This window comes from Pararge aegeria, chromosome 21 (assembly GCF_905163445.1).
Source record: "Pararge aegeria chromosome 21, ilParAegt1.1, whole genome shotgun sequence".
Lineage (NCBI taxonomy): Eukaryota > Metazoa > Arthropoda > Insecta > Lepidoptera > Nymphalidae > Pararge > Pararge aegeria.
Window position 1 is genome coordinate 9,704,762 of NC_053200.1, and position 144,179 is coordinate 9,848,940.

Below are 144,179 nucleotides of genomic sequence, written 5' to 3' on the forward strand. Positions count from 1 at the left end.
AGACCCGCGGCTTGTAGTGATGATGATGACGATAATGATGGTGAATACCTACCACCCACCACCTTTTTGCTGCAGTACCCATAAGGTTCAAAACCTACAAACCATTGCATGACGTTTGCAGGCAGACTACACGCATATGACTTAGAATAATCTTTACTCTGTACGTACCTACCACGCTATACGACTGGGCATATAATTTTTTTAATTTCACTAGAAATTAGCACTTAACTGCAATCTCACCTGGAGGTAAGTGAAGGTTCAGTCTAAGAGTGTAGCGAACTAACCTGCTAGAAATTATAAAAGTTAGGTATATTAAAACCATTTCGTTTTCTTACCGGTATGCTTAATCGGTTGGCGGCACGTCTTAGTCTGTAAAGTGGTAACTAGCCTCGTCCGAAGCCTCCGACTAGACCGGACCAGAGAATATTCTAAAATTATTAATTTCTAAATTTCATCTTCTGGGAATCGAACCCGGGACTTCCCGCATAACATAGCGCTGACCGCTGCGCCAGGGAGGTTGTGTAATATAAAGATACAAACCTACCTATGAAGATACCAACTCAACATAAACTTTTATTGAATCCGGTTAAATGTTGTGAAAATACTTACGGCAAATTTAAATTTATAATTTCCTGTAATAGGTAGTAATTTAACGAGTAGATACTAAAAAATAGAAACCGCCAGACTGTTTGTTGTGTTTGTTTAGGTTAAAGATATAAAGGCGTATGTATTTTCATTACAAAAACCTACTTAGGTATATTTGACCTACTACATTATTATGATCGCACCGTGCTAGGTGCACCAAATAAAATCCTTTGTTGGTATTTTGTTTGTATTGTAAATAAACATATTTTTAATAGCATCTACCTACATACTATTTATCATGTTCTATTATTGAAATGTTCTTTGTAAAATTAAAGATTTTAATGTTTCAAAGAGCATTTTTCGCATTCCTAGGCTGCCCGCAAACGATCAATATTACCTACCTATTGACAATATTTTTTTTCCCATAATTCATCTCTTCAATACAATTTTATTAAAATGTTATGATCATAAATCTTACACCCATTATCAACAAAGTATCAGTATTATGCAGAATATTGTCAATAATATTGACTCTGTGTCGGGGAGCCATAAATGTAATAAGAAAGCGACATATAGATATTGTTTTAGGTCACAACTCACAATTCGTTGCATGGTTATGAGAGTAGGAGCGGGCGAACCGGCTCACCGCGACCGGTGTGGCCTACGTGACGTCGCCCGCGTGGCACCGAGAGGGGGGTGCCGGACGGCTGGCGCTGCGCACGCATCGCTGTACTTGCAACGCGTGATCTTATCGATACTATCCATAATATTTTTACTAAATAAGTAGGTATCTTTTTTATATACAACATACGTACTATGTACTATGTGTGCCAATAAAGGATTGGCGCACATAGTACGCCGTCATGGCAAACGGCTTAGCGCTCTTTTGCGTACGTTCCTCCTCCCTCCGCGACACACATTTTTTAAATCTGTAATAATCATCATAATTATAGTAAAATAATATATTTATGTTATGAAATCTAAGTTGGCAATGGGCGAGGATATATCTCCGAGACCCGATGGACGATACTAAAATATTAAAATCATGGAATATGAAAACCACCGCTTGAGAACCCAGCATTGGTAGGCACACCGCTCGGCTATACAATAGCAGAAAACTGTCTTTACATAATATCAAAATTTAGCTTATAATCATCACATTCACCGTGTTTGATCAACAGATGATCATCACGCAGGCCACGGTATAAGCACAATCTACGTTAAATTAGGGAAAAGATGTTATTGATAACGTTATCGACGTCGATAGAACGTGTGTAAACATTGCGTTCAGCTCTATCGCTTTATTTTGTGTGAACCGCTGGTACTGGCAAGGAGCAAAACATAACAAAGTATCAGTCGGTCACAAGTAGTCGTTGTGATTGGGCGTGGAAGTGCCTCGCTTTAATTGAAAGTTTTCTCTCATCAATTAAATATTAAAAAACTTACATTTTTACAAAAGATTTATTAACGGGCATCCATTTATATTATTCATCATGTTTTCTACAAAGAAAAGTGTAGAGAAATTCCTGCAAATGTATAAAAATGAACTTCGTCGGCACATTAGCAAGACAACCAGTGTAACTAATTCGGATGCAATGGTACCCAGGCTGGACCAAAGTAACATAACGTTAAATCCGAATGAAGATGCGGGACCGAAGAGGTTGCTGAAGTTGCAGAAATATCACAGGTCAGTGAACTTTAAACGGAGTAACAACACGGTTTGCGTAATATAACATACCGCGCCGTATCTATTTACTGCATACACCATAAGTAGATAGAACAGAAATTTACAATTTAAAGTCAGTTTTAACAGCCATCAAATGTAAATGTTTGATATGAACCAATGTTTAAACTTATACGGATATGTTTCTATCAAGAACTTGTTTTCGTAAAGACAATAACAAAAGATGCTCATTTCCATAATGATTCCATTGTGAGTGACGATCGCTTTGTGTTAATTCAAAGCTAGTCATTTCATTTAGGTTTAAAGACATTTATTCTCAAAAGAAACAACTAAATTTAATGAGAAATTAAAATTAACATAAAGAAGTGGTAATAAAATATCTTGTTAGTGTGATACAATACATTTGTAAATTAAATACCACTATTATTCCGTGGTTCCATGGAGTTGATTGATGGCATAATTTGACATTATTTCATAGGAATTACTTAATTCTAGATATACACAAATCATCCAAAGAAATAATTAAGCAAACGCTACACCATATTATTTCGACGGTTCGAGTCCAGACCAGGTCAATCTTCACAATTTTAATTTCAGCGTCAAGTGCCGATGGACTTAGGTCAACTAAAATTTTTAATCCTTAGATTCCTGTCGACCCTCACATCTCAGCAAATGCCTCTGGCAGCCCGTGGACTGGCAGTCTCCAAAGACCAGTCCCGGGAGTTTATGGCTTGCTTTCCGGACATCGTGAGGGACCTGACTGAAACTGGCAAGCATATTGACGTGCCCGAAGCCAGCAAATGGTTGGCCAAGGTACGTTCTATGTTGTTTTTGTCAGTGGTTAGACAGAATGATATAGAACCTCTTAAGTTAAAGCGTTACCATGAAGCAGTGTGATAAATAGTACATTTTATGGTTTTAAAGTCGTAGCCAGAAAATAATTGGGATTGAGGGGTGTGGGATTTAAATTGTCAAAAATCTTCAATAAACTCTACTCTTTCATTCCCCTGGTTACGACTTTATTGGATGCAAATTAGACTTTGATAACATGGTAAAAACGTGGTCAGCCATTAAAAAGTTAATAACGATTTATTTATGTGATGCATTAAAATATCCATTAGCGTCTGGTTTGGAGCACCAGTTTTTTCTTGGACACATAGGTACCTACCTAATGAATTTTGTTTGGCTACATGTGCGTTTATTAACCGGTACCAAGACAAAAAATTATTTTGCCGAAATTAATACCTGTTTTCTAAATTAATTAGTTTTTTAGTCAAGTTAACAGTGTGATATTATTTACATGGCTCAAAATTTCTTTCCATCGCTTCTCTAACTTCTAACTGCTGACTGAGTTTAATTGACTGTTGGTTCATAACGTGTTGCGAAAACAGGTCTTAATGGCTAAGTTATTTATAGGATGGCCTTACCCACACCAATATGAGATCAGTCTTCATAAATTTAACATTAAGAAGGTACCTACCTACGTACCTACCTATTAACTTAAATAACTGCAAACAAGATAGATATTAAGAAATAAGTTAGAGATTTTAAACTACTAACACTAGTAGGTACAACCCAAAAAAAAATATTCGTAAATGGAAAATAACACTGAGCACACATTATTGAATTTTGTACATTCGATGTACAAAATTCAATAATCCCGAAGGTCTAATATTAATACCATCAGATCAGGTAAGTAGATTTCTAAAGAAGGGATTTAATCTTAAGAATATATTGTAAAGTTTTTTATGGCCTAGGTAGGTAAGTAATATTACCTTCCACGGCCATTATTATTGTTACCTGCTTTTTCGGTAGTTACCTACCATTTCAAAACAACAACTGAGATTTCAATAACGGATGTTGAAATTCATTTAAAAACTACTGTGTTAAGTAACCCTTAAAGAGAACTTTGATATTGGTTAACGTTTTCTAGATTACTGTTCTACCTGTTACGAGTAGCCTTGTCGCTTGAAAATAAATTGCCCTCTTTCATAATCTAGTTGTTGACTTGAGTTAGATTACTTTAAACGCAAATTAGGTTGATATCATATTTGTTTTTGTTATTATTCTTACAAAATATTGGTTTAATGCGTACCTACCTAAATGAAAACACATTAAATTTTTGCCAATATAAAGTTATACATTGTAAACACGTCGCAATTTCATATTAAGTCGGATATTCCTTTGAGGTAGGAAGATAAATTAATGCAATTGCTTAACATTACTACTAAACCGAAACAAAGCTTATCTTCTTTCTAAAACTAGATTATATGGTCCAGACCACCCATATACCCCATTTCATCATCATAGATATTCCGATACAAATTTAATGATTTAAATATTTGCAATTAATAGTTTTTTTTTCGCATTTTATTTTAGGTATTTGAATATATTTTAGAATAAGCCGTTCCTTTCTAACTAGCCGTATTTCTGAGTTTTAGCGAGACTAACAAACATCAACTCATTTTTATATTCATAGATTATCGATGAAAATAATCTTAGTTACTGACAATCCTAAATAGGCCAACATCTTCTTTAATCATTAAAATGCAATACCAGTTCTTCTAAAATATCTTAACTAGGTATACCTATCTGTTTTGTAATTAGGATTTTATATTTTACAATAAATAGGGTAATTTTCCCCCTTTCTCCCCGATATTTTTCTGCCTATGGTCATGTTTCTGAAAATACAAAACTGTTATCTGGGTTTACAAAAGTTTATTTTACAAGATTTTCGTTAAGTTGACTTAAGTTATTACTTAAGTCAACTTAACGAATATTCAACATAACAAACATAACCATTAATAATAATAAATCTACCATTGTTACAGTTGTTGCAGTACAATGTGCCTAATGGAAAGAAAAATCGTGGACTAGCAACCGTTCTTGCGTATAAAATGTTGGAGAATCAACAAAATTTGACACCAGAAAACATCCACCTAGCGAACATAATGGGATGGTGCACGGAAATGGTAAGAATAGTTTGTTCATTTTATATTCATTTGTATATTAGTATCAGCCCATGTAAAATCACATAAAATACTATCCAAATCTAAATAAAATTAAATAAGAAACACAATATACCTACTTATACCAACCTATATAAATACATAACAAAAAATACATTTGTTTTAAAAGTAAGCTAGTGCATTCTAAAGTCAACATCCGAGGATGCTCCGGTGTCTGAGCGAAACATCAAACAAACGAAAATCTTAGGGTGTAGGGAATTTTATTTATGTAAACTCTGTATTTGTACACCACTACACAGTTAGGAAAATAAACGACGAATAGAATAGTGAGAAACACAAAGTCTGGAGTAGAATATAAAATAATTTGAGAAAATTATAAATTGCTAAGTGCAGATTTAGCTAGTTACTTTTTATTTATTTGGTATCTGTGACCCATCACTACACACTACACTATAACATAAATAGAATAATTAAAAACTAAACTAAATAAAAAAAACTTACATTAAATATTAATATGCAATATAAAAAAAAAGTTACAAATTAAAATTTCTGCGTCCAGGCAGCCCTACGTGGAGTTTAATATACAACTTGTAAATTAAACTTTATGTTAATTGCCAACTGATTTAGTTAATTTACGCCAATTTTGTTCACAAGTTATTGAGTCATTTTGCTTTTAGACGTATGCGTAGTATTAAAAAAGCATCTGCGTTACCTGATTCTTAAAAACTGGGAACCTTTCAAACCATGGTGAAGCCGATGGCGGGTCCCATGGCCTACGTCTTAACTTTTCTATCAACTCAAAATTATGGTCAAGCGCGAGCCTAAGGATCTTAATTTTAAAAAATGATGTCATCTGATTAGTGCAGAGACGAGTAGTACGAAGGTTACGTACCTTCTTACTACGGGTACTCGAAATTACTAGGTGCCCTGCCATTCCACTCGTGAGTATAATATTGTTGTTATTGGTTGAAACAGCATAAAAATAGTTCCTGTATATTATAACACATAGGTACCTTATAATATTCGAAAAATACTTACTTTCATAGTTTTACAATTTGCGCTTCTTAATTCAATTGATATCTATCTCATGATCAACACGTGAAAATTCGCAGCTACCTATGTACGTCATTCGCGAATACTTTATTGGCATGCTTTACTTAAGTCTCTCTACATGCAAAATATTATATTTGCTTATTATACAAATGTAAGCAGTCATCAAACACGATCCACTTGTTTTTACGAGGTAAATATCCTTGAGAAGCCTACCGGACGCTAAGTGTTTGTTTGAATTTATTATCATACGGCATGCTTACATAATAATTATCAAGACGGCTGCACTAAATTAAAATTAAAGTGCCAAAGTATCGAAGTAAAAGAAAAATTTGTAAGGTACACATTAAGGTAGTAAGGTGTACATTAAAAGTGTCATCTACTTAAAAGGTATATTTGAAGAAATAAATAAATTGTTTAGTTAAAATACTTATAATTTAATTGTATTGTTGTTTATTGAAGCAAGACTTGAACGGATCGATACAAGTCGTTGCTTTAACCCTACTGACTTTCTGGCTTTCTCAGTTTTATATTCAGTAATTAGTTTCATGACTTTAATTTCATCAACAATTTCACATTTTGATTTATGTTATCTCTTAAGTTATTTGTTTTTTCTTTCTTTATTTTTTTATACGCCTACTAGTTAGTCCTTGACTGCAATCTCACCTGGTAATAAGTGATGAATGTTTAATTTTAAACCCATACCTACACCTAATCAGATTTGCTTAGCGGCAAGTCTTTGATAGTGTCGGAACAAGCCACGTTGGAAACCTCGCAGCAGAAGAGAAAATTAAGGAATTATAAATTCTTAAATTGTCTCTACGGGGAATCGAACCCGGGAACTCGAAATTGAAACCACAGCGCTACGTGGAATTATTGATGATCTCATTATGTAAATCTTACTTATTTGCTATGCACTATGTGAACAGCTGCAAAGTTTTAGTTAATGTAGAAAGCAGGCATGCGATGATTCAGATGAGTTTTGCAAATGTTACTGTTTGAGTAATGTCAAGAAAATATTATTGAAATTTTAATATATTCAGAATTCGAATGAATTAATTCGAGGCAAATAAGCCACTGTCTAGCACGACTCGTTAAAATTGGCAATGTGATGTTCGAAATCCCTGATTGGCTGACACATTTGGTCTTCCATTGGCTACAATAGACTGTCGATGAAAATTTCAACCAATAACAACAAATGCGACAAAGCTCTGTATTACTGAGTCTACAATATCTATGCATACTTAGATACTTAGATAGATACTACTTTATTGCACACAAATTCATAAACACCACATATACAGTTTATACCAACATTGGTATTACGATATGATGATAAGGTCTATGCTTCTCAATACAGTTGCGTTATTTCTTCACAGTTCCATACACACCAAATGCTATTAAGCGATATGATGGAGGGTGCTGAGGAGCGACGCGGAGTGCCCTGCTGGCACCGACAGCCCAACGTTGGACTGGGTGGTATCAACGACGGAGCTTTAATCCACTCAGCCATGTGTTCCACCTTGAAGCGTTATTTCTCAAACAAACCTTACTACAAAAATGTGCTTGAGATGTTCAATGAGGTATGTACAATTGCGCTTTTTTTTTAAATGTCCACAATTTGAAATTACACAAGCAGGTAACAAGAAAGCACAGAGGAATAGCTTGCGGGTGGTTAAGACCTCAGATCCTCTCAAGCAAATTATAAATCATTTTTATAATAATTATTTTCGCCTAGTCTAATTGTACATTCTCATTTCGCAGTAGTGTACAATTTATTGACCAACATGCATTCTCACCAAAAAGAACTCGCACTAAAAATAAATGAAATCTACAAAAAAATATATTAAAATAAAACCGACTAACAAAATAGTTCAGCGCATAAAATAAGTATTTTTATCCTGAAATTTATCTACCCTAGGAAAAGGCGAGGCTTTTTATATTATTTCATAATTTCATATTTCCTTGTGGCCGCCGGAAATCATCCATGTGTGAAAACGTTTAGTATTTTTACACTTCTAGTTATTTTTTTTTAAATATGTATTTTTTTGACATTGACAATAATACTTTCCACGTGCTTGGAACAAATACATATATGATAGTAAGATATCCTCCCCCCGGACTTTTTTGTAAGTAATACCTAATGAGTACTTTAATAATGTAATATCTACATACTTTTAGGTAAAGTAATTAATGTTGTAGGCAAAAATTTTCCAGTTTGGGTTACATTATTATCATTTTCCTAAGGATCTCCTAGTTTTTTTTTAAATTAATTATAAACTATGTTAAGTCGTTATAATTTAGCTTTCTTTTGGCTAAGAAATGGTTAAAATGGGTACAAACAAACAAACGAACAAACAAAAAAATCTTTCTATTGTCTTTCTTATATTAGAATAAAATAGAATAGAAAATTTTATTGCAGCACAAAACAATGGGAAAACACAAGAGAAACAGTAATAGTACTTAGTGCTTCGGTATTGTTGTAGATAAACAATCATAATTGTAATTGTCTCTTAATGCGCAAGTCTAAACTAAGGTATTCTATGTGACAAGCACATAAGTTACTGATTTATACAAAGATAATTTAACGCTATTGCTAAGAAGCTAATAGGTGTTGTAATAATAAACCAGATACTTATATCTAAACATCTGAGCATTCATGCAAACATCTGAGTTGTTCATACAACAAACCATACAATTTAAAACATACAGAACCCTCATTCACCTATTATCGCACGAATGCATTAAGTCCAAAAACAATGAAAACGCCCCGCGCACGTCTGACTTTACATGCGCGGAATGTTTTTAACTCACAATTTTTTTCTTATTGACATTGTTTAGTACTAGTTTAGATGATTTACTGAATATTTACTGACAACTGCTAAATGGAATGAGGTGACTAACCACCTGTTCGAGAAACAATACAAAAGTGGAGTGGTTTTTGATCTTCAATATTAATCGTGTACACGGTTTCTGTATTATCGTAATTCTGTGCAACAAACACTATTATGAAATCTATAAAAGTAATATTCTATAGCGGATAAAAATATATTCTTTGAATGATTAAGTAAAAATTACTCTCTGGAAATAAATTAAAATCTTTGGTTAAAATAAAGAATACTGTAAATTAAAGGATTACTGGTTTTTTAAATTTTATTTAGCCAACTAAATATCACACAAAAAAAAGTGGAAACGGAATCCATCCACAAGCACTTTCCAAATTACATTCGTCGTCGTCAGACAAGAGAAACGAGTCGAAGTCTAGAATAAGACATGATATTGACAGACAATAAATTTTTGTTACAGATGTTACTGAAATGTTCGATCGGCCATTACCTAGAGATGCAAATGTTGAAAACAGACAAGCCAGACCTTTCGCTGTTTACAATGGAGAAATACGAAGCAATAACGAAGTACAGGACGTCATATTACACGTTCCAAATGCCTGTTGGACTCGCCCTGCTGATGGCAGGAGTAGACGACCCAGAAACACACAGACAAGCTAAGACGATTCTATTGGAGATGGGAGAATTCTTCCAAATTCAAGTGAGTTGAATTCTAAATTTCCTGGCAATCATTTAACTTTCTCATGCCGTGTGTGTGGATTTAAACTTAAAACCAAACCTTCCAAGTTAGAACATTTCCAACTTTAACTGCATTGTAACTTATAAATTAAATTTTAAGTCAGATGAGATCTCAGAATAATGAGTGAGATCGCAGTCAACTGATGAACTGCCATCGAATACAAAGAAAACGAGTAGTTGTTATGAAATTCGTAATTAAAATACCGTACCTAATACCAAAATTTAATACCAACTCTTGTAGGTTTATACATTGATTAAATATACAACTATCGTTTTAACTTATAAATATAAATTATAAACTTTGTAATATAAAGTATGATAAGTACCTAATGGACATGAAAAATCATAATCAAGACATAAAATGTTATGTTTTCTAGTAACAACACCTTGATAATAACTGCGTAGCAATATATTATGTAAATAGTTCTATAAAAATTCAACTACGTAGAAGAATAAGTTTATCGATCTATTTTCCTCCTTGAATGAGAATTGCAATAACAATAATGAGGAAATCGTTGATACTTCATATGTTGATATGCTTAAACTTGAAAAAAACAATTATAATATCTTATTAATTACGATAATAAAGTTATTTATTTATTTAGTACCAAATATTAAAATTAACACGAAAAATTACCGGACGTGCACAAGGAAAACTGATCTCTAAAGGGATTTCTTCCACAAGCCCTCGATTATGCTGTTCGTAAAACTAAGAACTTATACTCAACTAATAACTTTGATATAACGACTTGACAAAAAATTAAAGTTTTCATATTTTTAGGATGACTTCCTCGATTGTTTCGGAGATCCAGCAGTAATTGGTAAGAGCGGAACGGATATTCAAGACGGAAAATGCACATGGTTAGCAGTAGTTGCTCTACAGAGGGCGACTTTCGCACAACGTCAGCTAATGGAAGAACACTATGGAAGCTCAAAACCTGAGGATGTCCAGAAAATCAAGGACCTTTATGAAGAACTACAATTACCTCACACATACTCAGTATACGAAGAAGCAACTTATGATCTCCTTAGAACACAAATACAACAAGTCACGAGGGGGCTTCCACATGATTTATTCTTCAAAATCCTTGACAACATCTTTAGGCGAAGTGTAAACGAATAATTGTAATTATTAAGTATATGAATAAAATTAAGTGATATTACTAAACATAGGTCTGAAAATGTATGAATGTAAGTAAGGTTCTAATTCTGGTTTCTGTGTACTTTTATTTGATGTGGTTTGTATTATTAAGCCTGGAATCGTCATTTATGATTAGTGAAACTGTTAAAAAATAGACCAATAAGGTTTTGTATGTTTGGCCTTTTATATTATAAGGTATGTGGTAGAACCAATAAATTTAACGATACATTATGAATTTGCGAGTTATAGTAGTTAATACTACGAAAATTACCGGGGAAACAGACAAAGGAGTTCGCTTCAAGAAATTGCTTGTGACAATGTAGCGGAGTCTTAGAATTATGTATATTCGTATTCGTATCTATGAAATAAAGTTTTGAAAAGTAAAAAGTGAGATGTTTGGGATAATTTAAAAATATATTGATATTAATAACTAAGCACTTGTCTATTAACCATTCATTATAATGGAGAAAACAATAAACTTTATGAAAAACAAAACTTTTATAGATGAGCACCATATTATTTATAAGAAAAAAAACGTAAATTTCTTAGATATAATAAATATTTGTAATACAGCTGCTGCTGCGTTATGTTAAGAAGTGTGAAGATGATTAAAATGATAAAAAATAAAAATAAATAAACAAATGTGATATATTCGTCTATCTTATTTTTCTTGCCCTTACTCCCCCATAATTTTTTTTATAATTTACTTAACATTCTTTACTAATATTATAAATTCAGTTGTTTTTTCTGGTCTGGTCCTTCGCGCAGCAACGTATTATTGACGTGGTTATTCACATAAGACAGTTTATAGGCTCGAAAAAGATTTATTCTACTTATACCTAATCCGGGACATAATGACTGGAGGGCAGTCTTAAAAAGTGAGATTATATTATACTGGGCACACTCATCCTACCAACCCATTACCGGCCCACTACTGGGCACGCTTATAGGTCCATAGTCCACAACGCTAGCACAGTGCGGATTGGTGGACATGTACGTACACTCATACTGCTTAAATTAGACTTGGCAAGTGCCTGAGTTTGGCTATGTTACAAACATTGTATGAACACATTCACGTCACAAAACAACTGACACTTGTTATTCCATCGAAATACAACGATAATTAAATACCATTTTACCGTAGCAAATTAGGTTGGATAGATATTAAGTTATAATAATTAGTTGCGAAAAATTGGTTATTTTCATAAAATATAATCGTAAAATTTTTTACATCTCTTCATAGTGTCCTCTTTATTTTCGTCTATTGTAGTGTCACTAGTATCATAGTGTCAACGTCAATAGCAAAAATGTCAAAATCTATTTGACATTTATGGAGAAGAGATTAATTTGACATTTTATTTGTCTTGAAAGTTGATGGTAGCTGCCGCACGTATTTTTGGCATCTCTATTTGTTAATGTGTCGAGTACTAAATTGTTAGTGCGATAAATTGTAAACAATAAATACGTAGAAGCAGTTAAACTAGGATATTGTAAACACAACGCGCGTGTCGTTAAAATAAAATTGAAATTTTTAATGTTTTAAACTTAACATAAGTGCACTTCATTCAAAAGTGGAACTGATAGTTTGGTAAACTAAATTTACATAGATTCAACAGGAGAAAGTTGTTGGCGCGTAGCCTGAATCAAGCAGAATGAACTCAAATATCGCAATGCTTAGATTATTCAAAAGATTTGGAGGTTTACGTTTAAAAACGCTCAGGTAAGTAGTTTAAATTAATATAAAAGATGTAATAAAGCAAACCTTCAGAGAAGTACACTAATATTATCATTGACTAAAATATATATATACTTGACTATAATAAATATGTCAGGCTTGAAATCTAAACTCCACAGCCTTTTTACTGCTGCCTTGTTATTATAATTATTAAATTATAGTTAAATAAACATATACAAAGTGTATTAAAATCTGTAGACACTCATGACCACGGGTAAAAAAACCCTTAGCAAGTCTGCTAACCAATTTATGCTATAAATTATTATTCATTTTTATATTGTCAGTTCTGCTTAGAATAAGAATAAACAATCTTATTTGAACTATATTTAAGGTCTAACTACTCAAAATTTTGGAAAACCATTTTGATAATGCATCCAATTCCTTTCTTGATAATATAATCAATTCTTGATGATAATGCCATCTATGATCTATTTGAATAAAGAAATCTTTTATTTTTGCATCAACGAAAATCTTCTTACCCTAGTGGCGTGCATAGAGGGTATGCACAGGGTACGCAGATAATATAAAATGAAGAAAATCTCCAGTACAAGTTTTAAATACTTAAGGATAGGCATTGTAAAGTTATAAAAAGCCTACCCTTAAGTATTCATACCTCTTATTGGAGATTGCCTTCATTTTTTATCTTATGCATACCCTGTGCATTCCTTTTATGCACACCACTGCTAACCACATACTACAAAGACAATTTCTCTCTTACATTACCGTAAAACTTGTACATCATCTTGATAATTTATATATCACACCAGGCCAGGACTACATCCAAGCAAGGTATTGCAATTTTTTGTATTTTTTGTAATTTTATTTCAATCCCATGTAATTATTTTAGTTCTTACAAAATATTGTAAAACCAAATAAGCACAATTGTTGTAAGACTTTAATCACTGTGGTGCTAATTTATTTTACACTAAACCTGAGTTAAAACCTTATAATTTTTATATTAAATTTAAGCCTAGGCTTAAAACAGGTAACATTATGCAAATGATGAGATTATTATTAAAGATGTGTCTTTAGTTAGTAGCTAGGGTTTAGTTTTAAACTCAATAAGCACCAGTGTCTCACAGATCAGTTTACCCACCTGCATGGTAGGACATTAGTCATTCTCTATTCTGACTCTTCTATGAGGGTAGAGCCTCTGCCCAGTAGTCAAACATAAAAAGGTGGAGGATGATCTTCATGTAGAAGTGTCAATTATGCAAGGTTTGAACTCCTAGTGTTTCTAAATTATTGTCATCTTCAAACCACAATCATTACCATTTTTTAACATACTATTACAAGCAAGACCTCCACTGCAATCACACTTATTAAGTTAGTGATGATGGACTTTAAGATTGTAGCAGGCTACCTGTCAGGTATGTCAGTTATATTTAACCCATATCCCTATGGTTCCCACAATGCAGAATTCCTTGATGGCATGTCTTAGTTGGTAGAGTGGTAACTAGCAACAGCCAAATTAAAAAAATATAAATTGACAAATTGCACTGCGGGCAATGGAATCCAGGGCCTCCCACTTATAAGACCACACTCACTACTGCGCCAGGAAGATTGTCAAAAAGATCTAAATATTGCAAAAATCGTTAGATGTGTCAAGCAATAGATCCTCTTTGTTTGCACAATTGGTTGGTATTATGCTGACAATTACCATCTTTATTAGCATAATAATGCTAAAGTTATTTTTGGAGTATGGATTGTACCATGTCTACATAACAATGCTTAGTCAATGCTTTGTCATGATTATCTATTCAAGAACATCTTCATAAGATAAGAATGCTAATTCTTAACAATGTGTTTTGAATGACTGCTTTAAGTAGTAGGATTATCATCTATGGTTTATGTAAGATAATTTATTGACTGTTCAGTATTAAAACAACTAACGGTTCCCCGCGAATTCATCCGTGTGCGACTTCTTTACTTTCTAAGCATCATAACTATACATATTCAAGTAAAACTACCTATAGCTAAACTTCAATTAATTAAACGCCACATAATTTATACGCCCATTAACGCCGGCTATTCAGCACTGAAAAGCCAAAATGATCCTGTAAGAAAAAAATATCGAACGGTTTCATCATCAGACTTTAACAGCCGTTCTAATTATTCGTAAATAAAGGTGGCACTGAGCGGTTTTCTGGTGGAATAGTCGACTGGGTTGAATGACCGCTCATATTCCATCTCTAACTTGAAGCCAAGCGTGGTTAAAGGGGCCACGTTTTTAAGTTTCACGTAAGAGAAACTGTCCAACTCCATTTGATATACTCCGGAATTAATTTGTTCGAAAGAAAGGAGTACCGTCCGAAATCAGCTATATCGCTACCGGTATTTTAACCTTGGGAATAATATCCTAGACAAGAAAAAAAAATTTAGTAATGATATTGTCCGCAGTGTACCTCATCAACAGAGTTATAAATTGTCCACAAATGCCTCCATATCAGAGATGCAAAGAGAAAAGGAGACATTTCAAGATTTTCTTCCAGGCATTATTGATTCATTGATGACAAAGTCGAAGTTTGCTGGCATACCTGAAGTAGCTGAGTGGACCAAAGAGGTATATCCTAATAAAACAACATTAGATTTGTAATTTAAAATTGGTTCAGGCATCTGTATCATCCCTTGCAACCACAGGAAAACTTGTTAATTATAATAATTTAAGAAAAGAAATAGATATTATTAACATTTCATAAACCATTGTTTTATGTGTGCGCTTGCGATAGTTAGTTACAATTTTACAGATATAATACAGTGTGAAGCAGATTTAATAGTTTTTGCATACTTAGCGTATCACGTAGGTACCTATATTAAGGACCTGCTCAAATATATTTGAATGCGTAAAAAATATTCGTAACTAATGTAACTAATTTTATAAATTTTAAGTATAACTTACGTATACTCAAGTTTTTTTACTTTATTTGATGGTGATAATTGTGTCGTGTGGAGAGGGCAGATCGGAATACAGTCGTCACCGCCGCTCCTTTTCCCGCGGGTGTCGTACAAGGCGACTTAGGGAATATAACGGAAGTGGCGTCCTATTTTAATCATCAAAGTACCAAGATCACCTACCCTTCCGCCCAACGTGGTGATTATTCGTTAGCCTTCCGTAGGGAGTGCCCTCTAGCCATGCAGTGGAATGTTGGAGCTATTAATAAATTGTGTGAACCGTGTTGTGGATCTAGCTGCGTTCAACCACCTTAGTTTGCAGTTTTTTTGGTACCAAATCGATCGCTAATTGGTTCAGAATACTCTTTTGCATTTAATAGTTTCTATTTTCATTTTTAGGTTCTACAGTACAACTTGCAAGGGGGCAAAAAAACAAGGGGTCTAACAACAACGTATGCATATGAAACATTGGAAAGTCCCGAAAATATTACCGAGGAAACTATCAAAGTTAGCAGAGCTATGGGCTGGTGTGTTGAAATGGTAAAAAAATTGTTTGTTTTAAGTGTTTGTATTACGGATATTGGGGCGCCAAGGAGCGGAGACTCCAACGAGTAACGCAGCGTTGGCAGAACCCCTCTTTCTAGACAAATGACATAAATAGAGTTGACTGTAGCCCAAGACTGTAGCCCGATAACCCTACTCATTTTATGTTAGTAAAATTCCGGCCTAACGAGCTTTATAATTAAACTCGAAACTACCGAAACATTTATACCAGGTATAGTTTACTTGTTCCTGTCCTCCTTTCACTATAGCAAAAACATCATCAACGTACCGTTCCCATTTCCTGATCTGCTGAATAGGTGCCGTTGAGATAGCTTGACCCTCGAAGTCTTCCACCCACAAATTAGCAACCGCAACCGAACTACTTCCTTACACAGGATTTTTTTTTTGATTCCATACAATGCCGTAGTAAAGTGATATAGTGAATCACCTCCACATATTTCCTATTAATCACCTCCAAACAGTAATTGATAGGAACATTAGTGAAGAGTGTCTCGACATCGAAACTCAGCATGCATCCATCTTCCTGAACCTTCAGATCCTGCAGGACGTGCACGAAATGACGATAATCTTTGTGACACGCTGTGTCACACCATAGGTTGTAGAATTGTACAGACATGCTTTGCCATTTCCTAAGTTGGAGAGTCTATCTGACTTACAATAGGACGTAGCGGTACTCCCTCATGTATTTCTGTAAGCCGTACAATTTTGGTGGTTTTATTTTATGAAGCCTTAACAAGATATGGATATTATTTATTAATTTATTATCGTTCCTATCGATTATAGATCGTTATGTTATATATATATCAGTTTTTCCTTTGTCTAGTTGCACGCGTACTTTTTAGTAATGGACGACATAATGGATGGGTCGACGAAACGACGCGGCCTTCCTTGCTGGTACCTACAGCCGAACGTTGGCTTGGGGGCGATAAACGACTCTATATTAATAAACGCCTCCATATACGAGACGTTGAATGTGCACTGCGGAAATTTACCGCTATACCGTAACATTGTGGATCTTTTTAATGAGGTAGGTAACATTTTTTCTACGATTTACACGTTATTTATTAATTAAATAACCCTTTTAATAATGTTAGCCCTACTATATTTAATTAATTGCGCTCTCTCAATCTCCATACAGCTTAATCCACATTACACCTTGTTCATACTTACGCGAAGTCTATACCCGCCGTTGAAAAAATATTCGTTTTACTCACTGATGTAATCACAGAAGAACATATAGAAACCTATTACACGGCTAGTCTTGAAGCATTAACCCACTATATTTTCGAACGGGTAACTAATTACTTCATACCATTTAGCATTTGACAGCAATTATTTTACCTCTAATGTTCCAAACGCTTACCAAAAAATAGGAAAAATTGTGAGATAGCAGCATTTCGTGTAGTGCGTAACATACGCACTACACAACCATTTTCAATTTTTTTGAACTGCATGCAATAATGGCTCAATGATGGTTATCTATGTTCTTACTTCTGTGGATATAATGATAATTACTCACGAAGGTAAGATACAATTTTGTCAGGTTTAAATCGTATTCTGTTCATAAGTGTGCAATGGTACTCAATTATTAACAATTATTATAATAATTATACAACTACCCTCCATAATATTTTTCACCATGATCTTCGCATTAATACCACTAATATAGATTGAGGCAGTTAAGTTTATATTAATATACAACCTCAAATTCTTGACGGATGTCTGTCTGTTACTTAGTTGAATATAAGACTATATACGACTCAAAGTCCAAGTCAAAGTCAAAGTCAAAAATATCTTTATTCAAGTAGGCCCATAGGTGGCACTTTTGATGCGTACATAAGAATTACACGGTAGTGAGATGATGGCGATAACCACATTCGTAAACTTAAAACTAAAGCTACGAGGGTTCCAAACGCGTCCTGGTCTAAGAAGAAGCCCACAACAAACTTAGCCGGGTGTTTTTTTTTTGTTATCACCATCTCATAATGTCATTTTAAATCATTAGAAGAGCAACCTGGTTAGAGCAATAATTTATACCCAAGCTTTTTTATCGTTTACGTAGTCCTTTATACTATAATAGGACTTTTCTATCTTAATTGGTAAATAACATTTTTGTTCATAAGTAACCTATGGTCACAATAATCACCAACTTTCCTAAATTATCAGCTTTCATTATTACCCTATGCTCATATAACTTCATTTAATAATTAAAATATTTGATTTGTAAATTTAACCTAAAATAAACTATGTAAAACTAAATAAAATCTAAAACGTCTTCGAAACCACCGCAGCGAGGCACAGTTCCTAAGATGCTGGCAGCATTGCACCTTTAGATGGCCAAACTAATTCGTTGGCCAAAAACTGCCCGCTCTAGGATCACCGGTAGACTCGATGCTCATATTTATATATTTTTTTTTGTAATTACCTTATACGCAATCACGATTAAATCAGTATATTTAATTTCAAGGCCATACTGTACACGTCTGTGGGACAACACCTCGACTACACGATGGCCCATCGAAACAAAAACGACTACAGTCTTTTCACTGTAGAGAGATACAGTTCTATAGTGAAATATAAGACTGCGTACTACACGTACAAATTGCCTGTGTGCTTGGGACTTTTGCTGACCAATAACGCAGACCCTGAAACACACAAGAGGGCGGAAGAAATATGCTTGGAGATTGGACATTTGTTTCAAATGCAGGTGAGATTTCAAGCTTGTTACGAGAGATCAACGGTCTTTTGGAACTTAGTATTTTAAGTCTATGGAGCTGTGATAGCTCGTAGGACTTCTACTTCACTCTCGAGGGTTCAGTTCGAATCCCACCACACCTTACTTAACAACCTAACTTTTCTTCTGGTTTTTTGAGTAAGTAAACGTTTGTCAAAAAAGTATCAGAAGTCCTGATGAAACGTTCAAATCCTGTGATTTCACATTTGAATCACACATCTAAAACGAGTGACAATAGGGTCATTTTACTTTTACGGTGTAAAGTTTGAATCTCGAAAACGACTCTTCGATTGCGAGCGAGGAAATCTCGGGCTAGGGCTAGGTCTAGTCTACAATATACCTACCACGCAAGATAGTTAAGACAAACTACATAATATATAATAAGTATATAAATGTCTAAGTGCAAATCTGTACGGCAAATAACTAAACAACATGATTTTATATAGAGCCGCGAATTTGTAAATATTTAAATTTGTGCCATAAAATCTTGAAGTCTTGTATCAAGGCTTATTACGTAATCCATTGTAACCAACAGACATGCAAATTTTTCTTTTAAGTATGCGAGATTTATCTCTCCGTGGTCAAGTAGGGATCATCACAGTTGGGTTGCGGCAATTAAATAAATGAAAGGATTAAATATAAAATGCCTCCTCTGTTTAGAAAATAGTGGTTTTGTCTAACCTTCTCGGCACGGCGGCGGGCCCGTGTATACAACGTGTAAATGTAAACCAAAATAATAAAACCATAAGCCATATAGTTTTTGAGTAAACCACTGCCATAGTTTTTACTGACGGAAATCAGATACAGCCTTAACATCACGTGCACGTTCTGTTACACGTTGTATATTATCTAATTAGGATATCATATCCACCCGCCCATGATCGTGGAGTGGATAAAAATGTGTGATAAGATACACATTTTGACCTAGCACCCTGAGGAAACTCTCTCAAACTGCAGCCTGCAGGGTGTTTCGTAGGATAAAAAGTTATAACACCTCAAAGTTCCAAACTAATTTCATCAAACAGGCGCATTATCGCATTTATAATATTAGTATATGTAGATTATTATTGGTGGATGATATTCGTAGTTTATGGCGATTTTTTTCTCTTCAAGAGCTCGTTAAGGCGGAAACTGTAGCAAAAACTTGCAACAGATCTGATAAGGATTCCAAATCCGCCGCATTAATTATAATTCTTTACGAATATTAATGCTTAGACGGCCGAGCACGGACGGCAGCGACCCTGCTTTCTGAGTCCAAGGCCGTGGGTTCGATTCCCACAACTGGAGAGTGTTTGTGTGATTTTCAGTGTCTGGGTGTTTATCTGTATATTATAAGTATTTATGTGTATTATATTCATAAAAAAATATCCATCAGCTATCTCAGTACCCAAAACACAAGCTACGCTTTCCTTGGGGCTAGATGGCGATGTGTGTATTGTCTTAGTATATTTATTTATTTATTATTTATGTAAAATGTTACGAATATGAAGCCCAGGGCCCTCTATTTAGAGAAGTGCCCTGTGTCCAACAGTGGACGCTAATGCACTTGAATATGAAGGTTATTTCTCATTTTTAAGTAAACCCTCTAACCTTTATACACTTTTTAAAGTACACCGAACTCCCTGGCGCAACGGTAACGCTGTGTATTTAAGTAGGAGGTCCCTGGTTCGATTCCGGGCAGGGCCAATTTGGGAATTTATAATTTCTGATTTTTTTCTGGTCTGGTCTGGTGGCAGGCTTTGGCCGTGTCTAGTTACCACCCTACCGACAATGAGATGCCGCTAAGCGATTTAGTGTTCCGTTGCAATGTCGTGTAGAAACCGATAAGGAGTATGACTACCATATTCCCTAACAGGTTAGCCAACAAATGCCATCGTGGGCAACTTGTAGTTTAATAAAGAAAGAGTGTTCTTTAACTTGAACAGTTTTTTTTTTTTTGGTCAACTTAAGAGTAAAACAATTAACGACAATTAGGTCACTCACCTCATCTCAAACCACACAGAGTTTATGTGACAAGGTATAGATTAATGATATTCATTTTAAAAACATTTTTTTTATTATTATTGAAGTTGCAATCACAACCCTACCAGTAGTCAGTACACAACAGTTAGATAGCAAGTTTATGATTACAACTTGTACATATAGAGTTAAACTAAATACTTTGGTTCTTCGATAGATCTCATATCTGAATTGATCAAGTAGAGATACTCCGAGCTCGACATAGTTTTCCATAGGTTCGGTCTTCGCCGTAGTTATCAACCAAGGTTAATATCTTACCATCTCGTTATATTCATTTTGACTACCTTGAATTTTAAATCTTGTGATGTGATGCTGTTAATCCTAACGATCCATTTTTCTATGGTTCGATAAATCTGAGTTATATCAACATCAAGCAATTATTTGAAGAAATAACAAAAAAATAAATAGGGTTATACAATAGGTTCTATTACGCTAGCTCAATTATATATATACACATCGAAAGGGTGAAAAAAACTAACTGTATTGTGTATGCGACCTTTGTGAAAGGTTCGATATAAATAGAGAAAAGAATGGAGTTTCCAAATCCTATTTAACACATACCTGGGTCGTGAAAGAGAACTGTTGAATCACCTCCCAATTATTTAATAACAATTTGAGACGAGCGTTCATGTGTCATCTGCCTACATATGCGTTTTCTACGGCCCCTCATTGCTTTGTTATCGATTGTACCGTAAACGTTTCCAGTCTAGGTTTTACTGCTGGCTACGGCTGGATATGGGGACATCTGGTGAGATACCCAGTCTGGGGAAGCCCTGAACCTGTGCAATCGTCGCAGAGGTCTATGGAGGAAAAAGAGGAGGATTTTTGCAGTAGGAGAGCTTTTTCATTGCGACGGAGTGGTGGATCTATAACCCTCTCCTACGAGAGTGTTGCCTACCCAAGCCTTGGGACAATAATAGACTGGAAAGATTCTTAACTACTGAATGTCAGTAGTGGGTTTTAATAATTTATTTCCATGGCTAAGTGAAACAGTTCTCCGACCGTCTTGATTCCGTTCCACTACCGTATATTTAGTAGCCAGGACTTCAAACGTTTATTTTCTCTTTTTCCTGCAATCTTCTTCATCATAATGGTTTGTAGCGGTGGGTACTAATCGTGACACAATATAAATATATAAATGTGTTTTGATACTGTCTAAGTTGCAAAATACCCTACTAATTTTATTTTAGTATTTGGGAAACCTAATTTGTTTTTAAGAGGAATGTGCAGTACTCTGACAAGTCGACAAAGCTATATATATAATATGTTATATTCTGTATCTATATATATATATAATGAAAATGGTCTTCGTTTGAGGCTCAATCACGCCTAAACCACTGATCGTATCGACATGAAACTACCACCATTCGATGCGAAATTTTTCCTTGATGGTTTATGGCTATCTATTTTTTGAATTCCAACATTCCTTCATTTCTTTATTGCTGTTTTACTTTTATGAACATTTATCCCGCTAATAAAAACAAAAGATAAGCATTTTCTCTTGATTCTTTTGTTTTCATGGATTTCAACAGAGTGTATTAAACGGATTATGGTTTTTTACATTCAGCTAAGAATCTACTCACGGTAGTGGAGAACGGCTGGACCAATTGGGCTTTTTTTTATCTTCAGAATTGTCAGGAGAAAGTTTTGTATGTAAGAAAATTTTATAAAAGTCCGATAAAAAGTTAAAAATTTCGATGATAATCGAAGAATTCCCATCTATTCACTCACTCACCACGAAATCTCGGGAACCATAAGACTTAGAAACGTGAAACTTGGTAGGAATATTACTTTTGCTATTTAGAGGTCAGCTATGAATAGATTTTAAGAAATTCATTCCCCAAAGGGGATTGCGGGGGCGTTAACAATGAACAATTCCCGTTTTTAAACTATAGCTCCTATAGACTTCAAATTTGGTAGGAATCTTCTGTAAGAGGTGTAGAAATAGGCTATGAACGAATTTTTACGATAGCTCACCCCACAGGGGGTTGCGGGGGTGGGTATTAACAATTAATATTTTTAATTTTCCAGCTAAAGCTCCTACAAGCTCCAAATTTTGTAGGAATTTTCTATAAGTGATGTAAAAATGATTTATTCTTTTATATATATATAATGAAAATGGTCTTCGTTTGAGGCTCAATCACGCCTAAACCACTGATCGTATCGACATGAAACTACCACCATTCGATGCGAAATTTTTCCTAGATGGTTTATGGCTATCTATTTTTTGTATTCCAACATTCCTTCATTTCTTTATTGCTGTTTTACTTTTATGAACATTTATCCCGCTAATAAAAACAAAAGATAAGCATTTTCTCTTGATTCTTTTGTTTTCATGGATTTCAACAGAGTGTATTAAACGGATTATGGTTTTTTACATTCAGCTAAGAATCTACTCACGGTAGTGGAGAACGGCTGGACCAATTGGGCTTTTTTTTATCTTCAGAATTGTCAGGAGAAAGTTTTGTATGTAAGAAAGTTTTAAAAAAGCCCGATAAAAAGTTAAAAATTTCGATGATAATCGAAGAATTCCCATCTATTCACTCACTCACCACGAAATCTCGGGAACCATAAGACTTAGAAACGTGAAACTTGGTAGTAATATTACTTTTGCTATGTAGAGGTCAGCTATGAATAGATTTTAAGAAATTCATTCCCCAAAGGGGATTGCGGGGGCGTTAACAATGAACAATTCCCGTTTTTAAACTATAGCTCCTATAGACTTCAAATTTGGTAGGAATCTTCTGTAAGAGGTGTAGAAATAGGCTATGAACGAATTTTACGATAGCTCACCCCACAGGGGGTTGCGGGGGTGGGTATTAACAATTAATATTTTTAATTTTCCAGCTAAAGCTCCTACAAGCTCCAAATTTTGTAGGAATTTTCTATAAGTGATGTAAAAATGATTTATGAACAAATTTTACGATATCCCACCCCAAAGAAGATTGCTGGGGCGTTAACATTGAAAATTTTCAATTTCCAAGCGATAGCTCCTATAGACTCCAAATTTAGTGAGAGTGTTCTATATGTAATATAAAAATGATCTTCGAGCGGATTTTACAATGAATCACCTCCAATAAGGTTCGCGGGGGTGGGTGTTAACAATAAAAAATTTCAATTTCGAAATATAGCTTCTAAAAATTCTAAATATGGTAGGAATCTTTTATTATTCACATAAAGAACATCTCAAAATGGATTTCAATAAAGTCTACTTCCGACAGGAATTGCGGGGGTGGGTGTTAAAATCTAAAATTTTTATTTCTAACCTGTAACTTCTACAGACTCCAAATTTAGTGGGGATCTTCGTGTATGTAGGGATATTCGTGTATTTCCTTACAACAATCGTCTTTTTGGCAGCGGAGAAAAAGTCATTGAGAGGTTTCAAAAACTTAACTTTTCATGTAGCTATCCAATCAACGGACTAAGAATTTTACATTCATTTTACTTTTGCAGACTACATAACCGACGAATTCTTTTATTGCGGGATCGCGGAAATGTAACAGATTAAAATGAATGCATTTTCCAAGCACATGAGATGTGGAAAAGAAATTTAGTTACTTATTCCAATAGAATTCATAAAAAACATGCACAATTAATTTTCTTTAAAAAATTGATGTCACGGAGAAAATTTTAGTTAACAGAAAATTCGTCGCACTTGAACTTAGACAGATTTCAACTTCACATATGACACTTGCAATGACTTTAACTTAAACTTTCAATGCTCATTTCAAATTTTTTTCTTCATGTCAATTATTATTAATTTTTGGAAGAAAGGCACGGAAATGTTATAATGATTGCACATTGAAAGTTACAATAAATATTAGTGAGAAAAATCACCTGGATGAAAGATACAGGCTAAATCGATGGAATTTGGAATTTGAGTAAGTCTAAACAATATCGATGCTTACAGTTCTATCCGCGGGGCCTATTTATGTTCATACAAAAATAAAAAAAAGGAGAATAATAAAAATATGACAAAAATAAATAAAAATGAAACATAAAATGTAATTTATTTCCTTTTTCAATTCGCCCAGCGAAGCGGGCTGGAAACGGCTAGTTAATAAATAAATAAAATAAATATGAATTTTATAAATTTAAAAAGCTTATAAAAATTTTCGGAAACGACAGGATTTGATCCTGCGAATCTGGCAATCTGGCCGCGATTGCCAGAGAGTCGCAGGTTCAAATTATGTTGGTTCCGAGAAAAACAATTTTATACGCTTTTTTGATTTATAAAATTGACAATTCCTCCAAGTGTAGGTAAAAACACTAATAAAAGTGACAAAAAAAAATATATGACCTGCTCGGTTCTCTTCTGCTTTATGGAAATTATAGTATTTCTAATTACCTTCAACCTTTACAGGACGACTTCATCGACTGTTTCGGTGTGGAAAATGTTACGGGTAAAATCGGCACTGACATTCAAGAAGGCAAATGTTCTTGGTTAGCCGTACAAGCCCTGCAGCGGTGCTCTTCAAATCAACGGAAAGTGTTCGTTGCATGCTACGGAAGCTCTGAACCGGCGCATATAGAACGAATCAAGAGATTGTACGAAGAATTGGAACTACCCTCAATTTACCAAGTGGAGGAAAGGAAAAGGTACGATTCCGTTGTAAAAAATGTACGGAAACTACCGGAAAGCACTTCCATGCCGCCTGATCTGTTCCTAAAACTACTCGATATGATATACGAAAGAAAAAATTAATGTAATTAAATTTTGAATAAGAGACACAAAAAGTACATTTATAGTCTACTTTTGCTCACTTGTCTTATTATGTAAACAATAGTTTCATTACTTTTTAGTGTAGTATGTTTTCGAAAAATAAAAATATATTTTCTATAAGAATTTTTGAATACTAGTTTTTTTTTTTTTTTAGAAATACAAAAAAAAACATTTTTAATATACTTTACACTGAAAGTAATGGAAGATCATTTACATATTTAACGAGTTACTATATGTTGCAGAAGTACCTACCTCGACTGTTATTACTATTTTCGTAGAAAGCTTTTAACATAAGTATTATAAAGGCCCGGGCGGGATAGGGGCAGAAATATTCATTATCAAATAATTTTGTAAATAAATTAATAATTATTATTTATCAATTTATAAATATTAATCTCATGGTCGTCTATACCTGTTATTCTTTGTTACCTGTTGTATTTTAGAAAAAGTTGAACATATTTTTCATAATTTACTTCATTGACTATTGTTGCAAAAGAAATTAAATATGATTTTTTTTTTTTTTAATCACTTTATATTAATCTACGATCTCTGAGACACAATTGTAATAGGTATAGCAGACTTAGGTCCCAGGTCTTCCGTAAAAACCGCCCGCCCCGGAATTTTTATGTTGCTTGCTTATAAAAGCTGGTAAGATTTTCTTAACCCTATTTAATAACTTCATAATGTCACAATGACGATTATATCGTTCTATTATACCAAGTGATAAAAGCGGAATGGTGCTAAAATAGGGCCGCAACTGCGCTTGCGCATGAAAAACCATTGGATATGTTTGCGTGCGGTTATCGAGTAGTTTGATTGAATTTTTGTTTATCAATATTTTTATGAATTTAATACACATAAATACCTACAATATACAGATAAACACCTAGAAACTTGTTCATCACACAAGCATGTTCATTTTATGAAACATAATAGGTAGTTTTTTTTTTTTTTCTTCAACCAAAGCAGCTTCAGTATGATTTTTTTTCTGTATAATTTTTTACATGTTTTTTATAATTAAAATGATAGATAAATACCAAACTGAAATTCCGTGTATCGAAAATTTCAACTTGTTCATTAGTTCTGGTCAAAGATTAAGACAGAAATAAATATTTTATTGAAAATATTTTATATAAAAAAGGGAGTGGTAAAAAATTATTATATTATTGGACTTAATTTATAAATAAACAACGTGTATAAATATTATCAGCATTTTTATTTAACTGCGGCCGAGCTCTACTCATTTATGAATGGTTCGATTATCAATGATGAAATATTTTTATCATACTCGTACTTCCATTAAAAAGTTGCAATGATAAAAGGGTATATATGTAAATCCACGTTACCTGTAACTAAGCTGAATAGTTTGTTTTCTTTAAACAGCTTATCAGGAACATCCATTCTGTTTGGAAAATCTTTTGCCCTTTATGTAAACCTAAAAACATCATTTTTTTATGCCAAACTTAGATGTTTTGAATTAGACCTTTCATAGCATATTTTAATTTACTTAATAAGTTATAATTATTTATTGAACGTAGTCGTGGGAGGACCTTATAAGGAAGGAAGGGGGAATAAGTGACCTGGCACAACCACCGCAATTATAAAGGTATCGTAGGTAAAATACCAACATCCGAGTTCAAATCTTACATACACAAAGTTAGACATAGATCAACGAGTTGGGACGCTAAAGTGACAATGTGTAGGGCACATAACTCGGAGAACCTATGGACGTTGGGGCACCGCTCGTCCCCGGTAAACGTTGATCGATTCCTATCTAGGTGGGCATACGAAATCAAACGAGTCGCTGGAAGCCTATGAAAAAAACGGGTTTGGAAAATTCTGCAGTCGATTGAGGTAAGCAGATCATCACGATGATGATACACAAAGTTAAATCCGATAAAGCATTGTGTGATCAGATCAGAACACACAATCAACCTATGCACAGCGTCTTCGCCGGCGAAGACGAGGTCCCCGACTTCTAACGTCAACCGGACGTGGGCTCGAACCACGTTCTCGGAAGCGTGCGGATTAATCATTCGTCCGTAACCCTTTCACTCCAATCGTCGCCTGAGCCGAGATTCGGCCTCACATGAGGCGCCCATAGGCCGACGATCCCTTCACTTCTTCGAGCCCTAGGGTTCAAACTCTTCCTGGCAGAGCCCCATTCCGAGGCTCGCCAACAAGCCCGCGTTACGCTGTTGAAATCATAAGGGTTAATCAGCTACACACAATCCGAGAAAAAAAAAAAAAAAAAAAAAAAAACTGGCCTCCTCTCCCATAAGGACGACAGGCAAGTTTTTGAATATTAGTGATAATTTTTTTTTATAATTTGTAATAGTATTTTTGCCTATACTCACAGGAAATATAGTTTTTTTTATAAATAAAAAAAAAATTGTAATAATAACTTTAAATTAGGATGATATTGTTTAACAGCTAACAGAAGGGATGAGCCTATTCGATTATGTAGCTCAAAAACTATACTATTTTTGAGAGAGAGTATTTATACCTCTTTATTTTTAAAAGTCGTTCTTAAGTTATGGTGTGGCCAAGTAGAATAGGCAATAGGGAACCTGAGACCCAATTAAATCCAAAGGTAGTCAAAATTGGTGGTACTTTGAATAAATAAATAAACCTATAGTAGTAGTCTTTCACTGGTAGGGTGGCAAAACCGTCTACGTTCTAGATCTAAATAAAACACTTTCATATTCTATGATAGTATATTCCAAAAATATAATGTTATACATAACATAACATTGCTTCATCAATATTACGTCAGATTACAGTAAATGTTTACAACCTTTTGTATATAACTACTAAAAGTAATAAAGCAATTACCAACTTAAAAACATTTCTAAGGATGCTACTAACATGAAATTGCCTATTACTGGGCTCTGGATACTCTATGACATTAAAAATTTTAGTGACGTCAATTATGGCAGTTTTTATAAGGTCATATTTGACGTCACAAAACACACAATTACGACTTCAACGACATATGGAACAAGGGTTCTGGTGCTAATTTAGTTGTACACAAGTCTCTATTACATTGATAGTTATAAAAGTTGTGCTGTCCTTTTCTACAGTTAAAATTCTGAGAAGGAAAGCACTAATTCGTGATCTAAGTACACGGCAGTGTGTCAAAGCCAAGTTCAAAAAAAAGTTTTTAAGTTCCCATAATTAGTTCTTATTTCCATATTAATTTGACATAAATACTAGCAATTTTTGTTTATCTTTAGCTTTGCGAGAAAAATATAGCTCTATTTAGATTATAGCGCCCTCCTTAGGAGACTATATTTTCCAGTGCACGGCATTAAGACACACACAACATATTTTATGTAAATAATCAAAATTAAAAGTACTAAGTAACTTTATCACGTTAAAATTATTAGCTATAAAATAGTAGGTACTACGCTTTCGCGTATAGATAAATGTATATATAGAATAGTATCTCGTATGCTATGCCATATTGATTCTAATCAAAGTATGAAAACATGTAAAGACGCTACGATAAAGACTCCTACGAAAAATTAAATATAACTGATAAACAAAGTGACTGTAAACACTCCATCACATACCTTTTCTCCATCTAAGATACTTTGATAACTGCATAGAACGACAGAGAACAAATCGTTTTTGTACTTGGATTTAACACTGCTGTGCGTCCAAATAAGTCTAATTTAAAGGCTATACTAACGTGTAATGCCGTTATTTATCACGATAAACGACACACCTTAACACAGAAGAGCCCTATAATATATATATGTGCTCCGTCATTAATGGCACCAAACGACCGATTGGATGTGAAGCATAATATTGATAATTTAGCGCGCCCTGCCACTATGACCCTAAGGAAAATTTTCTTTTTAACAAACATGACAGCAGCTACACGTTAATATACGAAATTTGTATCCAGTTGTTATGACAATGCCGTTAAGGACGTCTAAAATGACCAATAAGACGTTTTTACTTGTCACACTAAGAGCTCAAATCATGATTAATTAATAACTCGTTTAAATTCATTAGGGTTACCCTTAAACCCTTTTGACGTGACAACGTCTTATAATTCGATGGAACCGTCTGCACGCACGAAAAAACATGACGAATGAGGCGTTACCTCGCTCTGAGGCGTTCCATTCAAGGCTTGAAGTGCAAGCGAGAGCGGGGAACGAGCGACAAAGAGGCACAGTCGGCCTCCGCGTTCGACATCTGTCTCTCTCCTACTTGAGTTGAATAATTTACATGTTTTCGGCAAGGATGAAGTGCAGTGAAAAGTGAATGTGGTGTCAATTGTTTATAGCAACGATAATATCTATCAAACAAATAAAATTAAAATTTTCTTTTGAAAATCAGTATTTTCTTACGACGTTGTCACGTTCAACTATCGTCAGTAAGCCGACTTTACAGACAACCAATTTTTTTTTCAATACAAATAGCCTACGCGTTTATAATTAAAAGTTACACTAAGTGACTATACTTGAAAAAGCCGCTAACTTTCATAATTAGACAACTATATAGAAATTTGACAATTAAACGTAACGCAAAATCAGTTTAATTATTTTCAAGTAACGCAGAGCTATAGTGTAACTTTTCAATACAAACGGCGTTGCGTTAAATCTGTTTCTATGGATGGTTTGACATCTTTATTTGACAATGCCATCGAAATTGGACAGATTAACATAACGCCGCTGTCGCGTTTGTTAACATGAAAAATTACTACGGCAATTTGTCAGTGAGGCCTTTTAAACGCTTCCACCAATCAATTTAACGTCAGTGTTTGTGCCATACCTTACATAAATAACAAAGCGGTGTTATACGTGAATATTGATGATATTTCGAGTACAATAGTTTTTTTGTATATTTTTTTTGTGTGGTAAAATGATTATACAGAAGAGTGTGCTAATTTAATTTTGACTAGTAAGCACCAATTGACTAACGTACATAATTATATTCTTACAAAATTATTTACACATTTTTTTCGGGGGCTAATAAAATTTAGCCAAATACAAAGCTTAGGTTAAAAGATAACCCGACTCTTGCACTCAGACCTGTGGTCTTAATTTATATTTGGGCGCTGAACGATAAACCGCGTATATTTTATTTCAAACTAATAATTAATCAATATTGCAACCTATTGATGTTTATGTTAAGAAAAGCATTTTTAGTCAATAATGCAAGAAATATCCGTATTATCATAGATTAATAAACAAAGAGTCTGATCGTTTGTAGTTTAAGTTAAACGCCCAAATCTAAATTTTCAAGTTAATTAACTGTTCCGAAAAATACAAGACAGCTCTATCATTCAGTTGATAAATACAGACCAATCTAAAATCAAGTTTAATAATAATAATAATAAGATATTAATAGTATAATTATAATATTTCTGTACAAAAACTGAACAGCAGTTGTATGATATGATAAGTTCGCATAGCTTTACAATAAAACAATAATTACATCGCGCTTTCACCTGCAGGAAAAGTTATTAAAATATTTAATAGTTTAATACAAAGCGATAGAAATATAGATTAATATTATAATATATCCTATAACTATAAAGATGGCTTAGGCGCTGCGAAATCTTCTCATCTTTTGTCGTGCTCGTGGACGCCTTAAGACAAGCTAGTAGATGCCTGTGTGGAACTTTTTGTCTTTTGACCGTCTTACGATAGCAATCCATTAATTTGTCAACTATTTACAGTAAAAGAATACTAAGTAAATTTCAAGATAATAAATAATAACTAAATATAATACGACAATAGACACATCGCCATCTTGCCCAAAAGTAGCTTGTGTTATGGGTACTAAGATAACTGATTAATATTTTTATGAATAATATACATAAATACTTAGAATATACATATAAACACCCAGACACTGGAAAACATTCATGCTCATCACACAAAACATTTTTCAGCAGTGGGAATCAAACCCACGGCCTTGGACTCAGAAAGCAGGGTCGCTGCAAACTGGCTGCCAATCGACCGTCAAGAAGTACAAGTAATTGTTATCAATCGGATACGTATAAAAAAGGAATACGAGCGACACGGTACATATAACTATTCCAGTAGAAAAAATTTTAGAGTAAGCAATTACTTACTTAAATCGGATGGATATGCAGCGAGCTACACTTGTCAGACGATTAAAAAAGTTACCTTGCCTATTACAGAAAATAATTTATGATGGGCGTGTTTAGAAACAAAAAATGTCTAAACTCCCGTCAACGAAAAGAGATGATCTATGCAAACAGGCTGTTACGTTATTTTCATGCGGCTAAAAAGATACAAATATTTTTCGGCGTTCTTTATTTCGCCAAAATTTTCATTAATAATTATATACTTTTTACGTTGGCCGTAGTTTAATTACGTTAGAGTTACGCAAAATATACATTCTTAGGATACAGAATTATTTTACCTACCTAAGTTTATGAAGGTGAAACAGATTGTATGAATACTTAGTGGAAAAAGTAGGATTCGTTGTGAGATAAGTGAGCAAGTTATCTCACAAGATAAAATAATTAACATCAAACTACTATACCCAACCTTAAGTTATTGTTAAATAACATTTATCCATTATTAAGAGTACCTATGTGAGATAAAACACGACCGGTTCATCGCCTTTTTATTTTAGAACTTGGCTGAACACACTACCGTGAAGATCCTACATACAATCAGATACCTCTATAACCAGTTAGCCTTTAATGTAGAGCCTAAAGAAAAACTACATAAAACACACAAGTCAAGTATCCTACAAGCTTATTTAAAGCGTACCCAGAACAGTCGCGGTAGCGGTCCAGTCGGCTGACTAGTGAGTAATCTACTTTTTATAGTAACATAATGATAATACTTCGGCCGTTTGAAGAATGCTTTGTTGACAGGTAGTGATTGAATGGCCAATGTAACTTCGTAATGGCGTTGCTTTACGATAAAAAAAAATTTAATTGTTTATTTACCTTACTTTATCATTAAAAACTATATAAACCATTGAAATTCATACTGCGCTGTTACAAGATCATGTCAACTGTTTATTATTGTTTACATGACCAACAAACAAACATCAGGAACGCATTGTTTGAGCGGCCGGAATAAAGACGTCCTGTATCGGCCGATAACTCTCAAGATGATAACTGTTTAGGCCGTTGTCCATCACGCTGGCCAGGTGCGGATTGGTAGACTTCCACCGCCTTTGAGAACGTTTAGGCATGCAGGTTTCCTCAATGTTAAAGCAAATAATATTTTTATAACATAAATTAAAAACGCGCAACTCCGAAATGTTGAGTTGCGTGCCGGGAAGTACTAACCCCGAGGGTTTCACTGCCTTTAATCACAAAATTATTCTTTATCAATTTAGCGTTCTTCTCTCTAGGTGTTTATATGTATATTATAAGTATTTATGTATATTCATCAGTTACTTAGCACTCATAACAGAAGCTAACGTTTACTGTGGGGCTAGATGGCGATGTGTGTATTTGTCGTAGTATGTGTGTATCGTATTTATCTATGGGATAAAGACGAGAAAATGGGTAGACAATTATTTCGTGACGTGCAACATGTTAGCTTTGTGTGCAGTTGAAAATAGATGAGAATAAAAAACCTATGTTTAAAACACACATGGTTAGCCGACAAGAGCGTTCATCTGTAGAGCTAGAAATACGAGTACCATATCTACTACCGCTACCGCCTCTGTTTGGAGAACGCTTTAATGTAAAAGCAGCCTAAGTTTTTTTTCTTTAATTGTTTACGTAATGCTTATGTTCTACATATTAAATTTTATATGAATCCAAATACTATTACATACAATTCGGTGGTTTTAACACTATTTTAAATTACTGGTCTTTGTTAGTGAATAGGAATGGAAAGCTTTTTTTATATTATGGGATTGTATTGATTATGTCAAACCGGCTCCCTTCTCCATATAAAATGGGCATACAACCGTCGCTGTCAAATTGTATGAAGACGAACAATCAGCAATCGGTGATATATGGTATCACGAGCGGTACAGTGATTCTCATAGTAAAATACACACAATTTAGCTCCAACGTCTATTCGACCATATTGCAGCAAGCGTTAAAGGAAATTCCATGAAATACAATGAAATATTAGCTTAATTTGCTATAATACACAAGACCGGACAAATCTGAAACGTTTATACTAATCTTATAAAGAGGAAAGATTAGATTTCTTGTATGTTTGTATGTAATGGATAAACCCAAAAGGTCCTTAATCGGTTTAAAATAATCTTTCGCCGTAGAAAGCTACACACTGAGCAAGTAAGATGGGCTACATTTTATTTGTGTAAGATTACAACCTAATTAATAGCATTTGTAAAGCAATCTAGAAGAAAAATGGCTGACGTGTAGCTTTATGAGATTCCGCCTCACAGACATACGATATATTACAAAAAATGGTCTTTAGACGATCTGAAAAATGGCCGGGCATTCTCAGTCGAAAATTATTAAAAAAATAAAAGATACTTTTCAATTCTTATTTGTAGTCATAAAATATTATTCCTTACTAAAAAATTAAGACAATCTTATATAGCCTTAACATTTTCTTTCACAGTGCGTTATAAAATATGTGAAGCTCGACCGCAGTTTGTCTAGGCATCACTGAACGCGAGTGGTAAGTTTACGAACATAAGTTCGCGATTATTAAGAAATAACCTTATCCAGGATAGAAGCTGGACAAACAAAATTGCATCATTGTAGCTATATTTTTAAGGGACCCGAAAAGGAAAAATATTTTTTGTTTGCTTTTGTTTGCTTTTCCGGGATAAGAATAATCTCCAGATGCTCTCTCTCTCTCTCTCTCTCTCCTGATCAAACATTTCATTATTATTGGTGCAGCGGTTAACATAGGCAACTTATAAACATACGCACTTTCAAATTTACAATAACAGTATGGATTACAGCTAACAGATTTTTCCGGTTCTTGCGTAATATAAGAATTTTATGTTCATTGACTAGATAGATCGTGTATTTATATTTCATATGCGTATATTTACCTTCTACATTTTACTTATAGGGTTAAGCCACGACATAAATATGTTACCAGTTAACTCGTCTTATCTGATAAAAATAGGACGAGAATTTAAATGGTAGACATGATAGGGAATGTGCATGTGTTTTTTTGTTAATATACTAAATAACTTGAGATTTACTATTTCAATATTTTTGAGTATATTTTCATTAGGACAAAAAAATATTTTTAAAAGTGCTAAGAGTGCCATTGATCAGATCTTATGTGACGTAAAAGTCTGTGACACAAATGTAAATGTCACGGTGTGCGCAGTTATTGAGTGTCAAACATTTTTGACAACCTTCCTGGCGCAGTGGTGAGCGCTGTGGTTTTAAGTGGGAGGTCCCAAATTCGATTCCCGGCAATTTGAGAATTTATTATTTCGGAATTTTCTTCGGTTTGTTCCGGTGGGAGGCTTCGGTCAAGGCTAGTTACCACCCAACCGATACAGTCGTAGCGCCAAGCAACGTACAATATCGTGTAGAAACTATAAGGGTAAAGGTATGGTATATTAAATAGCGATGTCAACTATTAACTGTAAATAAATAAATACATGCACAGTCCCTATCTTCTACACATTTCTTTTTCTTACGTGTCTTATAATATAAACAATCTCTCAATTACTTTTTAGTGTAATAAATAAATAAATAAATATACTACGACAATACACACATCGCCATCTAGCCCCAAAGTAAGCGTAGCTTGTGTTATGGGTACCAAGATGTCTGATGAATATTTTTATGAATAATATACATAAATACTTACAATATACAGATAAACACCCAGACACTGAAAACCATTCATGTTCATCACACAAACATTTTCAAGTTGTGGGAATCGAACCCACGGCCTTGGACTCAGAAAGCAGGGTCGCTGCCCGCTGCGCCAGTCGCCCATAATCGTCGTTTTCAAAATATTACAAAATAATGTATACAAAATATACATTCGTAAAGAATATCTCTTTATATTCTATTTTTTTTTATTATTTCACCATATTCTTGTTTTTATCTATTTTGAAAACATACTTTTTACACTAAAATTTAAAAAAAGATAGTTTACATAGTAAGAGAAGTGAGAAAATAGACTTTAGTAGTGCTATGTAATGGCAGCCCTGCTAGATACCGAGGCTAGCTGAAATTAAATATCCGTGGAAAGGTTTCTTTGATATTGGTTTTTACCGCTTGCACTGACATTGTTATACTGTAGTTAGGTTTCATCCATCTTTTTTTCATTGCTTGTCGCTTTACGGCTCACCTGTTAAAAAAAAAAAGAACAAATAAAACAGAATTCTTTTTGGAAATTAAAAATAAATAAATTGGTGTTCCTTTGTACTGATATATATATTTTTTTATGTTACGCCAATACACTAATCGCTATCTAGTCCCAAAGTAAGCGTAGCTTGGGTTATGGGTACTAAGATAACTGATGAATAATTTTTATGAATATTATACTTAAATACTTATATTATATAAACACCCAGACACTGAAAAACATTCATGTTCATCACACAAATATTGTCCACTTGTGGGAATCGAACCCACAGCCTTGGACTCTGAAAGCAGGGTCGCTGCCCACTGCGCCAATCGCCAATTTATTTTTTAATAAAAATATTGGAAGTTCTAAATGTTCAAATTATATATTATATGGGGAGGCGTGTCAAAAATGCTTTCTTGGTTTTACCTATCGCTTGCTTTATATTAGCGTACCTATAGTAGATATTTTAAGATTGCTTTGTACTTATTTATTATTTTTCATATGAAACAGTCGCGGTTCAATCGTCGCGCTTTATATAATACAAACAACAAACCTTGATTAATTCTTAGTGAATAATACTACACGATGTAGTGTAATTAACCAAGAAATAGTTTTTCATCATAAAATTTCTCCTTGCAGTGTTTATATCTTGCAGATACTGAGGCAAATCATCAACAGTTTTAGGCAATAAGTATTTGTGTATGTTTTGTATGCTGAACTGGTATTGTTTTTTAAATTGTTTTTAATTTTGTATATTTTTTTTTGTTTTCTTGTGTGTTTTTTGTATTGTTTCTAAGTCTGTGCAATAAAGTATTCTAAATAAAAAATAAAAAAAAAATATTTTTACTCAAATATGCTGGAAAAATTGTTGTACTGGCCCCATGCATATGAGTAGCGGCAAGCAAAAGTTGTATGAAAATACATATCTGTCGTTGTTTACCGACTAAATATTGCATATCTGTAGTGTAATTTAAAAATGGAACGATCTTTTACTCTGTAACATGGTAACCAGGGTAACTACTGTTTGAGAAAAGTACTATACAAAACTTGCCATTGGGAATTGAGAGAAGGCCGCGTTAACATACGTCTTATAATGGCTGATAATGAATAATGTAGTATTTATCCATCCGATTATTTGAACGCGCATTTTTATACAACGTTTAACAGAATAACGAAATAATATTTTAGAATGCATAGGTATATTTTATAAGGGATCACCGTGTTAAAATATCAAATTATAAGAAGCATATTTATTTGTCCAAACATTCTAAATGTACACTTACTTTTGACAACCCTATTGAAGATAAAAGACCGACACGCGCATAGTACCTACGATACGCGACGCGTACCTAACAAAGTGTCCATGATAATTTTGCATGTGATGTTAAGAAGAAATAAAAGCCCGTACATGATTACTTTCAGTAAAAACTACGGCAGTGTTTTACTCAAAAACTATTAAGTTTTCAGTTTCACATATAAGTCTCAGAGACAGTACATAATGTACATTTAAAGCCTGTGAAGTATCATTTCGATTTTCAAGTTGTATATGACAATGGTTTTGGTCTGGTGGGAGGCTTTGGCCGTGGCTAGTTACCACTCTATCGACAAAGACGTGCCGCTAAGCGATTCAGTGTGTCGGTGCGATATCGCCTAGAAACCGATTAGGGGTATGACTACCATACTCCCTAACAGGTTAGCCCGCTACCGTCTTAGACTGCATCATCACTTACCACCAGGTAAAGGCGTGCACTTCATATATGTACAAAAGCACTGCCTGCCCTGAAATTTATATATAACTCGTAAAGAAGGAGAATTTTTGCCCTTTTTATACAATTGACCTGCTGAATGCATACCCTGGTAAGGAAGCCTGTGCACGCCACTGCCACCAGGTGTGATTGCAGTCATGGGCTTACTTGTAGTGGCATAAAAAAAACAAATGGTACTCACCATATGAACCCGTAGCACAAGCAGCCGGCCTCAAGCGGGCCTCGTCTCGGGCGAAAGTACTGGCAACTGCGGAGCGTGCATCAGTCTGCGGTGGGCCTCGGAGCCCGTAAGCGCGGCGACGGTCACGCCCGCCTGATACGAGGCCGGGATGCGGATGTGGCGAGGCCTCGTGCCGTGCTCGGACCAGCCGGCGGCGCGGAACTCGCGTATCACGTTCACTACTTGACCTGGAAGTTGACAATCATTATCAACCCGTTTCCGGACCACTACACGTGTAGGCCGTAGTCCACCACACTGGCCAAATACAGATTGGTACAACACCTATCTTAATATATATAAATCTCCTGTCACGATGTTTGTCCGCGATGGACTCCTAAACTACTTAACCAATTTAAAATTAAATTGGCTCACCGTGAGCGGTCTGGTCCAACTTAAGAGATAGGATAGCTTAGATCTTTAATTATAGTCATAATTTTATTTTATTGCAAATTATTTGTCTATAATTAATTGGCAGTCACATGTTATATATATATACTACTATACTCATTTAAAGCTTAGCGATACTGAATACTTTAAAAACAAAATCAAACGCAGACGAAGTCGCGGGCAACAGCTAGTGAAAATATAAATTTTTATTCACTTTATTGCACAGCCAAAAAAAATACGGCATACAAAATGCGGACTAAATTGCGAAAGCTTAATATTTTTTTGCAGAAAAACGAGTGATGCTGTAGCCAAAATATTTTTAGGAAATATTTTTTTAAATTATTAATAAACATTAGGAATGAATGAATACACTTTTATTGTACACCACAGAGAAAATTTACTGAGATACAAATACATCAGCGATCCAAATCACTGGCGATATTTAAAAGAGCAGTTTAAGGCCCATTATATTGTTAACGACTTTTAATAGTATGTATATAAATAATAATAATAATAATAATATATATGTACTTACTCATTTATTGTATGTTAAAGTATTTAATTATGTAAGTGTTGTTATTATATATATTAGTTTATTTTTATATTTATTTATTTATTATATTATTTACTTTTTATCTATTTGTGCACACTAGTTTATGTATATGTTTATTAGCATGTAGTTATTTGCATGTATGAATTTTAATATTTGTACCACCAGCAGTCTATTCTCCTCTTCTTTTTTTTTCCTAATTCTAAGGTTGCCTGGCAGAGATCGCTATTAAGCGATAAGGCCGCCTTTTTTATTACTACTTCTTTCGATGTTTCTGTTTTTGTTATATTTTAAATGTTGTGGTATACAAATAAAGAGTTTAATAATAATAATAATCAGCACAATAAGGTAGAACGTACAATTTGGCGGCCTTATCGCTAAATAGCGATCTCTTCCAGGCAATCAAAGGCATACAAGAAAATGCTATACGAAATTAGTAGGTGGTACAACAAACATTAGTCAAATAATAGGATTATATTAATATTCAATAGAATATGTCAAAATAAATATACAAAAACCAATAAAAACCCACGAATTCTTCCCATTTAAATGTCGTCGAAAGTAGCACAAAACTGCACAAACTTTGAAAGCATAATACAATACATGTATTCGTGGGATTCACTTACCGAGAACGTTGAAAGTGTGAAATCGTTCATCAGGTACAAACATCAGGGGTGTTAGGTCAGTAAACCTGGTCAGAACGTCCCTCGTCCTCACCAGTAACTCAGACGGTGATGTCAGTTGCGGCCACAGCGTTGACTCTTGGATGCACTCAACGGGATTGGTCAAGTAGATACCCCTGGATGACACACCGAAGACCATCTGATGGTGCCACGCATCGGGAATTTCACCTTCGCAACCCACTTGCAGGTTGAGGGTTAGAATTGGTACTGCGCCTAAAATGTTATTTACTTATTAGTAAATAAATAAATAAAGAATAAATATAATACGACAATACACACATCGCCATCTAGCCCCAAAGTAAGCATAACTTGTGTTATGGGTACTAAGATGGCTAATGGATATCTTTATGAATATAATACACGTAAATACTTAATAATTAGTTTTTAAAGGACAATGTGAGATGGTGGTAACAAAAAAAAAAAACAACCGGCTAAGTTTGTTGTGGGCTTCTTAGACCAGGGCGCGTTTGGAACCCTCGTAGCTTTAGTTTTAAGTTGACAAATTAACTCACTTCTATGTCTTTTTTCCTCATGTAATGTACGCATCAAAAGTGCCATCTATGTGCCTATTTGAATAAATAAATATTTGACTTCAATCATGTTCATCACACAAACATTTTCCAGTTGTGGGAATCGAACCCACGGCCTAGGATTCAGAAAGCAGGGTCGCTGCCCTCTGCGCCAGTCGGCCGTCAAATATGATGTTATTAATCCTTAGTCCTTACTAATATTATAAATTCGAGAGTATGTTTGTTTGTCCTTCCTTTACGCCCTATCTAAGCAACCAACAAGGTTAATTTTTGGCATAGAGTTAGCGGAAACGACATAGAGTAGGAGGCTACCTTTCATCCCAGAAAAAAAAACAGTTCTCATCGGATTTTTTTAATAACCGTAATAAACGCGGACGAAGAACACAGACTAGTTTATAAATGTTTTTTTTTATTCTACTACAATTTTTCCCCCCAATTTTTTTTATTTTACCCCCCCTAATTGGTGTCTAGCATCGTACCGAAACGCTAAATCGCTTGGCAGAAAGTCTTAGTTTAAAGTGATAACTAGAGACCTCTGAAAAGTTTCATTTCTCCATACCACAAAAATTTAAAAAATACATATATTCATATTGATCCTGCTCAGATTGTGTGTGTGGGGATCGAATCCGAGACCTCCTTCTAAGGACACAGTACTCACTACTGCGCCAGAGTTAAAACATTTGTGGGATCATGTAATAATATTCTTCTAACACTATAGTAAATTTTTTGTTACCTGTAAATTTAATGTAAACAATCTTTTTTTTACTTTTTAGTGTATTTTAAAAATGTTAACAAAATAATAAAAAACACACTTGATATATAGATAAACTCTTTTAATTATGTTTTTTTATATTTTAAATCATACCTTACAGTAAAAAGTAATAAAATTATAATAAAAGTTAGAAAAAGCAGACTGTAAATACTTACCAAGAGATATCCAATCAGCAAGCCAATGTGATAGCGAGATAGCTCTCTCCGGGTGAGTAGGGAAGAATCTCGCAGTGACGAGCCCGTCAGACGCTCTCTGTATACCTGTCACAATATCCGCCGCAGTGCACCCAGCCACCGCTCGAGTCAATAAGTACCTGTAATTAAAACCGTGGAAATTCAAAGATTATTAATAACAAACTACGCAATGGTATGATGTATTTAACAGTCTGTAAATATAATCTCCTGCTTTCTGAGGCCAAGGCCGTGGTTTCGATTCCCACAACTGGAAAATGTTTGTGTGATGAGCATGAATGTTTTTCAGTGTCTGGGTGTTTATCTGTATATTATAAGTATTTATGTATATTATTCATAAAAAACAAAAATATTCATCAGTCATCTTAGTACCCATAACAAAAGCTACGCTTACTTTGGATCTAGATGGCGATGTGTGTATTGTCGTAGTATATTTATTATTATTTATTTATAATCCATATAAATGTTATAACAAGTGACTAGAAATGCCTTTCAGCTCTTTATGTTGTAACGTAATAAATGTCTATTTAATGTTATAAATTAATATTGTTGGAATTTGCGCGCGGGCAATCTTCCGAAATGTCGCGAAACTGGTATCCCGGCGCGAGGGGAGCGGTACGCGGGGACCAACCGCGCTCGCGGCTTTCTAACTTCGCACGGCTCGTGAGTCGCCCAGAATTGCTACCTGAGACTGGACGCCGCGCGGCCGCTGTGCGGCCGCCGCATTTTTTTTTACGTCTCTCACCCGATTGCTGTTTTTTGCCTTAGACCCTAAGGATACTTACCCTCGAGCTATCTAGGCCCCGTGTATCGGGGTTCGAGTTTCGAGTTTCGAGTTTCGAGTTTCGAGTTTCGAGTTCGAGTTTCGAGTTTCGAGTTTCAAGTTTCGAGTTTCAAGTTCCGGGTTCGACTCCCTGTTGTTGTCGACGTCACCTCCGACGCCGATCTCCGGGTGCAGCTGAAGACCACCTCGTCTTCGCCTGCCTCGCCTCAAGTCTCAAGTCTCAAGACTCCCTGTTGTTGTCGACGTCACCTCCGACGCCGATCTCCGGGTGCAGCTGAAGACCACCTCGTCTTCGCCTGTTCCTTCTGGGCCACGCAATCAACGGCTACAAGGGCAGTACTCGCCCACTGCAGAATTTGGAAGCGAACTAATTGACGGGCCCTTTCACCCACGACCGCTGACCTTGTTACCCTAAATAAATTTGTGATTACGTGTTCCATCTTTTACTAGACCTAACTAGAACCGTTTCACTGGCGCCCAACGTGGGGCGTACTCGAAACTCGAAACTCGAAACTCGAAACTCGAAACTCGAAACTCGAACCCCGATACACGGGGCCTAGATAGCTCGAGGGTAAGTATCCTTAGGGTCTAAGGCAAAAAACAGCAATCGGGTGAGAGACGTAAAAAAAAATGCGGCGGCCGCACAGCGGCCGCGCGGCGTCCAGTCTCAGGTAGCAATTCTGGGCGACTCACGAGCCGTGCGAAGTTAGAAAGCCGCGAGCGCGGTTGGTCCCCGCGTACCGCTCCCCTCGCGCCGGGATACCAGTTTCGCGACATTTCGGAAGATTGCCCGCGCGCAAATTCCAACAATATTAATTTATAACATTAAATAGACATTTATTACGTTACATATCCCCCTCGCCCACCAAGGATTTCACTCTACCCAAGTGAAATCCGCTAGTACTCTCAGTAACGTCCGTACAATACTCAATCAGACCCAACTTTCAAATTTTTTCATACTTCACGCATACAATGAAAGCAACAGTATTTGGGTGTAAAATGTTATATATGTAGTTGTATATGCTTTACTTATTTGTAATTATAGAATAATATTTTTATGAATTTATGAATTCATATGCTTTTGCATGAGGTAATTTATTATTTAATAGCTATTATGTAAATAAATAAATAAATAAATATACTACGAAAATACACACATTGCCATCTAGACCCAATTTAAGCGTAGCTTGTGTTATGGGTACTAAGATGACTGATGAATATTTTTTATTAATAATATACATAAATACTTATAATATACATATAAACACCCAGACACTGAACAACATTCATGCTCATCACACAAACATTTTCCAGTTGTGGGAATCGAACCCACGGCCTTGGACTCAGAAAGCAGGGTCGCTGCAAACTGCGCCAATCGGCCGTCAATTATGTGACGTATTATACGTTAAAATTTATGAATAAATGAAAATTGACTATTAACTCTAGTGTTACAATATATTTATTTATTCTTCTAAAATGTCTCAGTAAGTATATTTCATGAGGAATCACCCTGTAAAAATAATAAATCAAAATAAGCATATTTATGTTTCCATACATTGCATTCTTATTTTTATCTTATCCTATTGAAGATAAAAGACATCCACGCGCATAGTATCTACGCCACTCGACGCGTACTTAATAAAGTGACGAGAGACACATTTTTTTTTTTTTTTAAGTATATAGACAAGTGCTTGACTGCAATCACACCTGATGGTAAATGATGATGCAGCCTAAGATGAAGCGCGCTTGCCTAGAAGATGCCTATTCACTCTTGATTTGAAGGTACCCAGATTATAGGTATCAGGGAAGACGGAAGATGGGAGGGCATTCCAGGCCTTTGCGGTGCGGATCAGAAAGGAAGAAGCAAAACGCTTCGTACGTGTTGATGGTATTTCAACAACGTAACGGTGCAGATTCTTTCGGTGCCTCGCAGTTTGACCAAATCGAATAGCTCCTGAGCACACTCTCATGACTTTAATTTTCCATGTGATGTTAAATGCTGTATCTGATTTCTTTCTTTCTGTTAAAACTATGGCAGTGGTTTACTGCTAAATTAAAGAAAAGGTAAGAAAAATTAACTAGGTATATTATATTGTATATTGTTCTTGTAGAAAGATTTCTCAAGAATGGCTACAACGATTTAGATTTGTTTCTTAGATAATGTTTAGCTTCCAAAGTCTATCTTGATCGAAGAAAGAAAAACTAAACTTGCCCAAGTGTTAAGTACCGCAAATCGTGTTTATTCAAAAGATGCGATGATAAAAATAATACGGTTGGCTGTGTTATGAAAATTGGAAATGTTTACGATTCGGGTAGGATGTTTCTTCTCATTTTCGACTTCAATGAGGCGGGAGATAATTGCTTTCGAGATCGTAAACCTTCCACCGCACGCGTCTATGATGATTTATTTACATTCGCGTAATTAACTGTCGCGCGACGTGACAGGAAGAGCTCCGCCGACGTTTTATCTCTAAACGCCGGGCCCCGCCATATTTTATACAGAAAAAAAAAGTTAGGTTTTCAGTTTTCATTAACACGATGTATGGTTGTGATAAACTTTTGAACAGTATATTCTATACTAGCTGTTTCCCGCGACTTCGTCTGCGTTTGATTTTGTTTTTTAATGTGGCATTAAATTTAGTTGTAGATCTAAAAAAAATTAAAGTATTCAGTATCGCTAAGCCTTAAATGCAAATGCTGCTGTCCGCTGAGGAGTTCTGTCCTCTATCTCCAACCACAGTTTGGGCAAAATTAAACACATATTATAACCTCTATAGTGCAAATATAATTATTTAATTCGGTTATAATTTGTCGGAGTTATGGTGTAAAATCATCAAAAATTCGTCCCCTCTCCCATAGGAACCGAGTTTAATGTCGGGATAAAAAGTATCCTATACTACTTCTAACACTTCCAAGAATATGTGAGATCATGAGGATAGGTTAAGTAGTTATTGCGTGAAAGCGTAACAAACAAACTTACATTGACATTTATAATATTAGTAGGGATAGGGATGTATTCAACATGTAAGTGCCAATAATGAATATGTTATGATCTCATGTGACTCTTCGTGTTATTTATTTCCGACCCGTGCCTCGCTCAAATCGATAAGCTGAAGCGAATCTCCATTAAACGATGATATAAAAGTATGTTACCTTGGCAAAGGTGCATAGTTGGCTCGCAATCGTGTTCCAACTGCAGTATTAATTCTCTCTATGTCCACAGGAACCCCCAATGCTATCTACAAACAATGTCAAAGTATTATCATAAAATATATTCCAATTTATTAACAAAATGTGGTTTATAATCGTCTGGACGCCCGAGGACTGGCGGTCGAGCGTATTGGTAGTATTATTTGTACCCGAGCCGCCAGCGGCTCGCTGCGCGCGTGTGTCTTTTTCATGACTGTTGGATCCAATGATTCATTTTTTTATTTTTTTATTAACGATAGGCCAGCGCTTGACGACAATCGTGCCCGTTAGAAAGCAATGATGAGGTCTAGGTTGGAGCACGCTTGCCTAGAAGAAGCCTATTCACTCTAGCCTTGAAGGTACTCAAATTATACGTGGCAGGAAACACAGTTACCGGGAGGGCGTTCCACATCTTAACGGTGCGTATCAGAAACGTGGATAAAAAAACGTTTCGTGCGTGTTGGAATGAATTGAATGGAATATCAACCACATAAGGGGTCTCGCTGTTCTGTGGTAGAACGGGGAAGGAGGAACAAGATTGTGAGATACGGGTAATAGAAGTAGCCACTGCCGATGCTACCAGATAAGACTGCAGATAATTCAGAAATTATAAATATCTAAATTCCGGAGATCTAAATCAAATATTTGTTCAAATTGGTCTTTTAGGAAGGGGCTTGATTAGATGCGATCAAACCAGGAAGCTATACTTATAAGATAAATGTGCCAGGGACGTCAACAAAGGGCCTTTGTGCAATTTACAATACTTTTCCCTTGGGTGCGTAGGTAATTCTTTATTCAAAAAAATCAAATTCAAATATATCTTCATTCAAATAGGCACATAGATGGCACTTTTGATGCGTGCATTACATGTAAAATATGACATAGGAGTGAGTTGACGGCAATAACTCAATTCGTCAACTTAAAACTAAAACTACGAGGGTTCCAAACGCGCCCTGGTCTAAGAAGAAGCCCACAACAAACTTAGCCGGTTGTCATTTTTTTGTTATCACCATCTCACAGTCTTTTAAAACGATTACTTAATTGCTGATATTAGAATAGAACATCCTACTTACGAATGTGTTAACGACGGCCGTAGCCCCGCAAGCCGAAGTGCCGATCTGCGTCACTTGTCGCTCACATGCCTCACGTTCCGACCACACCATGCACCGCGGTGGCTCCACACATGCTACATTGCTTTCGCTTGATGTTTCCAATGGTTCATTTGATTGCGCCTAGAAAGCGTATGCAATAAATTATCCTTACTAAATTTTTTTTTTTTTTTAAATAAATAATATTTATTTAAAAAAAAAAAAAAAACGACATGTACACATCGCCATCTAGGCTCAAAGTAAGCGTAGCTTGTGTTATGGGTACTAAGATGACTGTTGAATATTGTTTATAAATAATATACATAAATACTTAGAATATACATATAAACACCCAGGCACTGAAAACATTCATGCTCATCACACGAACATTTTCCAGTTGTGGGAATCGAACCCACGGCCTTGGACTCAGAAAGCAGGATCGCTGCAAACTGCGCCAATCGGCCGTCTATTATAAGAGGGGTAGAGTTCGGAACCCAGCACGTACCTCTTAACTCTTGTTTTTAAGCAATTAATTACTTGCTTGTAGGGTGAAGGAAAACATCGTGAGGATACCTGCATGCCTGAGAGTTCTCAATCATGTTCTCAAAGGTGTGTGGAGTCCACCAATCCACAGTGGGCCAGCGTGGTGGACTACAGCTTCAACCCCTTCTCATTGTGGAAGGAGACCAGCGCCTTGTAATGTCTTGACATGACGATGTATAAATCGAGGGCTTATGGAAGAATTCTTTTTGGAGATGACATCTAGTCCATTTTTTTGTTAATTTTAATATTTGGTACTAAATAAATGAGTGTGAAAGAGTTTGGTTTTCCTTCATTCTCAAACAAACTAAGCAAGCAATCTTGGTTTATGGCACAGAGCTGGGTGGAGAGTAACATAGGCTACTTTTTACATATTGCTGCTACTACAAAGAGTACAACAATTAGACCAAACAAATGTTGCCAGTTTTGTTGTACACAAATCTTTAAACTATGACAACACTATCCTGTAGTGTCATCTTTTTCTACAGACTCAATCAGTTAAGAAGGATAAAGGTAGGGATTTGTGTACAATAGATGGATAGATAAACTCTTTATTGCACAAAATTGAAATTTAAAAAAATACTAAACATGAAACTAAAAAAAATTAAAATTTGTTTTGGCATTTTGCCATAGATAAAATGATATAGGAAACTATGAAGGGATTTCCCATATAATTATTAACCCAATACCAGACAACTACATGGCACAGGTTAGGTTTACCCTTAGTCCACCATATTAAAAGTATAAAAACATGTTTACTTGCTTAAAATTAAGGCTTTTGGATTTATTGAAATTGAAGGAACCAAGGGAACCAAAATTATTAATTTATTTATCTTAAGTAACAGCTCTTTATATTTGCAATGAAGAATTGATCTGCAAATAATATTGAGAAAATAAAAAAATAAAATGTAATCAATTTACCATACGTTCTGCATCGTGGCTTTCTATATCAGAGGTGGCTTTCTCAACCATCAGTTTCTTGGCCATAGTAACATGGTATAAGGCTGAGGACAGGTTTACAGAGCTATGCGCTGGCCGTTCCCCTTGGTTAATCTGATATGCAAAGGGTTGCTCAGCATGTTCCTCATCATCTACAATTTAACACTTTTAAGTTAAAAGGTATATATAGTAAAACTGTTCTAGGTTAACTCATATTTCATTCAATTTGGTCAGGGTTTCAGTCTCACAGATATTGAGCGGTGTCACAGCAAGATAACCAACCAGGGTTATCTTGCGAAATCCTCCAAAAATAAGAGTAAAAAACACTATACATTGTGCATTTGCCACGCGCAAGCAGTTCCAGTAGCCAAGCAGACCTCAGATTGCCAAGGACATTTTACTATCGTATAGAGTATATTTAATTAAACAGACCATTACTGGAGCTAAGTGTGAATACATTTCTGGAGGAAATCTTTCTTTACAGGGTTGTTACAGATAGTTTACACTGTATTTTTTATAAATATTTGTATGAAATAGGACATTCTGGCATGACTTCTCAACAAACACATAAGACTTTATTAAGGATTGCCACTCAATATGGTTTTGTGCTTCTTATATCTATCAAATCCCTGCAGGTCCAACTTAACTGTTCACAGCTCAAAATTAAAAAAAAAAAAGCCATCAGTAATATAAACTCACAATTTAAGATTTCCCTTGGTGAAACTAAATCGCCACTAGAAGCATGCATGGAAACAATATGATTGCCCGGCCAATTTGACATTGTTCTTCGAACAAGAAGCTGTTCACCTCTAACATTAACATGCGTGATGTATGGTCCAAATGTTTGGATGCCTCTTGCATTATCGGGCTCTTGTGCTGGCTCTATGGTTTTGCTTGTAGATGGTTCATTTGAACAGCATGCTTGTGGTTCAACATTTTCTTGAGAACTAGATGCAATAGCTATTGGCTGTGGCTGCACAGCACTAGGCAAATATTCAGGAGATGTTCCTCTAGCAATAATTGGCTCATTCTCCTCAGGCATATTTCCCACATCCAGATCAGCATCAGGAGTTGACTCATCACCTGTATCAACTTCACAAGAGGGCCCAGGATCAAAGTCCATTTCAAGAAAGTCCATATCAGGACTAGAAACTCTGGAACCCTGTTCCCTGGCATTGGGTCCAGCTGGTTGAGCTACTTGATAGTTTGGAGGCAGTGGAAGATGCTTGTCCAAAGGCAAGCCCATATCCAAGCTAAAGAAAGAACTTGGTAGGTCTGCCAAGTGCTCTCCACCCCTGTATGTGTAAATGCATCCATCTTCCGAACCTAATGAATAATCATCATTCCCTGTGTCACTAGAACTATCTTCATCAGCGTCAAGATTTAGTTTATTTAACTTCAAACTTGATGGTCTTTTCCTGCTCTCCCTAAAACCAGTGTTATCCAGCAAACTTTCACTTGCTTTGCTTGTGGAGGCCCCACTAGTTGAAGGGGCATTTAAACTATAGTTACCAACAGACTCTAGGCATACTTTGTGTTTTTGACATGTCTGTTTCTCCTGATTGGATCCTAGGCCATTGTCACATCTATTTGTATCTGATTTTGACGCACTAACAAGATCGAACTGATGAATACTAGATTTGTTTGCATTCTTGGAAGTCTGTGGGGCATTACTGCTTTCTGGTCTTACATTATTTTCTGGGAGGCGAATTGATGATTGGCCTAATTCAATATTGGTCAAAGAATTCAAACTTCTTGCTCGTGGACCATTCAGAGGGCACGTACGGAGATCCGTTTCATGTGACATTGATGTAAACACATTTTCCTCACAGTCACCTTGCCCTGGTTGTTTTGAAGAGCCCTTACAATTCGTTGGTACCTCACTTTCACAGTCATGTTTACCGCGATTCCGCGATAAGGTTGACTCTTCGGGAGGATCCATCATTACAAATATTTTCCATCAACAGTGGTCGGCATTGTGTTGTTTAAGGTTAATAACAAATTAAGGTACTCTCAATGTTATTAGAGGATTTAAAGAAAGTCAATTTATCTTTTCAATGAACATGAAAGAACCAACATAGTCATTTGAAAAAGCAAAAGCGTGATGTTTTAACAAGTAAATGAATTAATACTGGATTTAATAACAAACCAGAACCACAAGCAAACCAATTTTCAACAGACCGAATGACAATTGTGAATTGTCAATTGGGGAAATGACAGACTTTTCATACAAGTGTTTAAAGATAAGATATACACTAAAAAAAAAACATAACTTTTAACGAACCATTTAAATCTTGTTACACCATATTATAACTATTTATTGTTAAACTTGTTTTTTATATTTATTGTTTTTTCAGGTAATAATTTTGTAAATCGGTGGTGCTAATATGGTTGTACAAATTAATCTCTAAACTAAATTGGCATGTCTAAAAATATTGCTCCTCGGATCCTTACAAAATCCTTCTCAAAACAATAGGAAATGACTGCTGACTGCAATAGACCTGCTAAGTGCCAATTTTGCACCTTCCGACAACGAAATAAGCACTGTCCATAGACAATAGGTATGAGCTGTCAGTTTTGAGATTTTTCACAATGACACATTGAAACTTTTCTTTTTCTAACCAGCTGTAAGATTAATAAAAATTACGTCTTATTTAACCACGAAATTGATACAAAAAGCTTCGCATAGCATATTTGTTATTCGCGTTCATCATAAATTAAAAGAAGAGTAGCTAAAATGGCATACGCCTACTTGTTCAAATACATCATCATCGGCGACACAGGTATCGATTTTATTTCTTTATATTTTTGTCATTGCATGCTGTTCGTATCGTTGAATTACTTGCTATTAATAATGTAAATACATCAGAAACGACCATAGTATGACGCTTTCAATTATTAGTATACAAACAAAGGTGAAATAGGTTTTCAAAGATAGATAGTTAAGTGACACGAATATCGTCGTCCTCCTACGCTTCGGCGTACACAATCTTAAGGCGCATATTATTTTCAGTATCCTTTTGATTTATTAGAAACTATTATTTCATGTTTTGTTTAAATAAAAAGCAATTTTTTGTTTTATTCTTTGATAACACTAAAAGTGATCTAATTAGATCTGGTATCAAGGTCTTCCTTTGTTGTTTTTTTTAAACAAATTTAGCTACCTTGTAACATTTAAGTCTGTGTTCATTAGTAAATATTTCTTTGCATTCTACTAAAATCTTATCCTGTGTGTCAAAATCAAGAAATTACAACATACAACAATGTGTTTGTAAACAGCATGACAATCCCCTTTGTTCATATAACATTTGTTAATGTTACAACTTTTTATAAATAATAATATGAATAAAACAAAGAAATTTTTTTTGGTTCATGCTTATAAGTTGTTGAATAATGAACATATTATATCTATGATATTTTCACTTATAGAATATAAATGGTTACCTATGGTTGTCCAAATATAATTTGTTACTCATAAACTTAAGTTCTAAATTTTTCACCCTTTAGGGTTGTTTTAAAAAACATTCAGAGATATATTATTTAATAACTTCAAAATGTAATAACTTGCAGACAATCTTTCAATGCCCATTTAACTCTTTCAATGTTAGACTTTGGAGAATCTTTTAGCAGATACGAACACCCTAACAGGAATCTACCTTCTTAATTTGAATGTCTGTAACTATAATACAAATAAGATTACAAGTCCTTCCACTCCCCCTTTCACCTCATTACTCCCTGTGTTTATTATAGTGTTAGTATAGCATCAAATATATTTTCCCCTTTGTGATCTTGTGGTTAATTGCAGTGTTGATATCCCCTGGCCTTCTTCAACTCCTCTTCCCCCTCCCTCCTTAACTAAGTAGACTTAAGCTTTTAGCCTCAAAAAAAATCAATAAGGCAGGCAAGATTCAAATACAAAAATATATCATTTGAAGTACCTCAGTCTTTCTTGAATTAGATTGCCTATGTATTGTGACTCTTCCACTGGTTAGGTTATTTAGAAGAAGCCAGTAAAAAACTCAGCAGTTGTATATCACCTATTGTAAACATTATAAGGAATACAAAAATGGTTACCCCAGAACAGCCAGTATGGGAAGGCAGCTTTATCAACTCTCCAAACATTGGCACACATGTGGAAATAATATACTTCTAATAATAAATGGTGGTGGCTTAAGGCCTTAACCTCTTCTCATTGTAGGAGATTTTTTTTTTTCTTAAATACAGTTTAATTTTGTTGAAAACTCAAAATTTTGAGTGCATTAATGTTTTCCAGGTGTAGGCAAGTCTTGCCTGCTGCTCCAGTTCACAGATAAAAGATTTCAGCCGGTTCATGACCTAACCATTGGGGTTGAGTTTGGTGCCCGCATGATAACCATAGATGGCAAGCAAATCAAACTCCAGATATGGGACACTGCAGGGCAAGAGGCATTTAGGTAACTCACTTTTACTTTTCTCTAGTGAATTAACTCTCTTGTATACTCTTTTAGTATTAATTTTTTCTCTATCAATATACCAAAAGTTTATATTTGTTAATTTTTGTTGTCTCACCTTTCTTCTTTTTTTTATTTTTAATTCAACTACAAGTTATGAATCTATACATGATTTTAAGTAAAGATGCATTCATTACACTTGAGTTATGGGACACTGCTGGCCAAGAGTCATTTTGGTAACTTACTCTAAGTTTTCTCTTGTGTAACTGTATATTTCAATATTATCTGTATCATTGTACCAAAAGTCAAATACAATAGAATGCACTTATAGAGAGTTGTAAACTAAATTATTGCCAAATCTCCTTTCTTCTTTTTTTAATTTTTTTTCAACTACAAAAGTTAGCCATGGTCTGCATTCTCACCTGATGATGCAGTCTAAAATGGTTGCTGTCTAACCTGAGGGAATGGTAGTCATATTAAACATATAGCCCTAATTAATCAGTTTCTACGCTTCGGAACACTAAATCACATTGTGGGAAGGAAGTATCCTGTCATGGTGAAAAAAATCTTTTTAATTTTCTTATATTAAAAATGGGCTGCTTCACTTTTCTTAACTAGATTGGTCCTGAGGAGGAAGAATTTTTTTTTGTCATTTGCCAATTATGTGGCTATGCTTTGGATTTATTATTAATGTAACTATATTTTACAGATCAATCACCCGATCATACTATAGAGGCGCAGCAGGTGCTTTGCTAGTGTATGACATTACCAGACGAGAAACATTCAACCATTTGACAACCTGGTTAGAAGACGCCCGCCAGCATTCCAATTCAAATATGGTTATCATGCTTATTGGTAATAAGAGGTTAGAGACTTTCAATATATATCTTAATCTCAATCATTATATAATTGTTACAGTTAATTTAATCACTTTTTATTTTTTACATACTTAAGTTTAATATAAGAATTACATTTTTTTTTACAAATGCCATTAATTATCAGCAAATTCAAACTGCAGAAGTGGGAAACACACTCAAAGGTTCCCATTCGCTTCCCATTTCCCTTTAACACATTCATATAATATAGTTGTTATGCTTAGACTTAACTATGAAGCAAACCTACATTGATGAATTTGTAAATATCATTGAGAGCAATTATAAAAAGCCTACATTTGCAGAGCCTGATTTTAATAAAAATCTTTTTCCAGTGACTTGGAGTCCCGGCGCGAAGTCAAAAAGGAAGAGGGCGAAGCGTTCGCGCGCGAACACGGACTCGTTTTCATGGAGACGTCTGCCAAGACTGCAGCCAATGTTGAAGAGGCCTTCATCAACACAGCCAAAGAAATCTATGAGAAGATACAGGAAGGCGTTTTTGATATCAACAATGAGGTAAGAGTTAATTATGGAAAATTAATCGATCATGTTGATCGTGGTTTTTTTTTCGCCATACCACCGCGCCACGGAGAGGCACGTTGGTGAACTTTCATAATGACAGGTTGCTTGGAAGCAAGCCGCTCCACTTTCAGCTCACACAAGATAGAACAATGATTGTTAAATTGTAAAATGATATTGGTAAAGAGAAACTGTTGAGTTTCTTGCGGGCTTTTTCTCATTAAAATGTGCCTTGCGAATCGGTGGTAGAGTCACTACAAACCGACATTCTCGTTTCAAAAGGATTTATATAAGCCTACTTGAAATATATGAATTTGAATTTGACTACTATTGGACTCGTACCGACTAAACCATCACGGTGTTCTTACCTGTCGCCTGGGGCTGGGCCACGGGTTCGTTTTCGCCTCTTTCCGCGATACAGTTGCTTGCTCACCAACTTGGGTGACCAAGAGGTTTTAACAAATGGCATGTGCCCAGCAGTTGGGCTGCGGAAGTCGTAATTTTCGCAAACGGTTCAAACTTTTAGGCACGAGGCAAGATGAGTTATTTTTTATAGCGCTGAGAATTAATAAATATACTGACGGCCGACTGGCGCAGTGGGCAGCGACCCTGCTTTCTGAGTCCAAGGCCGTGGGTTCGATTATGGAACACAACACACAACTAGAAAATGTTTGTGTGATGAACCTGAATGTTTTTCAGTGTCTGGATGTTTATCAGTAGAGTAAGTTCTCTAAATATGGACTACCATAAGGATTTGTATAAATAAAACACAAAATAAGGAAGCGAAATCAGACTTTTTGAATTCAATTAGTACAGAAACTATTTTAGAATTATAAGCAATACTTAAAATGTCTTAAAGAAACAGATTATTTAACAAACTAAATTTTTCTATAAAATATGACAAATTTAAACATTTTAAAATAGGCAGCTCAATATGGACCACTAGGTTTTTTAAATGGACCTATGGTGTCTAATATGGAGCACACTAAGTTTAATAGCGAATAACATCCATTTTTATTTAACAATTATAATTACGTTCCTCAGTGTAGTAGTAACAACCACCATGGATACGAATGAACCGTCGGCATTCTCACATATTACGCAAGTCACTGTTGAACCTCTTTCAGCTGATGTTGTAGACTTTATTTGTCTTTTACCTTTTTCGGCCAATATTTCTGGTATTTTTGAAGGTACCACCGTTATTCCGGTCTCATCAACATTGTATATATTGTTTGCCGTATATTTGAATTTATCCATAGCTTCATCTACAGCTTGAAAAAAGCGTTAAAGTTTTCTTTGTTAAAGCCCTTTAGCCGCGTAATGGATGTACATGTACATTCTTCCATGTGTACTGAACATGCATATGCAGCTAGATCGGCCTCTAACTCGGCGGGAAATGTTGCTTTCCTCCCGAGTTTCATATTTGTCACCTCCTGTAAAGGCTTCTTTTTGTTTAGAGATAAACGGATGAGTGTGGTTTTTGGCACATTATAGATTTTCGATGCTTTTAAGTATCCCATTTTGCGCACTTGAATAGCCAATATCGCCATAGTCATAGAATCTTTGTCCCATTTTTGCCTATTCCTTTGTTTAGGTGTTGTCGCCATATCCTAAAACAAAAAGTGAACAAGGCTTACAATATATGGTCTATGGATCATAATATGGACCACTAGTCCATTTTCAAAACCATTCATAGGTCCATATTACAAAATGATGCAATATCAAAGTTATAATTTCGTAAAAAAATAATGTTATAAGATACAGCCACGAATTACTTGACGAATAATTAGTAGCACTATAAAGTTTCCCGAATGGGGACAGTTCAAATATAATGATTATAATTGTAGCTGTAATAATTTTACAAAACTTACCGAAAATTTACATCAAATAGCGCTCTAATCTCAAAATGGTTGCCGCTGACACGTACGCACATCTAGCTCTGTTAGAATTCCCTGGCGGAACGCGACCAGGTAAGGTCATCAAATGCAGCTAACTTCACATTGATAGCAGCGCCATCTTGCCTAATGTTGCTATGGTCCATATTATAAGACTGGTCCATATTTAGGGAACTTACTCTATATTATAAGTATTTACGTGTATTATATTCATAAAAGATATCCATCAGCTATCTTAGTACCCATAACAACAATATACACACATCTTAGTAGCATAACAAGCTATGCTAACTTTGGGGATAGATGGCGATGTGTGTATTGTCGTATTATATTTATATTTATTTATTTATACTCCGACAATACACACATCTCCATCTAGTTAAGGGGTACCAAGATGACTGATATATATATTTTTATGAAAAATATGCACATATTCTTTTAGTATACAGATAAACACCCAGACACTGACATTCATGTTGATCACACAAACATTGTCCAGTTGTGGAAATCGAAACCAAACTCTTCGACTGAGAAAGCAGGGTCACTGGCACCTGCGCCAATCGGCCGGCAATGGTGCATTATACTAAATACTTAAGCTTAAGCCTATTTCGCAATATGCTAGAAGTTTACTGCCCAAAAATCGTTCGCACAATAGTCGAGTTCAGTTAAAAATTGAGCAGTGTTTGGCAATATGAACAACCGACAACACAATAAAGTAATTTTGCTGCAAATAATGAACTCGACTAAATCGACAGGTTCGGATGCGTTTAGTCGGTGAACCAATAGGCGAGGCCGAGTGGTGGGGAGTACTATTCGCCCGAAATTTATAGATTCTAAACATCCGGTTTGACAGCCGGTTGGCGCAGTGAGCAGTGACCCTGCTTTCCGCGTCCAAGGCCGTGGGTTCGATTCCCACAACTGGAAAAATGTTTTTGTGATGAACGTGAATGTTTTTCAGTGTCTGGGTGAATGAATATAATATACATAAATATTTATAATATACAGATAATATTATAAATATTTATGTGTATTATATTAATAAAAGTGTTCATCAGCTATCTGTGTACCCATAACACAAGCTACGCTTACTTTGGGGCTAGATAGCGATGCTTGTATTGTCGTAATATATTTATTTAGTAATCTTACTAACATACTCAACCAAATTTTTGTTGTTCAGACACTTTCAGCTACTGTATTTACTTACTAGAATAAACTACTAACTTCTACTACTACAAAACTTTAGATACCCTAGAACTTTAGACCGACGGTGTATTAGCTTCACTGTATGCTTTGTTCAGGCGAACGGCATCAAGATTGGCCCGCAGCATTCAACGGCGGGTGCGGGCGGAGCGGGAGGTGCGGGCGCGGGAGGTGCTCCGCCCGGAGGCTGTTGTTAGGTGCTGCGCTGCACACGCTGAGGAATGCGAGCCGAATAGGCTCCACGATGGTATGTATAATCATTGTTCACTAGTGTGAAGGTTGTGTGTGTGTGCTAGTGCACACACACACAACTCACGAAAGAGATTGGGCTATCTTGTATGAGGACAAACTTAACAGTAGATTTATCAACAAAGGTGGTAAAGAATTGTGTTACGGGCGCCGGGATAATTTCCAAAAATATAGTTTTAAAATTTTAAACATTACAGTTTTGGTAGTAAAAACGCGCTACCGAGGATGTATAAATAAAATAAAATAATTTACTAATGTATATTTTGCTGGCAGTACCAAAATTGGTAAAACATTCTATTAGGTCGCCTTTACTTAGATAAATATTTTTAAGTCATATTTTTCCCGTTAGTGTACAATAAAGGAATAAAATGCCCTAATTTGCCCCGTCTCCTTTAACGTAACTGTCTTTCCAATTATTATTTCTGTAACGACAGTTTACATTTACACACTCGTATTCATAGAGATATTCTCGTGTATGTTTTACTTTAAATTGCCTAAGTAAGCGTGTAGTAATCTTCGTTTTAAAACCTCCAGTTAGTACATTCTCGGAGACTTAGTTCTATGATCTACGGCCGAGACGATATACACTAGATATAGATAGCCTTAGTAAAAGATGAGTATGCTCCTAATCGTTGGGACGTTTTCGCGTATTGGGGACACGATTTAGAGTGGTAAATTCTGAAATAATGATTTTTATTTTATCGAAATTCCATCCAGACCATTAAATTGCCCACAGCGAAGGTAGATTTTCGTTCTTTATTGAGGCGCGTCTTTCCTTGTATTGAAGAGCTAACTTTTTCAATATTCATTCCAGATGATGTGCGGCTGTGTGCAACAATATTTGGTACGAAACTTACTGTGTGACGGGTTACTAGTTTTATTTCTACGCTACAAGTTGCATCTCAACTCGATTTAATAATGTAAGGGCTCTGGTATGCCAGAAATTGCCCACAATATTTTACAAATTAAATGAATCTAGACATTTTCTTAAAACAAAAACCTATTACATTTTCACTTTAATAATAATATTTTATGTATCCATCAAATTAATAAGACGTTTGCATTATTCCAGTAATCCAGTCTGTCATTTTCACTTCAACAAAGAACGAAGTTTCGTCATTTTCAACAAAATCTACCAGACTACAGCAGTGGAATGTTTAAAGGAAAAGGAGGGAAGGAATATACAAAGAGTCTGAATGTTGTATTTATTGCCTTCTATATTCCTGTAGGGCTATCGCCACGATATAATTATGTATACCCGTTATCTCGTCTAGCATTATAGAAAAATACGAGTAACGGGTAGAGATAAACTCGTTACAAGTATGCTAGCCCTACTGAAGCGGATTACTGGAATTGTGTTATGGAACCCTAAGCTACTATTCACGACTAGACGTATACAAAAGAAGTACACATATTATTTAGATATGGTTAACTTTTGTTCATTGATTCTTACATAGTTAACATTTGTACAAGCTTGAGTTCAAACTTTTTGCATATAGACCTTTTCTAAATTAAGGCATTGGTAAGACTATTTTAATTTGTACTTTAGTGTTCTTAAGGAAAATCCCTGAATTAAATACACTACATTAGAATTTCTCGATTTATCACGACTTCCAACAAATTCGGTTCTTCGATTCAATTTTGAAGTGTATTTAAAATTCAGGCATTTTTTTCAATGTTCATTTACTATGTAGTGGCAGTAACTTCTCGTATTAGCTATTATTATCATAAATATTTACCTTTAGTATAAGTAAATTCATTATGCATAACCAGATATTGAGTAATTGTAAGAACGGACCAGGTGTGGAATCATTGTATTTTATGTATATACAAGATTAACAATATCTTGTGCGCTTTTATCCTCACAATGTGTCAAATTCGGTTCACTCACACGAAATATATAATTTTCAGTTGTGTTTTGATAACGAAGACTCAAGTCAAAATAAAAGCGCATAAGTTCACATAATGTTCATGAAAATGTATTGTGGTGTATTGTGTTTTGGACATGGTACCTATTTTCTATGACATTCAAATATATGCGCAAAGTGCTATTTGTAACGTATTTTCATACTTCAGGTATGAACGTTTTGTTTGACGTCATAAAATGTATGTTTCATTTGAATGTTATAACGAAATACGGCACCTATTTGTTATGATTTTTTGCACCCTTTTTATGTCCGCAATATTTGACAGAGGCATTTATTCGCTGATTGCTGGCCAATGAAACTAAAGCTTTTATGCCAATTTAAAGGTACTATGTGTTATTAGGAAAATATTTTATCTTATATTTATAAATATATGAGGCAAATAAAATTGTAATGGTGAGCTAATTAGCTTAATACACGTGTTTACTTAGCTTCCAATTTAAACGATAGCGAACTAAATAAAAGAGGGTTAGAAAATATTCTTGGCTTGTGATCTAAGGCATAGTTCACACCGAGCAAAATTGCTGCGTTAACTTGTACTAATAAAATTTAAATTGACTGATTGAAATAAATATTGTACAAATAACTTAGTTAAGAAATAATTCTGTTTTACTAACCGTTGTTGGTGGAGTATTCGGACTATTCGGTGCCGTTTTTTCTCTTCTTGGCGCCTTTTTACGCGAACGAGCTCATAATTAAGTACCAGCCCCTTTTTTCGAAACTAATCGCGAGAATAAAGAATAAAAAACGGTTAAATTTGTTTGTTTACCTGAATTCTGGTTTAGTTACATTTTTGGGCTTAGCATTCGCTAGGTGTGAACTAGGGTTAAGTATTAAAAATAGCTGTGAATTTTTTAAGTGATGTTCGTGTTACAACCTCAGATTTTTGGCAATGCAACATCCAGATAGTGGTTAGAGCCAGTGATGGGGTCAGGGGTGAAAAAACATAACTCATACAGTTACTGTATGTCTTGTCAACACTTGTACGTATCAGCGGCGTGGTATCCGATTTTTTGTTTGCGGTGTCACACTGATCGTTCCAATGTTTAAAAAATAGCAATGCAGACTTCCCTGAACTGGGCTGACGACCTGATATGTGTGTATCGACCCTGACTAACTCAAAATGAACAATTTTTCTATTGATTTTTTGACATATATTTAAATTAATCTCCTTTAAACAAACTAACAAATACCAAATTATTTAAAAAAAAGTATACATTTTGTTAATTAAAGATGTTTATTTTATTTTTATATTTTATTGTAATAAAAATAATATGTTATATACATTTTAGTAGCTGGTAACAGCTTGTCCGCCAGAATTTTCTTATATAATGGTGTCAATTCTGTTGTACAGCAATCTCTGAACTAAATTGACAGGTTAAAATAGTGCTGTCCTTTTTACAATGTTTTCCATAGAAAAGGATAGCACTATTTTTAGACTTGTAAATTTGGGTCTTGAGATTTACGTACGGAATTGAACCCACCAATAAAATATATTTATTGAATCTAAATATGAACATTAAAGAAGGTGGTGGCCTAGTGATTAAATTTGCACAATAAATAATTTTGATGAAATAGCCTCAAAGTCTCACAAGATTTTAATATACCGATGGACGAAATTGTGATCTTATAGGACTGCTTGCAAGGAATTATTGAAGACATGTTAACAAGAATAGGTTAATTAAGTTTAGCACATTGTAATGTAGTAATATTTTGTAAGATTACAATATGCAAACACATTTGTAAGGTTATAATTCATGAAGTAAATGTTGAAAAATTTGTTGTTTTTTTCATTTGAATACCCCACCATGTCATAAAAGCCAAAGTGTATTTTCTGGTCAACATTTAATTATATACTCATTAATTTGGTATAGAAATTGTACTTTGTTCAGAGCCTTATAAATTATTGAACACAATGGTGCCCATTCTGCTGTATGTAAATGTCTGAACTAAGTTTACATGCCTAAAACAAGTGCTATCCTTTTTTCAGAACATAAGAGTGAGAAAAGGGGGTGGACTACTTTAAGACAAGTCAACTTTTTAGTTGAGACTTTAGTACAACAGAATCAGCACAAATATTTATTTCCTCAATGGTGATAGAACAAAATGTTTATCTACCTCCACAGTTTTATCTATTCTTCCAGCATGGATACAAAGGTGGAAATAATATTTGACTTATATCAAACAAGAAGTAAAATCCCTTTTCAAAATTAGCATTCATTAAAGTTTAAAAATATATTAAATATTAACTTTACAATTAGATTGAGTAAATTACACATGGTAAAAGTGATACTTATATAAACTCTTAAGTCAAATCATTATTGCATTAATTATTTTCTTCTGCATGACACTTACAATAACTTGTGTAAGGTTATACAATGGTGCCATGAGTAGTGCCATCCTTTTTACAATAATTCCAGTAGAGCAGGATAGTACTTTCACACCTGTTAACTTGAATAATTTAGCTATTTGTGTACAACAAAATCAGCACCATACTACATCTTTACTACCAAGTACTGTCTCCTGTATATGTTATGTGTTTCTCCCATATAAGTATGTGCCTAAAACTAACCTTGAATTTAAATTCCTCCTCATTAAAAAAAACATCTCCGACCAAGAAGTTTCAATTTGAAAATTATTATGCACACAATGATGATATATATTTGGAAAATTACAACTAGACTATCCTCAAGACTATGGACTATTTTCTAAAATTGGTTGCCTTGTTAATTCTAATCTGTGTGTGATTCCATTTAAAACATTAAACACTGAGTTGATAATTTCTGGTGTTTTCATTTTCACTAAACCACTGCTTTTAACTTCTGCTTTAGGTAATCCTACTTCACACAAATGCAACACTGTCACATCCAGTTTGTACATGTGGTATATTTGATTCTGGAGGATTTGATAAGCGTAGGACCTTTTTTCTCTGCCTTCATCTATATTATTTACTTCTTTGACACTGAAATTGAAATTGATATTCATGAAGACTAAAAAATAATTATTATTTTTAACAACCAATTTAAAATACTTTTCTTATAAAGCTCTTTTACTTCTTATTTTTTTCACTGGGTCTTTGAAACTATTTGGTACAACGTGAGTACAATAGATCTTGAAATGTTTAAAAGTATCCTCCAAAGCGAAGTGGGGCTCATGATAGATTTATACTATTTTTTAAATACTTAAATATTATTTACACTTTTTACTTGTCTTACTTATGTATCTAAGTAGTCATTTGCAAAAATGTGTAATGTAAAAATGAGTACATAAATTACATACCCATTCCAAATGGCACGTACATCACCAATTTCAAAAGTCAAAGTGATATTGTCCTTAAAATTAACTTGAGGAGTCTTATATCTCAGCACAAACGAGTCTGAACTCTTTGAGGTATCATTTTCAAGCAGGTTAAAAACAAATTCCATTAACTGAACCTGAAAGTGAATTGTTATATAACTACTGGTTCAGTTGCAGAACTTTACCCTGAAAAAACCAGTTGAGTACATAAACTCAAAACCTCCACACACGCCTCCTCTCTTGGAGGATAAGAGAGGAGGCCTAAGTCACACTGGGAAGGTTAATAGGCTGATTATTAAGATGTCTGTTACATTACCTTTGTAAAATTAAACAGTGTTATAATACAGTCAAATACTGTTTGCATAGTGTTCTTCACAGCTTCACCAACCCTCCTTTCGCCTCGCTCTAGCATGTAAGGTAAGTGAGTAGTTTCATCATCTACATTTATAAATGAACCCCATGAGAGGAGGATGGCCACATATACCTCTTTATTGTTGGATTTTAATCTGTCTTTAGAACATGAGGAGACTGTTATCTGAAACAAGAGAGAAGTTCAAAACTAAACTACATTCTAGTATTCAAATTATTTCATTTACAAAACATGAAATAAATTTTCTCTTTTTAATTTTTTTTGTTTCATATCTGTAGCCAGTTTATTACATAATCTAAGATATTTTAATAATTATTATTCATTTGCAACCCTCCTTTTCAATTCAAAGCTGATTAAGATAGGCCATTAATTGGTAAAAAGCATACTGCTTATTATTTTAATACAAAAATGCCTTACCTGCAGACCATTAGGATCTTCATGTGAATACTTTAATAAGGGCAGACTTTCGATTGAGACCATCATTTGTGAGCCAGAACTAGTAGCTATATCGCTTACTAAAGCTTGACGAATTTTCGTTGCATATTGTTTTAATTTTAATTCACTGTACTGTAAGTCATACATAGGCGATACTTTATTAACTCGCCAATACCCCTCGTTATAAATAACTGAAATTAAATTGTGTTTTAGAGATTTATTAGAAGGGTATATTTTATGATAAACAAATAGGTTTCCTACCAGCCAATGGATCGTTCATTTTGTGACTCCAAATCCGATACGTCGTAGTAATAGAAACACTTTATTATGATTAATTTAACTCACTAAAATTATCTTAACTAGTGATTTTAACGGCATTCAATCACTTATTATCACAACAAAAAATAACTTCAGAGTACAGATAAAAATGCCTAGTCTGTAGTGTACATTTGAATTTTAAAAGCAGACCGTTGAAAACCATAGATTAAATTACAGATTTGCATCCTATTCTGTGATTCCATGAAGTCTCTATGAAGTTTTCTTACTATGTTTCGGTAAAATGTCACTCGTCAGCTGATTTGTTGTGTTATGTCTTTACATAACTGTCAACTGTCAGTTTAAGTGTCAAAACTCAATATAGGTACTTACTTAGGTAAAGTGAACTGCTGCTTAAGTGCTTTGCTTCGAACTCGCTTGGAAAGTTTCGTATTTCGTCTTTCAAGACAAGCAGTTCAGTATAGCAGAAAATAAAATCTTGTTTGTGATAAAATTGTGATTTGGCTTTTGAATTAATGCTAAAAGTAATAACACAATTTGTTAAAAATAATTTGTAATTAAAATTTTTATACTTCGGAGTTTGCTCAATAAAAAAGCAGTCAAGCAAGTAGGTATGAGTGATTACGGTTATACCTACTCATCTAAATAGAAATAACCCTTTTATTAAGTTGTAATTTCATGTAATAGGTGAACTTATCATCGCAAAATGATATTCCAAATGACGTTGTTTTCATCAATTAATGTCATTTTGTGAATTGGTCTTCTGTCTTTGTTATCATATTTGTGTCGATGAGTAAAGTTCAACACACTGAGTTTTGAGATAGCACTTTGCGACCACATACGCAACGAGTAGTACGTTTTACGATCACTTTGTGCTTGGACTTTGTGTAGGATGGATCAACTGCGTTTCGACGGTCGTGTGGCGGTGGTAACAGGCGCCGGTGGTGGTTTGGGCAAGGAATATGCGCTGCTGCTCGCGTCTAGGGGTGCTAAAGTCGTGGTCAATGATCTTGGAGGTGCTAGAGATGGTCAGGGAAAGTCCAATTTTGCTGATGCTGTTGTCAAGGAAATTAAGGACAAAGGTGAGTACTTTGAATTGCTAATGTTGTATTGTTAACTATTTAGGTATATTATTTGAATTGTAGATTTTATAAATGGGTGTTAAGGGTGTTTGTTGATTGTAATCTTATCATAGCCTGGATGGCATATCATTTAAAATAAAATTATAATTTACAAGTTACATTTAGTTTTCAGTTTACACATCATGACTATTTGTTTTTTTATCATATTTTAAAATTTTGAAAACAATACATAGTATATAGGGAAAAATGTATTCAGACATGATCATGGCAGAATTGAATGGACAAAAATTGTGATATTGTGTATCGATACACATAAAGCTGTAAAATAATAGATTAAATAACTTTAACTATTCTATACATTCTATTTAAAAAAAGGCATTACTTGTACCAAAGATTATATTATCACAAATAGTGATTTATTCTGATAATGATAATAATATAATGAAGAGATTTGACTTTATAAATTGTAAACATTTTGTATTCAATATTCATAATCATCATTCTTCCCTCCTCCATCAAAGCAGAAAAGGTTTTAGGGCGTGGACCCACTAGGTTGCTCCAATGCGGGTTTTGAGGGACATTTCGTTATACTTAAGAGAAATCAAACTATACTTTTTCTTACTATAGATATTTTCTTTTTGGATAATTAGCATGCAGGGCTTGAAGTCCCAGCAATTTTGAGTTTTTGTGATACAGTCAAATTGATAAATGATGACATAATGGTTAAGCTATGGCTCAGTAGGTAGAGTAAATAGGAAACCTGATTAAAAAGTACTGTTCTTTCTGACCATTTGTATGTTCACCTACACATATTTTTTTTATTTTTTATAAATATATAGCTAGCAAGCAAATTGATGGTAATTATTACCATTCAAGAAATATTCATATTAATTCAACATTTAATGAATATGAAAATTTACTTTAATTGTTTTACAACACTGGTTCAGGATAACATTATGTAATGTGAAGGAAAATACGTAAATAGGAAACACTGAGAAAATATATTTTAAATGAACAGTTCCTTTGGCCTGTACTTATTGAGCAATAGGTTTTACCATACCTTTTACCTGTTTGTAAGTAATATATGAATATTAGTTTATACAAACAAATAAAAGGCATACCATTATTATATATAGAAATATTTATTTATATAACAAAAGAAATATAAAAGATAATTTAGACAGGGTGTGCTAACCAACATCCACTCTTAAGAGGATCAAGCTAGAATCAGGTGGGTATATAAAAATATGCCAAAACCAGAAAAATAAGCTAGTACTCCTCAAAACGTTTTTTTATTGCAAAATAAGGGCAAGAAGAAGATATAAATACCAATAAGTAATCTAATACAACAAATTGGCAACCCTAACAACTAAATGAGTTGACATCACATTTACACCTTTTCTGTTGCCATAAAAGTCTGACCCCATTTGACCATAATGCAAACACATTTTTAAATGACATCTTTGGACGGTTATTTCTCTAAAAGTATTGATGATCGTAGGAAAACGTTGTAGAAAATAAGTTATTAATTATCTCTCTGTGCTCCTATATGTTCTACTGCACCCCAGGGAGCCCTGCTCTATAGACAATTTTTTTCCACCAGCAAGGCTAGCATAGGCAGGAGATAAAAAAATGTATCTCCGATTGTATCCCCTTTACCAGTCCAACTGCCAAATCACAGCAATTGGGAAAATGAGAAGTTTTCCCTCGTTTAGTGTAACAATAAACAGGGGTCAACTTCTCCTATTCCCTGGCATATCTGTGGGTACCTAAACAGTAAATTGCAATTTAAATTAGTTTTACTTTGAGTTCCTTGTAGTCATTTGTTTTTTGAGCATCGCTTGAGCAACTCCCAGAGGATCCAGTCACTTACTAACCAACCTGTTGCACTAACTACATTAATTACTTAATACTGGGAGAGCAAATTATGGAAAGAGTTGCTCATAGGAGCAAATCTGCTTATAGTTAGACCAATTGAACGTAGATAGCTGTTAAAAAAAAACATGTTATTTCAATAGTTTGTAAATAAAGATGTTCTTTTAAGGTGGAATTGCAGTCGCTGACTACAACTCCGTAGTTGAGGGCGAGAAGCTAATTAAGACGGCCCTCGATAATTTCGGCCGTATTGATATCCTTATCAACAATGCTGGAATTCTACGTGATAAGAGCTTCCAAAAAATGTCAGAACAGGTAAATGAAATGTACCTAACTACCTATTTACAATTATTTACAAATAGATGTTTCAGTAAGTAATAATAAATAATAATATTTCACATCATACCTTTATGTGAAATCTAATTCGGGCTGAAAATATAAATGCATAGGTTAGTCTGCTTATTTATTTGTTACCTTTGTTCACCTCAACTCCTGCCACACTTGCCATTGCAAAACAAACTATGTACGCCATAACAATAAAACTAATATTGATAACATTTTGCTTAAAGATAATCCTTGAGACACGCTAATATCTGTAATGGCTGAACCAATATGCGTATATTTTCGTTCAAGATAATCATACCTACCTTTTGTTTAATTTAAACTGTGTGGATTTAAATAAATTCAAGCATAAAGTCTTGTATTCCTCTGCTACATGTACAAGATTGATGCTGGAAGTTTTTGAGCTAATTATTCATACCTAAGGTTAGGTATTCACTATAGAAATGAAAATAACTATAGTTTAATTTATGGATCTCACGTCATAAATAGTTACGATACCAAAATATGTTATTTCTTAGTAAAATTATATTAACAACATAACCTTGACTGTTTTAACTCTGTAATTGACTTTAGCAAGCGCGCTGCCTTGTTCCGCAACTTTTTTTCTCACAAACTAATATTATTATGTAGGAAAAACAAACTCTGATTCGCATTGTATGAGGAAACATTGGGACTGCACGCGATTTCGTCCGCGTATTATTTCTTTTGAGTAAAATTTTCTTTCTCTATTTTGCACTTTAAAGGGCCATTTCTTATAGCATTGTATTGATCAGTTGAAACTGTTCAAGTTTTCATCATCATAACATATGCGGTTTTGAATTCACATTCATTCATTACATGTTTTTCTGGGTAACCGAAAAACCGAAGCTTTGTGCACAAGTGCAAAATATTATTTCTAGTAGAGACTAATGTTAAAAACTTGAGGGCATCCTTTTTACCAAGTTTTATTTTAGGACTGGGACCTAATCCAGGCGGTTCACATGAAAGGCGCGTACAAGACTACACAAGCGGCGTGGGAAGCGTTCAAGAAGCAGAAATACGGCCGCGTTATCATGACCTCCAGCAATGCAGGTCTTATTGGAAACTTTGGACAGGCTAACTACAGGTTACTTATAATTTATTTTCATAGTCAAATATAGCTGTCGCAATACTTCTTATTTAACACCTGTGTCGTTGGTCAAGCGGCAAGCATGTTCAAATTCGGAACACGCGGTATTAGAGTTTTCTGTTAAAATCGCATTGAAGAAGCTTGAAGGTCTAAGATATTCTCTTCTATGAATAGGATGACTGACTCAAAGAGTTGGACATTACGAGGGCCGGTTGAGAATTTCTGAGCCTAGCTAGAGCAAAATAACTCTAGGTAAAATTCTAAATAAAATTGAATTTTTCGATATAGTTCCCCTGGACTTCAATGCACTTTTGACACCTTTTAGAGAGGATTTGTATCTGCGATAAAAAGTAACCCGCGTATTTGTCTGGAAAATGTTCATTTACGGCAGCTAAGTTAAATTATAGGGAATGGTAAACTTATCGAGTTATTTGTTTCTATAGTGCCGCAAAAATGGGTCTGGTCGGACTAGCAAGCACATTGGCCATCGAAGGCGCTAAGTACGATATCAAAGTGAACACCATAGTCCCTACAGCGGCGTCGCGACTCACCGAGGACATTCTACCCCCGGACATGTTCCAGGCGATGAAGCCGGAACTTATTGCCCCCGTTGTTGTAAGTTTATTAATATTTTTTTGACTCAATCATCTAGGTATATTGAAAATTACCATGGGATTCGCAATCGTCATTAATTGGCATCGAACATCAATCCTTACAAAATATAGATTTCATTATCAAGACAATCTTATATAGATAAACTTTGCATATTATAGCAAGTTATTTAGACGAATACCATAGTAAATCATAACTTAAAAAGAGATTTAGAGAGAGTTTACGTCTTTGAGTGGGAAACCTACAAAAAGAGTCATACCTCTCCGGCCTAAGAATATCTTGATGCAAAAAATCTTTGCTCTATTGCTGTTTGCATTTTTAGCATCAGTATAGAAATAAGGATAGTATAAGTAGCGTTATGTGAACTGACTTCGAAAAAATCCTTACCAACATTATTAAAGAGTGTTTGTTTGTTTGTTCTCCCTTTACGATCGAAGTACCTAAGCAACGAATTGACTCGATATTTGGCAAAGAGTTAGTTGAAAGGACAGAGATCAAACGGACGAAGAACGCAGGCGACAGCTAGTTCTAGATATAAAGATTGGAAACGGAAATATATGGAATGTTCAAGAATAAATAAATAATTGATCACATTTTAGATAAATATAAGCTGAGCTCTGCTAAGCTGCAAAAACAACGAGTATCACGTAACTTTATCAAATTTTATTATCGTAATGTAACGTAATCACGATAAAGTTGCTATCCGCATCGAAATGTAATCTGAAATTACCTCCCAAATGTGTTTTACAACCAAAATATACGGAACCTTCGATAAATCCAGTCTAGTTTGTCTGGTGGAAGGCTTCTGCCGAGGCTGGCTACCTACCTGCCAAATACTGAGCCACCAAACAAAATAATAGTAAAAACAATAGTAAAAAGATTAGAAGTTTTTGCCCGCGACTTCATTCGCGTGGCCCTGCAAGAAAAACATGTCCATCTCTCTTGGTCAAAAACATACAAATTTAAACCACGGGAACCGGGCTTTTTTCCGGGATAAAAAGTAGCTTATGTGCTATTCCAGACTAATCCATCCATGTGCCAAATTTAATCCACATCTATTTTACTCGTTCAGGTGTAATCGAACTTTCGCATTTATAATATTAGTAGATATATTATATAATTCTCATAATTTAAGTAATTGTAATTTCAATTTGATAGCGTTATTGAATCTAAAGTTGGATTGCATCAAATCGTTTATCGTGTAATACCTATCCTACCTAGTCGTCTTAATACCTATTTCAGATTAGATACGGTTTTGCCAAATTACTATGGAACTCTAAAAAAACATAAGTTTATCTTTTATAACACTCACTATGACGTTGCGGAATTTGTGATTATTATGTTAATTGCATAACAACAACAATATATTGTAGTAAAGTTAAAGCCACACCTTACTCTCCCTACGCATTACTTTTTTATACGGAAGAAGATGACCCAATAAACTTCGTACCACTTAGAACGCCATCTTTTGAAAGTAATTCGAAGTGACCATTACCATACCAAAAATTTAGACATGTTTAAAATTTTAATATATAAAAAGGTATTCTTTAAGGAAATGCACTCTACGTTTAGTGATATATAAAATTAAAATACACACTTATAATAATATTAAATGTTATACGATTTTCTGTCAATTTGTTCAGTACTTTTTAACATAAAGTTTTTTTTTGTAAAAATAGTAATTAATAACATGTGTGTTAAAATGAAAACACATAAAAGAAAGGTTTTCTTATCTCACTTAAAATTTCTTAAACCTCCTTTTCAGTAATAATAAATAAATAAATAAATATACTACGACAATACACACATCATCATCTTGCACCAAAGTAAGCGTAACTTGTGTTATGGGAACTAAGATGACGCTCGAATATTTTTATGAATAATATACATAAATACTTATTATGTACAGATAAACACCCAGACACTGAAAAACATTCATGTTCATCGCACAAACATATTCCAGTTGTGGGAATCGGATCCATGGCCATGGACTCTTAAAACAGGGTCGCTGGTCGCTCCAGTCGGTTTCAAAGGTGCAAATTTTAGATATAAGGGTGAATTTCTCTCCTGGGATCTAAGTTTTAAAATTCTTATTATTTTTCATTACCAGGCCTACATGGTGCACGAATCATTTCCTGACAGCGGAGTGATCATCGATTCCACTCTGGGCTTCGCGACTAAAGCTCATCTCGTCAGATCAAGTGGAACACCTCTGAGGTATTTTTTTACATCGTTATCCACTTTTCCAGTGCAGTTAAATAACATCAGTCGAAATACATTTAGTATAGCTATTTATCTACTTAATGTTTTATAACAGAACATTTGAAGAACTAAGGTGTAGGAAGGGAAATGAACGGCAAAGGTCGATACATATACAGCCATATAGATACCATTTAAAGTGTACTCATCGTCTGAAGGTCATCAACCACCCTCAGCAATAAGTAGAAAACAAGGCACGTCAAGATAGATCGTCCCGCGCTGGCCAATTCTCTGTAAGCGATTTAGGCTCAAACACCTAACGGTTAGGTTAGGCCCCGGCTTCGGGGCTCCCTTTAGCCTGGAACCCCTGCATGCTGTTTTCCAAGTTGTATGCGAATTAATTTAAGCATCACAATTTAATTTCGCTTACATGAACGCCGAAAGAAATATTATGAGATCTAATGTTCTCAAAGGCATGGACTTTACCCTTCTTATTCTGAGACCCATGCCCTTACACAGGCATTTTAATCTATAAAGACCATTTATGAATAAATAAATTTAGCGCAATGCAAGCATGTAAACTTTGTCCTACAGAAAGAAGCCTTCAGATCCAGTAACTATTGAATCAGTGAAGGAGAAATGGTCTGAAGTGGTCAACATGAACAAAGCCAAGCACTTTGACAAGATGGCCGAAGTAACTCTCGATTTAGTGGAGAAATTACAGGTACAATTAAAATAGTTCCGTTTTTATCATATTATTCAAACTTAGATCAATAATGCTTTACAGTGCCATACAAAATCTAGAAGGCAGAAGTAGTTTGTTTTTTTTCTAATGCTTATCTGGTCAGTTTTTAGAATATTGCATAAGTAATACTTATTATCTGTAATCGGAAAGGTACAGTAGGTATGTTTACCGAGGTAGTAGTCACTACAAACATACAGACTTTCAAAAGTGCTTATATTAGGCCTACTGGAAATAAATAATTTTATTTTTTAATTTTTTACCTTAACGTCAAGAGTCCAAAAATTCGAGACATTCGTAAGACTATTTCTTTGTTTGGGAAATTTCAGGACATCAAATTATTAAATACAGTATCAGAATCGAATTTAATTTGTTTACCAAAATTCTCAAAACGTTTTATGTATCAAAGACAAGAACGTAAGATAGAAAAAAGATAATCCACCCCTCTTGTTCTTTTTTCAAAATCAAACTTACAACAATAAGCTTCCAATTCGTGTGTTTTTATTTGTAAAGGTTACTTTTTGTCGGCTGACATTAATTAATACATCTCTGATATTATTGAAAGAAGTACTGATAAATAGTGATTTTCTCTTATTGTGTTATGATGATAAAATTAAATTACATTATCGTAGGAATTTGAGGAACGCAGCAAGTTGGACAGCACTCGGGAGTCTTACTGGACCACATATGGCTATAACTCTAAGGACCTCGTCTGTTACGCTCTTGGCGGTAAGAAAAATATTTATTCAAAGCTTTAATGAAAATGACACTATCTTAAAGTATACATAGAAGTATTAGCATTGGATACAAAGTTCCTTTTGAAAAAAAAAAACCTTTTGATGGAAGCGAAAACGATGGGTGTTATAAGTTTGATGTGTCTGCGTGTGTGTGTTCCCCGAACGGATGAACTGATTTTGTTGTTTTTTCTTGTTTGGAAGGTGTATTCGTCGGAAGTGTTTTTAGCTATGTTTAAAGAAATTTGGTCTAAGCTGGCCGCCATCAAAAAATGGCGGATATCTCGGATATATAAACATTTTTACAAAACTCCTTCAATATGGGTATCAAATAAAAAAACTTAGCTTTGCTCTATGACTAATTTCAAATACAAAATTGCCGCCACCACATAATTGACAATTAGTTTTTTTTTTTTCAGAACTCCCTCATTATGTGTATCAAATTAAAGGATTGACTTCTAGAAAATGTACACTTTAATTAAAATGGGGATATAGTATATTATAAAATGGATCTTTTTGCAAGGAATAATATTCTATGTCCAATAACGACGTTTGATATTATTAAAAAAAAAAAGCACTTTCTAAATTTAATATTATTAAAAAAAAAAGCATGTTTCCTGTATTCACGGCTTGAACGATTGTGACGAAATTTTGCATAGAGATTTTTGTCTGCGTCCTGGATTTCATAGGTATTTTTTATCCCAGGAAAAGAACTTTTTTTTTTTATAAGAAGCATGCCCAATAATGCAGATTGTGAAGCACCTTCTAATTTTTTTAATTATGTATTTTAAAAAAACGCAAAGAAATGCATGCATGGCTCCGATCTTGGAAAATTGTCATGGAGTTAGTTGAAAGGACGTAGAGTAACATGTGCTACTTTTTATCCCAGAAAAACAAATGTTTGTAAAAAAACTGTAATAAACACGGACAAAAACACATCAGCTAGTTAACTAATATAAAACATTGAATTTTCCAGTGGGTTCATCCGTTGTGAACCCAACAGACCTCAAGTTCTTGTACGAGAGCCATGAGGAATTCACCGCTCTGCCTACATTCTTCATTCTACCTGGTATGGTGATGGAGTCACCAGTCATCGGCCAGTCGATGCCGCCGGGCAAGTTCGCTGATTTCACCAACGTAAGTTTAGAGAGCAAGAACTCGTAAGACCTTCGAGTATTATTCCTTACTTTCCTTTCAGACCCATAACACAAGCTACATTTTGGTGCTAGATGGCGTAGGTGTATTTTCTAAAAAAAATTATTTTATTTTACCCATGTAAATAGTCCAAAAATCCCTTTCACTAAATTAAATCATTGTTTTTATGTTTAAAAACAAAACTGTATACTTCAAACTGTCAAAATTTATAATTTCTGAATTTTCTCTGGTCTGGTCTGGTGGGAGGCTTCGGCCTTGGCTTGTAACCACCCTACCGAAAAGAGGTGCCGCGAAGCGATTTAGCGTTCCGGTATGGTGTCGCGCAGTAACCAATTTTATTCTTAGACTGCATCATTACTTATCAGCTGGTGAGATTGCAGTATAGGGCTAACGTACAGTGAAAAAACGGTGTTAAAAAACACCCTTTTAAACCTGATAAATATTGTTTATAATTTTGTCATGTATAAAATCGTGCTTATATTTTATTCTCGAAATTATTACTTTTATTATGAATAATCTTAAAATTATCCTTATATATTATTCTCGACAGATTCTTCACGGCGAGCAATACATCGAGTTCATCGGGGACTTCCCCGGAAATGAGGGGGAGTTCACCATCCGCAACTACGTGGTCGATGTTCTTGACAAGGGATCCAGTGCCGTCGCAATTGTTAACAGTAAGTTGAAGTTTAAAATCGTAAGGTAAATCCTTACGATTTTAAACTCAAAGGAATAACTATTCCGGCGTTATGCCACATAGACACTGAGGTAGACAGAAGTATTTTTCACCCTCTGACATTTGAAAAGTGCTGTCAGTTTAGGTTTGACAAAACTGCATAATAGGTCTCGTCCCTCGTAAAAGAGACGGTTTTAGAGCATAGAACAGGGTATAAAATGGAAAAATCCTTCGCATTTATGATTTAGACAAAAATTTAAGGGTAGGCAGTGCTTTTGTGCGTGTATGAAGTGCACGCCATTGAGAGTTCCCCATATGTGTATCTACCAATCTGCACTTGGCCAGCGTGGTGGACTACGGCCTTAACCCTTCTCATTCTAAGAAGATACCCGTTCCGTGGGATAATATAAAATTATCTATTATAATAACCGTGGTGATAATGATGTTCTGAAATTTTTTGAAAGTATTTTTGACTGTGTTAGCGATAGTCAAGTTGGTTCAGTGGTATATGTGTTATTTCAGGTGAGATCTTCCAGAACAGAGAGCTAGTACTCCGCACGCAGCAACACATATTTGTGCTGGGTCAGGGCGGCTTCGGAGGTCCCAGGAACAGTCAACAAGCGATCGGCGTGGAGAATGCGCCCAAACGCGCCCCCGACGCTGTCGTCGAGCAGAAAACCGCGGAAGATCAGGCTGCGTTATACAGGTAACTAATATTTCTTCTCGTCATATCCACCCATTAACGACCCACCACCATCATTCATCAGAAAATCCATAACTGCAACTGTAGATTTTTTAATTTTATATCATTTGCCCGCTTTGTACATACTCTGTGCACACCCTGTGTACACGCCACTGCCCGCAGTGCACGGGTCTCCTCCCAAAATTAGATGGGGTAAAAGCCGTAGTCCACCACGCTGGCCCAGTGCGGATTGGTGGACTCCACACACCTTTGAGAACATTATGGAGAACTCTCAGGCATGCAGGTTTCCTCACGACGTTTTCCCTCACTGTTGAAGCAAGTGATATTTTAATTGTTCAAAACGCGCATAACTTAGAAAAGCGTAAGAGGTGCGCACGGGGATTCGAACTCGGCCCCCCGAAAGTGAGGTCGAAGACCTACCCACTGGGATAAAAACCGCCAGTGTATGTTCAGCTTATTAAAGATTTTCACAACACATATTATTTAAAAATTAATTATGGAATTATTAAATTTGTTAGAGACAATTTACTTACAAATTATATAAATACAATTGCACTATGAAATATATGTTTAAACGATTCCATGTTCTATGAAAAGAATTATAAATTTTAACGATTATACAAAACCTCCTCCCCACTGTGAGCTGTTAAAATTATCCTACATTAGACAAAGCAGGGGGCACTTCCGAAAAGCTGTTAATCAAAAGAAGAAATAGACAATGCATAATAAATTTTGCAGATTATCTGGCGACTTGAATCCACTTCACATCGATCCAAATGTAGCGTCAGCCGGTGGTCACCCCAAACCAATTCTGCATGGTTTAGCTTCTCTTGGATTTTCAGCCAGACACGTACTTGTCAAGTAAGTATAATTGCATACTGTGATTTTGAAATAACTGCTTCAGATGATTCCTTGAATGAAAGTGTTAAAAGAACCTTAATACTGGAAACTCAAAGTTCATTATTGTGATAACTAACATGTAGGCCTTTAATTTACCTAATACTTACGAAACTATTTTATTTATTATATATATACTAAATTAGCTTCTCATGTAATGTACGCATCAACAGTGCCACCTATGGATATTTTTGACTTTGACTTTGTTATAGAGAAAGGACAAACAAACAAGAACACTTTCGCATTTATTATATTAGTAAGAAGAATGTGTGAATGTGAATTAAATATTAATAATAACCTATCTTTATTATACTTTACTTATAAATCTGTTATAATAGCTAAATTCATATTTACATTATCATTTATAATAGTTTTTAGTTTAATACTTATTTAAGTTTTTTTTTTTTATAACTAGACCAGACAGAACAGATATTAACAATAATGCTGTATTCATCTATAATTGAATTTGTAATTCTAAACATTTTTTTTTTTTTTATGTTGTTACAATAAGTTCCTGGTGTGTACCTTAATAATTAAATAAATAATTATGGAAGTATGGATATTAAACAATGTGTCTCCAAAATGTCAACCAGGTACGCAGGCAACAATTCTGCAAACTTCAAGGCGTTGAAAGCGCGCTTCGTTAAACCAGTGCTTCCAGGACAAACCCTGGTCACCGAGATGTGGCTGGAAGGCAAGCGAGTTCACTTCCAGACCAAGATCAAGGAGACAGGCAATATTGTTATTGCAGGTAACACATATACCTTAATACTATTTTACCATTTATAGGCATCGCTATAAAAATAGTCATAAAAATCAGAGTAAAATCGGGTTAAGCGCCTTGTTTAATATGGGCAACAACGTGTTTACAATAATAAAGTAAATACGAAATATTATAAACGGTAGGCATATTGTAAAAGACTGCCGATTGGCGCAGTGGGCAGCGACCCTGCTGTCTGAGTGCAAGGCCGTGGGTTCCATTCCAACAACTGGGAAAATGTTTGTTTGATGAACATGAATGTTTTTAGTCTCTGGGTGTTTAGAATCTATATATAATATCTCTATAAAAATATAATTGACGGCCGAGTGGTGCAGTGGGCAGCGACCCTGTTTTCTGAGTCCAAGGTCGTGGGTTCGATTCCCACAACTGGAAAATGTTTGTGTGATGAACATGCATGTTTTACAGGGTGTTTATCTGTATATTATAAGTATTTATGTGTATTATATTCATAAAAAAATATTCATCAGCTATCTCAGTACCCATAACACAAGCTACGCTTACTTTGGGGCTAGATGGTGATGTGTGTATTGCCGTAGTATATTTATTTATTATTTATTTATTACTCATCAGTTAACTTTGTACCCATAACACAAGCTACGCTTACTTTGTGGGTAGATGGCGATATGTGTATTGTCTTAATATATTTATTTATATTATTTATTTAAAATCAACTTATAGGCTGCCATAGCTTGCAATAAAAGTGAGGTTACAATAGTAAACAAGGGTAAAGCTAACGTGTCTATAGTAATTACAGTTAACTTAGCTCAACTTAGTTTGCACTTTACTCGAACCAAAACATAGACGAATAGTACTAGTACAGAATTTCTCTAAGGAAGACTTAATTTTCGCCAGATAATTGTTAATTAAGAGGTAAATGTCACTTTGACAGTTTTTGTATTGTAAATCAATTATTTCGATGAATGAGTGCGAATGAAAAATCAGCATGAATGGCAACAAATTATTAGTGCTTAAATTTTTTTCTTTGCTGCAAGCGCGCGCAAGTGATAATCTTGTAATGCTGACTTGTCTTTATGATTTAAATTTATGACAAGATACCTTTTTTTATATAGACGGGGGACACAAAGAGTTTTTAGTCAAAACTCTTGTTGTCTGTACTACACAGGTTTTGCGCCGACACCGGAGCATCCTCAGGGGATGATGTCTTAAGACGAATAATTGTTAAGACTATCCAATATTTATTTTGCACAATTTTGTCTTCACAGGCGCCTATGTAGACTTGAAGAATGTCGTCAAAGACGGAGGCCCCGCTGCTCCGAGTTCCCAATCTGTACAGACTAAGGGATCTTCGTTGAAGTGTGATTCCCTGTTCGCCAAGATAGAGGAGGCAGTCAAGGCCAACCCGGACAAAGCTAAGACTGTCGGAGCCGTCTACCTCTACAATATAACTGAAAATGGAAAAACTATCAAGCAATGGAGTACGTATGTTTTTAACGTCTGGTAGTTCTATACCGGGCAGTATAAACAAATAACCTCGACCCAAGCAGTGGCCAGTTTGGGAAATCATTTTTTCAGAATTTTCTCTGATCTGGTAGCTTTAACCGTGGCTAGTGGCTAACGTACCGACAAAGTCGTAAGCTATTTGACGTACCGGTACGATGCTCCGTAGTACAAGAATAGTTTCGAAAATAACATCTGCTAGGCGTATCGCGACTGCTTCTATATTTTATTAACTTGTGTGACTGTTGACTAATTTACCCAATAATTATTTATAAGTTGAATTTTGCAAGTCTCAAACCATTTCTAACTTGTGTACAGGCTGTAGATGTTGTTTATAGTTTCTATGAATTTACGACAAGCTGCTGTCAAGGTGTCGAATCAGAATTAATGGTGGGCATTTGGGGTTTATGTGTTCCCTAACTCTTAGAAATATATTATTAACTTAAGTTAGTGAAGTATATTTCATCATCAATACTAATAAAATTAAACTTTTCGTTACAGCTCTAGATTTGAAGAAAGACTTGACGGTATACCAGGGTGAACCAAAGAATGGCAAAGCCGACACAACCATGACAGTATCGGACGATGATCTGATGGAGATTGCCTCAGGCACCCTCAGTCCTCAAGTTGCCTACTTGAAGGGAAGACTAAAACTCGCTGGCAACATCATGTTGGCACAAAAACTGGGGCCTCTCCTGAAGAGTGATGCTAAATTATAAAATTTCAAATATTTTCAAAGGTTGCCATTTCTAATGATATAATTTTTTTACAAGTTTTCAATAACTACACAGGAATACCATATTCCTTAGAACCAAACTTATAATCATTGCATATTGTTATAGGCTGAATTTGTTTACTCTTTGCTATGTTGGTTAATAAATAAATTAAACAGTGTTGGTTTGGCCTGGACAAATGTGACAGCGGAAATCAGTTGCGCTGACTACCTTACGCAAGTTGAACTTTGGACTTTCAAATCTAATAAGTCAAAATCATCATTTTTAATACTTTGCACCACAATTATTATTTCTAATGTAAAAAATACCTGATCTTGTTAATATTTGTTAAAATTTAGTGCAGCAGATGACAGCTTTTCCTAAAGGAGAAACTGTAGGCCATTAACTTCGCAGATAGTTATTGCTAAATTTGTTAGGCTGAGATCTATAGAGAATAATTTGATTTTGCTTAGATTTAAAATAATACAGATTTATGTTTGATGTATATTTTTTTAATTGTTACCTATGTCTTAGCAAAGTTTGAGTATCCTCTGTAGATACCAACCTCAGTGATGAGCCCACAAAGGAAAATATTATGCTTACATTGTTGAAATATTGTAACGATGTCTATTGCATTAAATGATTCAGATTTGATTTATTATTATTAACTTGGTTGTAGATAAGGGGCAAATATAATTCTACGCTATAAATGTCACAAAATATGACTGAGAGTAAGGAGACTATTTATGTTAATACATTATGTTGATAATTATATTATATTTTTATATATTATTGTTATTCATTCCAATGGATTGTGTACAGGTGATGGAGAAATAAATCACATTTTATATAAAATTATGTTTTTATTACTTATTATATTATTTTTATCTATGCTTGTTTGTTCTGTTGCGTTCTTCACACAGTACAGCTTTTGACGTTAAAGTTGGGCTAAGCAGTACAGTTTAAAGGTATCATCAGTGACCAGAGTTGCAAGGTGTGAAGGGTACTTCAACTATAGCGTTCTGAATGCCAAGCTACATATTAACATATATTGCAAAAACACATCACACCACCGGGTCATAACAGAGTATAAAAACTAGTCTTTTTTTTTATATTTGGCTCCAGATGGAGATTCTAGTGGATTGTTAGTTTATATCTGGAATTAGTTTCCCTTGTAAAACCAGGTCAGCTTCCTTAACTTCACTTTCCCAGGCGTCGCGCATTTGGGGCTGCAAACTTAAATCTATTATTTTGGTTGCCTGGATCTCTGGCAATCCTTTTGTTTTTACAGCTTTTCCTATTATACAGCAATATGTACCTATAAACAAACATGAAGAGAGACTTAAACATTAGGACATTAAAATTAAATTATTGATTTCAATAATATTACAACATGGTCTACTCGCTATTGCCTACATTATCATCCATGTTTATTTTGCTTTATGAAAATCCTAAGAACATCTCGAGGACACAAGCAGCCTTTAGCAGTTTGGATTAACTGTGCAGTATGTTGTTCCAGGACAAAAAGTATCATATGTCCATCTCCAGGATGTAAACTATGAAAATTTCCTCAAGATTCAGCTGAATATGGTAAACAATGGCACAGAGATTCTTTTGCATTTATTACTTGGTTGGATTTTACTAAATCATATAAAAAAAATTAGCATGGATTTTAACATTGTCGAGTGATGAATGGCTATTCCAGAATAGTTTTTAGGTATTCAATAGTATCCATATTGTACAAGGTACCTACCATCTCCCAGATCCCAACTTACTGCTGGCGATCTTTAAGTTCACAGTAATCACAAATATTAAGTCAAAATACCAGGTTTGCTAAAAAATTAGTTAATCACCTTTTAAGTAACATCTTTCAAGAAATTTCTCAGTGCAGACTAGTTAAAAAATTGGGTATGCCACAGTAAGCAAATTAAACTTTCAGTCCCATTTATTATCGTTTACATTATTTTAATAATGTTAAAACTAGCCAACCCTTGCCATTTTCTTCAAAGTGTACTTTAAACTCTGGCATATAATCAGCTGCGGGGCATTGATAGGCTGGCTACGATGATGAATCTTGTATTAAAATCCTGTTATTTAGCAGTGATTAGCTAACACTTTCAACACTTAATCGTTGATAGTAAAAAAATCAAGATACCTCTACTCAGTGAGTTTTTATCCACAAAACCGCCGGCTGATTCACATTTCACCACTTTTACTCTTCCAATTGAGTCGGAAACTATTAGGATGTCGTTGCCAACAGTCTGTTCAACAGTACCTTGAATCCACACATCCAATGGTGTTGGCTTATCTATGATATCTCTTGTAAAATACTTTTTTGGATATGATACCATTTTAAACATAATATGCTTTATAGTGATACTAAAATGAGATATTTTACATGTTTATCGTTGTTATTTTATTACATACTTTAAATGAAAATAACCGATCACTGAAAATTAATAACAATTAACAATATAACCTAAAATAAATATCGCTGCTGTCAATTTGCCATTGGTGTCAACATTTGAAGTATCAACTTGAAGTTGACAGTGACAATTATAAAAAACCCAAAAACAGTGAGAAAGCCTCGCGCACGTGTTCTACCTTTACAGCGGCGGAATGTTCCTAGTTCACATACTTTTTCAAAATTTTATGGTTAACGTTTAGAACATTAAAGGTAAATAATAATAATTATGACTAATCACCTGTTCGAGAAAACCTACTAAAGTGGAGTGGTTTTTGATGCTTCAATATTAGTCGTGTACACGGTTTTTGTATGTTTTTAATTCTTTAATAAATGAAGAATTGCTACTAGATTGCGAGATAACTACTCATGCCCTATGTCGGCGAAGTTGTCTTAATCTTATACGTATAAGTACTTAAACCATTAAAGACCGATTGGTCGACCGTATTTCTTGAACTTATCTTTATATTACACCTCAGGCAAATAAAATCTACTGGGCAGTACATATGCTTCCTTGGTGTAATGTCGAGGAAGTTTAACTGTGTATATCGAGATTCTTGAATCAGTTCCTATGTTACACTAAAACAAAAAATAATATATTAGCAAGGTAAGTAGATTTGAGATTGCGATTTTTCTGCAAAGATAGGTAAACTTACGTTCTTATTTCGCAGTCAGATATTAGGACATCGGCGTAGGTCATTCGTCAATCTGTTATGCGGACGAAGCTATGGTGCTTGTAAAAAGAAACCATTTTATGGAAGCATCATGGCTAGCTGAAGTTGGCGTGGCGTGTGTAGTCCCAAAATCCAGGCGACTTGAACAACCCAGCTCGTCAAGTGCTTCAGAAAGCGTTCAAAGTCGTAGGGTATCCCGTATCCGCTGTTATCACTATCATTTTGTTATCAAGCCCGCCAACCCGCATTGAAACAGTATGGAGGGCCTACGCTCTTGTCCCTGATTTGTGCGAAGGTATCTAATCTACTAAAATTATTTTTGCTTAGGTGTTTTTTCAAGAAAAGAAAATGTGACAGAGCTGCTTCTACTGCTAGGGAGCGCTGTAAGTACCTAAGGTTTTATTTTAGGTGAGTTTATTTGAAGAAAACTAACAACAAACAACGATGAAAAGGAAATGAAAACTTTAAATATTATATATATCTTTATTCTACACTTATAAACAAAGTTTATTACAGTTACCTATTCCTTAAAGCAACAAAGTTCAAGTCATCAATAACTTAAACAAATGATTAAATCATAAGAAATACGAATAACCGGATATTCCTATAACATTAAAGATATCATATAACAAGTTCCTAAGGTACGTATATTGGTAAGTAAAAATAAACTGTACAATAGCTGCATAACACGCAATCCGGTGTTTACAAACCGTTGCCGCGAGCATGAAATCACTCCAATATTTCCAGCTCCCGCCGTAACAACTCAATCAACGCAATTTTAAAATAAACCGTTTTTTATACACTGCAGCACCCTTAGTACATGATTTGTAGGCTGACAATCTTGGAGCCGTTTTATATAAATGAAACAATGTGAGGTCGAATTGAAATAGCTTTTATCGCTGTAGCTTAATAACTCATATTCCTCTACACTTAAAACTTAGCTGGAGCATTTGTCAAATAAAAATGAATACCAGAGAAATTTTAATGTTATAAAAATTTGCGATGCCAATACAAGAGTAATTAGGTCCATTTAACGTTGACGTTTTAATGTTTCGACAATCGAAAGCGACTACGCTCGCGAGTGCGTAAATCTCTTACTAAGGGTACAGTACACAAACGTCGGCCGCCGAACAAAAAATATGCCCCGATGAAGGTCTCAATAATGACTTTCTCGAGAACTCGTTACACATAAACAACTCACGAAGTAGGTAGGTATACAAAGGTGTTCAGGCGGACGAATTTCAACTTTACAGCGCATAGAGCTTTTAATAAGTAGTTAGGTACCTATGTTGATACTATGCAATTACAGTTTCGAATAGTGAACTTGCTTTTCAAGTTACCGAAGTTTAATCTTAGTCTAAGATTAACATTTAGAAATAATATTTATTTAGTTTCATAAGTAGTAGACCGGTACCTAGTTCGGTTTTTTTTTTTTAAATCAAACAATATATTCATTTAGGTTTACTTAAGTAGGGTTTATAACGTTGAGGAATTTCAATTTCCAACGACCATCGATTGATATCAAATGTGTATAGATTTTACTTTTTTTCAAAATATACCTAGGCTCTTCTTTGAAAAAAAAAGTAAAAGATTGTTTAAATACCTATTTAAGTATTCAAGTATATAACAATACAAGTTTTACTGAATTTTGCCTTCTCTTATTATATGCTATTTAATAGGTAGGTTACTAAGTACTGGACGGCCGATTTATTTGTTAAAAATAAGTTACTTAAATAATCAATAGAAATAGGTACTATTAGCTACATTATTATTTTTTTTTTTTAGTATCCTTACTATTCTACCTTCTTCTTCACTAATTTTTAACTAGATTCTGTATATGGGGTCTCTACATCTAAATTCTGATGCAAATTTAAGTAGGTAGGCACCTACCTACATAAACCTTAAAAGTTTCATTCATTTTCTTCTAACAAAAAATTCATAGTACACATTCTCAGTTAAAGTTAAAGACCGGTTGGACGTATAAAATAAAACTAAATAAAACCGGGACAACTCTATTCCAAAGCTTTATCCCGAGGGAAGGGCGGAGGGGCATCGAAGCTGTCATCTGCACTCGGGGCAAGCGTACACAACTCAATCTGAAAGTCGCGGCCGGCCGTTGAGAACGTACCTACGTTCGGTTAACGCGCTAAAACATCGATAGCAAAATAAAAACTTATAAAATTCGAACAAAGTAACTGAAACGAAGTGAATCTATTGCACGAAAAAGACAATACCACTACAGGAATCCCGTTTTGTGATGTTTCGTTCGTGACTGGTACAGTGATATTTTTGTAGGATCGTAAAGTTTTTGTTGAAACTTTTCACCGAACCGGAGCCATGTGACTGCGAACGAGCATCTAAGTAAAAGTACGTGCGTCATATTACTTATTTTAATTTATCTAATGTAGCCTAAATAAAAAAATACTGTTTATTTCTTTTTAATATAAAAATTTCCAAAACTATTATCTGAAAGTTACCTAAAATACTGCCTTCAGGGACACCGGAAGGTACTATTTTAATTATTACAGTTATGGGTATGTAATACTATGTAATTAGAATGTAACTCTACTCCATAGCAAAAACTATTTTTAATTGAAAGCTCGCTCATGAATCAAGCAAAAATCTCAGGATAGATAAGAAGATAACTTAAGAAAAGGTTAAGGCAACCACGGAAAGCCAGAATTTTTTGGCTTAAAATTCTTGTCTAAAAATTCATTACTTAGCTTTTTATATGAAAATTACTACTACACGTCTTCAGAAACCAAATTCATAGCTAATTCGAATGTGCTTTTAATAGCTAAGAACTGCTTCGTAATATGGTAAGTAGTAATACCAGCCAGATGAGGGCAAAATGAACAGGTAGTTTAGTCCAATTCCTTGAATCACAATAGGAATCATCTCAATAAAGTTTTTGTCTGATCGTAAGATTCTATTTTGGAAACAATGTCTGGTTTGTAACATTCCTTATGAAGGCCAGCATTGCAGCTGCACTGCAGAGTGAGTGCAAATATAAGTTTTTCTAGATTAAGTATTCGCAAAACTTTTATTTTATAAATTATATCCTAAAGTTACTAAGTGCTAAAATTTTGACAATTGGAATATGAAACTTATCACGCACCTTTAAGCGATGTCAATCTTTATGAGGAATCTTACTAATCCAGGAAGGTCTCTCAAGTTTATATTCTGGTCCATAGGGCCTTACATATAAACGTGGCGTAACGTCGGAATATGTATGCAGTGTTTTACCGCACTTCAACTGGAAGCGTCTTTTAAATGCCAGAGCGTGATAAAAACTAAATATCTATTTAGACGTTATTTTTGACGTCGACGTTCGTTTAGTTAGTCCGAAAAAACTAACAACGTTTTCTTATCACTCTATCCGGCATGAATCCGGATAAGAAGTACATACGTTAAATTTAGCATTCAGTATCAGTTTCAACTTTACAAGTCATCACTGAGAAAAAGGCCACATGGACGGATGACGGACAATAAAATATATTTATATTTAGTTTTCTATTAAATATTTTCTATTTATTAGCTGTTTTCTCTTTTGGAACTCTAAAAAGGAGAACAGACCATTTGTGATTTCTGGTACGTTGGCAGGGTGAGATTTAACGAGGTCCTTGTGTAATAACAGGAATTGCACTAGGCTTTAGCATGCTTAAATATTAACAAACGTGCAATGAAGCATAGAAATGGTTAATTTAAGTCACATGGTCGTATAACAAAGTATGTCCTCGCTTTTCTCGTGTCCTTAGCTGTAATGCAAGCGTGAGCTGAAATAATGAGATGGTCTATTAACCAGCTGACGTAAATAAAACACGCACGAATGTAATGTACAGAGTAATTAATTACACGAAGTAATGTATTATGATAAGAAGCACCCTATGACTAAGACTAACCCTTCATCATGAAAGGATAATACTTCACTTGTTTTGCCATATTTTGATAGTTCAAAATGTTGTTCAATGATTACCAACAAAATGAAGGTTCTCGTTATGACTATGTGTGTGTTTTATAGTAGTAGGTAACTACTGGCACAAATTCTGTTATACACAAGTCTCATAACAAAATTACATTGCCAGATCTAAAAGAAGTGCTATCCGTACTATCCGGACCTTCTATCTTCTTACATTTCATTTCTTTAACAAACTTTTTTGAGGCAATCTTGTATTTTCAAAATATTACTAGTATATTATATTTATGACTAGCAGTGCTATAACCAACACTAGGCATATTGGAATCTGGACTGGTCATATAATATAAAGATTTTGCTTGAAAAAATTGAGAATTGTGAAAAGAAGTAGTTTCAGCTATCAGCATTTCACTGATGTATTTGTAGCAGATATTAATCTAAAATGGCATCAACGAACAAATTAACGGATTTGCACAATTCCATGGATAGACCCGCAGTATTTGTATGTAACGCAGACGCACGCACTTGTAATAAAGCTGTACGCACGGTCCGTATGATTTATAACGCCTTGTTGTCCATAATAAGTTGTTGTAACTCCTTAACTACCTGGAGTGACGGACAAAAGGATAAAAATAAACTTTACGGCTACCTTTAGTGCTGTGAAAACAAATGGTTTCGAAGAAATCACCTAGGTATATATTGGAATCAAAATATTTTTAGGTTAATTTTATCGGAGTGGTTCCCTCCTTTCAAAAACCGCTGGTTTTGTGAGGTTAAAATCTTCGAACTGTCTGCATGCCTGGATGGTAGCGCTCATATGCGTGAACTGATTTTAGTGCGATTTTGTACCTACCATTTTTACCATTAAGTACCTACTATCAGATCTGGGCAGGTTTTTAAATGTTTAAGATGCTCCAATCAAGTTAATATAGGTATTTTACTATTTTAGTAATTCTGTAACGACTAAGAATATTTGATGCGTTCAAGTAAATGCATGCACAGGTATCATTTTATTACAGAGCAGAGTCTTCCCTTTAATAAATTGATATCTGGCCTCTAGTAGGAGCTGGAGTAATTTTTTTGTAATTAAAAAATAACCAAAAAAAAAAGTAATTTTTTTGGTTATTTTTTTAAGATTAGTAGATTTTTTAAATGAAAGTTTCTTTTTCATTCTCAATCTATTTTTTTTTTTATCATCCTTGTAATTTCCAAACGCTATATTATAAGTTTCAATGATCCAATAAAGTTTGCTAATGTAGTTTATTATTGAAATACTTATTCGTCTTGTGAATACATGCTTATTTGTATGTACTGTGAATTTAAATTAACAGTGTGGCTGGCAGTTCTAAGATAATATACAAGTGGTTCTTGTAAGACAATGCAAGTGTTGATTTTAAAAACTATTTCGGAATGCGATTTAGCGCGACATCTTTAGAGCAGAAAATTATGTTAATTCTCAAATTTCGAGAAATTGTATGGTTTTTATGGAAATAAGGACGTTTAAATATTAATGTATGCTAACTGTTCGTTTGTCTTATCGTTTAACTATTTAGTTTCGCAGTTAAGAGATAATGATTGCCAGTCGCGAGACAAACATATTTTGGGCTTTCATTTTTAAGTACCTACCTAAACTTAGTGGAGTTTTAAATGATTGTTACGATATCGTTGCGAAATCTAACCTACTCGGCATTTTTAAACTTTTGACGTCCGCCTTGGCGTGGTGAGAGCTGCTGTCTATTAAGTGAAGGTCCAGGGTTCATTGGAAAATATGAATTTGGAAATTATAAATGCCTAGATTATTATTATAATTGCCTTTGGTCTTGTGGGAGATTTCGGGACTAACTGACTGGCCTGGCATGGGATTCGCATATCAGCACTACCCCTAACAGGTTAGCCACGGACAAACGGAAGGCAGGTAAGGAGATGATGAGCCAATTGCCGAGCGAATAAAGATGCGATGCATGCGCGGATATGTTGGGAGGTATTATGAAAAGAAGGATAAAAGACGAGTGGGACAGGCAAAAGTCTGTGACTTGCTCTCCGCACAAGAGACCGCCCTCTTCCAGATTTAATGCATACGCGGTTTCTGTTAGAACGAGTGGAGATGAGGAGAAGGTTTTTTAGTCCGTAGGCCGTTGGGAAACTTTCATAATGAAGTCGGGCATGCACAAGGCATCCATGAGGTTTCCTCTCCCATAAAGGTTAGCCCGCTATCATTTTAGATTGCAGTCAATGGCTAATCTGTAGAGGCATAGATAAAAAGTATGATATTATATTATCCTTTCAGAAAATTTCATTCTTGCTAGTTACTGCGTGTGCAATCACTAAGTTCTTTCTCGGTTTATTTTATTTTCATCGACGCAGCAAAGAAATCGGATAACACACGGAGCACGATGTGTATAATCTATGTTTACTCAATTAACTGTGCATGTCTGTCCTCAAGGGTATTAGATTACATGACGTGCCACGTCTAAGAAACTAGCCTGTTGTGAAGTGCCTTTACTCATCTCAAAGGATGTTTACACACGCTTTTATATTTGGTTTGATAATGTCACACATAACACGCTATCGTGGCACATGTGTTAGATATGAGGAATTAAGGGCTTTTTAATTGGATTTACTCTGTATCTAATTAGATGAAGCTGGCGGTGTAATAATCCGCTTTCAAAACATATGCTGGGAACTGTATCACATTTTGTTAAATTGAAGTAATGTTCAAATTGATGTTGTGGGTTCCAAAGTAATCTTAATTCTTAAACAAGCCATTCTAGTTTTAGATTACAGGACAAAAAATTCAGTATAAAAAGATCATTTTCATCAGTACTGTGTTTTCGTTTGATTTCCCTTTAAAACAGTAAAAATTTAATAGCTTAGTCGTTATGACTTCGGCTTCCCTTTCAGAGAGTTCGATTTTCGTCACGCACTTCTAATCTTCTTATTTAAGCAATCAAATATCACTGGATTGAAATTACGATAAATTGAAACGATGCAATGAAAACATCGTAAGGAAACCTGAATGACAGAGAGTTCCATTCAATTTTCTTAAAGGCGAACTTGGCCAGCGTGGACCTAGGTATAACGTTTTCATTCTCAGAGGAGACCCGTGCCCTATAGTGGCCCGGTAATGAGTTTATAAATATTTCAACAATGTAATCTTAAACAAGCAGTTTTTTAAAGGATATAGGGTGCTGTGTTCCTGTGATTTTCCTTCTATTACCAGACCAGTAAAATAACGGTTTTGCCTCTCATTTTAATTGGTATCTTGATAAATTAAACGTTCTGAATGAAATTTGCTGTAGAAGGCTTTTCCTGAGGAAAATCTCTTTGGTCAGTATACCTACTATGGGAATTACGAATAAATTTGAAACCAACGGAATTTAAAATCCTATACCATAGTTGTGTAAGGCGCAATACCTCTGGCAAACAAAGCCTCTTTTCAAATATGAATGTAGCGAAGTGGCAAATATTTAGTATCGGAGCCTAGAATAATAATTTGTAGTGTTATAAACAAAGCTTTGCAAGGTGCAAAAATTCAAAATATTATTTCCATTCGGTTTGTGGCACATTTAATCGAGAGTGTTACCAAAATTCATTGCGATAACTATATTTGGTAGCCTGTTTTGATTTCAGTCACGCGTGTATGCTAATGTTTCACTATTTCGGTATTTATTATGAAATCATGATTCTGTAAAAAAATAATTGCGAAAATTATTGATGTTAAAGCAATAGGAACTTTCTTCTCTAATGTTTCAACAGTATAGTGTAGTAGTTTCAGTGTATGAATAGATTCAGCCATTTGAAAAGTTTTAACTTTCTATGATTTTAACTTGAGGTTGAAACTAAAACTTACTTACTTCGCATACTACTATTGTGAAACCAGATCGTCAAGGATATTAAAATAATACTGATTTATGCTAAAGCAGCAAGCCCCCTAATGTTTAAAAATCGGTTAGGTATATGGAAGCAAATACCTAACCTAAAGTTTCTTAGAGTCATTGTCAAACTATCTATCCAATTAAAAATTCATTTCCGATTTAAATTGTAGCAAGCCGCTTCGTAAATAACAGCCAAAAAATAATTAAAGGTATAAAATACGCATTGCTTTTTCCTATTAATATTAACTTATATTTTCTTCTTTGGCATTTTGTCTTGAGGTTCTTATTTTTTTGTTCTATTCTAAAGATTACAAACTCACATGCATGCATAATATTATAAGAAACTGCTCAATATCCAAATCTTCCAGCAGCTGCTTACCACGTGTGACAAATTAGGGTAAAACTTTTGGTTTGATTTATGATGGGGTCGGGACTCGGGATGACCGTCTCATGTTTTGAAGGTCTATGGCTTCATCAAAATATCGTAACGGCATGTGCATACCCCTGATTTTTTCTAAGAACATAATTTTAACGTCGAAACATTTAAAAAAAAAAAATCTAATATATTAGTTCACTGTCAAGTGGTTTTGCTGGTAGAATTTTTTTAAAGATCACAAGTTAGCAAGTTCCTCAAAGTTGTGGAAACAGCAATTCTGTTATCCAATATATATAAAACTGCCTATTCCTTTATCAGGGTGAAAGGGCAGCATTACTTTTAGATCTGACAATTAAGTTTAGTTTAGAGATTTCTGTACAATAGAAATAGCACCATTGTTGTAAGCGAAAATCTGACAGTTGTCGGTTTTAGGAACAAGTCCAGTGATACCTACTGTGCTAACTTAAAAATTTATAATAGAATCTTTGATAGGCTGTCGTTGATCGATTCAAAGAGAGAATAACAAGTGTTACTTTACGTATAAACTAAATAATACAGTAAATCGAATAGTGCATTTATAAGATAGTTTCCCTTATTCCTCTCTCTTTCTCTTACTCAGGATATTCTACCTGCAGCCCCTATTGTGTTAATTTTAACAGTTTTTTTTGTTACAGTTGCCATAAATTTTACAAAAGGTTCAATATATTAATGTCATCATCAACTGAATGATTAAACTAGACTCTCATTTTGTTGCAAAAATGTATAAGTATATTTAGTAAGATTTCTGCATAATCTAATTAAAGTAAATAAAATGATTGCTGGACGATCAAGCATTATTATTTATAAGACATGTAAATGTCTTATAGATGTATTTAAAGGATGTATGATTTGAGTGTGTACTAAGTAAAAAACTATTTTACTTAGTACTTGATAATGCAATTTGAGAATCATGAGAACTCTTGTTCTTTGTCGAAGCCCGCATCTTTTTTCGCTACAATATATTATTCTTGAAGATGAAGGCTGAAGAGCTTTTGGACCCTTGTCACGTTTACACTCTTCCGTCTAAGATTTCAAGGCTTTCTTATAGGTAATTTACTACACTCGAAAGGCAAGGTTTATTACAGTAAATTTTGGTTCACACGAAATACTTATTAGCTGTACTGTTTATTATTGAGGTAATATGCTGTTGCCTTAGCATCGCTTTTGATTTATTTTTTGTATTCTAAAGTAAGCTAAAATAAAATAAAAATAAACCCTAATGATATTTATATCCACTCCATCCTGAAACATCTTGAACCAACGCTTTAAAATGATTTGTTGTTAAAAATAAAATGTAGCCATTATAGATTAAAAAGTTTCCCGTAGGCTGCGCAAAAAGTTCACATGTAAAACGAGAAGTGTATGACGATTGCACTTGATAAAATGGTGTCTTGTTCCCTTCATCTGCTTCTTTGAATTACAGCTAGTTACATAGCTGAGCGATTGCTTTCGTTATTTCTTTACCTACTTGGAATTCCCGAACCAGGAATATCAGATGTTTGGATGTCACTATTATTTTTTTATCTGACTTCTGGCTACTATTATTCTGACCTCTGTTATAATTAAAGGCCAACGTACCTACTAAGTACATCGTACTGTGTAGTGTGCTTATCACATATTTCTTAAAACTATTTAGATTAAGTTTATAAAAAAATAACCGTATCTTCTTTCCTTACTTCCTCCGAAACTTAATCTACTAAAATCTTAACATCGTGTTAAATGTACCAAAATTTATGTTTCTATACTCTCTATTTTTATGTACCTTCAGTGTTGGCTGGCAAAATTGATAGAGCTGACGAAACTTTTGTATCTTTTATGTTCTAATGAACATTGAATTTTTGCATATTTTGTTGATATTTTATGAGTTGCTTTATTCGGAAATATTTAAATCATTGCTGGGCATAATTTATTTTATAGTGTTATCTAGGTATAATTTATATTTTTGGGACTATATTTTATAACCTTTCTTTATCACTGATTGTTCTTTCCAAATAATATCTCACGACATTAATGAAGCATAGAATATGCACGTTTTATTTATTTGAATAAAGTGGAAATATATTTTGGAAACCAAGCGGGTACATTTTGGAAATAACATGCGAATATTTTGAGTTCAACATTCATCCAACGGATGATGTTTAACCTTATCACCTTTTACATTATCTGAAGTTTCACCGTTCACACGTAAGAGGAGTAGTTAATGCTCAAGTCATATAAATGATGTCCAGTGGTTCCTTGAATCAAAGCTACTGTCATACCGGTACAGCGTTCCGTTTGGCCTATAAAATATATACGTACTTGGAATTTCTACCAAAGATAGCCTGGGCTATTTTAAGTTCGCCTGTCGATTTGTTGTGATTTTCTGAGGGTTGAATTGAATATTTCCAAGAGAGTTTCTATTTTGTCGCTATGCATCTCTTTTTTTTTTTTTTCTCTGTGATATAACGGGCAGAAATCAGATTTAATTGAAATTTAAATTCATTTATTTCAAGATAGGCCTTCTTGAGTAATCTGATAATTTTGAAACGTCAACTTTGTCTGTTTTTAGTGACTCTACGACCGGTTGCTCTTTTGCAACTTCGTCATTTTTACAATTACTTACCAACGTCTATTTGTGTTGATAATAATTTTAGGTTGTATTATTGTTTATTGGCATTTTTTATGGTTTCTTGTGTGTTGTAATGAAAAATCTTAAAGTAATCCTTTGAAATCAATATAAGTACATATTTTAAATCCTCTCTCATAGTATAAACACACGAGTTTGTTTGAAGTATAAAAGCTTTAATCTAACGGACTAACTAAGATTGCATCAAACAATAAATTTAATTATAAAAAAAAATATGCTTGTTTTATTTAGATTTATATATGATGATGATTTTGATTAAAAGTTGGGGACAATTAGTTACTCAATATATTTTTTTGAATCTCATAAATAAATAACGTTAAAAATACATGATTAATTCAGTACCTAATTAGTTAAGTTAAATACCGGTTCTTAGCAGTTGCGGTTACATCTGTGCCTTTATTAAGCACAGAGCAAGCAAGTAAACAAAGCGATAACCTCATTATAACTGTTACAACTGGTTACATTAACCGTTCCATGTAATACTATACACTGTACAGCGATGTTCACGCTCGGGCTTCAGTCGCATTTTTTACTATTTTTAAGGCTAAAGAAAATTATAAAGCTATATTACCTACTCCTTGGCAAAAACAACGCCCCTAATGCAAAAGATCACTGCTCTTAATGGTTTAAGCAGCAGAGCAAAATAAATATATTTGTATGTAGATGGTCAATTGTGGACAACGAAAAAAATCAAAAAGATCATCTAGAAAGAATATTATTATACTTTGAAAACCATATACATTTATTGTTAGTTGAACGACTGAAAATGAATCTATATCTACATGAATAATAATATAGATTCATTTTCATTTTTATTGAAGTTGCCTAAAAAATGCACCGTAACGAATTGCAACGACTTGTCACGTGTGTGTGTGCATGTCAACGTGTGTGTGAATTATTGTCATAATATTATCTAGGACCTTAATCATTTATCTGTTGCCATATTAATCCGTGACCCAATTTGATAATAAATGTAAGCGGATTTGATCTTTTATTTCTTAACACAGTTTTTTTGGTAAGTAAGTAGTATACAGTAGGTATACTGTTACCTTTCTAATACTAAGTATTGTTTTTCATTATCATGAATACAGTTATCGTTAGTAAACCACTAACAGCGCACTATACAGCACTAGTCTCCTCTCAGAATGAGAAGTAGTCTACCACGCCTAGTGGAGATCAGTGCACTTTACACGCCTTTGAGAACATTGTATCGAACTATCAGGTGTGCAAGTTTCCTTACGTTTTAATCCTTCACCGTTAAAGCAAAGGAAGAAGCCGTAAGGGCATTCTAGATAGAATAGCGTTTCGTTTTAGAAACAAGGAAGCGAAATGTAAAAAGGTGGAGAGACCTAGACCAACTACTTACTTCTTCAATTAACTCTTGTTATTTCTTGTAGAATATAAATAGACAAGCAACCTTGGGTTCATTCTCTAAACTTAATTGTTTTTTTATTTACTAGGTCAGCCATGAGTCTTCTAGCAACATTTTTGTAGCTAACAACTCAGGCGGTGTGAGTCTATCAACGACGAATTATAAACTTTATCAACAGCGATAGCGTATCTCAAGTGCCTGCTTTCGTGTAATTACAATGTGTTGCTCTTGCGTAATTTTCTAATAGATATCTTTAGGTCAATGTTTTATTGGGTGCCAACTAGATATTGTAATAAATTGAACAATTCATAGAGCAAATGACCAAATTATGTTGTTTCAGATACTTTAATAATCCATACAAATTAATAAAATTGAAGTGTTTATTCAAGAAAAAATATTGGCTGACCTTGTATGTAGATGATCTTTACAACACCACCACCAATTTATCCATCGGCTCCATTTACAGTTAGGAATCATCCCCAAATAACCAGTACAAAAAAGAACATTAAATTGAATCGGTCAAGCAAGCTTAGGAAGGGAAGTATTGCGATAACTTGTTAACCAGAATTTTATGTAAAAAGATATTCAAGCTACATTAAGTGAAAATTAAACTTTGAAAAGTAGTCAGAATTAGCTACAGTAAATACCGCTAAGAACTTTTTACTTATTTCAAACAAGTCTTTATACGCGTTTTGTTTCTATGAAGATAAAATTCTTGAAACCTTTGAAATGACCATTTTCTACAATCTACTATTCAGCGATAGTCGTTGAATCTGCTCTTTCAATTGACTAATTGAAAGAGCACGAGCCTTCAATGTTATACCTTCACATTTTTTGCACATTTAGAAAACGAATGTAAACAATCGTTGAAATTAATGAATGATGAAAAATTTCGATTGCTGATGCGTCAATTTTGTGTAGACTATCTCTCTAAGGTTAAATATTTAATCAATGGAATAGGTATTGAAGCAATTAGCGGCTTTGTGTTAATTCATTATCATTTTAGCAGTGTTCTTCGTTATCTGAACGTGATTCGACTTAATTTATTTAGGTCGCGTTATCGGCGGTTGTATAAAGGAGATTGCAATGTTGTATACACTAGATTTATCACATTTTTAAAATCTTTACTGCATTGTTTTTGCCTCACTCAAAAAAATATCCTTAACTTTTTTGTCTATGACTACTATATACTTTTATATTTAATGTGTTGTACGGTCAACATCTCCTGAAGATGCTCTGTCACTAATAAGTTTTATTGCTTACTCGTTTGCACGCTATTAATATAAAATCTGAAATATATATTCAAATCATATATTAGGTTTTCTCCATCGGTTTTCCCCACATACAGTCGCAACTAGATATAAATAGAACTTAACCCTAACTGTCAAATTTAAAAAAGTACCTCTATCACCTCTGATATAAACCGCACAGCCATGAACATCTGCTATACAATCTGAATAAATGTACCTACCTAATACTTACCCATTTAAAACCATTGTATGCCAAACAAACATATTGTTTGAAATATACGTATTGTGTACGTTAAACAAGTAATCGCTAGGAAAACAAAAGCAAGGCCTTGCATTAAATAGAGTTTATTCTGTGCCCAAGGCAAGATGTTAATTCATTAGGTAAATTGTGTTACATTATGTGCTCGCATGTTTTATTTATTTCTCTAGTTGGAGACGCTATATTTGAATTGTTTTTATTTAATGTTATATGAATCTGGGTAGTCTCGAAAATGACCACCCTGAATGGAACTAGCGAGTAGATCAGTAGGTACGTTCAAAAAGATCAGAGGCTACAATATCATTCTCATTAGGATAGCTCCTATAATCCATCATGACTTCAACCGATTGTCGTCCACTGCTGGATTATAGGTCTTTTGTAGGGAGTTTCAAAATCCACGGTCCTGGGCCGCTTGCTTCCATAGCGGCTCCCACAGCTTGATGTCGTTTATCCACCTCGTTGGGGGCCAACCAACGCTGGTTACAGGTGCTAGGTTGCCATTCTAGTTCCCCACTTATTAAGACTTATTGTGCAGATGTACAATGTGCCATTATATAGTGTACTTTCAAAGTTACGTTCATTTTTAATTAAATTAAATACTACTTGCTTCAACGGTTAAGGAAAAAATCATGAGGCCAGCATGCCTGAGAGTTCTCCGTAATGTTCTCAAAGTCGTGTGAAGTCAGCCAATCCGCACTTGGCCAGCCTGGAGGACTACGACCTCTTCTCATTTTCACCCGTGCTTTGCAGTCAGCTGGTAATGACGAGTATAATTAGATGCTCTAGGTCTAATAGCATTATAGATTTTATCGTTTACTTATCGTTTATACTTGCTGGCATAGTAGATTACGAAAATACTGGAATCACTTTTAACTATACTAGATAACAAGAAAAAAGTGTTACATTTCAACTTTCTAAACATAAAAAGATCAATTTACTGCTCAGGCGTATCGTAAATCGATGTAATCATTTTATGTTCTGTAATGCTAAGCATCCAAATTTACCTACCGATTTTATTTCTGTTTTGATCAGAGTCCAAATGAAATAAATTGGAAAAAGTCGGTAATGCAGCGGTATGCGGTGGTTCAAAATTATGTGGCACGTTAAAGACACTTAAATTATTATATTTAAGGTAAAAAATAAAAAATGTGTACAACTTTTTTTTTAATATGACCTTTTGAGGGTGGGTATATGATGAATCTTATTGCCGTGATGAGAGGCACTTATAAAAGCGGTTATAGGATACTTTGTATCCCTGCAAAGAAGAATATGTTGCAGGATAGTTTAAAAAATGTTGTTATAAAATTTGAAAAATTAAGAGAGTATTCTTTGAGCATATTTATTTGCCTTTGGCTTGCTTTCTGGAGACGTGCAGAGGCACCGCGAATCCACCGCAACCATCAGAAATTCTAGCATGCATTGCTGATTTCTGCTCCTTCAAATAAATGGCTTCACTAAGTTGTCAAGATATTGTCAATCTCTTGGTTTATCTCGTCTTAGATTCCTAGGATGCTCGACCACGGTCCACGGCACTACCTGACATTGTTATGTTTGCTCAATCAGTTGTCGCTTAACGACACGGCATAATGATGCGCGCGGGAACACGCTTGTTTGACTTACTGTTTAGCACTACGCTGTGCGCATGCCGTGTAACACGGGTTTCCATTTCTGCTCATTATTTAGTGGGATTCTTTAGATAAAGTTACCTGCAAGAGTTTTATTCTCAAGAAATAGGTCCACGACATTTTTGAGGTGACAAGTTTTTCAGCGCTATTCAAAGTCAAAGTCAAAAATATCTTTATTCAAGTAGGCCCACAGGTGGCACTTTTGATGCGTACATAAGAATTACACGGTAGTGAGATGATGGCGATAACCACATTCGTAAACTTAAAACTAAAGCTACGAGGGTTCCAAACGCGTCCCGGTCTAAGAAGAAGCCCACAACAAACTTAGCCGGGTGTTTTTTTTTTTTCCATCTCACAATGTAATTTTAAATTATTAGAAGAGCAACCTGGTTAGAGCAATAATTTACACCCAAGCTTTTTTATCGTTTACGTAGTCCTTTATACTATAATAGGACTTTTCTATAAGCTTACGTTTAATACAAACTTTGAACTTTTTAAGAGACATCTCCAAGATGTCAATTGGTAGTTTATTGTAGAATTGTATGCAATTTCCTTTAAACGAATTATGAATTTTATGTAACCTAGTATATTGCACTGTAAGTTTATTCTTACTTCTAATGTTTAAATTATTGCAGTCACATTTTTTCTTAAATTTAGAAATGTTTTTATGGACGTACATTAAATTTTCAAATATGTACTGACTATACACTGTCATTATTTTAAAATCTTTAAATTTATCTCTCAATGACTCTCTCGGACCCATTTTGTAGATAGAACGAACAGCCCTCTTCTGCAGCACGAAAATAGTGCTAATATCAGCAGCATTACCCCAAAGTAAAATTCCATATGACATAATGCTGTGAAAGTAACTAAAATATACCAGTCTAGCAGTTTCTACGTCGGTCATATGGCGTATCTTCTTTACCGCATAGGCAGCAGAACTAAGCCTGTTCGATAAATTATTTACATGAGGGCCCCATTGAAGTTTAGAATCTAACGTTATTCCTAGAAAAACTGTCGTATCCTCCAGTTTCAGTTCCTCATTATTAAGTAGTACAGTGGTTTTCACGTGTTTAACATTAAACCACTGTACCACTTTAGCGAGAGAGTTGTTTACGTCGTCAAAAGCTAGTTCACGTCGATTTATTTTAAAAGTCAGTGATGTATCATCGGCAAACAGAACTATCCCGTGTTTATCCTTGGCAAGGTAAGGAAGGTCATTAATGTAAATAAGGAACAGAAATGGTCCTAATATAGACCCCTGTGGGACACCTATTTTCATAACTGATCCATTAGACCGTTTTCCATTCACGTCGACTTTCTGAATTCTATCGCGTAGATAGTTACTCATTAAGTCTAGAGCTACACCCTGAATTCCATAGTGGTGTAGTTTCCTAACTAACGTTTCGTGTTGAACACAATCAAACGCCTTAGATAAGTCACAGAACACACCAAGTGCATCACGTGACTCCTCCCAGGCTTCAAATATGTTTTGTATTAGCTCAACACCTGCGTCGATTGTTGAGCGACCCCGTGTGAAACCAAATTGCTTAATATGAAGTAAATTATACTTATGAAAATGGTAAAGTAATTGATTTAAAATGAGTTTTTCAAAGATTTTACTGAAAGTGGGTAGTACGGATACTGGTCTAAAGTTAGTGGGGTCAGAAGTACTACCCGATTTAAACAATGGAACTATTTTACTAAGTTTCATTAAGTCAGGAAACACACCACAATCTATACAATTATTAAATATTAAGGCTAAATCGGGTGCAACAATATCAATTAATGATTTGACAACGTTTACGGAAATGCCCCACAGATCATTTGTTTTTTTATTAATTAATAATTTAAAGGCTTTAATAACGTCAGAGCCACTAACATGCGTGAATTTAAAAGAATGGTTACACTCAGGCACATTTTCCTTTAATAGAGAGAGAGCCATATCTGGTGAAGAGTTTAATGATTCTGTTGTGGAGACGGGAATGTTGGTAAAGAAGGTTTCAAAAGCAGTAGCCACCTCGAAATCTGTTGTTAAGGCTTTATTATCTACATTAAGTTTAAAATTAATATTTCGTGGTGTTACTCTTCCCGTCTCCTCATTAATTATGTTCCAAGTAGTTTTGATTGCATTGCTGCTATTTTTAATTTTATTTTTGATGTATCGCGTCTTTTCTAAGTGGCAAGCGCGTTTAAAATTCTTGGAGAACAATTTAACATAATCCCCAAACTTATCACCAGTGTTAAATTGACGTTCAGCATACAATTCGTACAGCTTTTGCCTATTTTTATGAAGTTCAACTGTCGCCCACTCACTAAAATTTAATGTATCAGTAATCACAACCGACTTACTAGTAAATATAGAATGAAATAGTCTATTAAAGGTATTGAAAAAGGAGCTGTACATTGCATTTGGAGTCGCCCCTGAGGGTAGGAATGGGAGGTCATTTACTAGGCTATATCTCATTTTCTCTATGCGGTTGGATGTTACAGGAACAAATGTTATTTTACGTTTAGAAACATTTTTCTTCACATTTTCAAATTGAATAATTTGACCACAATGATCAGAGTCTAATTTACTAATAATATTTTTGCTTATAGGAATTATATTTGTAAAGATGTTATCCAAACAGGTGGCGCTAGTAGCAGTTATTCTTGTGGGCTCCATGAACATATTTGATAGATTGTAAGTTTTAAATAAATTCAATAACTTGATACTTAAAGAGTTATTTTCTAAAATGTTTACATTAAAATCTCCGCATATTATTAACTTTTTATTACACTTTGATATTTTAAATAACACTTCATCCATTACCTTTTCAAAAAGTTCAAAGTTTGACAAGGGTGGCCTATAAACAGTAACAATTATAAATTGCTCTAGTTCAACCGAGGCTAGCTCTATTGTCCGTTCAACAGAAAGGCTAACAATATCGTTTCTGTTTTTAAATTTTAAATTTTTATTTAATAAAATTAAAGAGCCTCCATGAATCGCTGTAACCCTGGTGAACGAACTACCAACCTGGTGGTTACCAAAATTAAACAAATATTCATGGGTTTTCAACCAGTGCTCAGTTATACATAAAATACTAATGTTAAAATCATTTAAAAATAATTCAATCTCTAAGTCTTTTCCTCTAATACATTGAATATTTTGGTGAACCAAGTTGATATAATTAGAATTAGATTTTTGATTATATTTTTGGTTTAATAGTACATTGTGCGACCCCTTACTATAATTTTTTTCATATATGCCTGAGGGGGACTCAGTTGTCTGCTTTTCTAAGCAAGAGAAAGCCTCTGTTGTCTCCTTAACTAGTTTAAACTAAAATGACTTGGAATAATTTCCAAGGTTTTCATGTCAAAACTATTACACTGCTCAATAAAAGCAGCTGGTTTAGCCAAGTTCTTGGCTGTTATGGTAAAAAAATAAGATAGCGAAACAGCTATCTGTTGTTTAAAATAGTGTGATAGGTAATATCTATCTCGGTACAAATTATAAGTAGGATTAGCACATTTGCTAAAGTCTATAACATGAAATTTCTTATTATATGTACATAAATTGTACAAAGTCATATTTAAATTATACCTAATAGTATTTTCTTGGTGTGGCAAGTTATGAAAATAAGGAAATGTGTATAATACAATACTATTTACATTTAATGTATTTAAAGAATCAATAAGTTTAATCAGCTCAGGTTTGTTAACATTCCCTCTATTTCCCATTATGATAATTAAATTAGTTTTACAGTCAAACATATTCCTATTTCTACAAATTGCAGCTACAATAGCTTTTAAATTTGAGTTGGGTAAACAGTAGTTCAAAACTGTGTGTCCATTCAACTGAGAGTTAAGATATAAGCCCATGTTACATCCAATTTCATCGCTGTACATAATTGTTTTTATTGAACTGCTACTATGAGCATTTGCTTCAATAAAGGAATTATTATTAATATTTATGTTTTGTGATTTTGAGTTATTTTTGTTTGGGAACAAATTTATGGGTTTGCGTCACTGATGATCTCGTCATGCTCGAGACGGGCTTGTTTGTAAAGTGTTCTAAGGGCCACTTTTATTTCATTGTGCTACTACAGTAAATAGGTACTAAAGTGACGAACGTCTTAGTTTCGGGTCTCTTCTCGAATGCCGCTTAAAAGGAAAACGAAAAAAGGAAATAAAACTATCAATTTAGTGGTAATAACTAAAAAGTATTAATGACCGAAAGATGGTCACCAAAAAGAAGAAAGCTCTGAGTCACTGAGCAAGCTTATCAAATATCTTCATGGATATGCATTTAGGTCACAGAAAACCGTGTTTAAACTACTTGGAACTACTTTCCTCCACTGGGTCGACGATATTATTCGAGTTGCAGGAAGCCAATGGAAGCAAGCGGCCTAAGACCGTAGACTGCAGGAATCTCTACAAGATACCAAGTACCGGCAGCATGAATTATGAAGTCTAGTGCCCCAGATGTTGACTTGGTAATGAAAAGGCAAACAGGAATAAATTATTGTGAAAAGTCTCAGACATGAACCAAAATAGTTTCATTGGTAAATCATTAGTGTCCGCCACAGATTCCGATACTTTAGGACAACCGTTAACCTAATATAACGTTAAATGAACCAAACAATCTTCAACATTCTATATTTCTTGCCATTTAGGAAAGTGCTACTTAAAAGAGACACACCGTAAGTAAGGTATATTGACTTAGTGCAGGCAATTTTTATTAGTGCTTTGCACACCCACGTGCTAACAGTCCATTTGAGGAGGTAAGTGGAAATGTTGCAGTGACATTTCCCAGATCTCGATTTAGATACATAATTACAAGTACCCATGTTTGGAGCCGAATAGTTTTCAACACCCTATCTTTCTTTCGTGCCTCACGACAACCTCTTCTCCGAAGTTTCAACCTACCACGCATGTAAGATGCAAGTCACGATTATTAATAAACCGTGAAAGAAATGTAGGTACCCACCCACTCGAATTCTTCAATTATAATATTATTGAAACATTAAATCAACTTATAATATCAAATGTCAGATCGGCGCAAGCGTAGTTATCTCTAACTTTATAATGGTTCAAATTCTGTTGTACATAATGGTTCACATTCTGTTGTTGTATATAATAAATTTCTAAATAAAACTAGCCTAAAATAGTGCTATTACAGCAACACCCCCAATCTAGATAATTATTAGATTTGTTTGCAATATCAATTGACAAGCACAAGGCACCTATGCTATTTGCTCATAGAAATCTCAATAGGTTATTAAGATTTATGTATTTGCCAGATTAACTAACACTAGCGTCTATCTCATGAAAAGTTCTAAAAAAATAACATATTCGACTTTTAGAATAATAGATATAGGTAGTACTAAAAGATAAATTAACTTATTAATTAACACTCGATCACCTCTAACTTTATCAGTTGAAACTTGCAACTAGGTACGTACGCAAACTCTTTGATTCACATAAGCTTGAAAGCAAATTATGCTGTTATTTTATTATTAGTATGTGAGTAATCTTGCAAGATTATGATGATAATACTGACTGAAGGGCGGTCTCATTTTTACGCAGGAATTAGCCCGGCTGTCTTGCTTGCCGGAAATTCAGTCTAGTATTATTGGTATCATTCTAGGTAGGCAGGTATGGCTCTCATATAATTTAATTTTTCATTAGGTGAGTTACACTAAGTTCCATTGAGACATTTCAATATAAACTTAAAATACCATTTAATTAACAAACAGAAGAGGCGCGTACGCTTATCTCGAGCTACTGTGGACAACAAAAGGACGAATATTATAACATTCTAGCCCTTATTCATTTGTAATAGAGTCGTTGGTGGCACCTGCGCCAGGTACCAATTGTTATTGTAATGTAACACTTGGAGTGGAGGCGAGGTGGACAACTTAAGTTGTCACTTTGTTTTCTTTTGCCATTGGGCTCTTGGACGGACGACGACCCTGTGCATCTTTACCTGGTAGGGCTGTACAAAATATTGTTTAGAATAGAATTTGATTTAACCTTTTTATTTGAGTAATTATAGTGAAAACTACGAGATTGATCTCGTAGTTTTAACTATTACTTTTTTAAATTTGCCGTTTGTTCTTTAAGAAATATAAATTGAGTCTTAGTATGTTAATTCATTAAAACAGTTATAATTGATTACATATTATTATTACGATGGTTTCCTCAAATGTTTTTTGTTCATTCCTATATTTGAAATTTACATTTCGGATTTAAATGGTACTGTGATAGTCGTGTCGATGGACAAGATGGACAGAAAGATGGTTAAAGAACAATTCACTCAATTTATCTATTTTTTTAATTTGATAAACTAAGTACTAAAAAAATTACAAAGGCTTAATTTTGGTAGTCGCTAGTTTTCTTAAAAGTATAATTACTCTTTAAGGTAGCCAGGTAAAGGTAATGATTTTGTAATAGAGCGATGCTACACGCTACCTAAATGAGCATTTTGTGTTCCAAAATAATATTCAAGCAAGTGATAACCCTAGAGCGTTCCGGTGAACGTGTAAGTTAGTAGCGAGTGTGGCGAGTACGTGACGCGATTCTGTTTGTTTACCATACGGGCTGCCGAGGGGGTACTTCGCCATTAAGATCACTCGAGAGTTACGACCTGATTGAATAATTTAATTTTATAATTACATGCTTACTCACGATATTGTACACTATTATTTTTGTATTAACATTAAAAATATCAATGAAAAGACAGAAATTAGGAGATCCACAGTAAGACTAAAAAGATGTATCAACATAGCAAAGTGAGTTGCCCCTAGTTTGCTCGCTCGCAATCGAGGAGACGTTTTTGCATATCAAACTCTATACTGTCAAAGCAAACAGGGGCCTATGTCCGTTTGTTTAGAGTAGCAAATCCTGTACTGGTTTTTATTTTACAAACGTTCTGCCAAAAGCCGAAGTCGCAGAGTCCAACAGAATGCTTCAGCTAGCTGAAGCGAATTTCAACTCTAAAACCCAATAAACTTGAACAAAGTAGCGGAAAACAGCGAGTGTTCTCATATAAGCTGGTGAAACCAGCTAGAATTAAACATGTTTAACTAAGATTGCTCAACTCGCCGGATAAGTTAAACTGTAAATTAGAATATTAAGATATTTATCATGGCACAGAATCACTGATCTTATCATATAAATTAGCAAATGTTTAATGCATAGGAATGTAAATAATTAGGTAAGTTTCCCTCATTTTCAATCCCAGATTCAAATCGCCGCTTATTAACCGTGTGACTCTATGTGCCATCTAAAATCTCAAACGAATGGACAGATTTTAATGCCGTATTTTCTTTTCGAAATCTGACGAGATCGAGATTGGTCTTAGTTATTATTTATTAAGATCTATTCAATGAACATCATCTCATTACCCGCCAAGATTCTCACCAACTATAACAGTCCGTATGGTTCTGAACTTGGTGTACTTCGGTGATATTTCCAAGATATGGTAACCTTAAACTTATAGAGTAAGATATAAATAATAGATGAATGTCGAGGCCTCATGATGTAGAAAAAAAAGAGTTAAAATCATTAGATTTTTTTCTAGTTCGTGTCAGAAGTCATTCATAATTTAATGCATTTAGTATAATTTCTCCAACATATAGCTTTGTAATACACTCAAGTCAAGAGGCTATAAGAATAAAACTGGATTCTAAATGAGAGGTTTTACCATATCAAGTGTACTTTATGCATTGCATTTAGCTTATCTCATTTTGGAGTGGGTATTAATCCTGTTGAATCTGTCCAGTTCAAAAACATAATGTTAGGCTGTTCTTTTCTCAAATGACCGTATTTCTTTTTTTAAACAAAAAAACGAGACGGACGTTCTATTTCGTCTGAATTCAATATTCTTACACAAGCATTTTAAAATGTTAAAATGGTACTTCTTTACAATTTGGTGGGAAGTTTTTATTAAGGCTCTTGTCTTTTAGTTTTGTAAATAACATTAATAAACCGGGTGTCGTCGGTTGACTGGCGCAGTGGGCAGCGAACCTGCTTTCAGAGTCGAAGGCCGTAGGTTCGATTCCTACAACTGGAAAATGTTTGTGTGATGAACATGAATGTTTTTCAGTGTCTGGGTGTTTAAATGTATATTATAAGTATTTATGTATTTTATTCATAAAAGTATTCATCAGTCATCTTAGTGCCAATAACACAAGCTACGCTTTGGGGCTAGATAGCGATGTGTTTATTGTGTGTATTGTCGTAGTATATTTATTTGTTATTATTATTTTATTACAATTTGTATCGTAAATTGTATTGGTATTTTTCTCATTGAAATTGGCAAATCGTTTTAATTTTTAGTTAGATTTAATATGTTTAGTTAGAGTAGTGTGATTATAAAGATATTAATAATCACACTACTCTAACTAAACATATCAACTTCTTGTCATATTATCAAAATTAAGCTTAATTTGCTATACTCCGCGAAAAGCAGGAGAATCTGTGTGGTGTAATTTATAATTTCTTCAATCCTTATACTCCACACCACACAGATCCTCGGCAATACACCCTCTACGCACGTTTCGCTCCGAAACCGGAGCATCATCAGGAGATGTTGACTTTACAATGAATAATTGTTAAGATTCTCCTGCTTTTCGCGGAGTATAGCAAATTAAGCTTAATTTTGATAATATATCATGGATTTCCGCAAAGTAACGCCTGCTTCTATACAACTTCTTGTCAGTTTTCGATGACAGCTCGACTTCCAAATACACCAATGTAACGGAACGGCTACCTTTAGTCCTCCCTTTTTCCATCGAGGGCGATCTTCCGCTTCATCCGCGTTCTCCGGTGCCCTCGACTTTTCTTTTGAAAGTATACTATATAAAAACTAGCTAACGAGAACTTTTTAAATTGTTTGTCCTTTTAAGAATACAACTTGTTAATAATTATAGGTAATATAAGGTAGTTAGATAGGTAGACATATACTTTTAGACATATACTTATAGGTAGACTTATAGCAGTTTATTTAATTTTGTATGTAGTCTTTATTGCATAAATTATTACAGACAGAGAAAACAAAATATTAAATAAATAGTTTAATTGAACAAGATAGTACAAAAATGCACAAGGCGGTCTTTATGCTTTAAACTACCTCAATAATCAAGTTTGGATAGTGCAACAGGTCAATAGTTACCGATGAAATATATATTCTTATAAGATAAATAAAATTCTTAATAATTATTAAAGTTTTTGTTTTGTCTCCAGGTGATGTGGTGGTTACTGGCAGTAGTGTGTCTGACGGCATGCGTAGGCGCAGGAGGAACACCTTGCGAGGAAGCACGCATGCGCTGTGCGTACAGAACTGGCTGCGGGGCCGCCCTCACCAACTACATGTACCTTTGCAACGAAGTGCTCACGAAACCCATCAAGGCGTGCCCCAACGAGTGCGGTCACGCGTTGATTGCACTCACGTCCACTGAAGAGGGGAAAGAGCTCATGAATGTAAGTTAAACTTTACATGAATGAGATAAAAACACCATTATCTACTGCAGAGTATAGGCCTTATTTCTCATAGAAGCATTAATTAAAGCTTAGCATATAATTTATCAATTATAACAATATATCTGGGACTGAAAGTTAAGATGCTCTAAGCTCGGGGTTGAATAGCAACCATTTTCTTACTCCATGCTGGTACTGAGGATTTTTTTACAGAAATCCTAAAACCTACTCAAATGGAGACACCTAATATGTTTCTTCCCGGCTTCTTCTCTTTAAAATCTTTTGAACCTGTTCATAACTAAAGTGAATCTCATTCGTGTTTATAAATCGTGGCAAAGGTCGTATTTGCTACAATAACTTTTCATCAACACTTGTTTACAGCGTCTTTCTCAATTGACGGAAGCGACCAAATTATGATGAGCTGCAGTTCGAAGCAGTTTATTTAATTTTGTATTATGGATGTAGTTACATGTCGGGCATGGGAGGTCTTTTTAAGGTGGTGCGGTTTGGTGCAGACGCTATGCAATAAAATCTAATTTAGACGTCAGATTTGTCGGACGCGACGCATCGCCATCATTGCTTGGGGTCGCGGTTGACGACCTCTCGTGTCGATACACTTTGAGCTCTAGGTAAATTCCCTTTACCTTAGCTGCGAGATATATTTTGGTATTTCTGAGAATTGCATTATTTAAAGTAATATAAAATAAGTTATATGTGATGTAAATTGGAGGTAACATCATTTTTAAAAATAAACGTCGACTGATGGATCGACATAGGTCTTTGGTTGGAACTTCCACACTCAGTGGTCATGTGACGCAAATGTCCAGTAAATTCCTGTAACTTTCTCTATGTCGTTTGTCTACCAAGTGGGGGTCTACCAACACTGCGCTTTCCAGGGCGGGGTCGCTCGACCAGCACCTGGGGACCACAACAGTTTTCTGTCCATGTGCCCCGACCCTTGCCCCTTTAGCTTTGCAACGCGTTGGGCTATATCGGTTACTTTAGTAGTAAGAAGACTCCCAAGTCTTTCTAGTGGAAGAACCCGGGTTGATCCTCGGCAGGGGCATTTCAGAATTTATAATTTCTGAATTTTTCTGGTCTGGTCTGACGGAAGGCTTCGGCCGTGGCTAGTTGAACGACTGAATGAATGGCTGAATAAACTTTAATGTAATGAAACCAATGAACCAAAAAAAAAAGCTACAGAGATATAAACTTCACTTTATATAAAAGAAATGTTTATTGTATGGCAATAACAATTTATAACAAATTAGCAAATACTTTAATTGACATACCTCTGCTTAAATTTAAGATTAAAATTATTGAATGGCTCATGCTTCATCAATTTTATTCAGTAGACGAATATCTAAAATCAAAGGCTTAAATTATTGTATTTCTAGGTTTATATTTTGGTTTGCTTTACATTATTTAATTTTAAGTTGACATTGTAATTTAATTTCACAATTTTTGATACCTTAATTTTCTGACATTTTGTATAAATTGGAAAAATAATTTTATATATAAGGTGTTATTAAAATGGCAGATCGTAGCACGTAACTTGTTATGTTTTATTATAAGACCAAATTTGTTAACCTGCAATCACGCAAATAAAGATTTGAATTTGAATTTAAACATAAAGAGCAAGAGGGTACAGTTTTGTGGCCTTATCGCTACATAGCGATTTCTTACAAGCAACCAAACGCGTAAAAGTAGTCTAGTTACCGCTCTACCCTCGTTAATTTAGCGTTCCGATACGATGTCGCATACAAACCGACTACGGGTGTAGGTTTAATATAACTTATAAACTACTCACAGTTTAGCATGTTACCATCTCAGACTGCATCATCATTTACCGGCAGGTGAAATTGCAGAAGGTCTTACTTCTAGTGAAATAAAAAGAAGCTCTGTCCATTATCATTTCAATCGGTATCTACATTATTTTTATTATTAATTATATACAATATGAAATGCCAACTGACCTTTGGCTGTTAAAAAACTAATTTGTTTTTAAAACAACAGCTGCATGAAAATCATTGTCTTTCTATATATTTGAATATTCTGGATATAGGTAGGTACACTTTAATTTAAAAGCAAGTTTTAAACTAAATCCTTCTGAATTCCATTTTAATGCCGAAACCTTTTGTAATTATCTAGTGTTTTTATGTTGAAGTTTCGGAGAGAACAATAGTCAATAGGTCCAGAAAAATTACATTTTCTCTGTGAACTAGAAGACCTAAGCTAAAAACTTAAGTACTTGCGTTTTCGAACTTGCACATAACTTGCCCGATTGGTGCAGAACTTTTTGAGCTTTTGAAGCAACATAACTTTTTCATAAAAATAGATATAATAACATTATAGATATTTGGGAAGTGAGTAGCTACTTACCTACTTACCTGATATTGTATACCTATATCTGTCAGTATATGTATCAAGTTCAAAGACCTACACTTTTTATCAGCATTGAAATTGACTGAATGACTGAAAGCTTTGCAGGATAAATCTTTATCTAAGAATTAAGAACATACGGACTCCGTGTACACGACAAATATTGAAGAGAATTTCTCGAACAGGCTAGACAATTAGTTATTTCATTCCGTTTAGCAGTTGACAGTAATTATTTCACCTCTAATGTGCTATAACGTGTTTTTATACCAAAATATGGGGAAAATGGGAAAAGTTTGTGAACTAGTAACATTAACCGTTTACACGTTTGCAGGGCGTTTACACGTTTTTGACACAATGCACTGCATGCAATAACAGCAGAATGAGTATTCTGTATGTACTTAATTCTTACAGAATACTCATTCAACATAATAAAAGTTTTACTGTTTTTAACATAATAAAAGTTTTACTGTTTTTAACATAATAAAAGTTTTACTGGAACTGAATAAACCTACAGTCCAATACAAGTCAATAACCAACGGTCCATTTATTTATCTTTTCATAAAATATTGGCTTTATTAACTGCATTAAGAAGATTTTTTTGAACCACTAACCTTATAAAAGTTTTACTGGAACTAAATAAACCTACAGTCCAATACAAGTCAATAACCAACGGTCCATTTAATTTATCTTTTCATAAAATATTGGCTTTAATAACTGCATTAAGAAGATTTTTTTGAACCACTAACCTTATAAAAGTTTTACTGGAACTAAATAAACCTACAGTCCAATACAAGTCAATAATCAACGGTCCATTTAATTTATCTTTTCATAAAATATTGGCTTTAATAACTGCATTAAGAAGATTTTTTTGAACCACAGAGTAGAGTTTGTAGTAACTGATAATAAAGATTTTCATTATTTAAGGTGTCTGGCGTGGAAATGGAATAACTTTGTTTTATTTCACAGAAGTTTAACTGCAAGGTATAATTAAGGCCAAAAATCTTTTCGTAAAGATTAATTCCGGCCGGTTTTTTAGGGAAACGCTGGTATTATGGGAAACCGGTCGACTTGATTATGTCGTTTGTAACGGTGTGATTATGGTGGTGCGTTGGGCAATGTGTATCGAAAGGTAAGGCAAAGCGGCCGCGCAGCCTTGAGATTTGACGTCTTGTTCGGGACCTACCACAGCGCGCGTTCTTGCGCAGGTGTTGGCGGTAGTGTTTCCAGGTGTGTTGCCAGTAAAAACGGGACTGGCATCTTAACTATGAGAAATTTGGCCGCAATGTATCACCGTTCGTGACGGCCAACTCGTTAAAAAAACATTTGGGACGCGGAAATTTCATGAATTTCATTAAGTCTTTCTTAATATTAATTCACTTATGCCCGTTTTCACTAACGACGAACAAGACAATGCCGAAATAAGTAAGATTCCTAGACATACATCAACCGTTCACCGATAGTTATCACCTAAGAGTTGGTGAAACGTTTTTTTTCTTTATACGTCGTCTCAACCATTAGGCATTCGATTTAGGCGATGCATAGTGGTTGCAAATTTAGGCAATTTTTCTTCTTTTGTCGAACGTCAAATTACTGGTGGAAAAGAACAGAGAGAATAGTTTACTAGTGCGACTATATACATCCTTGCATCAGACTGACTAAGTAGTATAAGTTTATTGTCTTAGTTAAACCAGGGTATTAATTATCTGTGTCTCTCTTTTCTATACTTGCACTATCGATTCTTTAGTCTAGACACTCTAACTAAAGCACAAACACAGTAAAGTTAAATAAGAATAGAATAACGATTGTTTTTTAAATCTTGTGAAAGCTTTTTTTCCGTAATTAAAAGTATACAAAGATCGATTTAGCTGTGAATCGAGCATAGGAGTAGAGAGTAGGACATGTTTTCAAATCCCCCGAGAACGTAATCTTAGATGCAAGCTATAAATGCGCTAATTTTCTTCAAGATCAAAACAAAAAATACAGACACACTTTCCGATTTATACTTAATATTGGTACGAATACAACGAAAAAGCACAAAAAATTTCGAACATGCAGTTTTGCAATTTTAACTTTTTTGCGCAGACGTCGTTGTCGATGTCGCGCTACTTCGCTAAGTGCTGTCAACGTTTCCTTGAAATCGGGACGTCCCGGCAAACTTGGACATCTGGAAACACTAGTTACCGCCTTCCCACAAAAAATATAGCGTAAGACGGAGGCTACTTTTTTATTTATCTGTACCATCGACACACAGGACTATAAATCGGCATTTAATTAAACGTTACCGTCAAAAGAGGTTAATTAGTTCCATAGCGAATGTTCGAATAACTTAAATGTTTCGTCCATTTTTTTAAATTAGTTCTTCAACACCGCGTTTACAGGAATTTATAGCTAAGTGTGTTGATAATAAGGTCTATTTAAATACGCCTTTTACAGCTCCGCGTGTTGCCGCTGTCGCTAATCTGACTAGAACGAATGCTGATATGTTACCTCTACCTACCACTAACAATAAAAAATGGTTGAACGTAGAACTTGTTCTGTAGCCGTTTATCAAACATGATTGTTAGGACATAATATAGCAATTAGTTGAAGGCTAACTGCCGATATAGCTGGCAAATATACCTAATTATGTGCGGTTTCATACATTAATTAAAGCTAGGTTAACACGCAGCTTTAATAATTGATAGCGAGCTGAAAGTATCAAGCTTATAGGGTCGACACAATAATAAATAAATAATAAAAAATAAAAAAATATACTTCGACAATACACACATCGCCATCTAGTCCCAAAGTAAGTGTAGCTTGTGTTATGGGTACTAAGATAACTGATGAATACTTTTTATGATTAATATACATAAATACTTAATATATATAGATAAACACCCAGACACTGAAAACATTCATATTCATCACACAAATATTATCCAGTTGTGGGAATCGAACCCACGGCCTTGGACTCAGAACCGACCCTGCTGGTTGGTGCCTACTGCGCCAATCGGCCGTCAACAATATATACAACGTCTAAATAAAAACCGAAATTATACCCAGCAGGCTTTAGAGCATCTAAAGAAGTAAGAGTATTAATCTAAATTAGAGGTACATTATGTTCTGTCTCTGAGAAACTATGAAACAGAAACGCTAATAGTTTTTGAGGAAACCACTGCCATAGTTTTTAATGAAAGAAAGCCCGAAACAGATACAGCCACATCACATGCAAAATTAAAATCAAGTGGGCCATGCGCGTGTCGGTCTTTTATCTGAATTTATAAGTTAACGCTTACTTGCACACAAAGCAATACTAAATTGACATGCCTTAAAATAGTGTTATGCTTTACAGTGTGAGAAGGACAGTATTACTTTTGGACGTGCCTATTTTGTTTAGCTTCAAGATAGGTACGTATTCAACAAATGGTACCAATATCATAGATCAAGACAAATATGGCAGATTACAAAAATTTAATGCTATCATAATTATGCAACGCAGGGCTATTCATCTATGTTTCTGATACGTACTCCTAAGGTTTGGAAAGCTCTTGCGGCATCGATGTTTCCTACTGCATATAACTTGAATGCCTTGAATTACAGGCAAGAGTGAATAGACTTTTTCTAGGCAAACGCGCCCTAGTTTAGTCTGCATTATTGCTTTCCATTAGGCGTGCTAGTTATCAAGCGCAAGCCTATATAGTATTAAATAAAAACACTACCAGTAAATGGGGTACTAAGCGCGGTGGTATTATATTATTCATAATAAATTTCTTACACAACTCTTAGTGTATTACGCAGTAACAACCATCTTTTATCAGTTTAAGTTAGTCATTTAAGGTCAAATGGCGTAACGTTTTACTGTAGCAACAGAAAAAAGGTCAATCTGGAACCTTATGGAGACACTTTTAGGTGAAAATAAACTAAGCAAGCAGTTCAAATGGTAACTTCTAGACCAATTAAGTAGTTAATTAGTATCACAGTTTATTCACGGTAATGTCACGCAACGTTTTATTGAGTCATCACTTCTGAGTTGAGATATTTTTATAAAAATATCCGCTGGTGGGATATTCTACCGTCGTAAAAAGTTAATACCGATGTCATTATTGTATGGCAGAATTTACGACTTCCCACATCTTTATGTTTTATGTTACTCTACTTTTTAACAGTTTCTGTTGTGAAATATTCACAGACTTATTTTCCTAACGTGTTCTTAGAATTCTTTAATAACTTACGGGCTACGGCTGTACTGAATACCAACTGCCACATAAAACTAAACCTGCGACATTATTCTTCTAAAAATCCACACTGTTGGTTAAGAAAACAATTTGTATCTCTTTGATAGTAATTTTTAGGTTATAAGTTTGAGAAAGGTTTCATACCTGTCTAAACCGAATAACCCGGTTATAGTCGTATAAATGTAATAGGCCCGTTTTGACATTTGTCATCGCGACGTAACTAGTTATGGAACCATAAGACTCTGTACTCGATACTCACGATAAATCAATTCAAGTTTGTATCAGTACTTGATTGATATTATTATGTATTGTAAAGTGTTCGTTCGTTCAAAGTATTCCTTTAACTTCACAACCAATACGCGTGACTGGCTGTTGATTATACGTCCACTTTTCAACATGTTGAAACAGAGTTAGTACTATATAACAACAAACACAAAAATCGAGTCAAATCACTATGTTTAAATTAATGTCCAAAATAGAAGAGCCATAGTTAACGTAATAGTAAACAATATATATCAAACTTAAACGAGCGCACAGTCAACTTTACAAGATGAGGAACGAAAAACTGCGCAGTGCGCGCGGGGACGCTTCAGTCATGTGCCGCTTGGTCAGAAACATCAACTCAGACTCATTATTTAGAACCCATTTTGAGAACCAAGCTCATTCTTTGCAGTAAAGATAACTACACAATATTTAATTTCGATATTCAGTAAAAAAATGGTTACAGCTCTAGTATAAAAAAAAAAAAAAGACTGAGAACGTAACTGTTTTCGGAACGTTTCGCAACAATTATAAATTGCATGCTACTATGAAGTAAGCGCAAAAAGAATACTCGCGATATATTCTTTCATATTATTTAACGTCCCAAAAAAATTTACGTATTTTTTAAAACACTGTATGTAATTGATTTTTATTTTATTGTTTCTTTCAGTTTCGTTCCAAGTTACATTCTATGGTCTTGCACAAATGTCAAAACGGGCCTATTACATTTTTCCGACTATAATGAGCAGTGTGAACATTGTTTCGGTTGATTGCCCGCTCGAGTTCGATCTCGGACCTAGTGGAGAGTAGCAGTGCATGCACTAGAAACCGGTTAAAGAGCGACTTTTTAGAATTCCAAGATTACTTTGAAACCGGAAAACTGCTAAAAATCTAAATCTAATTAAATATACGTTAACTCATAAAATATTGTTGAACCAAACTTAAAAAAGGTGGAAAGTAGGTTTCGACCAGTTGAATGATGCTTAACCAAACGATCAATGCGCTGTACCAGCCATGCCACATAATGTTATAAAATTATCTATAATTGTACAGCAGTAGGTACAGTGTTAAACTTTTCTACTCTTTGTTGCAGTGTCAATGTGAAGACGAGTATTGCCTGGAAGCAAAACAAAGGATCGACGTCTGTCGCCCGCAGGTGTTAAGAGGTGCGGCTAACGCCACAGCCTCGTGTCGTCTCTCGCAACTCATCTGCTTGGCTGACGCGCAGTGTGCTACAGCTTTGAGATACTACAAGGATTTGTGCAGATCAGTGTATCGCGGCAGAAAGTGCTCCAACAAGTGCCTTAACTCTATACAAATTCTCAGGAAGCAGGACAAAGCTGCCGCCCTGCAGGCATGTCATTGCGACGGCAACGAGGACTACGACTGCCCAAAGATGCAGAACAATCTAGCAAGATTGTGCTTTCACAAACATTCAAAGAACCACACAAAGAACCATGAGAGAGGCTACGAAGATAGGCATAAGAAACACCACCAGGAGGTCGTGTCTTCAACAAATTCAACCACTATATCGATCGTCTTATTTATACTTTGTACATTAATCACATCAAGGTACAACACGTGACAAAAAGCTTTGAGGTCTACCTCATATTTTAGTTTAGTAAAACGACTACGTACTGTAAGTTTTTGTAAATATGTATGATAATACTTAATACTATTTAAGTAACGTTTTGTGTTTTAAATAGAGGATTTGCAAGGGATCGAATATGTAAGAACGTTGTATAGCTGAAGTGTTTGTTTGAGGTTATTTAGTTTAGTTAAGGGTTTAGAGTAAATAGTGTTCTAATGTAACGACTAAAATACGCTGTGTGTACTAAGGCGATACTGCCTGGATAGAGTAGACTTAGCATGTAATTTTATGGTAGAGTCTGCGAATGATTATCGTATGATGCCGAAACATATTAGTCCAGAAAAAAACATGTTTTTAATAGTGCGGCAAAAGTATAATCGGAAACTTAAAAATTAATAGACCCCTTAGAATCGTTGATACCAATTAAGATATTATCATAACGTGTGTTAAAAATCGTTTGGCCGGCAACGTAAATTGGAGCTGATTAACGGGTTTATAACTTCCAAGCCTCTCTCTCCCAGCGAAAGAACATAACACTCCAGGTTGTAGGTATCCAGCAGTGGGATAGTGGGCATGGAAACCGGGTAACATAAAGCCGGTTTCGGTCATTTACCCTGGTTTCGAAATCATTGAGGTTAAGCTTTAGGTTCTGTTCATTTAGCGGGTTAAACAGAACAACCTCATTTGATTTTAGTCAGTTGATGTTCCCAACAACATTTTCCAGTAAATTGAACCAATAACAAGGAGTACCTGCCAGTAGATAATTTGATATTATTTCTAATTGTGCCCGTTCTTGAAGAGTGAACAAAACTTCGGCAGAAGATAACCGTGCCAACCTGGCCAAGGTAGCCGTGCTGGTTTACAAACGAAACTTCACGGAGAGTGTCGACGTTGCCCACTTTGCGGACTTCGCCCGTAACGTAATAGTTATCCGAATAAAGTTCATAGTGAACGCCACAACCGCCCACGGGCGCATGCGCGGGCATCGCGCCCCGCTATAAATACAGCGGCGGCGCCGGTGGTCCGGTGACAAATGCAGGGTTGTTCCTGCCGCGGCGCCACGCCGATTGATCTACAGCTTGGCTCGGTAACGCGACTTGTCAAACAGATGAATATACACTCACCCACTCTACATCTCGTAAGCTGATCGCATACTAATCACCTGCACGCATCGAACCCGCTATTCATAATCAAATATTGGAAGCAGCGGAACGAAAAACGAAACTTTGCGGAATTTTAAAATACACCCTTTAGTTTCTTGATATTTTTGTTTGCCTTATTTTATGAATTATAGCATGGCCGTAGATACTTAAGCTCGCGTGTTACCCATCAAACAGATAAATGCACGTTCAACCTTTCTTCATCTCATATGCTGGTAGCTCGATATCGATCGAGCGACCAGATTCAATATTGGATAAAACCAGGCGTTTGCGGTATTCCGAAATGTACTCAATAATTTTTTTATGTGTTGTGTACACAGATTGAAAAAATAATGGGCTGCGCCGTAAAGATTCGCCTAGTTTTCGCTGACTATAGCAAATTAAGCTTAATTAATGGCAATCGTTAAGAAATCTAATAGTATCGAATGCCTATTTTCAACAGCCAAGTAACAAGAACTTGGCGCGGTCAAACACATGAACTCACCCACTCTCCACCTCGTAAGCTGATTGCATACTAAACACCACGCACCGCATTTGCAAATCAATCAAATCAAATTGTCTTTAAGGGTTGTTTTCAATAGCCGAATAACTTGAGTTTGTTCGATATCGCGACTGTTAAACAAATGGATGTATTGTCACCTACTCTATATCTCGGAAGCTGATCGCATACTAATCAACACGCATCGCACCTGTAACATAATCAAATCAAATAGCCTTCAGGGTTTGTTTGTTGCTTTTTAAAAGTCAAATAACTTAAATTTCGTCCGATATCGCGACTTGCCTTACAAATGAATATATCTTCAAACCTTGTAAGCTGATCGCATACAAATGCAGACGCGCCTTACAGATTAAACTATATCCAATGCAGTTTCAGTAGCTTTTTACTGAAAACTTTTAATCAATTTAATGTCTCAATGTTTTGTATAGGAAGTTTAGCGGTTATTCAAATTCGTAATGTTGTTGTTAACTAACTTCTGCTATATACGGTAATAAGTAACTATGACGTTAAGTTTATTCCATATTATATTCCAATGTAGGTATCAATATCTATTTAGAACACCTGAATTATTATTGGAGATCACCCATCCGCTGGTGACTAACAGAAAATAAAGAATACGAGGTTACGTGGTATTACGTTATTCAAACTAAAAGTTTAATTTAATGGATTAATTATAGTAGGTATGTAAAGAAAAGTATGCGATCAGCATTAAACTCATAAAAATCAGAAGAGAATGTAATCAAATATTCAAACGATTAAATAGAAACGGGGAAGTGGATGTCTGGAGTGGCTAATTCCGGCGGGCGAAACACTAATCGCATTTCTGTGATGTATACTCTTTACAAATATGCGGGATGGGATGCCAGCAACTTGTTGTATTTTTTTCTACAATTTATTTCCTCTGACATCCTCCCAAGATGTTGGCCTTAATAGATACAGTTCATTATGAAATAGCCCGATGAAAATTAAATAGATCTACGGTATGTTTCCGTGCGTTCTTTGGATAGTGCGTTTCTTTAGATAGATAGCAATGTTTGGTTTCCTGGGGCCCACCTTTATTACAAGTTTTTGACTATTTTGCTACCTATTTTTGTAATTAATATTTTTGCCGTATTGATAGGTCTTAAATAGAGAACGCTATACTATATCATAATTAAAAAAAAAATATTAACTATATCTAAATTTCTAAATTCATTTATTTCAATTAGGCCTAGTTTATAAGTACTTTTGATATGTCAATTCAGTCTGTAGAGAGTCTACCAAGCGTTCATGCATATTTTTTCAGTTATTTAAAAGTAAAATATATTTAGTAAATTAAATCATAACATATTTCGATTTGTCTTTGTACGAGTATTTGAATAAAAAATGTAGGCACTGATTTTACAATATATCCCTTGTGACTAAAGCCATCGAATCTCTCTTACTGATAACCAATTTGGAAGTGATCAATTATTGGGTGATTAAAGAAAATTATCAGAAACTGGCAATTGGCAATAGGCTTCTTACTTAAGTTTATCAACCTTGTGTTTACCCTTTAAATACAGAGAAATATATATGCGTTAATATTGTATCGTTATCACTTTTCCATTTAATATTACCTAAACGTTAACCCTAGGTAGACGCTAGTATAAATTATTTTATCTGGGTGGGTCTTGTAACTTATTCATTACTTGTTGCGTGGGTCTATGTAGAAACCGGTAGCCTGTCAGTCGTTGATTAATATATTAACTTCCTTTTCATTAAACCAACTAGTATAATACCTTTGCTCCTAACAGTTTTCTTTCTCTTACGATAACGATTCGATCTATTTTGTATCTGAATCCTAAGAAGTTTATTTATTGACAATAGTTTTTGAGTGCTTTTTACATTTCTTTAACTGTCTTCATTTTGTATTTTTTATTTGCCTCTATAATAGGACCCTAAAATACTATTTAATTTAATCTAAATTATTTTATAATGCTTGATTTTTTTCAGTTGCTGTCATTTTTTTCAGTTTCTGTCATTTGTTTAAATTTCACTATTACATATTATTAATGGCTCCGTAGTCAACTTACTCTATTACGCATTAGAGATGGCATCTTACTTGGAATTTAGTTACGGTGCTTCCGAATCCCGGTTGTCACGTTATTTTGTAATTTGATTGGTACGGTTGATTTAGAAATCGGCCCGTAAAGTTTTTTGTCAGCTACCAAAATTGGCTTGAAGCTACAACATTTTAAGAGAAAAAAAAGTTAATTGCTTCAGACAAATATTTGGCAAAATTCAAGTACCATCATAGGAGTAAGTTTTTCAATATTTCAATTCTCCTGCTTTTCGCGGAGTATAGTGTTACAGCAATTTTAAAAAGAGGGTAAGTAACCAAACTTTTGATAACTATAAATTCATATTTGCCAGATATTTTATTAAATTGATTAGGATTTTACAAATATCCCAATGATAAATAATTAGTTAATAGATAGTTTTCAAGAAACAATTGAAATTATTTTTGATTAATAACAAACGTGCATGTTATTGAGTTGGTGGGTATTTTGATGTAAATACGACTGCATTATCGATACACTAAGTCCTACATGGACAACGATGCAAATATACCTCCCGGACCCCGGTGTCTTAGTAGTTTTTAATAGCAAAATTAAGCTTGATGATCATTGTATATCATGGAATTCCGCAAAGTAAGGCTAATTCTATTTTTCTAGTTATAATAGTCAAGTACAATGCATTGCTATGTTATATGTATAACCACATATTCCACGATTCTAACCTTTATTTTAACTATAATGTTGACGTAAATGGCAATCTTAATTTAAAATACACCGTGAAATATACAAGTCGTGATATTTCCATGAAGACTCACAGAGAGGAGTTAAAATCGTGGTTGCTTTGCACGTTAGGCTTGGTATACACATCTCTTACGTGGTCGACATTGTAACCCCACTTTAAAATCCCAGATATCCATTAATTTGTAAATTGTATACTTATGTCCAAACAAATCAGCAGTACCCTTTTTTCTCGTAATAAGAAAATGTAATCGATTCAAGGTTCCGAATGTCTAATCGTATCACTCCTTACCACAATAAGCGCTATTCATTCAGTCACTGGAAAACACTCAGTAATTTATTAGATCATCTGTCTATCAAATCATCTTATTTTTAATTATTTATTAAACATTTTAATTGTTACTTGCTGGCCTATAGGGCCAAGTAACGCAGAGCAAAGTTCTATTATATTATTCTATTCCTTGCTCAGGAATGTAAAAAAATCTCTGGATATGTAAATAGTCCTGTTACACAACAACGTTTGAAGTGCAGTTACACTTGAATAACAGTAAACATGCAATTAAGCATAGTGTCTAGCATCAAACAAGTTTTCTTTTGCATGTGTATAACTGCCCTTATGTTTGTGGTCTCGTAATGAAGAGGTCCAGAACCGGTTTAGGCCAGGCAAGGTCTTATAAACAGTCAAATAAGAAACTCAGCTCGCTTTCAAAGTTCCGTGAAATTTAAACTATTAGGAAAATAGTGATTTAAATTTTATGTTTATCTGAATAAACAAAATTAATAAGTTAAGTTAATCAAGTTTGTTTGTTTTACATGGAACTAACTTATTGAATATAGGTAGCTAGGTACGTATAAATTTCATGGTGGGCTTATGTTGCTTTATTTCATAGGGTCGCTAAAGAGGTTTGCTATTTTTGCTACTATAAATAATAAAGTGGTACTGATGATAATATAAGTACAAAGCAATCAAGAATTTTTAAAAGCTAGGTATATATCGCGATTTCATACGCGTTTTTTTATTTGTCTTTGAAGCCGTATATATGAGACAAAGGCTCTATTTTGAAATCTGTCTGAAACATTAAACTGCTTTAAAAATGATCCTGCATCCACCTCCAGTGCAAGCTTTATATGAGCCAAATGCCATAAGAATTGGTGCGCTGGTTGAGACGAACATAGGTAACAAACAAACAAACAGATCCACTTTAGCTTTTATAATATTAGTATGAATTGTAACCTAGCTATATTTTACGCAAAGCTGTATTATGCGTGTATTATATTATTGGGAATAACGTTGCAATCAGTTCGTAGCATGACTATATGTAAATCAGAGTATTATATCTATATTTAACTTTAGTCTCGCATCAAGCCGATCTGTTCTTGGGCCCTTTCTCACTATGTAATATTTTGTTTATGTTCCTCTTGGATTGTTGTCATGTAAGCCGATACGATCCACAAAAAGTGTGTTCGGTTTTTATAACCAAATAGATTGTTCTCGGTATACCTGCAAGACAGTTTTTTTTTTAATTTATCACGTCGCGTTGTGTACGTTCGTCTTGTAGCGTTATTTTATTCAGCTGTGGAAGGTTTATTTTTAGCAGTTTTTTTTTTATGGATTTTACGTCATCATTGTCGACCCATTACCACCTACAAAACAGTTTTTTGATGTTATCACGTCGCTTTCTGTTCGATCATCTTATAGCGTCTTTTTATCCAACTATGGAAGAGTTATTTTTGGCAGTCTATATTTTTTGGTATGTAACAACATCATAATTAACATTGTGATTGCGCTGATACATGGACTTTTGTTTCACTTCCGGGTTGCCGAGTTCGAATTCGAGCTCACACCCCTAACTTTTACTTAGCTTTTGACGACTTTTTCGTGCTTTGTAGGATGTCGGTAGTAGACCGACGTCCTACAAAGCACGAGTTGGCCTTTGGCGAAGTGCGGATTTGTAGATTACACACGCTTTTAAGAATAATATGAAGAACTCTCAGGCTAGCTAGTTTCCTTAATAGTTAAAGTAAGTGTGATATTTAGTTGCTTAAATCGCTCATAACTCTGTTAAGTCAAGAGGTGCGTCCCGGGGAATTCGATCCCACGAAACGCAATTGTGCACAACAAATTATATTTAATTGTGCAACATAACAAAAATTAAAACACAATTGTGCAACTAATATAAAAGTGCTATTATGGCGGCCCTGACATCTCTTCCATGCAAACAAATTCGCAAGAAGTAAATGTTCCATTTATGTTTCATTAAATATAAACAGGATTACTAACTTAAATTATTAATATCTATAGTTATAAGTTATTGTGTTCATCATTTAGACTAGGATATACCTACATGTTAAATATCAACATCTATAAAAAACAGTGTATGACAGTTGCGTGCAACTATATTTCGTATGCATCTTACAAACAATTGCTTACTAATGTTCTATCGCCAGAATCATGTCGCATGTATATGCCTAATGCAAGTCACGAATATGAGTGAGGCATTTTATTACGTACTGACTTGTCTTGTACGTGCGACCTTGTGTTTGCATATAAAAAGTTTTCAGCGACAGAACGCGATTGTGTATCATTTAGGAAACTACAATTTTTCTTTTGGGGTTCACAGCTAAATTACGATTGAGTACGTCGGTAACTACGAAAGAAGACAGCTTTTGGAAGTTTTACCGTTTCATAATTTATTGGATGCATAATTCATGCTAAGGCTATTTGATCTTCTTCATAAATTGAGATATATTCTGAAAATGATTTAAGATTTTAATAGTACAAAATAGTACTGCGCTACAAATCTATGAATGTTGTAATTTGTTACTCGTATATTTGCGGCGTTCAATTCAAAATTCAAAAAACACTGTCTTTTCTAAAAACTACTTAGTCTTACGATTCAAGTCGTAAACCCTAGTAACTTTTCACGGTCGAATCATAACACTACGTAACCCATATAATTTATAAGAACTATGCGTATTTTGTATAGATATGCGTGTGTGTGAGCGTTGTGATTAGTGTGTGTGTGTGTGTGTGTGTGTGTGTGTGTGTGTGTGTATGATACTAATAGTAAGAATTTACATAGTTGACTGGCCTTGTAATGTCAGTATTTAATTAATTCTTAATTAATATTAGTTAAAGAATCTTAGTATCCTATTTTAGTTTTACTTTCTGACACATATTTTAACGTAAATATATGAAAATGTATATTATGCTTTTGTTTGTATAAGTCTTGACAAAGTAAGCAAATTTTATAACTTGTATGTAAACTGTTCTTTAGTCAATTTTTATTTTGTCTAGGTATCTATATAATCCTTGACTACTTAAGCTGTTTATTAGAACATTGTTTTAAAAACATATCGTTTCAGAAGTGAATATATAGTGTTAAAGTTTTTAAAAGAGTAGTTCATCCAATTTACATTGCTTGGATATGATGATTTAGTTTTGGTTAGGTATAATTAGACTTCAGGGTCAGGGCTCTTCAGGACACCGGAATCTTGAAAATTGTAAGGTACATGGCTGTTCACATACGTAATTATATAATCCCTGACATAACTGGACGATAACTATAATAGTAAACACTGATTAGTATTTCAGTTCGGTAATTTGGAAGTGGATATGTGAACAAATTAATACAAATCTTTGCAAACTATCCTTACCCCAGTCACTATTTAGATCCCTGACAAAAGAGTAACCCTATCATATATCTGGCTATAAAATACGGAGAAGTTAACACAAATTTATTCTACGTCAGTCGACTATATTTAAGTACATTAATTTATCGTTTCATTTATTTATGTTAAAATATAAAACCTTATTAACCACAGTTTACCAAAGTGAGATTATTAGAATAAATTGGAAATTGTAAATAGATGCTAGCATCGAATATGGTAATCGTACAAAGTATTGTAGGTTTAATATAATATTAATAATTATTTATTTAATTAGTTAAGGTTAGATGTATAAGGAGTTGTTGCATTTGTTTCGTTTTTATAAAATCTTTTTTAAGTATTTCGGTTGTATTTATTTTGTAAATTTCCAATAAATTTTTCTGTTTTCTAATGACTTGTTTTCTTTTATTACCAAAAATATACATACCAAAAAAAAAAACACGATAATAAATGTGATAAAATGTGGACAGGGAAACAGTTATCTCTATTAATATATCTTTGCCAGTGACCATTGGCGTTGAGGGAGTTGGGGAAGGCGAATAATGAAAATGAATTTAATAAAACATTAAAAAAAGATACCCCACTGTCCTGAGCAATGCAAAATAATAAATTTTAATTCAGTACTTATTTTGTTTGATATTGAGCATACCCGACAAAATCGTTTTCCCTGCTATACAATGTCCTACATGTGATTTAGATATTCGTGAAATTTTTGTTCAAAAAATGGCTGCGCCAATAATTTGTGTGCATACGTTATATCGTATGATGAAATTTATTTTAAATCCTGTATTATAAATGTAACATTGTGCTGAATAAATTGAATTGAATTGATAATAAAAAGTATGAGTTATCACGTATATCTCTACTATAAACGATTTTTCTGTAGGTACTTTATAAAGATTCTTTCTCTTACTCATATTTAAGTATGTTTTAGTATATATTAGTTTATTATTTTTTATATTTATTATTATTAGTATTTTATGTGTGTAATCTTGATAAGTATTAGTGTGTAATTGTTCGTAAGTATGTATATAATAATAATACGCCCCACCAATCGGTTTCCCTTGGTTTTCCTAATCCTAAGGTTGCCTGGAAGAGATCGCTCTAAGGCCGCCCTTTGTATCCTACTTTTTAAGTTTATTTTTGTTGTGTCCATTGTTTTTTTTCCTATTTTTGGTGTACAAATAAAGTGTATAAATAAATAAAAATAAAGATGATGGAGACATACCATTATTTTCCAATTAATAAATAAGAGGAATTATCAATTCCTTGATTGCCAAAAAATAAATTCGAAGTTATAAGACCACAAACTTACGTCACATCCATTCTCATTGAGGAGTTCCGTTGTGTGTTTTACAATATCTTTATCAGATCCTTATCAAATAATTGACAACTAGATTCCTACCGCCTTGAGGTTAATTTAAAATGAATGTTGTCAATTTAGATCATTTCATTCTGTTGGGTAGTTCCATAAGTAATTATGTATGTACCTACATTTGGTCTCATATTAAATCAGTCTGTTATCCACTGCCTGGTTTTATTGCGTCATACGTAACTGGCGACGAGTTTTATCGATATTTCACTAATAATAGTTAGATTCATAGTGATAAATACGTTTCAAAGTCTTTATTGGGAACATGCCTTACGGAAAAATTGAAAGTTTCGATTTGTCATCGCGAAAGTGGACGATATACGTAAATCGTGTAAAACAATTTATCGCCTTGAACGAAATTAAAAATTCTCTGCATGTTGCCACGTTAATAACCGTAGTTGGAGAACCAACCTACGATTTGATGTGTGATTTGTGCGCGCCCGATAAACCGGAGTTTATCTTTACTGGTTGAAATAGTAAAGAAGCATCTAGAACCCAGGCGTTCGGAAATCGCAGAACGGCATATCTTTCGTCAGCGGCGACAAAAGCCGGGTGAAGATTTGAGTTTGTATTTACAAACCCTTAAACATCTGGCTAGTACATGCAATTTTGCTGAAAAATTGGAAGAAAACTTAAGAGACCAGTTCGTCTCGGGGCTTGTTAACGACGAGATGCGAAGTCGTATATTCGCGGAAACGGACTTGAACTACAAGAGGGCAGTGGAATTGGCGCTGGCGCTGGAGGCGGCGGAGCGGCACGCGGAGGCAAGCGGCTCGGGCGGCACGGCGCCGGGCGCGGGCCCGCACGGCGCGGCGGTCGCGGGTGGCGCCGGCGCGGCTCCTGTACAGGTGCATAAGCTGGACGCGGCGGACAGCGGCGGGCCGCGCGGCGCGCGTCAGCGGCATTGTTGGAGGTGCGGGCGGCAGCACCCGGCCGAAAGGTGCAAGTTTCGGCAATATACTTGTGATCTGTGCATGGCGAAAGGCCATTTAAAGAACATGTGCAAAAATGTGAGTGAGCGTCCTAGTCAGTTTACGAAGAAGAAGAAGAATCAGTTTTTTTTAGAAGCTGAAACGGAGAACGACGATAGTGATTTTTATAACATACAGGTTGATGGCGTTGCGGATAAACCGTATGTAGTACAAATTTTTATACAAAGTGTACCTATAAATTTTGAAGTCGATACGGGTAGTAAAATATCAGCAATCAATGAACATATGTTTAAAATGTATTTTCAATCTTGTGAAGTGTTTGAATGTAATTTAACCTTAAGGTCCTATACGGGGAATGTGATCAAACCCATCGGTTTTATTAGAGTTCTAGCGCGGTATGTTAATTGTAATGGCGAGGAGCGCACGGCGCGGGCGCTACCGCTGTACGTCATACCGGGCGGTGGTCCGCCGATACTAGGCCGGGCGTGGCTGCGACATTTACAGCTGAATAATATCAGCATAAGGTTAAATCATTTGGGACAACCGAACACGGTTGATGAGACGGAGCAGATAATTTTAAATTTTAAACAAGAATTTTCTGATGTTTTTGCCCCCGGATTGGGTACTTGTACTAAAAAGTTTTCGTTACGGCTGAAAGATGATGAACCAGTTTTTCATAAAGCACGCAATCTACCGCTAGCGTTGCGTGAACCTGTAGAAAAGGAGATTCAACGTTTAGTTAGTCAGGGCACTATTGTCAGAGTGGAAAATTCGGATTATGGGACCCCAATCGTCCCCGTTATCAAGAAATGTGGCAGTATTCGAATATGCGGCGACTATAAGGTCACTATCAATCCTAAATTGAAGCGCGAACCGTACCCGTTGCCGCGTATTGAAGAGTTGTATAGCATACTGAGCGGAGGGATTTTTTTTAGTAAGATAGACTTGGCTCACGCTTACGAACAGGTAATTTTAACCGAGGATTCCCGACCGTGCACAGCAATCAGTACACATGTAGGCACTTTTCAGTATATTCGTACCCCGTACGGTTTAAGTTGTATACCGGAAAAATTCCAAAAGATGATGGAGGAAGTAGTAAGAGGGGTACCGAATACGGTCGTATTTTTGGATTACATTTGCGTTGCGGGTGCTGACTTTAAAAGTCATCTCCGGAACTTGCGTGAGGTATTTCAGAGGTTGCAAAAAGTAGGGCTAAGAATCAAGTTTGAAAAATGTGAATTCTTTAAATCAGGCGTCTGCTACCTCGGTCATATTATCGACAGGGACGGCCTACGGCCGGACCCCAAGAAGATCAGAGCCATTGCCGAATCACCCCGTCCCACTGATGTTCAACAGCTCAAGGCGTTGGTAGGTCTCGTTAACTATTACGGAAAATTTATACCTAATCTGAGTAATTTATTACATCCACTTTACGAGCTATTTAAAAAAAATCGTCCTTGGAACTGGAGTGCAAATTGTGAAATGGCCTTAAAGAAAGTAAAAAATATTTTACTTAGCGATAAAATCTTAGCTCACTACGATCCCACCTTGCCTATAGTGTTGAGCGTGGACAGCAGTGCTTACGGGGTCGGGGCGGTGCTGGCGCACCGGTACCCGGACGGCTCGGAGCGACTGATATGCTGCGCGTCGCGAACTCTGAACGCGGCGGAGAAATCGTACAGCCAGCTCGATAAGGAGGCACTGGCGATATTTTTCGGTGTCACAAAGAATCACCAGTACCTTTATGGTAGAAGTTTTGTTATTCGTACGGATCATAAGCCTTTGTCCTATATTTTCGGAGAGAAACTGGGTATCCCACAGACGGCAGCCAGCCGCTTACAGCGGTATGCCGCTCGGTTGGCCGCTTACGACTATACCGTAGAGTGGGTCAACTCTGCACAGAACGGGCCCGCGGACTGTCTCTCGCGGTTGCCATTACCTCAGAACGGCAATGATACCTCTGTGGATGCATATTCATATTTGTGTTTTTTAGAAAGCGCGTTCCCTGTGAATCATAAAGACATAGCGGAGGCGGTTAAAATAGATCCCGTTTTGCGAAACGTTTATAAATATATAATTTTCGGTTGGCCTTCAAATACAGATGTCGTTCAAGAAAAGCCTTATTTTAATCGCAAAGATAATTTGTACGTAGACTCTGGTTGTATTATGTATAACTACAGAATAGTCATACCGCCCAAGTTCCGCCAATATATTTTAAACGAGTTACATGAGGGTCATTTAGGGGTTGTCAAAATTAAAAACACAGCCCGGAGCTACGTATATTGGCCGGGCTTGGACGGTGACGTTGAGCAAATATGTAAAAGCTGCGCGGCGTGCCAGCAGCAGCGCGACGCGCCACCGCACGCGCCGCTCACGCCCTGGGAGTTCCCCGCGCGGCCCTGGCAGCGCTTACACGCCGACTTTGGGGAATACAACGGGAAACATTACTTAATTATTGTTGATGCGTACAGCAAATGGATTGAAGTTTTTCAATTAAATAGTACTGCTGCGAAGTTCGTAATTTCTAAATTTAGAGAAATATTTGCTCGATTTGGTTTACCACTTCAAGTCGTCACAGATGGGGGGCCTCCGTTCGGTTCCCATGAAATAAAGGAATATTTTAATAGGAACGGTATCATCCATAACATCACTAGTCCGTATAGACCTAAGGGCAACGGCGCCGCCGAGAATGCTGTTAAAACTGTCAAACGCTGTATTAAAAAGGCTTGTTTCGAAGGGGTAGAAATCGATGCTGCAATAAATAAAATGTTGTTTAATTATAGAAACTGCGAGCAAGCTACTACCGGCGTAGCACCAGCAGTAGCATTGATCGGACGGAGATTGAGGGGTCGTTTGGATATTCTACGGCCAGATGTTGCATCACGTGTCCGCAGTAAGCAACTTGTGCAAATTGAGCGCGCTGGTGGCACGCAGCGTGAGGTTCAGCGTGGAGATAATGTGTTTATTAGAAATTATGGCAGAGATAAAACTAAGTGGGTTGAAGGTCAGGTGAGCGATCAGGTAGGGCCTTCTTCGTTTGAAGTTAATGTGCCGCATGGCACGGTAAGGAGGCATATTGATCAAATTATTAAACCTGCTAGGGCCTCTAAGCGCTACTCGCTCACATACACCTCCAAAGACACCAATGGTGACATGACGTCAGACTTTGATATTTTACCCGAGCAACCTGTGACGGCACAGAATTCAGAAATAATATCGGGACCGGAGAGGAAGGATCACAGTTCTGACGTTCAGTCTGTTGTTAAAGATCAGGTAGAGGATGATAAGTACGAACTAGCGTCCACCTCGTAGACGGTACGTAACGGTAGAGAGAAAATGTCATGGTCTGAGACCCCTTCGTCATAGATTAAATTAAGTTCATATTTATCTCTTTATATTAATATTATTTTTTGTATTACAAAAACACCATTGTAATTAAGTAAGGAGGTGTTGGGTAGTTCCATAAGTAATTATGTATGTACCTACATTTGGTCTCATATTAAATCAGTCTGTTATCCACTGCCTGGTTTTATTGCGTCATACGTAACTCATTCGAATGACAATTGCGATCGATTTAGTTTGATGGTAAAATAGACAAAGAGATATAAACTCATTTGACAAATAAAATAGCGTAGGTAGATATAACTATAACGGTACGCACTTTTGCTCACCATCAAAATATCACAAAAGTTGCATATCGTGTGCACGTGCTAAGGCAGGAGAGATATGAGCTCCTTCAACTTATTATGATGGGAAAAGTTGCAGGAAGAAGAGACGTTGGTCGCAGAAAAAAGTCCTGGCTTCGTAACGTCAGAGAGGTGACTGGAATCACGAGTGCAGTAGAATTATTTCGCCTCGTGAAAAATAGACAAGAATTTACGAATCTGACTGCCAACCTTCGCTAGTCGGAGAGGCACCGCAAGCAGAAGAAAAAGGTATAACTATAAGTTTAATAAAGCGTGCACGGTGCAGGGTTTTTGATAAATAGGTTTATGCCTTATGCCTACATAGCACAGGAAGATGGTTAAGGCGCAGTGTTAGAACAAATGTGCTAAAACCGGGGTTTTCAAAGCACTGTATCTTTGTAATGGTGACATATTTGTTCTAGGAAAAAAAATATCATGTATACTTATATGATAGAAAAATCCTCGTTTTATAAAAACTTTGGCGTAGCCAGTACTTTTGTGCATGTATGTAGTGCACGGCACTTGTACCTATCTATCTATCTACCGACGGCCGATTGGCGCAGTGGGCAGCGACCCTGCTTTCCGAGCCCATGGCCGTGATTTCGATTCCCACAACTGGAAAATGTTTGTGTGATGAGCATGAACGATTTCCAGTGTCTGGGTGTTTATATGTATATTCTATGTATTTATGTATATTATTCATAAAAAAAAATCATCAGTCAACCCATAACACAAGCTACGCTTACTTTGGGGCTAGACGGCGATGTGTGTATTGTCGTAGTATATTTATTTATTTATTTTACCTAAGTATTCTTTCGTGCATAATTTGTACATAGCAGTAGGTAGTAGTAAAGCTTTTTGTGACTGAGCTCGTTAGCGGGAAAGGACTATATACCGTCCTGCTTATTTCTGCCGGCATTGCTGTGTTCCGCTCTGAAGGTCGCGGTTGCCAGTATAAAAACACTTTACAGGCACTACGAAATGTTGCTATGTTTGGTGACTGTTTTCTACTACACTTCAGTTTGGGCATCAGCTTCATCCGTCAATTATTACCATAAAAAAGTACATATAGGTATATAGACAAGAATACATTGTTACATTAGTATTCCTTACGTATGTTTATCGAATTGATCCTTTTAATTATGAAGTCACTACCTTCGCTTAATCGTGCAAAACATATTAATTGGAAAACTAACTTGTGTTGGGAATGCAAAATAAAAGACAAAACCTATTTGTTTTTTATGTTTAAGTTTGTTTGACAAAGATAATTATTATTATGAATTTACAATCCTTTATTATCTAGAGTAAAAGAAAAACAAAAAACACTATTAAAAATGTATTAAAAAAAAACCACTCCCCCACTTGCAGGGCTTTTGAGTACCCTACCAAAGCAAGGTTTTACGACTTTTTTTTACTCAATAGTTTGTGTAATATTCCATATTCAATATTTTGTAGATACCTACTCTACGTTTTACTACTCTGTAATGTAACATTGGAAACAGCGGTAGCGTGCATGCTTACAGCGGTTTGGTAACAGGGACATTTAGTTGATTTCACAGTGTAATGTCGCTTTATAGAAATACCATGATTTATTATTTTTTTGTACGAAATTATTCATTTTAATGATAGGAACCAGAAGGCCAAGAACTTTTTGATATTTTTTATTTAAAGCTGTAAAAGGAAAAGGTAACTGACGGATTGACTCAATGGCTAATCTACTACAGATTGTCTAACTGACTATTAACGTACAGCTCAAACAACTGGACGGATCTGGTTGTGGTGCGGAACCCTAATAAAAAAGGAAATTCTCTTGGTCTCTTTAATATGACTTTCACGTGGTTTATTATAAATTGATCACGTCGGAGTCCTTACATTTAAAGTATCTTATTGTCTCATTTAAGTGTTAAAACCTTCGCATACGGAAAATATAAAACGCACGATCGTGCCTACGTCTCTCTTGTAAACCATCATAATTATCATCTGCGTATTACTGATGGCCTCCTCCCTCAGAGGAAAGCACCAGGCTGCTACAATGCGAGTTGGTGGGCTTTAAGACCATCACATGTTATGTGATAATTACCTAGATCGTAACCTTGGAATTTTCTCCGGGGCACACCGTGTACCCGCGGTACCAGCACCTGACAGTCAGAACTTAATTATAGTGACTATAAGGAAAACTCAAATTAAGAATGGAACCTACCGAATCTTAATCTCAAAAAATTAAAATAGATATTGTGTGAAAAAAATCCTATATGTCTATTTGTCAGGAGTAACGAACGGCTAAAACTTTCACAGCTATCCATAGGAAAGCCAGCGAGAGGGTAAAACTTTTACGTAACCTGATATCTTCCTCACTGAGGTCGAATTATTTTTAAAAACACTTTATTCTAAGAGAATAACTCTTTAAAAAAAAGTAGACACATATAATTAAAGTAATCCAAAAACTTTAGGTCTCAGAGTATAGTTAGTAGAGCATCATTGCCAACATGGATCATTAAGAAAATGAAACTACGAATATAAGTATATTCGTAAAAGGGCATTAGTCTATGGCAATGCGAATTTATAGACTTCACATGTCTTCGAGAACACTATGGAGAACTCAAACATGCAGGTTTCCCCACGATATTTTTAACTCCGAAAAGTTAGAGGTGTGTGCCGGGGATCGAACTCGGTCCCACCGAAGAAAGGGAGGCCGAAGTCTGAAACCACAAGACTATAAGCACTCAGCCACTGTATCATTGAATTATGTATGTACTATGTATGTACTGTATCTTTAAAAACGACTTTTTGAAAACAATTCATAAGGGATTTAAGTTGGTTTGTTGCGGGGAAAATAAACATAAGTAATTGCAATCGAATGAAAGCGTGGAACTCTTGTTGATAATAAAATACGTGTGTTCAGGTTCTAAGAGTGCAAGTTGTCAAGTGGTATATCCCGTTCCCACAGTATACACACTAGTTTGCCAAAATAATCACGTACTGGTGACGATGGCACTCTTAACTCGGGTCAGCAATATTGTAGGGTCATCAGCCATTATGCACGTGGAGGGTACTCGTCGCGATTTAGCACTTGTCTAGAGCATCTGAATGGGTAATTTCCTGGAGGGCGGCATCCGTTTCGCTATGGGCGTGTGAACGATGCAAAAGATCTGACGGTTGACGTATACTTGTACCTATTCTGGGCCCTAATTTTATATAACTTTTGAGGTGAAAACTTCTTTAGGCGAATTAAGGTGTACAAAAAACATACAACTCACGTCATCGTCACCGAATGCTTTCCATAAGTAATAATATGTAGATATATGTGTACTTTCGCTTCCCATGAGTCTCTTCCCATGAGAGGGACTCATGGGAAGCGAACATATATGTAAAGGTATTATACATACATACATATATATATACCTAGCTTTTTTTTACTACAAGTTTGCCCTTGACTGCAATATCAACTGGTACAGTAAGTAATGATGCAGGCTTAGATAGAAGCGGGCTAACCTGTTATACCCCTAATAGGTTTTTATGCAACATCGGACCGGAACTTGAATCGCTTAGCGGCACGTCTGTGTCGGTAGGCTTGTAACTAGCTACCAGACCAGACCAGAGAAAATTCAGAAATCATAAATTCCCAAATGGCCCCTGCCGGGAATCGAACCCCGGACCTCCTACTTTAATTCACACCGCTCACCGTTGCGCCAATAGTATTCACTTCTATCGGCAGTCCCCAAAGACTGTCCCGCATGTTTATTTCACCACAACTTGTGACGTAGAAATGAGAGTTGAGATGAAAATGAAAAATTCTACGCTATAAACGCACGTTATGATTAGTTAAGCTACTTTAGCTTCATAAAAGAGCTACTAAAGCTCAACAATTTTACAATGGAACGCGACGAATTTTTTTTTTTTTTAATCAACCAACGAAAAATATATTTTTCTAGATAAATAATAATTAACGCGTTGAAATGTAACTATATTTTTTACTTTCGTCGTGAAATAAGGTAGGCTAACCTAAGATGACTGATGAAAAATATATTTTTCTAGATAAATAATAATTAACACGTTGAAATGTAACTATATTTTTTACTAGCGTCGTGAAATAAGGTAGGCTAGTAGGCTAACCTAAATGTTTATTGACATTTGCATTATGTACGTTGTGTTCGTGAGTTAATGGACATTTGAGTTTTCTCAGAACGTCTATTCAAACAGTAATTTCTCCTTAGAAAATATTCGATTCAGCTCTCAAATCGATGATTTAGTGTGACGTTGACCGGCCCGCGCTCGAAATTCGCGTATCTCGGTATTGTTTTCCCCCTTGGCCCGCGGCGATTACTGGGGATTCCATGGGTGGTCGCGTCTTCTCCAAATATAGACTATACCTATAGATTTAAAATAAAGAGTAACAAATTTGTAAAGTAGCTCTTATCTACCTCCTTTCACTTAAATCCCGACAGTGTTTTAGCTCAATGAGATTACAATCGAAAAATATGACGCTTTCCTGTGGTTGCGTAAAAGAAGGAAATCATAATAAACTTTTTTTTTAAATACAATTAAAAAGCTTGTCCACAATTTCATTTTTGGAACGTGTAGATGTCAAAGGTCAAAGGTGGGAAGCGCTTGCCTAGAAGATGCCTATACACTCTTTCTTACCTACTACTGTGTTTATAACATGTGAAGGATTTTGGATAAAAGCTGTGCGTTTTTTCAAAACCTAAGTTACCTTAATCTATTCAGCCTTTAACAGGGGGATTATCAGCTTATTAATGCCCCACTTCTGGCCTCTAGCTTTCCTTCTCAAGTTGGAGAGGGGGATTTTAAATTTTGAAATTCCTCATGGCTCCAATATGGGTTCATCATATCAACCCAATACCGATACACTACTGGGCACAGGCTTTCTCTCTCATATTGGAGAGAGAGAGAGAGCTTTCAAACTTCGAAATTCCACATTGCTACAATGAGGACATATAAAAGTGTATTCATTAATTCATAATTTCTTGCTCAGTAGGAGGTAGGTAGGTAGGTATATGTCGTGGACCCGTGACAAAACCTTCACGTATCCACACATTCTCCACAGCGATCATAATTATTTTACCATTTCCGTAACAGCGGTGTTTCAAAGCACACCGCGACCATACCTCTTTTTACCGCTTCCTGTCGCATATGCAAATTACAAAGCGTAATACGTAATGATGTCGTAAATCGTACGCGGATTAAGGGATACCTAGACATATTCAGTGTCCCTTGTAAGGCTGTTCATCAACGTGGGAACTCTTGTAAAAATAACACGTATACAGTTCATCAGTGTCATCAAATTGACTACTGCAAATCTCATGATAAAGAATACAGGAAAAAATCTATTTTCAAAACCCAACTTCGTAACAAAAGCCATTAAGCTTTTGATGACCACACAGCCATGCGGAGGGCTAAGTGCTGAGGTATTCAAGTAGGAGGTCCCAGGTTCAATCCCTGCGACAATATAGAAATTTATAATTTCGTCACGCCTTTGTCGGGTGGTAACTAGCCACTGCAAAAGCCTACTACAACAAATAAAAATTAAAAATTCCCAAATTGCCCCTGAAAGGAATCGAAACCGTGACTTCCCACTGAAAACCATAACGCTCACTGCTGCGGCATGGAGGTCGTCACAATATGCAATAAATTCCATAATGAAGACATATTGAGCAATAAAAGCTCTAGTACATATTAGGAGCTTCATTGCTACATCGAACCGTAGATATTGGTGGGTGGGCACGTCACCACGTTCACCTAGTCCCTAATGATCACAGATGATGCCGTAATTACACCTCTGAACCGCATAGTTTCCTCTTTGTTACATCATTTGATACACCGTGTGTGGCACATATTCGGTGCTTGGATGTACCGTTGAAATCATGCCGAGCGACATTGCTTAATCCACTGATGGTACAATTTTACATTGCTTTAGGAACATACCTGGTAAAAGATACAGGCTGACCACAGAACTCCAATCTGTGAACGTAATTAAATTATTTAGTTTACACTATACTTAATTAAACGGGTCAAATTAGGGTGGCTATATTTAAATCGTAAAATGGATTGTTTAAAGCTCATTTTAAAGGTTGGAGTCATTATTCGAATAATAAATAAAATAAATAAATATAATACGACAATACACACTTCGCCATCTAGCCCCAAAGTAAGCGTAGCTATATAGTATGGGTACTAAGATGACTGATGAATATTTTTATGAATAAAATACATGAATACTTAGAATATGCAGATAAACACCCAGACACTGAAAAACATTCATGCTCATCACACAAACATTTTCCAGTTGTGGGAATCGAAATCACGGCCATGGGCTCGGAAAGCAGGGTCGCTGCCCACTGCGCCAGCCGGCCGTCATGTATTAGGTACGTCATGCAACTTTGCAAGCTAGATCAAAAAAATAAAACTAAATATCAGAGTGTGGGTGTAAGTTAATACTTCCTCTTCTTCTGTTGATCTCTTTTTCAACGGCTTAGTCTATTATAGTATTAAGGGCTTAGGGACTTCAATGATAGTCCAATAGGGAGTTGGGGGCTTAAATATTTTCTTTATTAAATCACCCTTGTGATATAAACCGACGCCTGTAAGCAGTACTCTACTATGAGTGGTGATAAATTTGTAGTATGATTCAGAATCAAACCCACAACCTCGTGATACGTACGAAATGAATTATGGTTCTATGTATCTAAAGATCAATGTAGGTAAACCTTATAGTGGTCTCTTATAACTAATTCCCATTAAACATGACATAAATGATGACAAACTAAAATTCTCACTTCGAATGTATGTGTTAAAACACTTTTATTATAGCGAGGTTACCAGTGGCGTGCACTTGGTTTCTTACCAAGGTATGCACACAGCAGGAAAATTGCATAAAATGGCAAAATTCCTCCTCCTATATATTAATTTTAGGGTACGCAGTGCTTTGGTGCAAGTGTGATATGCACGCCAATGGAGGCTACCATACAATTGATACATTTTGTAATGAGAAGGTTGCTTTAAAGCACACCGCTTCGCTCTCATCTCTCGCAAGAAAGAATAATTATTGTAACTTAATGATGTTCAAATAGAGCAATTGATGATTTTCTTGCGGGACCGGCTGGTTTCTTTTCGGTAGAACCTGCTTTAAAAACCGGTGCTAGAGCCCTACAAACTGTCTGTTTGCCAATGACGTTTTAAAAGTTCTTACCTAGCCTATTTCAAATTATTTAATTAGAATTAGTGTGGATGGTTGGACTCAACGGTTGGATTCACAAATGGACCTGGTAGGTGTGGCTGCGATTACATTATAGGTTTTTCCTTTCAGACGAGGAGAGTATCCTAGCCTATTTTTATATCCTACTCGATGTTGGTTCCAATTATAACCCAAAATATGTAAGACATAAAAAAACAGCCGGAATATAAATAAAAGCAAAAAATCTCTACATAGCCCTAACTCCCTTTTAGTTCTGCAAAAATGTTTGGACTAGGTAGAGCTGATTCCAACAAGCCAGGAAATTATATAATATATTATACCTATATCTGCTAATACCAACTTACGTTTGGATGGCGTGTTACGACATAATTTTAGGTACCCGGGGTTATTTTGTTATTAACAGGTAGGTTCCTCTACAGGCAATTGTGTGAATTAGAAATAGTGGAATAATTCTGTGGAATACAGATGTAATTACGGCTTAGTAGTCATTAGGCAAAATGCCGCCATTTTCTTGTCATTACACAATACACAGTTTGCCGGCGGTCTCTTTGTGGATAAAATAAAAAAAAAAACCTTGCTTCTTCAGAATACAAGTACGAGTTCAATAAACTCTCAAGTTTTAAAGCTACTGGTTATTTTTCATTGTCGTTAAATGGTTATTACTATTGTGTTATTTCCTTCTTAGCTTTCATTATGGTTAAGTATTACTAATCCTTAAGTACAAGAAGGGCATTAAGGCGAATTCTATCGGTGGGTGAACGCGACCAAGTTGTCTTTAAATGATGGAAGAATTATTAAATAAGTATATCCTATAATATACTTCGATAGTACACACATCGCCATCTAGACCCCAAAGTAAACAAAGCTTGTGTTATGGGAACTAAGATGACTGATGAATACTTACATAAATATTTATTATATACAGATAAACTGCCAGACCCTGAGAAACATTTATGTTCATCACACAAACATTTTTTCAGTAGCGGGAATCGAATTCTCGGCCTTAGACTCAGAAATTGCACCAATTAACCGTCAAATGCTTTATTTATCCAAGACAACTTAAGAAGAGATAAGTCGTTGTAATTTATCTTTGTAACTAGTCAGAAAGCTCAAAAACGTAATTATTACTATGTCAAAAATACTGCTAGATTCGAGTCAGTCCTACTTCTATAACAGATGCTTTTTTCACTAATCACATTTTTACTGCGTAGAGTGAAGATATTCGGAAAATTTATTCACCTTAACGGCCCTGGGCTTAAAGTATAGTTTGTTTTCATGCTTCTTAGAAGGGACAAGCAAAATTTTGAAGGGTATTTCAAGTTTTAAAAATACTTTTTATATACTCATATCTCTCATATTTCAATATGTGTATGTTAAAGCGGTGTCAGAATGGACACGCGGACGAAATGGATCTAGTACCTATCATATATCGGATTGGCGTGCGATACAGTAGCCTTAGTATATACAAGATTTACTATACTAGCTCACAATCGATGAGACGTTTTCGAGTATTGAACTCTGTATCGTCAAAGTAAAATGGAGCTAATATCGCTAATCAGGTACGTCTGATATATACACAAACAGTCAAAAGCCTGAGCTAAATAAATGCAAGCAAATTTGAGCTTTAATCCAATGCAAATTATACTCATTTTACTCAGATGTTCTACTTTAACATACTCGAAAAGGACTCCTCAGTTGCGAGCGAGCAAATCTTGTACTAAGGCTACAGATATCGGATGGAATAATGTGAAAGTTCTTTATCTAGTCTTATGCTTGCGTATGTGTCTAAGGCTGATTATTCACGGTCCACTGGTGTTGTAAATGTTTACGTAGCTTCGTGTAAGTTGGGAACAGAGAAACCCTAGGTGGGTTTCTCTGTTCCCAACTTACACGTTTTTTTATTCCCTTTATTAAATTTTTCTACAAGTTAGCTCTTGACTGGAATCTCACCTGCCGATAAATGATGATGCAGTTATGCAGTTTATGAAGGTAGCTATAAACTGGCCTTGATGAGTTATTTTATTCCAGGAATGGTTATAAAGTTCTGCATTCATTGCTTTAACGTGATTTGCTGTTGTGGAGTTCTTTCAATGAGGAATACGCAACAAAGACCACTATCAGATTTTTACTTAATTCAAATCGGACTTACTCTTTCAAAAACAATGCACAAACATAGGTAAAATGATGTCAGATATAGCTAAAATAAAATGTGCATAATTGAAATCTTCTTATTTAACTTTTATAAAATTAAGGTGTCAATTTGAGGCTGTAACATGTATACCGTCTGTGGTGGAGCGGCAGCCTTATGCGGCTATCTTTGAAGTGTCTTGACAGCGGCCGATGACGCCTCTATAAAAACCTCATGATTTATTCCATGTCTATTCGACCGGAGCCGGTAACAACTTTATCGTAATAAGTTCTTAGACAGCTCGAGAAATGTATTAGGCTTTTTATGTTTCAAATATGAGATTGGTATTGTAGATTATGTACCCACTGCCATGGATATTTTTGTATTGAATTAAAATGTGATGGTTATCTTCTCGGCTATCATAAAGCAAGCGTACATAAAGTTTGGCGAATAATCTTTGTTTTAGAACTGCGATTTGGTACCTAACTATGAAATTATGAAAATTAAGCTTAATTTTCTATACCCCGCGAACAGCAGAAGAAACTGTATGGTGTAATTGAGAGCAAATTAGTTTTACACTTTTCGGATGTAAGTATAGGTACGAACTTTTCTTAATATGTTACTGTCCTAAGTTATTCATGGATAAATGTTTTCATATACCAATACAGTTAACATCGAGACTTTCCTTATACCTACCTGTTACATATTTCTCTGAATTCTATTTAGGAATGCCTAACTATATTTTTATGTACCCATTTTGTAAAGTGCTTACTTTACAACGCAGTTAAAACGAGATATTTAAAAAAGTTTTTTTTCTTCTGATTTTATGTCCACGTTAATGAGTTGTTTATTTGATGCTGTAAAATAGTGACAATTGCTTAAATTTTGTTTTAAAACCATAGTTTTTATGTTTTATGTATTTTTAAATGATACATCAGTCATTCTGTTGAATGGTAGGAAGGTACGTGGAATACTCACTAATTATTATTTTTTTTCTATACAAAAGCCTTGTCGGCATTAGGCGGTGTGTTCAAAGGTAGTCTTCTTTATTGAACCGAAGTCTATAAAGGCTTCATTAACGATACGTTTGATTTGTTTGAATAGTGTTGCCATATGATTATTGAAGACTTCACACATGTGTGTCACATAATTAATTAATGGTCGCTTTACATATTTATTAGAAATTAAGTCTTTTAACCAACCGCATAAAGGTAAAAAGAATAACTTATTTGACACGTTTTTGGAACAGCTGTACGGTTCTCTTTTAAAATATCAGTCTTTCCGCGGTTAGTGAACAAAACTGTACTCAGGTGAACAGTTCTGAAAAAGCACCCATTTAATTTGCTCTTCTAAAAAGGTTTAAAGGTTATTCTAAATTGCAATCTGATTGAACGAGAACAGATAGGTAATTATGGAGTTTCTATAGTGCGGACTTCACTGATACAAATTAAAAAATAGTACAATTGCCAAGAAAAAAGGTTTTCATAAAACATTAGAAAATATTAGAATTTCCCTTTAGATTTTAGTTTCAGTAGTTTTAAACTTGGTCAAAAATCTAAAAACTTTCATCCCCGATTCAGATTGGTTGGATAAAAGTCTTTCTTCAGACATGTACATACCATTCAATTGAGTATCTACCTTTATTTGAATAAGAAGTAATCTCTTTACATTTTAATGATAAACATGGGTTGTATGTTAAAACTGTGTTAAGCAATGCAAGAGAAAGCAGCTGGCGGGATTATCTCCTGCGAGCCGACTCGCCGCCGCCGATAGAGTCATTATGTTCCATTATTGCACACGTCTCCTCAAAGTTCGTGCAGGAAGGCGAAGCGACGCTATTAGGCTAAATATTATATTTACTCAAGTTCACAAACACTGTATTTGGCCCTGATTCTATACCGCATTGAAATGTTGACCGAGCACGATATGCATTTTTAAGACATTTACAAAAAAGGAGGAATTTCTCAGTTCGACTCTATGAAGGCAAAGTGTATATGCGATATTTACGCCAATTATGAAGCGATTGAAAGTTTCCTATCATTATAATCTTATCATTAAGTCGTATAACGACATATTAAGAGTGGTCCTATATAATTTTAGTTTTCTACCGAAGGGTGGTAAGTGGTAAGAGGGGATCAAATGATTAAATTATATAGGTATTTTGAAAAAATAATCTAAAGGCTTAATATTGGATAGAAGTAGGCGTTACTTTGCGGAAATCCATAATATATTATGAAAATTAAGCTTAATTTTCTATACTCCGCGAACAGCAGGAGAATCTGTATGGTGTAATTTATAATTACTTCAATCCGTAGACTCCACAACAACGCTTAACAATTATTCATTGTAAAGTCAACATCTCCTGAGGTTGCTCCGGTTTCGGAGCGAAACGTGCGTAGAGGGTACATTGCCGAGGATCTGTTTGGTGTGGAGTATACGGATTGAAGTAATTGCAAATTAAGCTTAATTTTCATAATATACTAAAGGCTTAAGGTATTTACACAAACCTTATAATATTAAAAGAATCAAATTACACGTTCTTAAGTTAAAACTGAACAATTTACTTATTTTTCTTTTATGAATGAATGCAGAGTGAATTAACTATTCTAATTGAAGCTTCTAGCTGAAATATTATCCAAATTTGTGTTACAATGGATGATTCTGGAATTATAGAGTTGACCTATTGGTTGAAGAGAGGAAATAGAGTCTCTGAAACGGGATAACAGTTGAGAGTAATTGTTCGCATTAGTCTTATTGTCATGAAGCTTGGATGGGAAAAACAATAAGTAAGCATTGTTTTTTCTAATCACTTTTGAGGAAAAATTTCTGATATATATACATATAAACATATTACATAAAAAAAACGTTTCAAACTTTGACTATCACTGGCAAGGGCGTCTGATTAACTCATCGAGCTGGCGCGGGAAGGGACTTGATACACGTTTTGATTATTTTCCTCCTGTTTTTTTCCACGTGTTTCGTTTTATGCATCTCAGTTCTTGCAATCTTGCTTACCAATTATCAATGTTACATAATACCTATAACTATAAAGGCGTTTTACATCACAATTCCCTGACGTTGAGTAACTTATTGTATTTTACAGCTGGTAAAGTATTAATTGTTAAGAAACATTTATTTAATATTTGTACTACTACTTTACTCTCTACGGGACCGGGTACAGATTTTAGCTCTAACTTGAAACTCTACAGTAAATATTTGTTCGTGTAATTTCGGAATTGTAGCCTCTATATAATTTGCTCTTTGTATTCTATTATAAATGAACACAATAAAATTGTGTTCATTTATAATTGGTCAGTTCCACCTTAGTGAAAACCAATTCTATTACTTTATGGTTATTTAGAGAAGGTACATTTTTGATTGTTTCATGCTAATAGTAGATATGTCTTTTTTAACCGACTTACAAAACAGGAGGAGTTTCTCAATTCGGTTGTATTTTTTAGAAAGTTAGATACTGGAACTTTCCTTGATACTATATAAAAAGTAGAAACTTTCTACATTTTAATTGGCACCGACTTAAAAATGTTAAAGAAGAAAATTATTTCCTGCTTTTCAGTTGTATAACGAAGTCGGTTATTTTTCGTAAAAAAAAAATAATACATATGAAAGTTACGTCAACGTTCTTAGTTATTTTGAATACAATAATACTATGATGCCCTAAGTTTATTTTTTTACAGACACACAATTGCTTTAGGAGTGCTAAGGCACGACCTAAAATATTATCTCACTCCCTCATTAATTCGGCCATGTTTTTTCCGCCTAAGCGATTAGAATACAATAGAGCCGTGTCTTTAACGACGCGACGTTTGAGTAAATTACGAGAGCGCTTTTACAGGTTTTCGCACCTACTTTTATGATTTTAAGACTTACTTTTGCATAGCTCAACACTTATTAGTTCATGGCATGTGTCAAGCTTTTTTGTCAGCTCTCCTTATAATAATAGGGTGTATTTTAGTGTGGTTTGTGTTTTAAGGGAAAGATTGTGAGGGCAGCAGTGACGCCCACTGTCACACGTGTCCCGGATGTGGATGCTGAAATTGTACCTACCTTGTGATGAATACGGGCAATTTTTTTTTTCGTAACTGTTTAAACTCTTCAAGGGATGAGATGGTGATGTTTTGTGAAGCGTTTGTATTAGATTCGAAAGTTCCTTAACTAATGATCGTCGAATGATGCTTTCATAAAGCAGATGTGAATGATGGCAGTGAATTTTCAGCTTAATTTGCTATTTCGCGACACCTTACAAATCTGTATAGGGTAATGTACTCGTAGGTATGGTATTTATATATTATACTAGCGTACCCAGCCCGTTTCGCTGGGCTAGATTTTGCTTTATTTTATTTAAACAATAAACTTAAATCATTAAATTTTTAATTTAAGTCTCATAAATCATTTATTTCTCTCCGTATTCATTCTCTTCTCGAGCTGGTGAAGATCATTATCTACACCCATGTACACCCAACAATAGAATATCATCATAGTAAATAAAAGCTGTATTTGACGGTTTGGCAGTTCAAAAATAGGAGTGCTCCGATCGACACCAAACTTTACAGGATTACTCGGCAGGTCAATCCGGAGATTCCCTGAAAGTTTCATTGAAATCGGTCCAGCCGTTTCGGAGCCTATACGGAACATACCCACACACTTTCTCTTTTATATATGTATATAGATTTCTTTATATGTTTTATTTCAAAATACTTACCTAATGATTCAGGTGTTTATACTCTGAAAGTCTCTACAGTTAGTTTGTTATTTATTTAAAGTTAGGTTTTATTAGATATACTATTTATTTATTTATTTAGGATAACCAACAGCTAATGCATTTTTTCATGTCCAAATTTCTACATTGTGGGTTAAGTGAATGTTCAGCTTATTTACAGGCTTTCACAACGTTAACAAATAATTTCAAAATTAATTACATTTTAAATATAACTGCATTACAAAATAAATATCTAAAATACTACTAATTTATAAGGTTATCATGTTGAAAAATTAAATAAAATTAAAATAATATGAAATTAAAATAAAATTAAAAAATTTTTTTAATTTTATTTAATTTTTTACCTTATTAATTAGTAGTATTTTAGATATTTATTTTGTAATTTTATTTGTTTTTCAATTGTTTTGGTTTCATAAATAAAAAATTACTATACGAGTTCTTATTTATTGATTATTTTAGTTGTAGTAAAGCTTTTTGTGAGCTTGTCCGGAAAAGTTCTATCGCAATTATTTCTGCCGCTAAGCAGCATTGTTGTAATGCTGGGTTCCGGTCTATAGGGTGTTGTTACCGGTCTATAGGGTGTTGTTGCCGGTCTATAGGGTGTTGTTGACGCCTGAAATCAATGGACACAGAGCGGCCATGTTGCAGGACGTGCTCCTTGCATGCCCTGTAAAATGTTGCTCTGATTATAGACCATGGTTTTCCACTTACCATCATGTGAGGCTTTTGCTTGTTTTGTATTAAACGTAAGCTTATAGAAAAGTCCTTGTTCGCCCCGCGTATATATTCAACTTTTAAAAATCATTCAAATTAAGTTCACTCTATTTGTATAGTATCGTTTTATTCGCAATCTGGTCTAGCCAATAGCAAGAGCTCGCTTCCCGAGCCTACGGTTGTACACGAATGCTCATTGGCCCCAGCCGAATGGAGTTGCAAAGTTACTATCGACGCGAACGTAGAAAAAACCACGCTGCTGGTTCGAAAATGACTAGAATTTGATCTCCTGTTATTCCCGCTATCGTGGTAGACAACATAATTCAAGTTAATTCGCCCCTGTGAAGTTGTTGTGCAGTGTGTGAGTGGAGTGTGGATCCAAATCATCAAATTCTCCAGGCAGCATTGCCACGTGCTGTCTTGTCTCCGATACAATCGAAATACGACTAAACAGATCTCGGTCTGGATCGCCTCGGTACGACCGGTAAGTATCTGCTTGTTGCTTAGACCAGTGCCTAACATTTGAGGAGTAGAACCTACCCGTTTTACATCGGTGGAACATCCAATCGAAATTCGCGTTCTAAACCCAGAGTGACGTCACCGGATCTCCACGGCAAGATTCGTGTCGTCACATCTTTTGGTGCCGAAACCAGGGAAAGGTGTCTGGTCACTTCACTTTGAGTCGTATTTTATATATTACGCGTAACGAGTAATATAGCTGGTATTTTTCTAATATAAATCGTAATTTTAGCTATTACAACCAATTTGAG

The 144,179-nt window shown here is 35.0% G+C and overlaps 8 protein-coding genes across 10 annotated transcripts; 5 read left to right on the forward strand and 3 right to left on the reverse strand.

Moving 5' to 3' along the window:
- Positions 1-1,945: 1,945 nt before the first annotated feature.
- Positions 1,946-25,761, forward strand: LOC120633015. Its single transcript, XM_039903044.1, has 11 exons — positions 1,946-2,272; positions 2,914-3,082; positions 5,101-5,241; positions 7,668-7,871; positions 9,595-9,834; positions 10,654-10,946; positions 15,149-15,311; positions 16,040-16,180; positions 17,028-17,231; positions 18,672-18,911; positions 25,321-25,761. Exons 1-11 carry the CDS (start codon positions 2,079-2,081, stop codon positions 25,660-25,662), a joined length of 2,331 nt encoding a protein of 776 aa, XP_039758978.1. The 5' UTR covers positions 1,946-2,078; the 3' UTR covers positions 25,663-25,761.
- Positions 25,762-35,684: 9,923 nt separating this feature from the next.
- LOC120633484 lies at positions 35,685-49,753 on the reverse strand. The gene is made up of 8 exons (XM_039903694.1): positions 48,284-49,753; positions 47,567-47,736; positions 46,091-46,249; positions 44,982-45,067; positions 41,009-41,166; positions 39,495-39,764; positions 37,893-38,119; positions 35,685-35,945 (listed from the first exon to the last, which is right to left on the reverse strand). The coding sequence occupies exons 1-7, from the start codon at positions 49,527-49,529 to the stop codon at positions 37,923-37,925; spliced, it is 2,286 nt and encodes a 761-aa protein (XP_039759628.1). The 5' UTR covers positions 49,530-49,753; the 3' UTR covers positions 35,685-35,945; positions 37,893-37,922.
- A 411-nt stretch (positions 49,754-50,164) lies between these two features.
- Positions 50,165-60,453, forward strand: LOC120633141 (ras-related protein Rab-2A). 2 transcript variants are annotated; one of them, XM_039903261.1, is made up of 6 exons: positions 50,165-50,367; positions 51,858-52,017; positions 52,724-52,879; positions 53,222-53,402; positions 56,599-56,747; positions 57,564-60,453. In XM_039903261.1, exons 1-5 carry the CDS (start codon positions 50,322-50,324, stop codon positions 56,695-56,697), a joined length of 642 nt encoding a protein of 213 aa, XP_039759195.1. In that variant the 5' UTR covers positions 50,165-50,321; the 3' UTR covers positions 56,698-56,747; positions 57,564-60,453. The 2 variants fall into 2 exon arrangements, with proteins under 2 accessions (XP_039759195.1, XP_039759197.1); XM_039903263.1 differs by having other exon boundaries at positions 57,822-60,453.
- On the reverse strand, positions 59,700-63,220 carry LOC120633140. Its single transcript, XM_039903260.1, has 5 exons — positions 63,038-63,220; positions 62,759-62,967; positions 62,288-62,506; positions 61,954-62,108; positions 59,700-61,636 (listed from the first exon to the last, which is right to left on the reverse strand). The coding sequence occupies exons 1-5, from the start codon at positions 63,054-63,056 to the stop codon at positions 61,369-61,371; spliced, it is 870 nt and encodes a 289-aa protein (XP_039759194.1). The 5' UTR covers positions 63,057-63,220; the 3' UTR covers positions 59,700-61,368.
- Positions 63,221-63,429: 209 nt separating this feature from the next.
- Positions 63,430-78,899, forward strand: LOC120633139 (peroxisomal multifunctional enzyme type 2). 2 transcript variants are annotated; one of them, XM_039903258.1, is made up of 15 exons: positions 63,430-63,663; positions 63,944-64,134; positions 66,179-66,324; positions 67,305-67,456; positions 67,903-68,074; positions 70,182-70,288; positions 70,865-70,994; positions 71,645-71,741; positions 72,723-72,883; positions 73,452-73,578; positions 74,100-74,283; positions 75,019-75,141; positions 75,771-75,928; positions 77,182-77,394; positions 77,918-78,899. In XM_039903258.1, exons 2-15 carry the CDS (start codon positions 63,945-63,947, stop codon positions 78,133-78,135), a joined length of 2,178 nt encoding a protein of 725 aa, XP_039759192.1. In that variant the 5' UTR covers positions 63,430-63,663; position 63,944; the 3' UTR covers positions 78,136-78,899. The 2 variants fall into 2 exon arrangements, with proteins under 2 accessions (XP_039759192.1, XP_039759193.1); XM_039903259.1 differs by having other exon boundaries at positions 63,430-63,659.
- A 73-nt stretch (positions 78,900-78,972) lies between these two features.
- On the reverse strand, positions 78,973-80,566 carry LOC120633142. Its single transcript, XM_039903264.1, has 2 exons — positions 80,285-80,566; positions 78,973-79,447 (listed from the first exon to the last, which is right to left on the reverse strand). Exons 1-2 carry the CDS (start codon positions 80,487-80,489, stop codon positions 79,275-79,277), a joined length of 378 nt encoding a protein of 125 aa, XP_039759198.1. The 5' UTR covers positions 80,490-80,566; the 3' UTR covers positions 78,973-79,274.
- Positions 80,567-83,389: 2,823 nt separating this feature from the next.
- On the forward strand, positions 83,390-115,746 carry LOC120633195 (growth arrest-specific protein 1-like). The gene is made up of 3 exons (XM_039903334.1): positions 83,390-83,634; positions 105,837-106,073; positions 114,024-115,746. Exons 2-3 carry the CDS (start codon positions 105,840-105,842, stop codon positions 114,513-114,515), a joined length of 726 nt encoding a protein of 241 aa, XP_039759268.1. The 5' UTR covers positions 83,390-83,634; positions 105,837-105,839; the 3' UTR covers positions 114,516-115,746.
- An 8,923-nt stretch (positions 115,747-124,669) lies between these two features.
- Positions 124,670-128,242, forward strand: LOC120633437 (uncharacterized protein K02A2.6-like). The gene has a single exon (XM_039903644.1). The coding sequence runs from the start codon at positions 124,670-124,672 to the stop codon at positions 128,240-128,242; it is 3,573 nt and encodes a 1,190-aa protein (XP_039759578.1).
- The last annotated feature ends 15,937 nt before the right edge of the window (positions 128,243-144,179 follow it).

Excerpts from the sequence above, each read along its gene's own strand:
- LOC120633015 (XM_039903044.1), top strand. The coding sequence starts at position 2,079 with ATGTTTTCTACAAAGAAAAGTGTAGAGAAATTCCTGCAAATGTATAAA. Across the intron at positions 3,083-5,100 it reads CCAGCAAATGGTTGGCCAAG|TTGTTGCAGTACAATGTGCC; the intron begins GTACGTTCTATG and ends CCATTGTTACAG. Across the intron at positions 5,242-7,667 it reads TGGGATGGTGCACGGAAATG|TTCCATACACACCAAATGCT; the intron begins GTAAGAATAGTT and ends ATTTCTTCACAG.
- LOC120633140 (XM_039903260.1), bottom strand. Across the intron at positions 62,507-62,758 it reads AAGATCCTAATGGTCTGCAG|ATAACAGTCTCCTCATGTTC; the intron begins GTAAGGCATTTT and ends CTCTTGTTTCAG. Across the intron at positions 61,637-61,953 it reads GTACGTGCCATTTGGAATGG|TGTCAAAGAAGTAAATAATA; the intron begins GTATGTAATTTA and ends TTTCAATTTCAG.
- LOC120633195 (XM_039903334.1), top strand. The coding sequence starts at position 105,840 with ATGTGGTGGTTACTGGCAGTAGTGTGTCTGACGGCATGCGTAGGCGCA. Across the intron at positions 106,074-114,023 it reads AGGGGAAAGAGCTCATGAAT|TGTCAATGTGAAGACGAGTA; the intron begins GTAAGTTAAACT and ends TCTTTGTTGCAG.
- LOC120633437 (XM_039903644.1), top strand. The coding sequence starts at position 124,670 with ATGCGAAGTCGTATATTCGCGGAAACGGACTTGAACTACAAGAGGGCA.
- LOC120633141 (XM_039903261.1), top strand. The coding sequence starts at position 50,322 with ATGGCATACGCCTACTTGTTCAAATACATCATCATCGGCGACACAG. Across the intron at positions 52,018-52,723 it reads GCAGGGCAAGAGGCATTTAG|ATCAATCACCCGATCATACT; the intron begins GTAACTCACTTT and ends TATATTTTACAG. Across the intron at positions 53,403-56,598 it reads TTTTTGATATCAACAATGAG|GCGAACGGCATCAAGATTGG; the intron begins GTAAGAGTTAAT and ends TGCTTTGTTCAG.
- LOC120633484 (XM_039903694.1), bottom strand. The coding sequence starts at position 49,529 with ATGATGGATCCTCCCGAAGAGTCAACCTTATCGCGGAATCGCGGTAAA. Across the intron at positions 47,737-48,283 it reads ACCAAGGGAAATCTTAAATT|ATGATGAGGAACATGCTGAG; the intron begins GTGAGTTTATAT and ends GTTAAATTGTAG. Across the intron at positions 38,120-39,494 it reads TCACACTTTCAACGTTCTCG|GTCAAGTAGTGAACGTGATA; the intron begins GTAAGTGAATCC and ends GTCAACTTCCAG.
- LOC120633139 (XM_039903258.1), top strand. The coding sequence starts at position 63,945 with ATGGATCAACTGCGTTTCGACGGTCGTGTGGCGGTGGTAACAGGCGCC. Across the intron at positions 70,995-71,644 it reads ATTTAGTGGAGAAATTACAG|GAATTTGAGGAACGCAGCAA; the intron begins GTACAATTAAAA and ends ACATTATCGTAG. Across the intron at positions 71,742-72,722 it reads CGTCTGTTACGCTCTTGGCG|TGGGTTCATCCGTTGTGAAC; the intron begins GTAAGAAAAATA and ends TGAATTTTCCAG.
- LOC120633142 (XM_039903264.1), bottom strand. The coding sequence starts at position 80,489 with ATGTTTAAAATGGTATCATATCCAAAAAAGTATTTTACAAGAGATATC. Across the intron at positions 79,448-80,284 it reads TAAAAACTCACTGAGTAGAG|GTACATATTGCTGTATAATA; the intron begins GTATCTTGATTT and ends GTTTGTTTATAG.